Genomic DNA, 139050 nt, shown 5'->3' with positions numbered 1-139050 from the left:
ACCCAAACAAGAAGCAAGACAGTTTGAGACCTGACGTAGGAGGATTTCACGCTCCCTCAACAGACAGAGGGAAACCTGCCAGAGTTTCAGGCAGGTTTCAGTTTCTCTGAACACCCTCAGGAGTTCAGAGAGAAGTCCCAAGAAAAAACACAAACTGTGGGCACAAGACTTTTACTCCTCCTTTCAGCCCATCACAGGACACCAGGCTTCCACACCCTTTACTAACGCGGCTACTTACTATGGCGCAGGCTAGTCCGTGCTGTGTCTTGTCGGAGAGAAAGAGCAAGCAGGGCCCAGCCTAAGAGAAACCCCCAAACCAGTCTGTTGATTATTACCAGTCCTTAAATTGCAGCTAGCTCTATCAGTGCACATTGACGATGCACACTTGTGTTTGCCACCCAACACTTAATCAATGTGCTCCGTTACTAAAACTAGATATGTTTTGGGCCTAAATTAATCATTAAGGAATACCCAAGCTAAGTAGCTACACTTCCAAGCCTGTTATTGCTCACTCAAAATAAAGGAAACTATTATTTCTGGTTACTGCCAACTGTGAGGCGGGGCTTCAAGAGATGCAGATTTGCTTTTCGCTTTGGAAAATGTGTTCTCTGCGATAACATAGGGCATTAAAAAAGTGCCACTTTTTGGGTGGATTTTTCTTTGACATTTTAAGTCAGCTTCCTAAACCTTCAGCTCAGAACCAGAATTATTGATGACTGCTGACTGTTGTCATCTTTGAAGCTGGAAATACTGTTCTCTTTAAGAAAGGCCATTAGGTGAAGAAGTATTTGACAGCAACACTTACAGTGAGAATGCCCAAAAAATAAGTACATGTATGTGATACAGAAAATTAGTGGGGTAGAGGCGAGACGGCTGTGAAAAGCACGTCACTGTTTCCCCTTGTGTTTCTTGGCTTTCGTGCGTGAGCATTAACATCTCACCATAGGTTTTGGCACAAAATATGTATTAAATTAGCAAGTTTAGAAATTCTTGCAGTTTTCAGTAAGGAAGAACAAGTGCAAGAGGTGACCAGTAACAGTAACACTGTGTAACAGTAAAAGTCTCTTCAGTCCTGCTGTTCCTACTGGTTTGTTAATGTGCTTCTGCTCAGGCCAAATGTTTCTGCTTTAAGGTTGCTCTTTATCTCCACTCTTCCAGCTGCTGACTGGGTTTTTTTCAGAACTGCAGGAACCTAGGCAAGATACAAAACACCCTGTGATTACACCAGAAGCTGGTCTATATGCAGCAGAAGGAAATAAAGCTTCACAGAGGCCCAAACCCTGATTTTTCTCCTCTTGATTTTCAGAACACTCTCCCTGGCTTCTCCTTCCCTCATCCCTTTCAGTACATTTCTCCAAGCCAGAGTCAGTACGTGCTGGAGCTGGTTTCGAACGACACCAGAGGATAGTCCAGGTAGCTGTAGCCATAGCCAGCAGTCCCCGACAAATGGCTGCGCCTGCCCGGTAGGGGCAAGGGAGGAAGCAGCGGAGTTTATCTGGGGCTGCCTTTCTTTCCTCACTTGTAGCAACTTAACTTTTGAATCCACTGATACTTTCCTGTTACAAATCGCAGAGTGCACAACAAAGCTAATACAACACGGTCCCACAGGCTGTGGCAGGAGGTCGTCAGCAGGGAAAGCGACCCATTCAAAATCATGTCATCTGAAAACGGTCTCCTTGGAAATCTTTGCACAGCTTGGTGCAACAGGGTGCTGCGCTGCCATCAGCGCCAGGGGCAAAGACAGCTGGTGGGCATGGGAAGAGCCAGTACTAACCCTGGATTGGGAGCCAGGAATCACAGCCATGGCAGCACCCTCCAGAGATGTTACAGCTAGCACCTGTCCTCAGCGTCCTTTTCTCCCTACCTTCTCTTTACAAGACGGGGACTACAGATCCAGCGTTAGCGCGTGGGTGGGAGGAGAGCAGCAGAAGTTATGTTCCTCACTGCGGCGGCCGAGGCGAATGAGGGCTGCTTCTACCGTTGGCCTCAGCTTCCCTGGGCTGCCAGGTGAAAGTAAATGCAGCACGTCCCAGGAACAGCCTGCAGCTTCGCTTCTGGCCAACTGGCTCAGGTGTCTCTCTGCCAGTGCTGGGGATTCCCACTTCATTCAATCCAGCTAGGACTGAGCTGAATTCCCCCATGCTCCGTGCCCACCCCTCTACAACGGCATGATTCCCGCTTTAGAAACGGACCATACGTGCTGAGCCTGAAGCAGAAACCCCAGGCAGCCATACGTACGTGAGGAGGTAGCGGAGGTTCCAGATGCCGCCCAAGGAAGGAAAGCAAACGTCGCCATATCAGACCGCTTCCCAGAAATATAATCCCTGTCACCAGCCAAAATATTCTGGGGTCCTACCAACAGAACCTTCCCATTAGTCAGGCAACTCTATCTTCAGAAAAGTGATTACCCAAAGATAATCTCTCACCCCCCAGCAGCGTTCTCCTCCTTTACGGGATGAAGTGGTAAACCCTCTACCATCAACAGCCAGGCCCCACCTTGGGAAAAGGGCTGTTTCACAGCAAAGCATTTTATTTAGATTCTCTTACTGTCCCATGCCATTTTCCTTGCTTCATCAGGAAGCTTGAAAATTCAACTCTTCTGTTTAATGGATTTGGAAAGGAAGAAGTGTTTGCTTTCCTTTGGGTTTTTTGTTTTAAAGATAGCACGTGCAAGTGTAAATTTGTACCCCCCAGTCTAGGTATAAACATGTAACTGACAGTAGAGTATTCCCTCTGGTGTGCTGGAAATGCCCCGGCTGCTTGCCAGAGACCCTTGTATCTGGCAGACAGAGCTAGTCCTTCCGGAAGAACAGATGATCATTAAAGAAACCTTAATAATGCTTTAAATCAGTCCTTATACAACCATAAATCTGTCTTTCCATTTCTTTTCTGTGGACATTACATAGAAAAAAAGGCTGCAATACTGTGCAGCGACTGTTTGAACACATGAATCAGTGGACTAAATTATGTAAATCTGGAGCTTTACCTATAGAAAAAAATGAAATATTGAATATAAAAAGCACTACAGGAGCAGGGCCCATGTTTAATGTCACTAATAAAAGCAGCACTCATTCCTTACCTCTTCGAGAGATGACTCCAAGTTCATACCAAATGCAACTCCTATGAGTCCAAAAAGAGAGAGAGAGAAAGTCCCCATAGTCAGCTGCAAGTTCAGTCTCATCATCACATTACGGTGGCTAAAGAAAGGAGAAACATCTTTAAGGGGAACCCAAAAATTCATTTGCTGCCTCAGTTCTCAGCTTCCATACAGCATACACCAACACCAAACAGCGAGAGGAAGCCACGCTGGCATTAGGCAACCCAGGCACAAAGCTCATGAAACAACAGTACAAAGAGACTATTGTTCTGAAATTGCCGCATCAGGATACCTCTAAGGCAGCAGGTTCTGCTTAATCATCATCAGATTTTCCAGCATCGCTCAACTTCTCAGAGGTGTATATACACAGAGTAACAGTAAATGTTCACAGAAATTTGTGTTCTCTCGCCACTAACTGCCTGGAATTTCTATGTTTGTATTCACAACAAAAATATTCTGTTCCTTGCAAACAAATATACTTGCAAAGATGTGGCCGGTAAATGCTGCAGACCATAAACTTGACCCAGTTTTAGAGAATTCCATATTTAAGTCTACGCCAAAAGGATTTTTGTGGTTTCCTGGTGCAGCATCCACCAATTGCTTCTACAGGTAACTCCCCAGTAAAGAGGAGGATTATTAAACACTGACCTCAAAGACAGTGAGTGGCACGTGCTTGCAAATGCAAGCTACAATCATTTTTCAGTAAGAAAGCTGACCAGTAGTGAAAACTGTAACATACAGAGAGAGAAAATACTCACTACAAAGTTACTCCACAGAGTGGTAACGCAACTTGTACTGAACACCTGAGCAGCCTAGCCAGACTCTTCAATAATTCAGTTTTGCTGACCTAGGACTAAACTCTCCTGAGCAGAACTTTATTTTGCCCCTAAATCTGCAGACATGCCCTTTAGTGAACAGCTCCCCAGAAGGATCTACGAGACGCCCGATTTCTCCTGCTAGGGAAAGCTGATGCCTAGCTAGGAGGGTTTTCCACACACCGATTAGGGTGTCTTGTTGCTTTGCTCTGTCAAGTTCACTGATAAGAAAAGCACAACGCAGCTTCTCGTGCTGTTACTGCAAGTCCATTCAAACCCTCACAAAGACGGAATTCCCTAACTTTCCTTGCAGGCAGATTTGAGAAAGACTAGGCAGCACTGAATTCTGCTCAGGCAGTCCAACAGAGAGGGCAGCTAACCTGTCCAAGTTGATAAAGATTATGCTTTCTGAGTCGTCAATCAGAACTCTGAGTTCACGAGCTTCATTTGCAAGATCTTCTGCTTGTCTGTAATAGTTCTCCAGCAGCAGCTCCATTTCCTCTGCATGGTCAATCCCAGATGTACTCTCCTCACTGTGAGCAACAATTTATATTTTTCTGGTTAGCTACATGTTGTATACAAGTGTATTACTGATGTATTAAGACAAGGCACATAGGAGTTGCAGGGAACAGCCAACAACAGTGTTGTCAGATCTCAAAATCCAGTCTTTTCAGTGAGGAACTTCCATCAATACCAACAGCTTAAAATAAAAGGCATTTTTATATCTATCAGCTGATCAGCACAGGCACTCAATTATTTTGAGTACAGCAGTTAGCATTTGCTGTGCTCAAGGCATGCACACCACCACAAATGTTACTTCTTCAGATATTAGAAGTTATAAAGTTATATAAATCTTATATTACTTACAAAGTTTATATTATTATTAAGTTACTATAAAGGGCTAACAGTTTTGAAAGAAGATGCTTAATTTCTCGGTGCCCTCAAGTGGTGGAAGCTGGTAATAGTGCAAGCAAAACCTCCAAGGATAAAACATAACCAAAAGTCAGCACACAAACAACTACACAGTGAAGGAGATGTTTTACGTGTTTATGAGAATAGTTTAGTTGTAAGGTGTGTCAGCTATACACAGTAATTACTGCGAAATGTTTTGGGAGCATGAAGGAGCTGAAGAGTGAACATCAAATGGAAGATGCTGCTCTCCTAAGTGAAATTTTTCTGAGGAACTTTCATCTTGCTTCCTGGTCCAGCTGCTGGTGCAGCAGCCTTCTCTGGAGCATGTGTGCACGTTTCTGGCAGTGTTCACTGTGCAGATGAAAGCTGAGGCACCCGAGATTCACAAGAGCTTTCAAACTAGCAGCAAAGCCAGGAAGATTCTACATAAATTTTTCTCTTGTAGTGTGACCTTATTTCTCTAGAGGGACCAAAGTATCTCCTCCTGGCATTGCTGACCAGGAATCTCTCTGAAATGGTTTTCCAAGACAGTAAGTGATACATCTTAAAAATCAACTGACATATGCTCCCTGAGGACCTTTAACAGAGCCCCTAGTTTCTTTCTCTTATGGACCAGAAACTGAGTTAGCTAGGCTGATTTTAAAGCCCTTCAGACCCTGAGGCTTTTACTGCACGCAGGTGAGAGGAGTTGCAGACCTGAAAGCCTTAGAGCACTATCTACTTTATTACAGATTCAGCTCAAGGTCTTACTTCGTTTTACATCAGCTCCCCTATGGATATACAAAGGGAAACAAGAGGCACAGGGACTTGGAAATAACTGCCACCCGAGCTGCTTTCCTTAACTAGCCTCCGGCTGTCTCATGAGCCTTCAACAATCTGCCATCCCTCCACACACAGGCACGATGCCTGCGTCATCCTGCCCTGGGCTCAGCCCACCATTCCTGCTGCAGATGATCTCTGATGGCACCTATACACCTAACTGGGACTCTCCACACCTTCTCAGGCTTCTCCAGTCCATCAAATACCACACAGCACCTGTATCAGTCCCGGAGCCAAGAGAGCTGCCCACACACTGCAAGCCTGCCTGCAAACGTGCTGTTGTAGCTGGCATTTCCTCCTGCACGGACTGCCTCACTGCGACCCGCAGTGTGGCTCTACCACTCTACAAAAGCTCCCACCACCTCTCCTACCCTTGTGCAACGGTGTCTGAAAGAAGAGACGACTTCAGGTGTCTACTGGCATGAGAGTACAAGGTGACTTTGGTCCTTCCTAGATGTTTCCTACACATTGCCTACTATGAGGCAAGAGACTTGCCAGCAGTTTGTATTAAGTCCGAAGGAAGGCTGTGAGCAAAACCAGGACAAAGACCGACCAGCTGCTGCATCAGGAGCAGCCTGGAATTCAGAGCCCTCCTGATACTGCTCCTGCAGAGGCATCCAAAAAGCAAACCGCATCCCACTTCTGGAATGCTGAGTTTCTGCTGCACGTTTAGACTAAGCTCTGCAGGGCAAGAAACTATCTCCTGTTTTCAAACCCATACTACTGTGTGAACAGTATTCCTAGCCACATTCAACGTTAGGCAAAAGTATTAATCAGCAACTTAGCAAAGCACCCTGAAATGTAGCTTCTGTTAATATGCTTAAACATAAAACATGTCTGTATACCCAAGATTTAAATACAATTCAGCCCAAATATGCTGGGATGGGATCTGATATACATTATCTTTTTGATTTTCAGTTTTTGTTAAACCAACTGGTGCTGCTGCTGTTGTGTGCTGTCTTTTCACCAGAACTTGAGAGAGTGCAATAGGACTATTTCTGCATGTATATTTTTTCCTGAAATGCTGCTTTTCAGGTGCACAACAAGATCACTCCAGGGCGTCTTTCTTTCAGGTTCTGCTGGCAAGAAAAAGCTAGAAGTAAGGTGTTCATAACACGTCTAACAACAGAAGTATGGTGTCTGACCTATTCAAGACAAGCTTTAAAACGTGCCTCTTTGGGGTTTTTTGTGAAACTGAGGGAAATTCTCCCAGAATTTAGTCTGCATTGAAAAATAACCTTTGCTTTTTCTCCTCATGCCATCCTGCTCCCATCCCATTACATACTAGATGAGCGGTCCTGTTATGCCAAGAACTATTTGAAACTGCATAATATGACTACTGCTAATGGAGTCCCTCTCCAACATGGTAAAGACAATGGTTTCTGAAGTAGCAAGCATTAGAGCTTTAAAAAATTAGGAAGCCTTTTTCTTTCCACTTTTTGGCAGGGAACACCCAGTACAGTGTTCAAGTTCTCCTTAAACAAAGCACACTGTTAAAAATGTATGTGGTTTCAAGTATACATACAATACTTGTGGATCAGTCCATTTAGACAGACAGAGCTCTTCTATTAATTCTTCTTCATCTAAGATCTCCAGAATTGTTTCTTTGAAAACTTTAAGATCTGTTTCCAGTGCTGACAAGCTGAAGAAAGAACAGGCAAAAGATCAAGTAATCCCCACCGGCACCAGTGCAGAAAGGTAATCTCTAAATGAGTTTGCCAGCCAACACCCTCGCCAGCAGGAGCAGCCAGGTAAGACTTCCTTGCAGGGTTCTACAAGCTCCTTCAAAAAATCCTCTATGGGCCATGCACACTGAGCAGCGGCAGTGACCTGTCTGGGGATCAGTGAGCTACAGACACACACTAAAAAGGATTCAAAAGTTTTTTTCTGGCTGTATTCCTAAGTCAGGAAAAACCAGCACTCTGTGAGTGGGTAGTGAGTGCCTGTTTGCACTGTCATTCAGAGAGGCTAACACACCAGGTAACAGTGTGCTAGTACTAGTTATCTTAAAGCATAAATCCAAAGCCTAATCTTGTTTTACATTATGGGGAACATTTTTGTGATGTTGTTTTGTTCTGTTAGGTATTATTTCATTCTGCCAGATGCTACCAAAGAAGCTCAACTGTATTTCTGACAAGTTGGAATAGATTACCCTTTTTCTGTTTTTCCCCATATCACTAGGTATTTCATATACTGATCTTTAAATTTACAAAGAAGATGCACAACCCAGCATGACAGCAATCTAGGAAATTAACATTATGTACCATTTTTCTAACATTTAATTGCACATAATTTTCTATGGTCATCTTCTAGTCTCTTCACGGCTTACTCTTATTTACCTCTTGCCATTTTGCAGGAGAATGTGTAGTTTACTCCTATCCACAGACAAAAGCTTGGGGTCCACTAGAGCTTCCAGTGTCTCAACGATCTGAGGCTGCAAAGTGTTAAGTCTCCCCTGCAGTTTGCTGATCTAGACAACAACATGATCCTTCATAAGAATTAAAGCAATCCCTTTAGAATGACTTGGGCAACTGACTCTGGTCTCTGAACATAGAATTCACAGTAATAGGCAGTTAACACAACCGGCTTTCCAACGCCCAGGAAATACTTGCTATGCGTACATCACTTACAAGGTAAAGCCAGTGCAAAAACCAGTATCTTATAAAAGCAATTTGCACTGAACTGAAACCCAGCAACAACCACACCAATGAGGCTGATAAAGCTAAAATACTACTAGAAATGTCATATTGCCATTAACAAGCATGTATTTTTAAGGATAGCTAGAAATTGTCAACCGAGTGCTGCCCAAGAGGCCAAAATCCTCAGCGCTTTTCTGTGACTTCCATTTCAGCTACAGCATGTCTCTAGAAAGGTACCCTGACCCGTTTTTTAATTGTCCAAAGGATGGTGAAGCCATCGCATCCAATTAGCACTTTCTTGGGAAAGGAATGGAAACACATACACACAAACCCATAAATACTAAAGCAACAAAAGCAAAATAAAAAAGAGCTCCTACAGTAAGTGAGGAACACATATACAAATGTGTATGTATAAATATTAACACGAGAATAAAATCATACTGTTCTAGGAAGCAACACCTTCCAAAACAACTTAAATAAAAATGAGATAGCTCACCCGGTACTGCAGGATTGCTTCTATGGCTCGGAATTCAAAGGGCAGGGAATATGTAACTAGTTGACCTTCCCCAGCCAGCTGAGCTGCTAGTTCATTGATGAGCCAGCGTTCCAGATTTAAATGACGATAATCTAGTATCAGAAGAAACTCTGGTGTTATGACAGCCTTCAAGAACTGAAAAAGACAGTACATATAGGAGTCTGAAAAAAAACCCTCAATAAAGACTTCTTGTAATCCCTGTAGTGCATTTGATAATTTAGGCCTTTATAAACCCACTCTTCAAATGTCTTTTCCAGCAGGAAAATAACAGAATCTCAAGCTAACTGCAAACTAGTGATCTCCCACAGTTCAGACACAGCACTGTGCTAGTTAGTGGTGGTACGACTGAGAAGAGGCTTGTCGTAAGCCTCCACTTCTGTAACAATCTTTGCAATGTTTCTCCAATGCTCAGCTAGGACAACAGTCATTAATATGTACTGCTGGTGAACCTGTACCTCCGATTGCTAGGGAGAGCTCCAAAGACACATTTACTGCTGGACTGCACGTCACAGAAAGCTGGTATTAAAAGAACTGTGCAAGAAAATGCAACTGCAAGAACAGTAAGGCACAGTTCAAGTTCAGATTCAGCTATAGGGAAACCATTACCTCCATTCTCATGATGATCCTGTTGTTCCTAGTTGCAATGCTCATTACATGTTGAAACCTCAGATCTCGAGCCTGAAGACCCAATTCCTGGTACAATTCTGTTTTCTTCTTTTCTGTCATAAAAATATTTTTAGACGAAGACATTTAGAAGACAAGCATATATGTTCTGAAATACCATTTTAGTGTGTTAATAAGTCCCGCAAAAGAAAAAACAAAAGCCAGGCTACCTTTAAAACAGTCTTCCTCCCATTGATTCCTCAATGTAATTTATTTTTTCACAAAGTTTAGAAGACTGTATCTTGAGTGAGTGGAAAGCGAAAAATTCTAGATACAAGTGAAAAAGTTGGCCATGACAACGAATCTCATGTAAGAAACTGAGTGACTTATTTGAGAAAGCTCATGTAATCCTACAGAAAAACAAAGCAGGGAAAGCAGCATGCTGGTCAAAAAGGGAAAAGTGAAAATGACCGTCCTGTGACAGATGGTATACCTTATTTTGAAAACATTACTTAAAAATATACAAAAAATTGTAACAATAAAGATACTATGAAGACCAATAGAAGGCAGCTAAAAGAAACAATGTTGCAACATCTCAAACACAGGGAAGTAACCCAAACACATTTTCTACCCCATGCAGATTCCCAATTGGGCTCTTATTTATTGGACAAGGAAGAAAGACAAACAAACCAACCAACCAACATACAATGAAAACTCACCAGAATAGGTAGCATTTCCCTCTTTGTCAAGCTTCATCTAAAGGAATGGAAACAAATGTAACTTTTTCACAGAGCTACTATAAAACAACAACTTTAAAATTGTTTGCACTTGCCTGGAAGTTAAATGACAAACACCTTATGAAGAAAAAGCAACTTTTCATGCCCTGTCTTCACAGTTCAACCCAGTTAAGAAAAACATTGCACCAAATTGCCATGTATTTCACTGTGTTTGTATACACACCAAAGAAAACCAGTGTCATCTGCATGACCATGGTCCTTTGTAAACACTGGGAAGGAGGTGATTTACAGAGGATCAGACTTAGAACAGACCAGACCAGATTATTTCAGTTGGAAGGGACCTACAACAACGGTCGAATCCAACTGCCTGACCACTTCCGAGCTAACCAAAAGCTAAAGCAGGTTATTAAGGGCACGGTCCAAATGCCTCAAACACTGACCAGCACGGGGCATCGACCACTGCTCTGGGAAGCCTGTGCCAGGGTCTGAACACCCTCTTGGTAATGAAATTCTTCCTCGTTTCAAGTGCAAACCTGCCCTGGTGCAGCTCTTAACCATTCCCATGCATCCTATCACTGGAGACCAGGGAGAAAAGAAAAGCAGGACATCTTACAATCTGGATTACAAATTTTTCTATTTCCTCTGGAACAATTTGAAAATTTTACAAATATTAAAAAGTACCACAAATCAGGTAGTTAGGCCTCGTGCTCATGTCAAGTACTGCATTAACAGGCTATTAATAAGCCAGTAACTGGCATATAAATCCTCCTTCTTTTAGCATTTGTCATTCAGATTAATCAGTTAACACTTGCATCTCCTAGTAATTTTTTTTTTTAAAAAAACCCAAAACTACAATGTCTGGTTTAATCAGAAAGTTTGCTGTTTTGCTTATCAGCCATGTAGCTTAACTCCATATTACCAGCTTTAAAAATAACTTTCTGTGAATTAAACATACCGAAGCATACATTGCAGTGGAGTTGCAGCTGGGGTTGCATAGCCACAAGGATGTAGGTGTGTACATCTTGATACAGAGTGACTGCTCTTTGCTTTCAACAAGGAGGCCTCACCTTCCCTCGCATGTACTAACAATGTTAATCAAGCTTGCAAATGGCTTTCAAACTCATTTTAAAAAGGAACATATGGCGAGCTTGTTTTTCCCCAAATCCTACGTTGTTTAGAATTGCAGCTACCAAGACACAAAAATAGTAATTCTAAAAGGCATCAGCAAGCCTTGACCAGCTTAACGAGAGACCTTCTCAGCCTTCACAAGGCAAGAGAACTTCCAGCAAATGCTGGATCTTAGACAAACATCGTGATGAACACTGTTACCGTAACTGCTCCTCAAGTCGGAGTACTTTACACCAGCAACTTAGAACTAGGGATGTTCTCGGAGAGATGAGCCCGCCTGCTCTTACGATGCTTCAAGAAAAGACAGACGGAGCCCATCCTCCTGCACAAGCTGCGCTCCGCGGGGCCGCCCGCACGTACTCACCACTGCAAACACAGGGGACACGCTGGCGAGGGTGGCCTGGGAGGCCTCTGTCGTGGCATGTTGGTAGAATCTACCTGAAAAAAGACAGAGCATTTCCACCTCCAGCACGGCGCCCCCGCGCACCGGCCACCGCCTCGGTGCCACCCTTCGCCCCGGGCCGCACCTCGGGGCCTGCGGGGGCGCCGCGCAGCACCGGGCCCGGCGGGGCCTGGCGCTCGGGGCCGGCAGCGGGAACCCCGGCCCGGCCGCTTACCCGCCCAGCGCAGGCCCCGGGCGCCCGGCCCCGGCGCGGCCCAGCCCCGGCCCGGCGGCAGCCCCAGCAGGGCCCGCAAGCAGGGCCCGCCGCCCGCCCAGCCGCGGGGGCGGCGCAGGGCGCGGGGGAGCAGCCCGGCCCGCAGCATCGGCCGCCCAGGCCCGCGCAGCCCGGCCGCCCGGCAGCGCGCAGCCGCGGGCAGGAGGAGCCCGGCGGGGCGGGGCGGGGCGGGGCGGGGCGGGGCGGCCGGCGTCGTGTTCCCCGGGCACCCCGGGCGCGCTCCGGCCTCCCGCCGCCAGCGCATGGGCCTCGCCGCGGCCCGGGTTTGCCCTGCCGCCTTCGGCCGCCTGAGGACAGGGGTACTTTAAAATTCTTTTTTCTGGGTTTTTTGTTTGTTTGTTTTTTTTCCCCCGAGAGTAGAAGAATTCAGCCCCCAGTAAAGGTCTTGCAACTTAATCTCCTTGCCCTACTTGTCTGTCTAAAATAGACAAATCTAAAATAGACAAGCTGGTTGGCTGAGATTTAAAAGTTTATGCAATTAAATCTCCTTGTCCTACTCATCCATCTAAAATAGAAAAACAAGCTAGTTGGTTGAGATTTAAAAGTTTATGCAATTAAATTTCCTTGCCCTACTTATCTATAAAATAGAGAGACAAGCTGGCTGGTGGAGATTTAAAAGTTCGTGTAATTAAATTTCCTTGCCTTACTTATCTAAAATAGACTTGGCTTTATCTAATCGAGAGAGACAAGCGGGTTGGTTGAGATGTGAAAGTTCGATCAATAACATACCCACTTCCACTGTGACACGCCACTTTTAAACGGGCATGTCACCCTTCCTCGGGGTCACCCCACCAGCAGCACCCTTCCTCGGGGTCACCCCCCACCAGCAGCACCCTTCCCTCGGGGTCACCCCCCACCAGCAGCACCCTTCCTTGGGGTCACACATCACCAGCAGCACCCTTCCCTCGGGGTCACCCCCCACCAGCAGCACCCTTCCTCGGGGTCACCCCCCACCAGCAGCACCCTTCCCTGGGCCGTCGGGCGGCCTGACAGCAGAGCCTGTGCGGAGCCCCGCAGGAGGACAAATTAGCAACACGAGCGTGCCTGGGAAGCAAGGTGCTGCACAGGTCTTCCCAAGCACCCTGGCTCATGGTGTGCAGACGAGCTTAACGAACAAAGCCATTCTATGCTGGTGAGGTCAGGTCCCCAAAATCCCTCCAGCCTGCAGGGCACTGAATGATGACTCCAGCAGCAGAGCTCGAGGAGGAGGTTACGCAGCTTCATGCAACACAGCATGTGGCCCCCGTTGCAAAATTAACCCTCCTGTTGGCTGCCCATGGATGGTGCTTGCCCCAAATCACCGTCTGGCAAAGGCAGTACTTACCCACTACTACTGCGCGGGGCAATAACAAACACGATTACGCTGCTCGTTAAATGATCTGTACAGCACAGCTGTGATGTGCAGAATCAAGCTCTACAACTCGAGCAGAGTTACAAAGCACGTATGTTTATTGCAGTACCAGGTGCAAGGGGGATCGCTCCTCCTTACTTGCGCACCATTTCAACAAGCAGCCCGATATTTATTATACAAAGTCATGCATATACATAAGGTTTCTGAACATTCAGAACCTCCTCCCTCTGGCACCTCTTCAAGATGTACTTCTCATCTTCTTGGGCACTTACCTAAAGTTCCTGTTTATCTTTGCATACATTAGCAGTCTTTGTAATTTAGTTTCCGTTGTCTTAAAACATCTGCTAGCTAAGGATTAGGCCTTCCTTACTGTCCTCTCTAAACATGTCAAGCTAATATATGCCCACTGGGTTAGTTTTAATCTATATCAGTGTGATCCCCAGACAGGGGATCCACCTTCTTTGCGTGGGGGCCATGTGAGTAGGAGGTTGCTGATCTACTACCACAATTACTTTACCTTGGTTTATTTTCTTTTAGCAGTTAGCACGTCCCCGTCAGAAGGCTCCTTATTTACATTCCTGTTGGGCTCATCTACATCGATACTAATTGTCCCTTCTCGAAGCGCTAAGCACTAAGATCCCACCCTTCGCTCTTTCTGGGGTGTTAATGTTCTGTTATCTATGCAACTTCTGTCTGCAGCAGAGTTCTAGGTTTTTCACTGTATCAGCCGCCCCAACCGGAGCTCACAAACCTGAACGCTGTCCTGAACATGGGGCTGAGCTTTGGAAACAAGGGGGTCAGCACCAAATTCTGCTCTCAGCTGGGCTGTAAGTTAGAGGGAAGTCACCCAAGGGCAGACACTGTCCCCTCCTTCCCTACACCACATCACCTGTGTGGGTTTGTATGTACATACATTAACATGCACAGATGAGCCCTTGTTCAAAGTGGATTCACGAGGACAGAATCAGAAGGATGGTTTGTGCAAAGTTAAATGACTTCACAAGGAAGTAATTAAGAATAAAAAGTTCCTTAGTAGTTACATGCAGCATGTGCATGCAGACTGAAGCCATCAGAGGTTTTCAGCATCAAGGTAAGCATGCCTGAATGCAAATATTGCCCCCCTTAAAGATTAAGAAAAAAGCTGAAATCTAGTTAAATGGCCTATTTTCACTTTAGTTTTGGTTAATCACAGGAGGCAGCAATACATACAAGGCTAACGCAATACTCCTGGGTGTCAGAGATACTTAACCAAATTTCAGAAATGCCAGACAGCACAGAAAATACTGCAGGAGAGAGGGCAACAAACATGCACCACTGTTGGCAACTAACAGCAGCTTATGTTGACAGTGCAGGTTTGGAATGCAAAAGCTAGGGAAGCAGCTGAAGAACATCTGCCAGAAATTTACATTTAATGAATTTGCAGTGTCACAGCTGACACTTCACACTCTTCAGTAAAGCAAGGGAAAAGATCCTGGGCTGATCTATTTGTTTTCCTTTGTCCATCTGTTATTCCAGCTGCTTACACAACAGAAGGGTTGGAGATAAGATGACATAACTTCACACTGAATATATATTGATACGAACTTTGATATGTACAATATAATAGGGCAATAAACCAGTAAGTATTGGTATTGTATCTCATTACAGCTGCATTATCAGTCATCATTGACATGGTCTGGAAGGGCAGACAATAACCAAGTATCACCTCTCATTCAGAGGGGTGAACTGGAACCCCGGGGTAAGTTGTGCAGCACAGAATGTCTAATTTTATACTGCTGCTGCTGACAAAAGCTAACTGGGGATCTGGAACTGCCATCTCGTTATTGCAGCTCTGAATACCAACAAGCGGCTTGTTGCTTCTGCTGCCTGCACATCAGGTACCTGGTCTGTCCTGCAGTGCCAAACTTTGGGAGCAGTTTGCTGTATTTCATCAAATAAATAACAGGTCAAGTTCATCTGCTGTTTGTGGAAGAAGCTCACTGACATGGGTGGGCATGATGGCTGTTCTGCATTCAGCCAAAGTGAGAGGTTAGCTCCTGCACAGGCTTGCTTAGCCATGAAATTGCCATCCAAAACACAAACTATTTGTGAGGTCGAATGATGCAAGGAACTAGTTCCAGTGCCAGCTGACTGTCAGTGCTGACATGAGGGACTGGTCTGATTGCAGCTGGGGTATGTGGAAAAGAAAGAACAGAAAGATCAAGAAAAACACACAGGAAGAGAAGGAAATTGTAGGTATCACCAGAGGAGCCCTTATAAATCTCCGCTGAAGAAAAGCTCAGAGAACTTTTTGGTAAAATTATGGTAGAAAGGCATAAAGGTGTTTCACTACAGAGAAATTATCTCCCAGCGTATGATGTGTACATTTAATCAATCCTGTTTATATACAAAGATGTGTTTGAACGCATTACCTGTTTCTTCTCCTAAAAGAAAAGCTTTCAGGAGCCTCATTTTATGCACATTGAGGAAAAAAAAAAACCACCACAACAAACCACAAGCCAAAAAACAATTAACAAAAAAAAAAAAGTGTGCTTCCACACAGTAGGTGAGTGTCTGGGGATGATGAGCGCAGCTGAGTAAGAACAGAGAGAACAGGAAAGACCCCATGGAAAACTTTAAAAATATAGCATTCTATATAGAATAATTTCTCTGATGTGAATGAATAAGGAATACTTAATTGATAATCTCAGGTGCCTTGATCAAAGGTAGCTACAGTAACACAATGAGATTTTTTTGCCTAGAAAGGATGACTTCACTTTCATTACTCCATATAAAGACCACACGAAAGATTATTTTCCAGCTTTTTCCCTACTTATGCAACGCCTGTGAAATTTTTCTCCGTGAAGAACCATTTCCTCATGTGCCTCTAGGGGTCTGCCAAAGCCTTTCCCCTGTGCAACCTTTTATCATCTCAGGTGTCTCAAGAACACTGTTAGGAAAAACATCAAAAAGCTGTAGCTTAAACTGTGATTATCTAATGCCTTTTTTAAAGCAAAAATAATTGATCCTGGTATTCTAAGGAGGTTTTGATCTGGCAATTGTATAAGTAGGTGAAATTGCTATAACGTGTGTTTTAAAATCTACAACTGCATCAGTGCATCAGTACTTTGTTTCTTCTACTTAGTTTGTGTGTGTGAGAACTGAACCACCTGGTATTTATGTACTTTAAACTGTCAATGCAGACAGTCCAAATATTTGAGAATTATAATTGGGAATAAAGTGGCTGCTATCGCTTAGTCTGATTTTTAGATAAGCTGCACAAGGTGGTTATTAAGTGTCATTCTCAGCACTGTGTGCCATAGAACAAACTGAATTTTGTTCTCTGTGGTTAGAACATTTATCCTTTTCTGCTCTGTCCACTCTGTCAGTCATTTCTTCACACTAGGACATGTTCCTGTCTTCATGCCCTCACGTTTGGCTGTCAATGAGCTGTGCTACCAGGGACCTGCAACGAGCTGCAAAATCTTTCCTGGTCCTGAAATGCCAGAGACCTCACAGCATTTTGCTGCAGAAAAAGTGACCCTATTTGATGCTGTGTTGCTATGCCATGGCTCTGTTCTCATCACCTCCCCCAACGCGTGCTTGTTACGTGGCCTCAGGTGCATCATGAGCTCCCGACACACGACCTGACTGATGTGGTCTCATGCATCCACCTCAAGTAAGATGAGAGGTCTGACATTACTCCATCATAAAGAGATTATGTGTCTCTGAATTTATCTTATTTGTGTCAGGGCGTTCGGCCAGTTGTCTTGTTACTGTTGGGAATGTGATACGAGATTGCTTAGAAACTGAAACAATAGTGGGGATAAGAGGTCAGGCCCTGGCAAGGCTAGAAGGAGCGGATTTTCATGGATGAAGGCCCTGCTATCACGGGCTGAAGCGTTTGAGCTTCTCTTAGCTTTCAGGCAGCGGTTGTACTTAAGCAAGATGGAAAACATGGTGACTTCATACTGAAATGGAAAAACTCTGGTTTGGTTTTGTTTTGTTTCTATTACTGAAGAAAATAAAATCTTTCATTCTGAAAAGGCTGGTGTGAAATAGTGGGCTCTGTAGCCCACGGTGAGCTGGACAGCTTTTTCAGGGGCTGGATTTGAAGGTTGTTGCCTTAAGTGTAAGAAAAGGGTGAGACTCCCCTGCAGCAGTAGTAAAAGGCTAGAGGTCAGACGTGAAAGCAGCTGAATTTGAAAGATGAAGTCTTTAGAGGCACAGCTATTAGCTATGTAAAGGTTAAACTATGGGCAAAATTCATTGCAGTTCTGCAAAGGATTCATACTGTTCTCTCAGTTTTGGACAACAGCAGTGCTCTGGTACTGTTTAAGGGATATTTTATTGCAATCCACAAAAGTGATTGTAACTAGCATGGCCATAGGTAAAGACAAGTAGCACAAGTGTCGAAATGGGTGTGCCAGTAAAACACTTTGTGGCTTATTCCTATGCCAAAGATGTTTGATTGCAAATTAGGCCTAAGATCACCAAAAGTGGTAGAATCTGGCACAAAATAGCAGATGGTTGACATAGCACTGCTTGACTGCAGAATGATGTGAAGGTCAGCAGCATTTTTCATTTTCACACATAACCACATTTTTAATCACGATTTTAATTTCAGGTTGCAATAGATCAATGTTAAACAGCATTAATTCGAGGACAGTAAATGCTTAGTTCTCCCCTTTATTAGTTAGAAGGAATCCAGCAGCAACTAGTGAAATTTAACTGTTAACCAATAACAGTAGCATATTTGGCTTCCCACACCCTGAAATTGCTCTTTCTGTAATGGTTAACTGCCCTGTTGTAACTCACAGCAGGGGGGCAATTCTCCAATCGAAGGAGGTAAGATAAAAGGAAAGAAAAATTCCTTCCATCACATGTGTTAAAATCCATTTGGAAGAACAAACATTACCTTACACTAAACAATTCCACCTAGGACGGTCTAGACCAGTTACAGTCTGGTGACAGTCTGTGGGGCAGAGAGGCTGTTAAAGGAATTCGGTTTGAATCTAAGGCATTTTCTATTTATTTTCTCTCAGGTTTCACAGCTTCTTGTACCCAAGGTGTGGCAAAAATCCACAGTGGAATCAAAGTCTCTGTATTTTATTATGCAGTTTCCTGGAAAGAGCAAAACATTAAAAAGTGTAGCCAAAAGTCATGTCCCAAGCGTGCCTAAAGTGTTTTCAAGTAAAGAGAACTTATCTGTATCCAGAATTTGTTTGGACACATCAGAGACACATCTGCTCATTGAATAAGTCCATAAGATGCATGCTTGATTGAGTTTTTACAATTTTTAATAATCTAAGGAGATTTTTTTTAAAAAATAGTCTACTATTTTGATAATGCAATACCCAAAGTTACTTCTTAAACATTGGACGATCTGGAGATGTTTGGCTGAGAATTAGCAAGGAAAATGCAACTTGCAATTGGATCATTTGTTTACGTATTTTTTTAAGATGAAAATGGTATCAGGATGATATCATGATCTGATATGTTTATGTGTGAAATCTAAGGGAGTCTTTTGATAATGGTAGAGGTTGGATCTGGTACTAAGTATATATATTATTGTATATCTGTATATACTATGTCATATCTACTATGTAGAATTACAAAAACTTACTTAGGAAAGAGTGCAACATTAACCCAGTCTTTGAGCCACAAACGGGTTATTTTCTTTTGCCTATTGTTTTCCTGTTCTATTCTGTTGATGTATTTTTGTTAAAAATAAATTGTGCCCAAGGATATTCTTCTAATTTATCAGGCTACTCTTCATGGTATATTTGAAATTCAAGCAAGTCACCTCGGAGTCTGATTAACTAAAATTATTCAGACAGAACTGCAGGTTTGGACCAGCTCAACAGAAGTGGTATTAGCTCTTGTGATAGATCACAGATTCTTAAGAGAACAAAGTGTAGCAGATTCAATCAGCCAAAGAATGATAGAAATACTGAAAATACTTTATTTTGGAAATAATTGGAAATTTATTTGGAAATGCAAATAACTAAATAAACTTACCCCCAAATACCAGGGGAGCATAGTTTAGTTTTGTGTTACTGGCCAGTTTTGCCCATTTGGATGGTAGGATGGAGGAGAAGCACCCAAACAGTGTCTCTAATGTTTACATACCATCTCAAAAAGACATTCAGAGGGCATCAAGTTAGTAGGCACATTAAATAAGAATATATATCAGTGGCCCTTGCATATATGCAATTAATTTGTGTAGTCCAAGAGCCTAATTGCAACCTCACTGATAACTTTTTTTCCCTGCAAGATCACAGTCCAGCTTTATTTCTGACTCTCTGGAAACGTAAACAGCAAATGTCTACAGGCAACCTGGAACAAAGATCCACTTTTCAGGTGGTACTTTTAGCAACTGACAAGGAAAGTAAAAACAGACTAAATAATGGGAGGCATGATTTTTCAGTGGTTCATTTCCTTTGTACATGGACCATCCTGCACACACAAGTGGTCATCATTAGATGTTAATGATGAAGGCAAGGCAAAAATCGGGAACCAAGTAACTAAATCTCCAGTGGGGAAAGCGTGTATCAGAATCAGCAAAGGAATACAGAAAAGAACTCAGTGCAGGGAGCCTGAAGCAGTCACTCGTGTTGCTGAAATTGCCTTTGGTGAGGCCCTTACTGCCATGCTGGGCCAGCTGCCTCACATTTTCGTGAGCTTGTCCTGGATGGTCTATTAAAAGCCAGTTTTCTTCTTGAGAGGGGGAAACCCTGACCCCTTTAGTAAGAACTCCCACAAATAGCTGGCCAGATGTGAATGAAATGCCTGTTTTCCAGTCACCCCTCTCCCCTGCCCACCCCGGCGGGGCCAGAGGCAGCAGGCCGCAGGCCACCGCCCCTGACCCCCGGCCCTCGGCGGCGGGGCCCGTCGGGGACAGGCTGGCGGTGGCGGTGCTGGAGACCCCCCGCCTGGCGCGGGCCGCCATCTTGGGGCAGCTCGGCCTCGCCCGGCCCGGCCCGGCCGCCGGCTTCCCCCCGCCCCGCCGCTGGCTGCGGGAGCGCGGTGCCGCCTCAGCCTGCCTGGCCGCCGCCGCCGCTCGCCCTCAGGGCAGCTCGGCCGGCCCTTCCCTTGTGGCGGGGAGCCCGGCGCGCTGCCTCGGCCGCCGGGGAGGAAGCGGCAGGGCGGGGGCTTCCCTTGCTCCCTCGCTTAGGTGCGGTTCCCGCTGCCCCCGTGTGCACGACGCCTCCCCGTGCTCCCTCCCGCAGCCACCGCCCGGTGACTCGGCCGCCTCCGTGCCGGCCCCGCGCACCCTGCCCCTGGCCGGCGGCCCCGGCTCTGGCAGGCCCCCGCCTGGCTGGACACACGCCATGCGGGCCGCTTCCCTGCTGGGTCAGACCTACGTCCATGCAAATTCCCCCCCCCCGCCCCGGGTTAATGTAATCCGCGTTAACGTCCCAGGCGCCAGGGAGCCGCAGGAGCCGGTTGCCTAGGCGGAGCTGCCAGGGAAGGGCTGCGCGGAGCCGCAAGCCCGGGGGAGGCTGCAGTCCCTCCCCGCGGCGCCGGGCTCCCTCCTCTGCCGGCCGGGAGGTGGGCCCTGCTGCCCGGGCCCCGGCGGGGCCGTGGGTGGGCGCCTCAGCCCCGGCAGGCTGTTGTCAGAGGCTCCTGAGGCAGGAATCCTCCCCGAGCCAAGGTGTGGGCAGCCCAAGCCCAGGAGCCCCGAAGCCCCCCAGCATGACTAACCCCGGCATGAAGGGGTCGTGGCTCTCGCAGCCGATCGTGAAGAGTGTGCTGGTGTACCGCAACGGGGACCCTTTCTTCCCAGGGCGCCGTATTGTCATCAACGAGAAGAAAGTGTCCAACTTCGAAGTATTCCTGAAAGAGGTGACAGGTGGGGTGAAGGCCCCCTTTGGAGCTGTGCGGAACATCTACACCCCCCGGGGTGGGCATCGTGTCCGGCAGCTGGAGGAGCTTCAGAGCGGAGAGCAGTATGTGGCTGGTGGCAGGGAAGCCTTCAAGAAACTCAAGTGAGTGGCTAAAAAGTGATATAGGTTTTATGTGCAATATCAACATCTGGGGTTCGGCACTGTGGCAATACATCAGAGGACACCCCTCATCCCCTTTTATTAGGTGCTGCAGAAAGAGGACTTAAAGGCTGTGACCTAAGGCAAAGAGAACGGTACTTGTAACAATTAAAACTGCAGAAGAGCTTTAGAGGTGAGCTGTAGAAAGGCTGCTGTTACCATTGGTCACGTAGTGCCATCTCCTTGAGGTGATGGTAGAAAAGGAGAGACAGCCCTTTAGCCCGACATGTGGCAATGGCACGTTGCTGTGATGTGTGTTCCTAACTGAGGGGCAAGTGTCAGTATTCGTGCTCAGTGGTAACAGAGAGAAAGCTGTGGAAAGGTGGAGTGTTGACAGTCCTGCTGTGAAGTTGATGAGCCTGGGAATTTAATTCCCCACACTTTCTTTCTTGGCTATTTTTAAAATATGTTCTATTCAGCTATCCAACTCTCTATCCCTTCTGTTTATTTTGGGTAGCTATATAGCCTTTTTATGACCAGAATAGCTGGGTCCCTCCTGTTTTTTAGAAGATGACTATTTGCTTTCTTTTCCCTGCCTGGACACCAAGAATCAAGCTGACAGTTTCTCTGTAAGTGACTGGGAGAATATTGTGGAGGAGATCGGGGCTTTTAGGTGTGTTTCCTGAGTGGCTCTGCACACGATCAATAACGGTTCTTGATTCTGGCAGTGAATTTCATGGTCTCAATTTACTAATTAAGCGTTTTGTTCAGTCTTTGTGGGCATTTTTCCTACAGCTGAGTTAAAAAAAAATAATTTCAAAATTAACAATCCCTTTCTTGAGGTGGTTGGGAATTTTTGTGATAAACTACCAGCTTTACAGGACCTTGCTCATCTTGGTTTCATAGATTGGAGGACACCACATTTTTCAGGAGAGCTCATTATGTTTCAGGATGAAACTTTGTGCAACTAACAGGATCTGTATCAGCATTCTGTACAATTTTTGTCACTGGCTGCTTCTGAAGACTTATTGAAGCTTCTTGTGCTTCAGTGGCAAAGCTAGAGAGAAAGATGTATGACAGGCTAAATATAAGCCCCTTTCCCTCTGTACTCTCTTCCATGTGAAATACAGTGCTCAACTCTCAAGAAAGATCCACTGTATCTTTTTGGTATTAAATTATTAATTAACAGTATTAAGTCCTGTGATTCTGTGGATGGTTTAAAGCTGTTGGTTGTCAGCACATCATGTTTCACCTCCCTAAAGGTGTTTTATGTTCAACAGACATGCTAAAATTGTTTAGCATTAGCATGCACTGTGTAGAGAACTGGGCACTCTGGATTCATTTTGGATGGGAAAAAGCATTTATTTTTGTCATTTTGTGTTCTATGGTCAGAATTTTATGGTGTAACTTTTCAGGCTTTTATGGTTGCCACATGTAACAAGATAGGAAGAGAATACTTTAAGAAAAGCTAACCTAAAGGATTTGGTAAAAGTAGGCTGTGTTATATATGCCTTGATAGTATGCCATAGTCCTGTGCCCCTAGGATAAATGGGATGACTTGATATCTTTTCCATTTCTGCATTCGGAGTTGGGAGTTCTTCACTGTTAGTATTTATTGATACAGTGCTGTAAGTGTTGGCAGTGCCTTTACAAGCATTAAGACAGGCTGAAGGGCTAATGTTGGTTTTATCTCTTAACTGTGTTGTAGACATAATGATAATTAGGGAGACACCTTAGCTAGAAAAGTCATAGAGGCAGGGTTAATTGAAAGGGACAGTTTTCTGTTTTGTAGGAATTAAAGAAAAGAGCATATGTTTGTGTATATGTCACAGGCAAAGATAAAGCAGTTGCAAGTTTCTCACTTGTTTTGTCATATACAGGTGTGCTAAGTGAGTACAGGCTTTTTGGTGTATATGCAGTGAGGTGTGCTGGTGTATGGCAGTTGTTGCAGTGGTGAGTAAGAATGCACATTCAGGCCTGCACCCCAGTGGAGTTCTTCCCTGACTCTCAGCTTCCTGAAAGAAAACTGCCTACACTGGAGCAGGTTTAGATTTTTAGCTTTTTTTCCCCCCAGCATGCTGCTCTACCCTCCTCCTTCCTTTGCCCATTTACTGTATTTTTGCTCATTAATTAATGGTAGATTGTCCTCTCTCTGGCGGTGTCTCTTTAAACAACACTGTAGTTTCATCACTGGCTTGGATAGTCATTGAGTATTTCTGCTTTCTTCGCAAGTGTTTTGTATTTTGGTCTGGGACTCTTTTGAGTGCTGTTATTCTAAGAAAAGCCTTTGGTCCTTGTTTAGACTTTTTCAGATTTGTAGACCCCTGAAATTTGACAACTGAATGCCCAGACCTCTGCATAGTGAATTTAAGCCTTTGACTATATTTTGCCTTTCTTAGTTCTTCTCAAAGTAATTCACAGATGCCCAGAAAACAAGAACCACAGTCAACAGATGTTTTATAGGCTGGTGGAACTATTTTACTGAGACATTGATTTCTTCTCAGTCTTGCAGGCTTTAAGACTTCTTTTTTTTTGGTCTGAAGAGCACTCCTTCCTGTTTACATAGAGAAGCTTGAAACAGTTGGTTTTGTTTGTTTTTAAACAGGAGGCTTAGATACTTTGTTTTTAAATGTTGCACTACATTGCTACATTTACCTTTTCCAAAGTATTGGCAGGACTTCAAAGGGTTGCCTGGAGGCCTTGCTGTGTCTTACTGTCCCCGCACACTGAAGCCTTGAAATCCTTGTGGTCATTCTGTGGTACATCGATAAGCAATTGGCATTCCTTCATGGAATGAACAATGCTTTTTCTTTGTCTCTCTCTCTGGTTGTGTTTTTTTTGTTTTGTTTTGTGTGTGGTTTTTTTGTTTGTTTTTTTTTTTTTTTCTCCTCCCCCTTCCTTGCTTCTATGCCTACATTCATGTCCCATGAATTCTTAACTTTGGCCAGGCAGGAAAGTTTCCTCTGGCAAACTGTAGAGGGTTTGCATGGCAAGGTTTTGATAATGGGGGGGGATACAGGGGTGGCTTCTGTGCGACGCTGCCAGAAGCTTGCCCCATGTCTGATGAAGCCCATGCCAGCTGGGTCCAAGATGGACCTGCTGCTGGCCAAGGCCCAGCTAATCAGCAATGGTGCTAGCACCTCTGTGATAGCATATTAAGAAGGAAAAAAAATAATATCTGTGCCAGCGAGAGGGGAGTGAGAGTATGTAAGAGCAATAACTCTGCAGACACCCAGGTCAGTGCAGGAGGAGGGCAGGAGGTGCTACAGGTGCCGGAACAGATTCCCTAGCAGTCATGGTGAAGACCATGGTGAGGCAGGCTGTCTCTCTCATCTGTGGAGGTCCATGGTAGAGCAGATCTCTACCTGCTGCCTGGGGAGGACCGCACGCTGGAGCAGGTGGATCCCCAAAGGAGGCTGTAATCTGAGGGAAGCCTGCACTGGAGCAGGTGTGCTGGCAGGGCTTGTGACCCTGCAGAGGAGCCAGGCTGGAGCAATCTCTTCCTGAAGGACTGCACCCCGTGGAAGGAACCATGCTGGAGCAGTGTGTGAAGAACTGTCGCCTGTGGGAAGGACTCACATTGGAGAAATTCATGGAGAACTGTCTCCTATGGGAGGGATCAGTCACTGGAGCAGGGGAGGAGTGTGAGGAGGAAGGAGTGGCAGAAGCAAAGTGGAATGAACTGATCATAACCCCCATTCCCCTGTGCTGCTTGGTGGGAGGATGTAGAAAAATTGGGAATTAAGTTAAGCATGGGAAGAAGGGAGGGAAGGGGGAAGGTGTTTTTCTGATCTGAATAAATAATAAACTAATTTTCCCTGAGTCAAGTCTGTTTTGCCTGTGACAGTAACTGCTGAGTGATTTCCCTGTCCTTATCTCGACCCAGGAGCCTTTTGTTATATTTTCTTTCCCCTGTCCACTTGAGCAGGGGAGTGATAGAGCTGTTCTGGTGGGCACCTAGCATTCAGCCATGGTCAAACCACCACGCAAACGAATCTATTTATTTTTTGTCATTAACTAGGGAGCATGACATTACTGGAGGACTGCAGTTGCATTGTGAGCTCTGAGGTCTTTTGGTGACCCTGCACTGGTGCTTGCCATCAGGTATACCTGACATTCTCAGATAGGGTCTTCTAGTCTTAAAAGCCTGGCAAAGCATTTGTGGTTTCCCACTGAAAGTGGGAATAGGGAGAACCTGTAACAAATGCCCATTACCTAATGTTGGGTTAGATGTTCCTGGTGTGAAGTAGATGCCCCAGACATTTTTAGCTCTTGGCAGCAGGTGCTGAAAGGTGCTACTCTACTGAATTATAGCTGCCCATGAAGGTATGTCTTCCTATGGTGCTGAGAACCAGAAACACCTTGCAGTACTGGCAGCTGCCGAGAGCTGCGTTCATGAGAAGAACCACTCTCATGGCTCTCAGAGTGCTGACAAGGGAAAGAAGTTAGCATAGCCTGGGTACCTGGACAGTTGCCTGTTTGCCAGTGTATGGGTTACTTATGCTTGAAGGCTTATTTACATCCTTTGCTTTGGAAAGGCAACATACAGCTAATCCATCACTGTGTGTTGTAACTAACACTTCTGTGTTAATGCAATGTTTTTGTGGGAATATGTACTCTGATGGAGAACAGTATTGTTCAAATAGATGTATTGTGTTCTCTTGTTCAGTTAAGGTTGTATTTTGTTTATTCAAAAAACAATTGTGAAGATGCTATTGTTTTGTCATAACCACAAGAAACCAGGATATACAGTGTTCAGATGTGTCCATGCCCTGTTGAAACACAAGTAGATCCTTTTAAACTTTAGCTGATATGCTGGGTTAAACTTGGGTATGGAGAAAAGCTTTAAATCTGTCAGAGACTTGCTGTGAGAAATTAAGAAGCAAGATAATGACTTTGAAAACTCTGGTAAGTTGATATTGTGCTGAGATTTATTGATCCACCTCACAGTAGCATGTGAGCTTCTTCCTGAGAAGGCAGTTGTTGATGGTCTGTTCTAATCACCTTGAAGGTAGGTGGTTGGTTCTCCCCTGTCTTTTGTATTAGCTCAGACGGCTAGCCTGCAGGTTTATATTAACAGTCCTTCATTAAAATCTTGAAGTAGTTATGTTTTATGTTACTTTGAGGCATGATAAATTGTAAAAGCTTCATGTGTGAAAAAACTGTAGAAATATTTGTATGGTGTAAGTTAGATGTTTCTGTAAATAATCAAAACTGTTTTCCTTCTGCAGCTATTTGGACATTGGAGAAACAAAGAAAAAACCTGCTGAAGTCAATAATGAGGTAGGACGTCTGAAGTATTTAAGAAATAAACCTGTATTTAATGTTAGTGATGTGCCCGCATTATGCCTTATTTTTTAATATATGTTTGTTATATTTAATAGTAACACAAATATCTACCATTCTGATTTCAGTGATTATTTCAGTAATTATTACTCTGATTGCTCTGAGCATGATGCACTGATTGTCTTCTACTCAGCTTTCTGAAGAGCCACATCCAGTCAAAAACCTTCAATAAAGAAAATCTGTTGTCTTCATTGGATCCGGTCATAAACCTAAGAAACCCTTTTTTCACGCAGAAAAAGATGATGGGAATGACAATTTTGGAAGTCTTAGACCAGCAAATTTTCTTCAAAACTCAGTATTTTCTCTGGAGAAGGGACATTTTTATATGAAAAAATCACACTTGGTTGAAATGCTTTTCCCAGTCACTGCTGGTATCAGTTGTAAACTTCTGACTAGTTCTAGTCCATAATTCTCCAAGCTGTTGAACAGTTGTTTCTTTCAAACGGTGTTAGGCTATAGCCTGAGGAGATAACCGCAGGCTTCAGAAAACACTGTATGTGGATTTTTGTGAGATGCATGACTCTGCATTATTTTTACTGTTTTAATCTGTATGGAGATAGCAGTGATTCCCAACAAATGCTTGAATTACAGCTTCTGCCTGACAAAAAGCATCAGCTCATTTGTTTTTCAATTTCTTTTGCGTTGTGCTCTCATGCCACGTTCCCAGGAATTTAGTGGTTTGTGTGGCAGATGTCCTCAGATAGTAGGACACCTTGTACTAGAAGACCCTCAAAACTGAGGCCTTAGTGCCCTACATTTACTGTCATCACAGAATCACAGACTAGTTGGCATTGGAAGGGACCTCTGGAGATCATCCAGTCCAACCCCCTGATCAAGCAGGGTCACTGGAACAGGTTGCACAGTCACGTCCAGGCGGGTTTGAATGTCTCCAGAGAAGGAGCCTCCACAGCCTCTCTGGGCAGCCTGTCCCAGTGCTCTGGCACCCTCAGGGTAAAGAAGTTCTTCCTCATCTTCAGGTGGAACTTCTTGTTTGTGCCCATTGCCCCTTGTCCTGTCACTGGGCACCACTGGAAAGAGCCCGGCCCCGTCCTCCTGGCACTCGCCCTGAAGATATTTGTAGGCACTGACAGGGTCCCCTCTCAGCCTCCTCTTCTCCAGGCTGAACAGCCCCAGCTCCCTCAGCCCTTCCCCCTCAGGGAGATGCTCCAGCCCCTCATCACCTTCACAACCTCCACTGGACCCTCCCCAGTAGCTCCCTGTCTCCTGAACCGGGGCGCCCAGCACTGGACCCAGCACTCCAGATGTGCCTCACCAGGGCAGAGCAGAGGGGCAGCATCCCCTCCCTCGACCTGCTGGCCAAGCTCCTCCTCACACCCCCCAGGGTCCCACTGGCCCCTTGGCCACCAGGTCACGCTGCTGGCCCAGGGGCAACATGCTGCCCCCCAGCCCTCCCAGGCCCTTCCCCGCAGAGCTGCCCCCCAGCAGGCCAGCCCAGCCCGTGCTGGTGCGTGGGACTGTCCCTGCCCAGGGGCAGGACCCGACACTGGCCGTGGTTGGACTCCATGGGGCTCCTCTGCCGACCCCCCAGCCTGCCTGGCTCTGGCTGAGCAGCAGCGCAGCCGCTGGGCCACCAGCCGCTCCTTGGTTTGGTACCACCAGCAAACTCTCTGAGGGCACACTGTCCCTTCATCTGCTTCATTGATTCTTGCATACTTCTTATTCAGAGGCGATGAAATACAACACCTGCATTTTATAATTGATCATAACTCTTTTTTTGTTTCAAATGGGCACAATCAACAGGAAGATCAAGTAGAAGTCACAGATTTGATATGCTACTACAAGTACCATATAATATTACTCCAAGTTGTATTTTCCTCCCCCCCCCCCATTTATATATTTATGCAATTGACCCAAACATTGTAGAGATAGTTTGTTGTTTTTGTGTAGCCATTCATTTCTCCCAGTTGTTTGGGTCTTTTTTACAAAGGAAAGAGAACAATTTTTAAAAATAGGAAAAGTTAGTTAAACACTGATGATGCAGTAAGGTTATACTCTGTTACTGTGTGTATATAAAACTGAGCAACACACCTTCATATCTGCACTACCTAAGCTTTCCCATGTCTTTTATTCATAAATTCACTTTTTGACCTCCAGCATTTTCTTATTCCAGTCCTGAGTCTCCTTTGATCAAATTTTGTAAATCTTGCTGAAACTAGTTACTTGTAGAGAATCAAGTAATTCTTCTCACTTTTAATTGTGATCTAAGTAAGAGATTATAATTTTGTGGGGGGAGGTAAAATTTTGATACAGTAGCAGTATTGCATATCCCTGAACACATAAAACATAGTTCTGAACCAAAAAGCTTTCATTAGCTCCACCTCCTTTTCTTTCCTTCTTTCCTTGCTTCCTTTCTTCCTTCCCTCCCTTCCTTTCCTTCTTCTCTTCCCCCAAACCCCCACATGGTTTTAGAACATGATATAATTCGTCAGGGCTCCCACATTCATGCGCTGGACACCAGCCCATTCTCATGACCTCAGTAGTGCTGTTGTTCTTCAAGCCTGGAGACGGCAAAGACTGTTCTTCAAGCATGCTCCTGGGGATGGCCTCCCACCTTCCTCACCAGGCAGCTGGCCTGGCTCTGAGCTCTGCCCTCTGCCCTCAAGGGTGAGCAATCACAGCGATATATGGCCTTGTGCCCAGTACTCCTGAGGGCTGGTGGCGCATTCAGAATTGGTGCAGGATTTTTTGTTGCCCAGTGAAGGAGATGGTCTTGGAGCTCTTAGAGCTGGCCTGTCCTAGACTGAGTTTTGGAAGCACATTGAGACTGGCTTGGTGGTGGTGACAGTTTTTTGGTACCTGCATAGTGCTACTTATCAAGGATCTGAAAGCTTTAGAAAAGTAGCACAGAAATGGAGAAATTTGTGTTCAGTGATTAAGGATTATGCTTAGGTACAAGGTTATCAATTCTGGTTGTATGAAGCACATATAATTTGGCATTTCCTACCTGATAAGTGTTTTTCAGTGCAGTTTTTCTCCAATAAAACAATTACAACTATCTATTTCCAATTCTGGTTAGTGAGGAAGGAGGCAAAAGGAAGAAAACTTTATGCATCAGCTGTATGTTGTGTATTTGTATGCAGCTGTAGTGTTTCTTTTGTGTTAGTTAAACTGCTAAATGTTTGACATCTGCTTTTGGGAGTTCTTTAATGTTGTTCTTCAAAGGCAGCATCTCAATTACTTTAAATTTGCATATAACTAGAAAATGTGTGCCAAACCAGAATTAAACAATAAAACTTGTGTTCAAGATATGGTGTAAGTACAGTGATCTGCATTCAGAAAGAACAATAGATGGGAACTATAAAGCACTGATTTCTTACTAAAATCTCTTTTCACTTTTCTCGTGGACTGACAAGACAGAATAAGTAGTCCATCAGAAACAGATTTATCTTCTCTAGTGAAATCTGTGAATCTGATTTTGTAAGGAAGGGGCTTTTCTTTGAGAAAATTAATAATTGTTTTAAAAATAGTTGAAGTATGACAGTAATAATAACGCTTTTAAAATTTTGCAAAATAATTGTAGTCTTGGTCTGTGAGGCCTAACCATCAATCAGAGTTGGGTCTTTTAAAAAATATTATTTAAAAAGCTCTTAGTCATTCTACTACTGATACAAATCAGGTTTGAAGGTGGTCTTCAATGAAATAATCTCATTATCTATAATTTCTTGTATCGATGATAGATTTCTTTAATCCAGTGCCTAGTTTCTTAAAATCTGGCTGTTTACCAGTCTAAGGCCTCCAAACAACTGAAATAAATGGGCCAAATGCTCAGCTGTTGGAAAATAGCTATTTTTTTTCACAAACCTACCCCAGATATGGCCTTGAACTTATAGCCCTGTTCTGGGTGAAGTATGATGTATAGACCAGTGTCAGTATAGGATGATGAATGAGGGAGGGCCTCTCTGACATCTCATTGCAGGAGAATAGAATTTATGATAGAAGAGCATGAAAATTATACTGAATACTCATTAAATGTTTCTAAGCAGCAGGAGTTCCAGTAGTGTCCGTTCATGCGCTGTCTGTATTTGGTGGTCAGTGACTCCGGCAGACTTTCAGCCATGCCCAGGGCCAGGAGGGAGATGGGATCTGCTGGTTAGGCACAAGTACCAGTGGCAGTTGTGATGCTTGTAACAGTCAATGGATTCAAGGATAGTTAGATGCCTCAATACCATTTTTACTTTTGGAAATCTTCCTCAGACTGTTGTACTTCTGCATGCGGTGAAGGGAATAGTTCAAGAGAAGGTTGGTAACTGTGCAGAAGGAAGGAAGTAGGTTATAATGGGAAAGGCCTGCAAGGTCCATTTCACTTCAGAACGTCAATCTGCAATTTGTTTAGTTTCACGTTAACATCCAGTTTCAGTTGGCTGGTTTCTGAGACAATCTTGATGCAGTAGCATTTGAGCAATTATCAAGCACATCCTCACAAAGTTATCCCCAGCTGCATGCTGCTAGAGCTGGTGGGATTTTAAAGCCACATCTCTGTCTTCCCACTTCGCCTGTGCAGTGTATTAAGTGTATTGGGCACTTCCTTGCCTGTTTGTGTTTTGCTGCCCTTAGCAACAGCAGCAGTGCAGTTTAGGAAAAGCTCCTTAGTTCTCACGCTGCTGTAACACCAGGTCCGTGTGCCACTCAGCTGATTTTCACGGTGCTGCAAATTCAACTGACTAGGAGTGTGCATGATGGTCAGAAGGGTGAGCTGTGGGTTATGAAGAGGGAGAAAGAAAGAAAGAAAGAAAAATCAGACCTAAATGCAGTGAGCAACTGTGGCGAAGAGAGAGACTGATTGTATGAGCAAGTTTGTATCTGGCTTAAGCATTTTACTGTCATGGCAATACTCCTTCCCTTCTGTTTTGCTGTTTATCCCAGCAGATAAGAGATGATACATCTCTTGCACTGCAGCATTGTGGTAGTTGTTTTGCATGGAATGCTAGAGCAAGTTTCCTAGGAAAAGTCTGATTTTTCAATTCCCATTTGACAGCCTTTGCAACAAGCTAATCCCCTAGAATTACCGTATCCCATTTTAGTTTAGACCTTTTGGGGAGAGAGTAGGGGTAAAGAGTAAGTTCAGATTTCTGCCTTCTCCCTCTTTCAACCAGGCACAGCAGTAAGGGGGAAAGAGGACACTTGTTGCAGAAGCACAGGGCAATTGAGTGTCAGTCTCAGCAGATGGCAGCCAGGCTCTTGGCTGTTTTAAATCCTCCGGCAAAGCCCTCATGCTGTAATAATGTGTCTCAAAACTTTTTGCTGTTATGTTACTGGTAGGGAAAGTAGCAAAAAGATTTAATCCTGACCCAAGCTAAAGCTTTGGTACAAATGATTCTTCAGGTGTTTCCACCCACCACTTGCTCTGGCAACTGAACTTCTTGTTTTGCAAGAGAGATCCCTTCTGTACTGAAGGTGATTTGCTAGTACAAATACATTTTAAATGATGTGCTTGAGGAATCTAAAATTAATCTCTTGAGGAAGTATGGGACAACAGAGTTAATATTTGTTTACTGTAAGCTTAATTGTTTGTAAAAGGTACCGAATGTTATTTTCGCATTAGAATGTGTTAAGTATGGACATTTATGTTTCTGTAGGCACTAGGTCATCTCTCCCTGTGCACTCAAAAAGAAGAATTTTACTTGTCATTGGGGCTGGGTAAGCTGCTGAGGAATTAACTAGGCTTTTGTATTTGCAAATCCTATAAGCAACTATTTGTTTTAAATTGTCTTTGCTTCACAAAAATGTGTTCAACCGAAACTTCTTTTCTTCTTTGACTTCTTATGACCAACACTTTTTTGAACAAGCTGAAGTAAATGGGCTTTGCAATGTGTTTTTGTAAAAGCAAAGAACTGCAGGCACCTGAGAAAAGCAGATGTATTTTGGTGTTGCAGAACCATTTTCTTGCAACTGAAAGAAAAAAGGAAGGCCATAGTGTCTCTATGAAACAGCATCTATTACCTTAAAAGTTTATAGGGGGCCCACATTAAGCTGCTTTACTGACCATATAGATAGATTTGCCCTTGGTCAATATCAGACATTTTCTTAGGTAGTAAAAACACTGAGTTTTTTTGTCTACACTTCACTTATTCTCCTGGGCTTCTAGAACAAGGTGATTGTGTGGCAAGGTCTGACATAAGTATTTTTTGTGCTGCCCAAGATTCATTGTTGTTCGTGTTACACTTGGGTTTTTTTTACTGACTTACATTCTAGAAAAGCAGTTTTAAATTAAGAAAACTCTGCTTATATGTCTTACACTACATAAGGCACATCAAAAGTTAACTCTACACTATAAGGAGATAAAGATGATGTAGACTCCTTTCCTTAGGTTTACCACTGTTTTCTATGATGTTTAAGCAATGAAAACACCCTTCTCCACAATTTTATAACATTTGCCTACTTATGGTGTGTTTATAACATTACTACCAGTCGACTGGGAACTGCTGTAAGTATGAAAACAGGCGTAAGAGCTGGCTGGTTGTAGGCCAGGTGTGTGGCCGATTGAGGAAGGGTTGCCTTACCCAGTTCTTTGAGTGGTGGCTTCATTCCGGAGTGCTGCCATTTAGCATTACAAGTGGCTGTGTATGTCCCTTGGACTGTCAGATTCAATGATGCATGTCAGGGGCCCTGGTGCGAGGGATACACTAGGGACTCTGCCTGCCACCCACCAGCTCTTGTCCTACCTTTCCAGCTCGAGGTGCTTCCCACGTTCACCTGGGTACTCTGCAGCAGTTCTGTTGCCTGATGTGTAGTAGTTGTGTTCTGGTCACATTTCTCCAGTGATTCATCACTTTTTTTCCCCCACATAAATGTACTTTATTGTTCCATAACTCTATTTCATTTGCAGCTTTTTCTCCTATCAGGTGGTTTAGGTGTGGTGATATTTGAAGGAGTATTTGCAGAATGGAATAATCAATATTTTTACTTATGATTCTTCAGAGGACTAGTAAAGATTCCTCAAAGCTTTCATATATATATATGACCTGAATATTTGTATTTGCATGCAACTCCAGAACATCTCTAGTGAAAACAGTTGATAATTACAAGGATCTGAATGAGCATTTGAACATTTTGAAACTTTCAAATTTCTTTTTCCAACCCAGAGCTTGTCAGTCCTCACATAGGTCACACACTGGATGGCACAGACATGTGCTAGGACACAGAGTAGAGCACAATCGCTTGCTAGGGGACTTCATAGAGTTTGTCTGTTCCTGTGATGAAACATGAATGCAGAATGAAACTGTGACTGGCAGAACGTGCCTTCTACTGGTGGTCTCCAGCTGCGGCACATCAGTACATGTTAGTACCGCTCCTGCTGTGGGGTCTTGCTGGCCAGGCATAGTTAATGGGCAGGTCACAGCCTAGGTCATTTAGTCACTGTGTTCCTGGTGAGATCCTGGGCCAGGAAAGGTTCCCTAGCTGTCCAGTGCTGGCAGGAGAAGTGGGCACCATGACCTGGGGAGCTAAGGTGGAAAACAGGATGTTTGAGGCTTGGAAGATCTGGACCTACCATCAGAATTTTCCAAAAAAGCATCTGAAATGTTGCTATAAAAGTATTTTGAGGAGCTGCCAATTCTGCATTTCCCTCTGTTTCTCTGTATTTTAAACTTAAATTATTTTAGTATCATTTATGGCAATTTTTTCTTCTGCCTCCTTGAAGTGCATCTTTGTTGCTAGACAATGGAGTCACCACTCTTCTGTCAGCAGTGATATGACTGGATTAATCTGTAGAAACTTAATTTTGGAAGTTTATAATGCCTTGATTTCACGAATGATTTTGGTATGTTTATGCTAGGTATACCTTGTCCCTAACATACTTGCATTTTTTCCCCAAGGACATTCTCACGAAGAATCATAGTATTTATAATTATTGTTTATTTTGAACCTAGCATTTATCATATCTGATAAATAATGTACATGTCTAATCATAAGAAAAAACCTAATTTTTCAATGAGTGGACTCTTGGTTCACTTTAACTTTTGTCAATTAGAAATGGTTCATTGATATTTTCTCTGTACAGGAGATAGTTTTGCGAGGGTAAGAAAGTGGGTGAATATATATTAGAAATTATCCCAACATGTGCAAATTACAGCCATTTATGTCAAGTCAGTCTATCCTGACAGGATATTCTTTCCTAATTCTTTGCTAAGAATTAGAAAGAAACAAGCATGGTTTGTGGTACCCAAAATTACTGTGCACAAAATACTTGTATATCTGAAAACGAATTGCCTATAAAGGTCCATTTCATACTCCTGTGCCAATATGCAAAACTAAACCCTCTTGCTTCTCTGTATCTGACCGGTTTGATTTCTTCTGTGCTGGTGTCACAGACTGCGTAAGGAGTTCCTCATTTTCTGATGCTGAATCATAATTAGGAATTCTAGTGTAGGTATAGTTTAGGGAATAAGTCTATCAAAATGCAAAGATTAAAAAACCCCATGATATACATCATTAGTCATCTGAGCAACATCTTTACTAGTTAAATCGTATATGTCATTGTTTGGTATTTAGTATCCTGGTAACATAATTAGCACAAGACATACAAAACAGATACTCTTCCTGACTGTTCATAATCTAATACCAGGCAGAATCAGAGAAGAACTGACCAGACATCCAGTGCAAACTTAAGCTATGTCCTTTTTTCTAATTGGGCCTATGAATTCATAAAACTTATCTTTATATGTTTCTGTATACCTGAATTGTGCGATTTGGAGTATTTTAATTAACAGCTTGCTTGCAGATGGATTTAGTGGATTTTGGAGCAACAGAAAGACTTGTAGAGGCTTGGTTCATACCACTGGAGAATTTAATGGTCTGTATTGAATTTGATATGAAACCTGGAAGCTGGCTCTTCTTTGATTAACATCTGCCTTGTTCTGCAGAGTTACTGCTTTTTCTGCTCTGTGAGGAGGCTGGCAAAGGAACACATGCCAGTACTGAAGCTTTTAATGAGACATGTTAGTCTTGTTACAAACTTGTTGATGCATATTAAATTGACTTACTGGAAACATGAAAACCTTTTACTTTTGATTAAAAATGATGAAAAAAAAAAAGATATTTTGGGGGTTGCTTTTTGGTCTTCAGCTGTCACTGTTCACAGGTTCAGGCCCTTCTGATCAGCCGCAAAGGCCAAAGACTTCCTTTTGGTTTAAATGACTCTAAAGAATTTGGGGAAAATACACAAACTGTGAGAGGCACAAATGGTCAGGATTGACAGTATTATGTCTGTCACTGAGTATATGAATCTATTTTGCCTGAATAAATTCTACATTACTGATGCCATCATTGTGTGTGTTGTAAGCCATGTAGGGTATAGCGTCATGCAACTCCAGAAAGAGACAGGGGCTATTCTTGGGCTTCCAAAGCAACACAGGTATGATCTGTTTTGCAGCACTGCACAAACTAAGTGCCTGGGTACATAAGGCCATACCACTGTTTGGTTTATCCCAGCTGAATCTGGCCCCTAGTCCAATGCCCCAAAACTATGGCAGATCCCAAGTGAAACATTTTTGTTTCCAGGGCTTAGCTAGGTGAGGTGTGACTTACCCCCAGATGCCCAGGGGATATGAACTCCATTTCACTGGATGGCTGAAAAGGAGGGTGATTTACCTTGGAGGTGAACAGAGTGATTAAACATTTTGGGAATTTTGTAGGAGCTTTGTGGTCTAGAATGATCCCTGACCATTCCTTTGCTCTGGCATAGTTTGTTTCTGGCTCATCTATGCTTTACATGGGTTGAGAAGTTTGTGTACTGCTGTGGCGTTGTGACCTATTTCTGTAAGCCTGGAAATATGCTCGGTTAATAGCACTTTGAGTGGTACTTTGTATCCACACCAGTAGAAAGGCTAGTAGTCTCTTGCTCAAGGCTGTTTTATATTATCCAGTGTACCATCTAGCAAAGCAAAGGAGCCAGGGAAATGCGGATTATCCAGCTTAATTACTGTGTAGGATAACAGAAATGGTTTTGTTCTGACCAAATATCTCCAAGAGTTTAACTCTTCATCTTTCATCAAAGTGCATTAAAATGTCCATTTAACAAAAGTCATGTTTCTATTAAATAGATAAGATGTTCCCTATGCTGTAATAGCTTTAGAAAGCTTATCATTCTAATTTGCTTTTGATCACTGAACCTTGAACATTCCTTTCTTTCACATCACAGGGTGGTGATGGTGTGTATAAATGGGGTTTTGGTTCTTTTGACCCTAGTTCTACCCTAGGGGAATGCAAATATTTGTTCTCAATTTCCTGGGCACATTGATTAACAGGCCGTTGTAAAAAACTGGCAAAGCCATGGCTCATTGCATGAGCTGATAAATTTGGAATGTGACATTGTGTTGAAATATTTAAAACTTCAAAAAGTTAGTTATAAAGTGATGTGAATAATGAGTGAGATGTTCATAGCACCCAAGACTACATTAACAGAGCCATAAGTAAGGCCAGCTCTTAAACCTCTATAAATCAAACCAGCACAGATCATCAGGTTCAGGGAGATTACGGTTTTTGACTGTTATTTTGCTGCCGTAAATATGGCTTTAAAAATAGGTAGAAATCTGTAAATCTTGCAGTTGTTCAGTTGCCCCCTTTGGGGGGCACTTCTGGTAAGAAAAGGAATCAGGTAGTCATGCCATTTCTTGGCTATGGATAACTAGCCTGTGTCCTCATGTCCACTTTCACAGGCTGCCAGACCTCTTAGCATGTCTCTAATTATTTAATATTTAATATGCAATGGAGGAAAAAGAAAAGCTAAGGATGGCACATTTCTATTTGAAATTATTCTCAAGTGCATAAACTCGCCTTTTTAGAAACTAAATATGCAGCATGGTATGTTCAGAGGACAATTTAAATACTATGTAATGAACTGTATACTTTTCTGATATACAAGGACAGACCCTCTGAAGTGTCACAGGCCTCTTGCAGGTCCTGAGTAGCCAACAGGAGGTTGGGTGGTGTGCTGGGTCTCTCCCACTTCCCAGTCTATAGTTGAATAAGAAGCGTGAAAAGTATAACGTAGCATGGATAAAAGCAAAAACTTTATGCATGGGGATCAGCAGGTTCACACCTACCAAAACAAATACACATCATTTTGCTACATCTCCATTTTAGGGATTATGGTTTTTTACCTTTTAATGGTTAACACATTTCTGAAGAAAGAAATGAAGACCATTCTTTTTTATCTGTGTATTTCAAACCAGTGTATGGGTTCCACAGAGTCCTTAGGGGAACAGCCATTCTCAATAGTGATTTCCCTGTAATCCCATATATATAATGTGTATATCTCTCCCCAGTGTAACACTTCTTTGAGTTGGAAGCATTGCATGAGCAAGCCCATCCATAGTGTTCCAAAAAGGAGTTTTTAGTTGATCTTCAGTCTTTCATGTGGTCAGCTGAAGAGAAACATGATAGAAATTTTTGTGTGAAAATTATATTAAATTGGTGTATATGTATGCATACCCACGTTGTAAACATGTATACGCATGTGGACATGCACACACTAATTCAAAATGGTTTTTTACAAGATCTGTTTTTCATATTTGTATGTACGATAGTATACCTGAGGTAATGTTTTGTCTGCTGATCATTTTTTTTTTTTTTTTTTTTTTTTTTTGCCAACAGTCAACAGTGGAAGATGTAAGTACCTGGAGTAGATTGTGCAATGTGTTGTTTGTGTTTGCTAAGTGTTTTGTCTGTGTTTGTTAAATTTCTTCATGAATATTTAGCATATTTTTTAGTATAAGGCAAAAATTTATAGAATGTTGTTATAAAGCAGCTGTGAGGATGTGCATTTTTTTTACCATGTTTCAGTTAGATGCTAATCTGCATCTTGGCTTTGTATTTTCGAAGGGATGTTTGGAGGCACTCAGCTGCAGCTAACGTTCAGCAGCACAAATTCAGCCACAGTGAATTATAACTGCAGATGAAAGCTGGGCTCTAAGAGAGTCTCTGTAGAATGTATTCTGAAATTTGAGTGTTTAGAGACTTCTAAACCACTGCAGACTGATCCCCACTCCCAGAACCTAGCCTGTGTTGAATTTAGCTGCGTTGTTTTTTCCCAGAATCTGCAAGGTGCTTTGCAAAGTTATTTCACAGGCTGTAACTCCTCTCTGAAGCAAGAAAGATCCACACTGCTGTTGGTGTAAGAGGCACTGTGGGAAATAACAAATTCTTTGTAGAATGGGAAGATAAAAATTATGGTGGTTTTGAGTGTCTGTGATCCCATGGTGTGTTTCCAACTGTGTTTAGCTCTTGTTGCCTTGCAGATTCTCATTTTATCGACTGCCTCCAGCTAACTTACAGTTCCCTCTGAGTTTCAACTGATATAATGCTTTCTCCTTCCTCTTCTAAATACTTTGTGTTGCTGATGTATGTTGTCATGTAATACCTCAGATAAGTATCTTGCCACAAATTATGAAATGTTGGTAACATTTGTTAGTAGGATATGGAAGCTGACCTTGAATGGGTCTTTTCAAACAAACTGAAAATGTACAAAATTTAAAGATAAAATCATAATGGGGCCAGACCATTGATTAATGTAAATCTTCTTACAACTGCTGACGTAAATGGGAAAGTGCTGATTTACATCAGCTGAGAATGTGGTTGGTGAAATTAAAAGAAAATAAAGGGTTTAGGGGGCTAGTGGTGCTGGTCTCTTAATGTAAGCACAGACTTTCACCCAAGACCACATCGTTGTTAATATGTAACCCTGCAGTGCCAAGGAGGTCAGGCTAGTCCAGACACTGCAACGCTGTGGTACCTCCTACAAAACAGGAGCAGAACCAGGTATTCTTTAATTAAATCTTGCATCAGCTCTTCCGCTGGGGTGGTTTGGCATGATGCCATATACTTTAAAGGAACTACATTGATCCAGTGGCTGAGCACTTGGTCATTGTTAATGTATATTGAAATTAAGTGGCTTGCTTTTCATAACCATAAATATGGTCAGACAGAAGTTGTTCTAAACTCTTAGTAACTTGAAGACTGTGCCAACCCCTCCTCCCCCCAAAAAAAATCCACCAAAAAATCAAACCCCAAAACAACAGAGCATCTAGGTTAAGAATAGAAGAACAGAAAATTATATTAGAAGAATAATGTATAAGGTGGAATTTTTATGTTTTTTAATTATTATTATTATTATTACAATTTTTATTTATTTTTTATTTTATCTTTTCTTAAGTCACAGTGCAGTGTAGATCTAGCCAAACTGTTTTTTGAAAAGGTGGCTTTGGAGCAGGCTACAGTAGCTTGTGCTGAGTTTTTGTGCTGTTGTGCTTGGAGAGCTTGATATACTATGCTGTAGCCAGACCACGTATTGGGCATCTATAAGAGTGAGCTGTTGTGTATTGTGGAATACCATGTTATATGATGTAGTTGCTTGCATGCCTGTATGCTTGCCAGCCTCAAAAGTAATGGTGTTGTACACAGCTCATTTGCAGCACTCCTGTGTAGGCACTTCTCTCTGTTGGTTCTTTTTAAACATTTTCTTATAATTTATATGTTTATTTTCTCCTTTCCTCTCTCCTTTGCAGCATCAGAGTGTTCCTGTGTTTACCTTTCTTTTGGCCCCTTAAGCAGATCAGATGTAAAACATGCCTTCAGGAGCAAGCAGACCCAAAGACATTAGTTATCCCTCCTCTTCCAGACAAACAATAGCCTAAACAACTGCATTAACATATTCTTTTCCCCTTTTAATATAGGAAGTACATTTGATTTAAACAAGCTTAACAAAACAATGCAAAATTGTATTTCGTTCTGCTTTAGGCCTTGTTTAGGTAGAAAAGTCCAATATTAAGTCTTTGCCCCAAATGGTCCCATCTTACAGTCCCCTGCAGTTTGCTCGTTTAAGAACAGGGCTGACTTGTTAAGCCACAAAAGGCTGCCAGAAATATCAATGATTCTTTGAGAGCGTAACTCAGAAGACAGACTGGCAAGCTGATGCCACAGTATCTATTATTGGCAGAAATACAATCCATCGAATAATAAATGAGCTCTTAACATCTGTCAGGTTGCTTGTTTTCTAGGGGCCTCGTAACTGTATGCAATAAAATTATGGCCTTCTGAGGAGTCTACACAAAAATTAATGGTTTCATCAGCCTGCAGGAACAACTAAATAATTGGGCACACCTGGGACTATTCTGAAGGGCTCTTTTGTGCTTAGTGAATGCTTTCTAACTAGTTCCAGTCAAACCAGAGTGTTGCAGACTGGATCAGAGAACTTAGTGTGATGGACTGCTTGGAGTGTTTGAGAGCTTGAGCATAGGTATGAACAGCAAATAGAGCATCAGGAATGGGTGAGGAGTCAACTTTTAGAAAAAGTGGTATAAGTCTTTACTAGTATACATTGAATATTTTATGGGGGGCTAGCCTGGCGACCTAGCAGCTATACAGAAAAATGTAAGGGCAGCCAAAGTTAAATCACTCCTGTTTTGGATGCAACCTGTGTTTGGAGCCTAAATATTAGGATCTGATGCTATGGAAGTAAATCAGTATTGCCTCAGTCTTCAGTAACTTCTTTAGAAAGCTACCTTATTTTTTCTGTATTGTGAAGATCTTTATTAGGTTGCTTACATTGTGCAAATAGCCCTTAAGGGCTGACAGCAGCAATAGAAATGTTTTCAGATGTTGCAGTTTAAGGTGTGTTTTATTTTTCTTCCTAGAGACTCAGTAAATTTTCATCTTAAGTTTTGGTGACATGAACAACCAGTTATGCTCTGAAAAAAATGTGCTTTAAATGTTTCTGCAAGAATGGCTGAGCTCCTAGATTATTTGGCAGTCTCTAAAAATTTCTTTGCCTCTCCTAATGAGCTGGATGATAACAACCTCTTACTCCTTTTCCAAGTCTGTGGTAGTAGATGTGAATCTTCCACTTGATTCAGAGCATACTGGAATTAACAGCAAGTCTGTGAGTTGCAATTAGCTTAGGCATTAAAGCATAGCTTATGTACTGTCTTATACAGAACTTCTCATTGTATGAGGCCAAGACGAACATATCTACGAAACAGAATTTAAGGAATAAATACACCGCCTAGTTAATAGCTTGCAGAAAGGAAAGCTCTCCAGCCATTCCAGGAATGTGGACCATTCTAGCCTGGTCCACAAGCACTGTGGCACCATGCGGCAGTAACATCTTTCTTGCTGACTCTCACCTTGCAGAAGTCTCTGGCCAAAATACCCCTTTGCACCGAGCTTCATAGCACCGCTGCCCTACTGCTGCTGATTGCTTCTGCTCAGTCACTTTGCCACGCAGAGCGCTGATGCTTTCCTCCCTCTGTGACCAGCGTAGGCTTTCGCGTCCTCGGAGTCTGTCAGAAAGCAGAAGACTGGGAGGGCTACACTGCTCACGAGGGCCTTTGAGAAAGGCGAGAAGCTGAAGTGAGTTGAACTCAGAATAGATATGCTTCTTTTTTAGCAGACGTTGAGAACAGATTTTGTTCAATAGATTTACCTGTTGCTGTCTTTCACTTGAAGTGATTGTACATCAAGGAATGCTAGTTTTGCTTTTGTTTTGGTGGTTGCTTTTCCTCCTGAGAGAGCTAGCATAACTCCGGAATTTATGTGCTTGGTGCAGAATTTGCTGTGTGAGGTCCTTTGGGATATGTGGGAAGTCAGATTTGATTATTTTAACAATCATTTTTAGCTACTTTGGAATATCTAGTAGGTTGAGCACCTCTCTTGCTTTTTCCAGTATATACCAGAGAAAGATCTGGAAAACAGTCTGGTCAGTACTAAATGGATTTGTGTGAAAATCGAAGCAAAGACTTAAAGCACTGGAGTCCAGAGACTTTTTCGATAAATTAAATGAGAAGTACTGGTTAAGTGAGCACAAAGTGTGATAAAGCTGCAACAGATTGTGTCATTAGGCTGCTTTACGTAGTGACTGGAACATTGTCAATTTAAATAAACGTTGTACATCTATTTGAAAGCATGTCTCTGTGCATGCTGTCTGTTTAGTCCTTTAAGCTTTTGTGGTCCTTTTTTAGAAATGTAGCCAACTTGTTCATGCATGTATTATGGCTTTTGAATGTTTATTAGGGTTTGACACCTTACTTTGATTTGGTAATTATGGAGAATTAAAAAAAAAATCTTCCTGATGATTTTGGAGTTTGGGTTTATCCTTTTTTTTTTTTTTTTAAATTTGAAAGTGTGTTTATAAATACAATAGGGAATCCTAGCTAGGCAGTATTGCATAACTTTCTGTTTAGTATAATGGTATTAATATTGAGCCACCTAATTGATCTCAATGCAGTGTTTGTTCAAAAGATTACAGGGAATAATGCTGTGAATTAAGTAGCTTATATTTTATCCTGAGAGCTAAAAATCTGCAGTTCACCTCATTTGTGAGTCATTACCCTTAAATGAGCGTAGTGTTTGGGAACTTTTATAAATCACTGATGGATTTTGGTATAAAGACCTGTACAAGAGCAGAAGTACTTATTACATAATAGCAGAGAGACCTAGATATGACACTTACTGTTAAAAAGAGGAGACGGTTTAATTGCCTGGGCAATGGTTATAAGCGATAAAGACTAAGAAAGCAAGAACAATATTTCAAGTGTTGCTTTGGGTCTCTAGGAACAACAGCTGGGAAGTCACCAAAGATGTCCCTACAGTCCTGACCTGTCAGTGCAAACCATACGTTGTGCCGTGCTGCACTGTGGTGTACTATGCTGTGGTTGTTATTCAACACGTATATAAACCTGTTGCAGTAATTATGTATGCTTTGTAGAAGGTGAAGCTTGAATGGAATAAAATGCATGTTTTAAAAACAGGAACTTCTTTCTGCAGATATGGTGCCCCTCTTGGTGGTGGTGGTCGGGGCAAACTCTTTTCCAGTGTGAAGGATGAGTAATTTCTCATTTTATTTTTTTTTTTTTTTTGTCCTTTCAGGTCAAGCCTGTTACTCACAGTAGAATCACTGTGTCAGCACGGTTTCGAAAACCACTCCAGGAGCCCTACACTATTTTGTAAGTAGAATATTCAGTTAGTGAACTCCATTCCAGGGTTGGAGGTAGTGTCTTAACTTCAGATGAGTTTTGCCTAAAATGCTCCTCCAAATTATTTTACTTTGCTCTCTTTCAGCCTGATTGCTAACGGAGACCTTATTAGCCCTGTAGTGCGCCTCCTCATTCCCAGGAAAACACTGAATCACTGGGATCATATTCTCGAAATGGTTACAGGGAAAGTTACCCTCAGAAGCGGAGCCGTTCACAGGTACCAGGAAGCTGAATATTTGCAAGATACATTTCATATGCATCGATAAGTTTTTAAAAATGCGTGGGTAGATATAAGGGATCATTCCTGCTTCATGGGAAATTCCACTATAAGAAAATTAAAATACATCAAAAAGCCACAGAACGGAAATACATTGACTCAAAGTAATCTTAAAGTTTCATTCAACTGCTATCTAAAAAAAGAAAAACCTCAATTTGTTTAAACTGCTATTTCTTGATTAAATATTTAGTTATCAGGCATGTAATAATACAATAATGCAATATATTTAGTACTAATAGTTAAGTTAATGTCAGAATAAAATAAATGAGCACAGTGAAGTTGGTGAAGAGTCTGCAATGTGCAGTAATAGATCTGATCCACGTTACCTTCTAATTTTGATGGTTCTTTAAATACCTTGGGGCAAACAATTTCAAGGAAAATATTATAGGTTCTTTGGTTTTTGAAGACCTGTGCTATGACTAGGATGTGCTTTATAGTCACAGCTCAGCCTCCTTATAAGAGCCAAGGCCAAAGCTGTAGTTGAGAGTTTGCCAGTTCCAGTATCTCAGCTGCTCTGAGCTGTTGTGGTGTCCCAGAAATAGGAGATGACCTCTTGGATAGGTAAGTTTCAGTCCCTTAAGGCTTTTGAAATGTAAAATAAACTCTCTAAAATAGTATATGGTAGTTGCAAGTTTTAGAGCAAAATGGTATATGCAGGTTCCATGAGAAACATTGCAGTGTAAGCGGACTGTCAAGGTGTGTGCAGGCAAATTACTGACATTCCAGTGCTGCCCCATGCAGAGTACATTACAGAAATCCATTCCTCAGATGGGAAAAGGCCTCTTGTGGAAAATCATTCTTCACAGTTTACGCAATGTCTGAGGCTAACCTTGCAAAATCTTTCTCAAATCAATGAAGATAAGGTAGTCTTTCAGTTTTTCTGATTACTTTCCCAGAGCTGATACAGAAATAAGAGATTAAGGTAGTGCTACCTGTTGATTATTAGTGCTCATTTAACTTTTCCTCTCAGCCCTGCATTTCTTTGCTCCTATTATCTGGTTACTTAGCACTTTTCTACACACGTGTTGCAGCTTTCTGGATCTGATTCTCAGCTAGTGTAACTCAGGAGTGAGCAAAGTAACAGCCCTTTACAACACATCAATTCTTTCTGCTCTCAGGTTGTTTAGCAATTTAAAAACATTTCCTATTTCATTCTCATTACTTGGTGTCACTCCTTGGTGAAACTGAATGATGTACATGAAAGTGTAAGTCATTCTGTACATAGCTAGGATTGCTTTCTCTTCAGTGCTTGGTTTTAATCGTTTAAAAAATAAGATAACATACATGACATTTTGAATTATTTAATGTTTTCCTTTTTCTGGTTTTCTATTAACCCAGTTTTCATTTTCTTTTCCTTAAAATGCTAGGAATACATACTAAAGACATTAGTAAAGTGATTGTTGTTCTTTAATAAGTTACGCATTAATTGCTGGGGTTTACTGAAAGTATGTTAGCATTATGGGAGGTCCTGTAAGACCACTGATGCTGGGAAGATATAATTTCTCATTAAAGAAGGCTAAGTGGAATTATGAGAAACTGCATTATGCATATGGCAGTTTTTCTTTTCCATGTTATTAAAAGACATACAAAGTTGCCAAGTCTTATGCAGTTTCACATGTGGCTTCTTAAAAAAAAAATAAAATTGATCATCCCCATCAGAATAGTGATGTAAGTAAGAGATATGTGACCGGAGACTGTGAGAAAGTGGCTTTTCTGCTTGCCACATTGTGCATGGGGATGGGGTACAGCAGCCTGACAGGAAAGTACCTGGTGCATCAGCAAGTGGGAATTTGGGGATGTTGGTTCCACAGGTTATGTCTTTGCCGTCTCCTTTGTCAGCCTGTACGCTTGCTTTGTTTTGGCAACCACTTTTTGGCTTGGATTCAGGAAGGAAAAAGGAAGTCCACTGGCATCCCAGAGGGAAAGGACTAGGTCATCTGCCAGTGACCAGAAGAAGTGGTCACAAGGACATATTTGTTGATCACAAGGACATATTTGTTGCATAATACTAGCCTGAGAGTACCCCGCTGGTTTATGAGTGGTTGTGGCCAGGTGGGTGGGTAGAAGGCTTCAGAAGTAAGTGTCACAAAACCTGTGTGATGCTTGTTAAGTCAGTAGTTATTTATTAGTTTGAAGTTCCATTTTTTTAAAATGCATTTTTAAATTCACTTTCATCTTCAGGGACGGATTATGTTTGATTCAGTTATTGTGATTATTATTTTCTAGGTGAAAGATACAACTAGAGATTGCCAGATAATCCATAACATTTTCAGGGTTATATTAAGCAAACAACTTTTGTGCATTAAATTTAACATTAAAACACAAGCAAAGTGGAAGATTGTGAACAACCCCCCACAGTCATGTTTGTATGTACCCCTGTATACCTGCAGCACCACACAAATATATAATACAGTTCTTAAATGTGGTATATTGATTTGCTGTTTTTTTCCCCTGAGTTCCCCAAAGCAGCATGTAATCTAGATTAATTCAGAAATAGGCTTCTTGCTGATTTATAGATTGCTTCTTTTATTTTCATTGTTTGTGTGAAACTGATGTGTCTGCACGGTAGTGAAAGGTAAGTTGCTCTCTGAATCGCTGGCATACCTGTGAAATGTTTGTACTAAAAAGTAAATATGGGTAATACAAATGGATTGCTTCAGAGTTAGCATACCTCTTCGCAAAGAAGCAGCAATGTGATCAAAGTTTTAAAAAGCTGCAATTTCACTTTTGAGAACTTTTAGTCTTTGCACTTAGAAAACCAAGGTGCTGGCAGGAGGCACCTAGAAAATCAAGGTACTTTCATAAGGGGAATATAAGAAGGACATGGACATGCTGGAGCAAGTGGAGCAAAGGGCCCCAGAGATGAAGGGCCTGAAGATACCTGTTATGTGAGGAAGTCTGGGAAAGCTGGGACCCTGCAGCCTGGGGAAGAGAAGGCTCAGGGGGATCCTGTTAATATGTATAAATACCCGGTGGGAACGAGTGAAGAGGATGGAGCCGGGCTCTGTCTCAGTAGTGCCCAGTGAAAGGACAAGAGGCAATGGGCATAAACTGAAATACAGGAAATTTCACTTGACCAGAAGGAAAAAAAGATTACTGTAAGAGTCATCGAACACTGGAACAGATTGCCCAGGGAGGCTGTGGAGTGTCCATCCTTGCAGTTATTCAAAACAGACCTAGACACAGCCCCAAGCAACCTACTGTAATTGCTCTTGCTCTGCATGGGGTGATGGGACTAAGTGGTCCCCAGAGATCGTGTCCAACCTTAGCTATTCTGTGATTCCTGGTTCCTATAATCTGCATCTTTTTTTTTTTTTCTTCTGTGTTTATTCAAGGCTGTGTCACCATGCAGCTTTTTCTCTATTAAGTTAAGAATTTTTGTACTTTGTAAGTCAGGGGTGTTCTCAAGGCTGGCTTTTGATACTCTTCCTAGAAGGTTAATTGTATACATGTATATATAATTTCATATCCCCTTGCATTGTGCTGAAATTTCTGAGTAACACCTGTAGTAGCTCCTGTGGAAGGCTTCTAGAAAGGCAGTTGAGACAGTCATTCAGCATTTCGGAACTTAAGAGTTAAATGCAAAACAGTTAGTGTTGCCTTTTAAATTAGATACAAATATTGTTGAGTTTTGGAATATGCTTTGTGGGAAAGAGGGGAAAGAGCTTATTTGTTATTGAATGTTTCCTTCTTCCTCATTGTTTTGACCATCCTTAAATAAAATCACAAACTTGAAAATGGGAAACATTTCTATAATTTCTAAAATGAAATTATGCTTTACTTAGGAGGTCTTTAATGTCTTTCCTCTGATCCCTTTGAAGAGATCTACTCCATGAGTTCCTGACCTCTCTCATGCCAAGTTCCACCTCCCGTCAGTGCTCTGGGCACTGTGCAGTAACCTGGGAATAACAGGACGTGCATGGCCCCACGACTGAAAAGCCAGGACCTGTCCACTAACACAGACCAAGCGGATAACACTACACTTACACTGTTATATTGCACGGATCAGAGGGGCAGGGAATGGCTGTACCTGGTGGGCTAAGGCTGGGAGTAGCAGCCAATACAGCAACATTCTAACGAGGGGCTATGTATCTTAGGCACCTACAGTACCAATAATCAATGTCTGTTACATCAGATAGATTTTTACAACAATAATTTCTGTTTGTACCCTTTATCGAGAAGGAAGAAATGCATTTGGGACCAGACAGGGGAGTGTCCAACACGTTATTTTTACATTATCCCGTTTTAGTGAGCTTAGATTGATGTAGCTTTCAACACTTTTAATACGCCTACCTGAATGTTAAGGTTTATTATATTAAGCATTTTTTTATTTTTCAGACTGTACACTTTAGATGGAAAACTTGTTCAGAATGGGTCAGACTTGGAGAATGGGCAAATTTATGTTGCAGTGGGCAGAGAAAAGTTTAAGAAGTTGCCGTATGGTGATCTGCTGTTTAGCAAATCTACAGTGAGAAGGCCACAGGGGTAAGTTCTATAGGTGATAGACTTCTCACGTGCTTGTGTGTGTCAACTTGTTTACAAAGTACCACCAGTAAAGCACAAAATCATCATTCCAAGAATGAGGGAGGGAGGGAGGGAGGGAGGGAGGGATGGATGGATGGATGGATGGATGGATGGATGGATAAAAGCATTAGCATGGATGCAAAACTTCATTGATAACTTCAGAGAAACTTGAGATAAGAAAACCAAAAGAGAAAACAGAAATTCACAAGACATAAACCTGCCATTGATGATGTATCACAAAACTAATGTCAGAAAAAGGATTATTTTGACTAGGCTTAATTTGTTTTTTCCTGGGATACAAATGTGTACAGCTGAATTAGATTAAGTGCAGCTACACCATTCTAGATCTACTCTTGCTTGGTAATGTTTTGTGGAATATGTACTCCCTTAAGAATGCTTTATGTTTGAGTCTATTTTTACAGGCTAGAATTATCACATAATAGAGTCCTAAACTGGGTGTCTGTAGGGAGGAACTTGGGCTTCTAGCATCTTTGCAAACATGAAAGTTGGGAGCCATTTCATTGAAATAAATGGAAAGAAGTGGAAATTTGTCCTACAAATGGTGTAGTTTAGAGAATTTGTCTCATATTCTGCATATAAACCTGGGTGTAATGTAATTTTTTTTTTCAGTAACCAACTGTAGACAATGTGAATAACTGGAAAGTATTTTAGGAAACAGCATTTGCAACAAATGAATTTAAGGACAGTGAAAAGCCATGTTGATCAATTGATGTAAACAGAGTTTTGTGGAAATTGCTGGAACTTTTAATTATAATAGTTGTATGGATCTTTCACACTGAATACTGCTCTGCAGATTTTCAGTGTATAAAGTATGCATTGTGAGGAAATGTAGTGCATTTTTTTTAAGTTAATGGTTATGCATTTAAATATAGTCTAGCAAACAGAAACGAGTGATTCTTAGTAAAAACACACAATGAATGAAACAACTCTGTTGTCATAGCTGACTTGGTTATAGATACGTAGTGTCTATGATAGTGACAGTGTACACATTTCTAAAATATGGTTTATTTCTGCAGTTCCAAAGCCTCTGTACTACCTCCAATTGTGGGATCTCGAAAGTCTAAAGGCAGTGTAAGTAACAAGTGCCATAATAAAGTTTGTTTCTAATTTTGCTTAATTCCAGCAGATGGAAAGTCCCTCTCCTTTGGGTTTTAATTAAATCTGAGGAGAAAAAATCCTCAGCCACCTGGTGGTATGCTTATTAAAACTTGATGAATCTGTAGCTATTTGCAGTCTCAATTAGACAAAAGAAATCTGAGAGAATATTCTTGCAATAATGGCTGCATTATTTTTTATAAAAACCTCCATAGCAAAGATCAACTGCTGCTTTGAGGTCTTTCCCAGAAACCTTGTCAGCTATCTTTGTGTATTTATTTATTGAAATTATACACCTAAAGGAAAAACACAGAACCTTTTAACAAAAATATCTTGCAGAAGATGGTGTTTCTGCATGCTGAGTCTTAATATGGCCCTAAACCCGTTTCCCATCTGGTGTGTTTTGTCCTAGCTAACCATTAAATACAGAGCTTGAGCGTCCACTGCTTTGTATCCTGTATAGCTATTTATTTGTGTACAAAATGAGTCCACTGTGGATTTAAACTAGTGTCAAACCAGAATATACGTATCTGTTGGCATCGATTCTGCACCAGTGCAATTTACTGTACAAGACGGGATAGTCAAACTCACAGTGTGTCATTATAATTGTGGGTGTTGATCATGCACATTCATTGTTTACAAGATGAAAAACCCTGGAGCTGCTAAACAAAAGAAGCAGTAAAATATAAAAGTCTCTGTTCCATTCTGTTGAAAATAAGTAGAAGATAAAACCTCACCAAAGAACCTACTTTCAAGTGGTGTTTGTTTTTAAAATGTGAGCTCTGCAATTCTAGCATTTATAAGAATAACTCATTAGCAGTTTTAACTTCTTGCCTCTTCTAGTATTACTTAACATGTACAGAAAATTATTTGATATTCACTTTTTTTTCCATTTTCATCCTAAATCACAGCACTATAACAGCTACTAGGAAGAAAATTAACTCTATCCCAGACAAAACCATGCCACACACACTGATAACAAGTGTCAAATCTTAAGGAGGCAAGATTATGTACCTCTGCTCTTAAATATATAATGTAACACTTAAACTGGTATAAATCATGCAATTGTTTACTTCAATTTGGTATCTACACTTTTTTACTATTATTGCTTGGGAGTAAACTGTTAGAATTAGAAGAGACGGGAGTATTGCCATGCTGTCATTTTTCTTTACAGAGAAAGTATAAGTGGTAGATTTGATGGTATTGGTAGATAAATGGTAGATTAGATGGCATTTAAGTAAGATATTTTAAACGGAACTGATTTCTAGAAGAAGCACATAAAACTGTAATAATGTATGCCTGATTTTTAATAGAGATGTGGGATTTTGTTTAGGACTTATTCTTCTGAAAGATTTTAACTTTATATAGTATTACCTTTTTAACTTTTGCAGTGAGGTGAAAAGAATTGTCCATGACCATTGCAAAATGAAAGGTCTTTCTGGTGGGCAAATTCTAAAATGGCATGAATAGCTCATGCAGCTACACCAAGTGAAACAATGAAGTAGAATGAAATCTGCTGTGACTCAGCTAAGTTTGTGATAAGGCGAACAGTTCCAGATACTGCTAAGGTTTTCTACCCTATCTGCCTGAGTATTTTGTTGTTATATGGAGTGTTTTGACAGAACTGGATTAGGAAGAAACTACGTGTGCTGTTAGACTGGCCGAGGTAGGAGGATGACAGCCTCTAATGAGAGGCAATGATGAGGGTGTTCAGTTGGTAAAGACTTTACGCAGCCTAGAATGATATAAACAGCACCCTAAAGACCTGTTGTGTACACTTCAGATTTTTATGATGTTGATTGTGAACAGGTTTAGACTGAATCTGTCTATGGCTGGTATGTGTATGTAAGAATGTGTATGGCTGGTACACCCAGCATCATACATACATCGAAGCTGTAAAAATAAGGACCAAGTTTCTGGTTCTGTTTCTAGATATATCACAGAGCCAGCAGAGGAACTGGCTGATGGCCTTGGAGGTGATTCAGAGGTGATGTGTGGGCAGCCCTCTTTCTTAGTGTCCACTTGGCAGTCAGCATTACTGCCACCTGAAGATTGTCATCCTCTTCCAGCTGCTTTTGACACTTAGATTAATGGCCATGTGTCATTTACACAGGCAATGAATTATTCATGTTATATATGTTACATCTTGTGGCTTTCCACACATATGCATAGATGAGATATAGCTGTATATCATATGCATGCATGTATAGATTCACCTAGCCATTCTTTTAATGAAATGAAGCATTATGTCATTGTAATAAATGTGTTACTTTCTTTTGGGAGTTGTTGAGGAGCATTTAATCAGTGGGATCATACAGTAAGTTGATTAGATAGTTACAGTTTTTTGGATCATTTAAGATATCGCTTAACTGTATTGGTTGTAAGTTAATATGCTTTAACACCTGATATGGATCCTTAGTATTAAAAGGTTGAACTAATATTGAAATTAAAAAAAAACATATTGACAAAACCCCAACAACTTAGTCATTTGCATCAGCGATAATTACACACACTTCTTTTCAGGGAAATGATCGGCAATCTAAATCTACTGTTGGATCCAGTGATCAGGGAGAAAACAGTATCTCACCTCAGCTTCCTAAAGGGAAAGATAAAAAAAGCCAGAATCTAGAAGAATTTGTGTCCAGACGACACTCTAACAACTCTACAAAGGTAAAACAGACACTAAGAGCAACAGCTTCCACAGGAGTCCTTCAAGATAATGGTCAGTACTGAGAAAAACACTATTGTAACATAATGGCTTTTGATCTTCAGTTAAAACAGTGAATTAGTTGAATAATATGCTTATATAGTTCTTGAATTGTCCATTTACTCTGGCTAACTGAATTTAGAAAAGTTATTTCTGCTTAGGAAGTGTACCTATGCATAACCACTACATTCCTGGCTTCATACCACGGAAGGCTGTATATGATTTTTAGCATACCTTGGCAGTTAAACTAATACAGTCCTATCTTTATGCTTTTGATAAAAGCATAAAGAAAACATATTTTGACTATTTTCCCACTGTTTTGCCCTGCAAAAAAGTGAAGAAAAGGAGCTGTCTGATCAAAGGACACCTCCCTGTCCCTCAGGATTCCTGGTTAGCTGCCTGGCTCAGTATAACAAAATGACCAGACCGTGGGGGAATGATGCGGACATGAACGGCAGTTAGCTGCCTTGGCTAATCATGCAGCCGAGCTGCTGGAAGCCCTTTCAGAATTTCCCTGCTCCCCACCACCCCCCATGTTGTGGCAGCAATTTAGTCATGAACATACTCTCTGAGAAACTCTTTTTCTTATCTTGTGCTGTGATATTCCCCTTCCCTCCGCTTTTTTTCATGGCTGAAAGGCTGGTGCCTCACTATGGATGTTGCTACCATGCTGGGGTGGCTGGTTTTCCTCATTAGTAATAGTTCCAAAAGTCATTAATAGTGGCCAGTTAATATCTGCCAGGAGAAATAAATTATACTTTTCATAGGATTTGACATTTCTTCTCACTGATGTTTACGTGTTAATAATTAAGTGTGCAATAACAAATTGTGGTCTAAAACTGCGGTATACGGCATCCAGCAGCACAGCCATGTACCTTGTCTAGAATCATGAGTTGTAAATTTACTTTGAGTGAGGAACACATTTGTCAATTTGAGTTTTAAAAGACCAATGAAATATAACCATCTGTAATATAATTGTTTTTTCAAGAGTTAGCTTGTTGAATTTCAGGTTTATTTTAGTCTTGATTCAAATACCATTCTATCATTTTGCTGGTAAGTAAGAGACAATTTTAGCCAAAACTTTTTTGATCTTTTTTTCTTTTTTCTTGCTGAAGAATAATGATTATGTTATGATGAAAGTGACAGGAAACATTTGTCCTTTATAACTCATGGAATGACTGAATATATTCTTCTCCTTGAATTCATCATGGTGTATCCCAACTTTTTTCAATTTGAGTGATACATGCTGTTGTCCACTCTGCATATCTTCAATTGTTGATATGTTTTCTGGGTTTTTTTTGTTTGTTTTGGGTTTTTTTTTTGTTTTGTTTTTTATTTGTTTGTTTTCTGAAACAGATGCATTGAATTCTGTTTGGAAATGCCAGTACAGAATTCTTCATACAGATCTCAAAATCCACATGTTCTGGTCTGGTCTCCTGTTCAGAGTACTGAACTGCTCAGAACTTCCACGTGTGACTAGACAGATCTCAGTCGTCTTACATTAAGAACAGTCAAACCATGTAGTTTTCCTTATAGGTATAGTGCCATTATGGTGATTTTTCTATATGTTATTTTTTCTGGCCTGAGGATTTTTGTAAATAAGTTTTCTGCAGATGACTCCTGGAAGCAAACACACTTCTTTTGCCCAGGGGAGAGAAATTTATTCGATGCCTTTGTCGGCCTTCCATTAGGTTATCAGAGGTTTCTGATAACTTTTTTTGATTTCCCAGTGGAGGGAGGAATACTAGAAGCAGCAATAGTTTCTCTGTCCTTTCAGCAGGCAGCGGCTAAGAGACAAACCTTACTTTGGTAGGTACAGACAAATACAGGGAGGTAGTTACCTCTCTATATTTTAGCGCTGTTGCTGCTCCACCTGCTGACAGAAATGGTTGGAAATCCAGTAAGTTTATTGAAGAAATGACTGCTTGCTTCTCACTTCAGCTTTTCCATGCTTTGTGAGTCTTGTGTAACTAGGAGAAGCTGTTCAAGGCAGCCAGTTCTCTGGTCTGAGCTAAAGTGTATGTTGGGAGAAGTTCTGTTCTTTCTGTGCTCCCCTATTTATCCCCGGTATATGCAGACCTGCTAGCAGAAGTGGGAAGGGGCAGTCTGAGCTGTTCTGCAAGTCTAGGTAGACCTGCCTAGCTGGTCATGCAGGCAGGTACTGAGGGAGATGAAGTCTCTAGGTTAAATTCCGATAACAGTGTGGGGTAAGAAATCCAGAGCCAGGTACCAGGTTTCTGGTGGAGTACAATCCCTGCCCTCAGTGGATCTCTGTTCACGAGGAGATGTATACTGAGTCAGGGAGAACTGTTTTGCCAAGCAAAGTATCTCATGCTCCTCTAAGTCTTTAGGCCAAGCACAGTGACAACTGCCGACTTGTGGACATCTACAGACTTGTCTTTCCCCACTTAAGTTTCCTAATGTTTGTTCATCCAGATCAAGTGGAAAATATTCCAAGAAGCAGTTGCCTTAAGCTTTGCATCACAAGGCTACTATTCAAAGTGATCTTCAGCCCTGCTTCTATTTTAACAAGAGGTGCATCGTTATTATTACGTTATTCTAGTTCAGCTTAAATGTAGTTCTTTGCCACATGATTCAAACTAAATTTAATGGTATTTCATGTATTTAATTATTTATTTTCTCCTTTCCTTTCTGGTATCTTCTGCCCCTCCCCGGTACTTTGCAGTAAGGATGACAAAAAACTTTTCTGTGATCAAGAGCAAAATTAGGATGTCCCATTTCCTGCATTTTGCTTTACAAGCCATCAATAATAGTAGCTAATACCCTGTATTCACCGTTTCATGTGAGAAACCATGTGTAATTGTTCTGAATCTGTTAGTTCCTAGTGGAACATTTTTTTGCTATCATGTTTTTCTAAATAAGTGGTTTGTCATTGCTTGGTAAACATTTGTAGGGTGCACAGAGGACTGTAGAGAGATCCCACTTGTCTGTTTTCTTTCCTTTTAGTCATTTTGGCTGGAAATTTGTAAGGAATTGCTGCAGGTCTCTTAAAATCCACAGAGGCTGTTTTATTTGTTTGCTTTGGACTTTTTCCCCTCTCTGGAAGAGGTACAGCTGTGCTTGTTGCAATAGTTTTTGTCACAGTAGCCAAGCAATATACCTGAACCACATTCTGAAATAGGTGTGTCTCGTAAGAGAGGGTGATTCAGCCTCTGTACCCAGTTTATTTTCTGACTTGTCTCAAGTCTCACAGACTGGTAGAGGTAACAGACCTTTTAAAAAGGTTGCTGTTGGCAAAACTTTTGATGTTTGTTTTGACCCACTGAGGCAAATGGCGTGTGTCACCATTTAAAGAGAAGCAGAAATAGCCTTCTGGGAGTGGGTGGCATGTGAGGTGCAGCGTTGGAGAGGACGCCGAGCAGGACTAAGAAAGAGCACTGACAGCTGTTGCTGCTTCTACTGCAGGAAGCAGGCAAGGCATTCAAATCAAATGATACATTTTTTTCATAATCACCCTGTTAACCCAGCCAAACCCAAAGACTCTACACTGAGTGCCGTTTCTTTTTTGTTTTGTTCTGAAGTATGGTGATTTGAGTAACTTACTCATATAGTGGCAAAATCTAAACATTCATGATGTTTAATCCAGTGATGACTGTATACAAGAACTTTTTAATGTGCTCTTCTTGTGAGTGTGGGACAAAAATGTAGGAAATTATTCCATAGTGAAATAATTAAGGTGCCAAAAAAAGTCATGTATTTCACCATTAACATTAAGCACTAAAATGCACCTGTAAGATCATACCTAACACCACTCAATTACTTTGAAATTGAGTGCTTCAATGTACTTAGTATACCTTTCCCTAGGATGCAATAATGCCTTTCAGAGAGATAGGAAATGTCTAGATTCATAGCTACATTTGTTTAAATTTACTTTTATCTCTGAGAATCTCTGGAGAAAGCATTTCTTTTAAAAAATATTTTTTTTAAATTTATTAGTGTAATGGTAGCTTTACAGCTGGAACTATTCTTGAGCAATATACTAATAGCACACTGTGTGTTACTCAGAACTTCTCTAGGTTTTATACATACAGACAGATAGTCTATTTTGTTTGTTTTCTATTCAAACCTACAAATGTAAAAGAGTAGTTAATACACCATGACATGTTTGGTAACCAAAGTCTATCACTATATGTTCCTTTTCATTGTGCTTTCCCATGTAAATGAACAGCGGGCTTCTCTCTGGAGAGTCACAAGCACTAGGGTGTGGGGTTTGTGATGATGTTGGTTTTGTTGCCAAAGGCATATTATTTTGTGATTTGATAGCCTGTCTCGCTATCAAGTTTGTTTGTTTATTTCTCATTAGCTGAATATTTTTCACCTGTGGGACTATCTGTTGAGTTAAATATAGCACAAGAGCTTGGTTAAGTATTTCCACCAAATTATCTATCTGCAGGTGGGAAGTGGAAGTTCTTAGCTGATGGATATACATTATGGAACAGAGGTAGGTGGCAGAATAGTCCCCTTCAAAAGCTTACCCTAGAGTGCCTCACCAGTCAAATCAGCCTTATGAGCCCACTGACTGCTCGGTCAGCGGGGGATCTGAGAAACAAGTATGTGTTGAAGTAAGTGAAGCCTGAAATATTCTGCCCTTATCAGCTTTGGCATCATTTTTATGGTGCATCATAGAGGAGTCACCTGGCTCAGTTTTGACCTGTGCAGCCCTTTCTTGACCAAAAAAATAGCTCGCAGTGGGGAAGTCTCAGTACCGTGTTTCCTTGCTAATGAAAGAAAAAGCTTGTTTGCCTCTTTCAAGCAGACCATGTTGTGGCTGGCTTCTCTGCTTGCTTCTTTTGACATACTAAGGTGACCTTTAGCATACCAATGAAGCATGAAAGAAAGAAATGTTAGAAATATGCAAACACTGCAATTATTTTCATACCCAGATGACTTAATGTATCTGTATCCTACAGCTGGTTGTTCCTGGGTCAGTAAGCTGCTTGGGTTTAACCTGCCTGCCCATCTCTTGCTCCCGTGGAGTACATCTGAATGTACTTGCCTTCTTGAAATAAGAACAGAAAGTGTGAGCATCATCATTTGCAGTGTTCTTTGGTATGTTATCTGAGGGACCAGGTTTGCCAGGTATCCTGCCTGGTGCTATTTCCAACTTTCTGTATGTCAAGCAACAGTGTTGTCATTGTTCTTGTCTGAGTGTTCCCAAATATACTGCTACTGAAGTTGCATTTCAGCCCACTATTAAAAAGTTCATTTCTGCACTTTGCAGAAATCAGTACCCTGAGTGGGCAGGTCTTCAAGCAGATCTGTAAGTTAAGCCCACTGCTTGTATCTGGGTCCTACTGTGGGGAAAGCCTTCTCACCTGAGCCACACTGTCTCTGACAACCTTTGTTCTGATTAACCCCATGCAGAGATCCTAGTAGAGAAGATGATCTGCAGAAGTTCCCAACTCCATTTCTACTTGTCTTTTTTTATCCGTAGAGGACATCTTGTAGGGAGTTACTGCTGCCTGCTATGCTTTCCATACTGTTGAGGTGATGCATCAGGGAGAGGCCGATTTCTTGCTAATAACTGAAACAGGTGACCTTCAAAAGCTTTCTAGTTTATACTGTAGGCTGCTGTGATGCTTTCATTCCTGTGTCATTGCTGATTGCTCATCTATGAAGCTGAAGCTGTTAATAGTGTATGTATAATTCTTTTATCTGTCTTTTTTAAAGAATATTCGTAGTCAATAATTTTTTTTGAGCCTTTCAGATTCTCTTGTTATTGGAGGTTTCATTAAGCATGAGGGGGGAAATAGGTAGAGAGCATCTAACTTCTTTCTAAGGAAATAAACCTATTTCTGAGGAATTTTTTCCTCCTCTTTGCTAGAACTGATTGAATTTGTCTTTTCTTCCTTTTCTCTCCATCCTTCTAGCTCTCTGAAATGAGACTTTTAGTGTCTGCCATATAATAACCTTCTGTTTTCCATATGAATGCAGTGGTAGTCTGGTTTCCCTCAGAAACGTTTTCTTAATGCCTTTTCAGATCTCTGATGTTGTTTTATCCTTACCATAGCTGTTAAGTGTTGTTAAGAATGGTAAAATCATAGGAAATTAATTTAAAGAATTTTGGCGATAAGTAAGGATGACTGACATGAAGTATACCATGAATTCAGTAATGAAGAACACTGGTAAATCAATAGGCTTTTTAAGGCAGATTAGAGATGGGAGGTAGAAAACACTCTTTTTATTACTCTCTTGATTTGTTTCAGGTGTATTATTTAAATATTGTTAGTCTCTGTAATTTTTGCTGAATGCAAAAGTGCTGCTGTCTGAATATATGAATATATATATGAATAAGTTCTATAAAATCTATAAAATTTGGTTAATCTGGGCAAAGATGTGTGTCTATTTATTTATATCATAAGAACACATAGTCTTCTACATTTCCAAATAAGTTGAGTCAATTTCTTCTCCAAGTGTATCTAAAGAGGTGGATGATACTGTGATGTGAGTCAGTGCATTAAGATTACTCCTCTGGCTCACTTTATTTGGCCCGTGTTTTGAATTAATCCCTGAGTCCCACAGCATGGCTTTCTTCTGTTAGGTCACAGCTCAGATAAAGATTTTGTAACTATCATCAGGTCTGAACTCTAAGATCTCAGCGGTGAAGGGCACTGTGTGAAAGGGTCTTGCAAGAAGAGCTGTGGGGTTCTGCAGGAGATGGCATGGAGTCTGAAGATGAACCACTATCAAAATAGCCAAATTCCAGTATGTGCTTAAGCATGTATTTATATTTTTTTCTCACCATGTTATGCTAACACGCATGCTTAAACTTTTTAAGCATGCAATCTAGGTATCATTTCTTTAACTGAGACTTTGGCACCTGCTTGCTTAAAAGTAAAGCAGTATGTTCCTGAAAAGACCCAATTTGTCAGTCACATATCACTTAACTGTGTCTTTGTTAGGCTTAGTCATGCTTAAATTTAAGCATGGACATGTGGATTTGGAAGCTCAAGGCTTTACACATATTTACTCTGATGAAGGAGCTATTATCCTAAACCTAAAATATATAAATCACCACACAAATCATTGGGAAACCATAGGATTTTGTTAAGTGGTATTATTTCATATTTAATGGTAGTTTCCACACACATGGTGTTCTCAGTATCACCATTAAAAAACGTGGAGAAAACAGTTATATTTCATTTGACGCAATTTGTAGTCTCTGTTGCAAAAACAGAGCTAAAAGTTAATGATAAAACCTTAGAGAAGTATATAATTCCTAACGATATTAATTACCAATGGCTGATGTAACTTTCACAGAGATTTTCCAGACCAAAACCATTATGCAGGATATAAGTGATCACATGAGCGTATCTGCATTGCTATATTAAGTGAAAGCATCTATTAATGCCAGTGATATTGATAAAACATTTTTAAAAAATAATATATAAGCCAAGCCATATAAAAGCCTCTGATCTCTAGTTGTCACGTGTAAACATGTGCCCGTTGCACCTTTAGGTTTTATTCTTGTCTTCATTTATCAAGTGACAATGTTGTTAAGGATGCTTCTGTCCATCGTAAACTGTGCAATTTAAAATATAAAATGTACACACAGCTCAAATGAAATGGCTGCAGAAATATTTGAATATCCTGTCATTTTAATTGGGTGGTGTGAGTGTTCCATTAATACAATAGGAGGCTTATTTCAGTTATTTTTTTTTGTCGTTCCATTAGTTCAATAGGAGCTTATTGCATTTATTTTTTTCTCTTTATGGAAATGTTTTTAAAGGAGTTTTAGTTAAAACATTGGCATTTAAATAGCTCTTAGCTAAGACTGAAGACTCTCAGGCTGAATCAGTCTTAATGGAGAGGATTGAATTAGTCCAGAGGCAGGATCCTGCTTTTTGTGGAAAGAGGAAAAAACATGTAATGTGTGTTAGTATTTAGCAGGACTTGCAGCATACTGCTTAATTAAAGTAAAGAATGTAACCCAGCTAGTATAGGTCAATTTACTCCTTAATGGCACTATCAGTATTTTCTGACTGCAGCAAAATTGTCAGGTGACCCCAAGTTTGCCAACAGCTGGATTTCATACCTGCAGTTTTCTCCATTCCTGATACTCCCGTGGAAGAAAGATTTGTGTGTCTGTGAAACTTGTTTCTGTTTGTCTTAACTCGTCCTGTGGCACCCATGATCGCTGTGGCGAGCTTACCCTAACAACTCCTTCACTGTTTACCAGTCTGGCCTCCCTGCATACTCTCCACCTCCTCTTTGCTCCCTTCCTCTTCCCCTCCCATCCATCCCCACTCTTCGCTATTTCCCCCCCTGCTCTTTTCGCTACTTTCTTTTCCAGTTATTATCTGATGCTTTTTCTTGGGTGCATGCAGCACTTCATTCATTTTATCTGATGTCATCTGTTTACTTTCTATGCCATTTGTGGTCTTTCCTCAGGTAATCCTTCCTGTGCGCTGCTGATTCACCAGGATCTGGAGGTCTGGTTTCGACCCCTTTTCTGTTTCAGTCTTCCTGTTCAGCAATTGCTTGGGCCTAGATACATTCTGCAGTCAGTGAAGTATCTACAGGGAGAGAAATGTGGGTAACAGGAGGCAGTTTAGCCCTCCTAAGCTGTTCCCACCCCTCTGAAACATCCTCCATGTGGCTAAAGGCCATGTCAGGGAGCAGCTGTGGAAACGCTTGGTTTGCCAAGGCTCTTCTGGACTTGCTGCATAGGGTCAGAGGTGGTGAATGGGAAGACAAAAGCTCTCCTAGCTTGCTTCTCCACCTGGTTATCACAAGTCTTTTTCCTTTAATCAGCTTGGGAGCAGGGACAACTTGCTATTCTTGTCTATTTTTCTCCTCATTTTATACTTGGCCATGTGTAGATTTGCACCAAGTGGTGACACATGCTGTGGTTTTGAAGAGCAGACTTGTCAAGAGGCTGCATCAGCTGTATAACAGGCATCTCTATAAAGTAACTTCATAGCTTGAAAAGTTTTCTTTAGACTTTATTCAGGTCATAATTCATGGCATTGTAGCTTTCTTTTGGAGTGCTTTCCAAGTCCTTACATGAGTGTGAAATATAACCTTTCTCTGAGTAATACAAAGTTATTCTTTTGAATGTATCCATTAAATATATGACCTGATGCTTTTTAAAAAGTTCTTGGTGTTCTTTTGATGGTTGATTTATGGGCTATGGCTTTTTAAAGCAAAGGTAGTTTTCTGTGCAATTGCAGTGTACTTTGTATCAAAATAATGGAAATGTGTTGAGAACTCAACAGAGCAAAGATTATTGGTTTCTTGCATTTTAAGTATTCATTGCAAGTTAATGTGAATGCTGTGCTACGACTGTACACAAGAACAAGAATCTTTAATTCAGTTAAAAGGAAAGAGGCAAACTCTCTGGACAAATTTTGTTAAAAACTAGAGAACTGTTTAATTTTTAACAAAAAAAGTCTCATTGAAGTTAATGTTTAAAGATACTGAGCCTCTGGGTTTTAGAATACAAATAAGTGACCACGACTAACACTGACTGGCATGCAGACATGCTGTGTGTGTATTTGTGCTTATACACAGGAAAATAGTAACAATGATTGCTCCCAAGTACTGTTTTGATCAGTATAGCTCCACCATCTACTGTGAAGGCTCATTGCAATTCCTCAGTTGGCTTTGCAGGTTTATTCCAAATAATTTCTTCAAATTCAAAGGCTTTGGATTGAATAAGGGAAGCACTTACCACCATCTTACAATTTTTATTTTTTTTTTCCTGATGGATTGTCTTTTTCACTGGAATTTTAGTTATCTGCATTTGGCTGTCACTGATGTGGGATTAATTTATTTTAATCTGAAACCAATAAACTGCACAGTGAGTTTACACATGCACATTTTGGAGTATACAGAAATAGATAAAAAGAAAATATTCATAGTAGAAAATGTATCCCATATTCTTTGATGTCCTTTTCCCTGCCAATTTAGTAGCTATGTGGAATCTCCTTCTTTTGAGTGCCAGATTGCTTGAAAGTGATTGTTTCCTGGGACTTAACATCTGAAGAATTATGTTCATAATGTCTTTAAAGCTTAACCTAATCTTCCAACAGAGTTTAGTTGGGCTAGCTATGTATTTACTTTGAATGACTTTTTTAAATACACTGAGATTTTCACCAGCATGCCATCCATATTACAACGGATCCATTTCATAATCCTCTCAAATCAAGATGATTAAAGAATTTTTTAGTGTTGAAAGCTCTTTGCAAGATTTAAATTCACACTTCTTAGAGCAAATCCAGTACACTGTGAGCTGGTGCTAGGTTTTTTGTAACTTATAAGGCATACTATTAATGTTATGCTTGGACTCTCATTGCACTGGTAGAAACCTAAATAATATTGAATGTATTATATGTAAAAATAATTGCAACTGGAAATGTGAGGTTTAGAGCTTAGACTAGTGCTGCTGGTTCAGCAGAATTTGGGCTTATGAAAGTGACACCAAAGGCACATTTAATGATTCGCATCTTGATTTATGGTTTAAAAAATAACAACAACAAACAAAATCTACTTAATTTTCGGTTTGTACTATATTCTGTAAAGATTATACTGTAGGAAGTTGAACAGGAAAGTAGCAAGCGTGTAGAAGATTCTTGTAAGAAAGCACCCTCACTTTAAAGCCTATTCTATTCAAATACAGTATTTTAATTGTAGTCTCACATCTTGCAAAGTAACCCCCTACCCAAACTATAAAACAAGTTCTAGAGATAATACAATGTGAAGTTTGAGTTCTTGCTGTGATTTGGAGAAGTACTACACTGGAGATGGGCTGAGCCACTCCACATTTTTTCAGATCTAGTTTGGAGTATCATGAGGTCATAGAAGTTTAGCAAGCATTCCAGTTTCCTGGGTTTACCATTGGCTAAAAAAAGGGTGGGTGGGGGGGTGGGGAAAGGCCAACCCTTAGTTAAAAATGCTGCACAGAACATCAGATACAGCAGCTGCTCCTGCTATCATGCTATCATCTCAATTACTTTCAATAAAATGATGGACTTGCCACAGAATATCAGCCTGGACTTCTGAGTATCAGCTGTGCGTTGTGAGCTAAAATAGTTGTCCTTTTTTTTCTGCTAACAACTTTTAGGGTGAAATAACTCTCTGTAGTTAAAGCATAAACACAAAGACCATATCACTGCTGTATGGTCAAAGCAGGCAAAAACTGTGCTGAAGAAATGAGATCATCTCGTTTCTTATTTGCAGAGATTTTACAGGACCTGTAGGTTCATTCCTCACATAACAGAGATAAAATCGCAATCTATAGCAAGAAATGAGAAGCCTTGTTGCTGTTAGTGTGTGTTGTTACAGTGCTGAATTGTGGTAGCAGCACATACTAACATCAGTGGGGAACCAAGGTGATGGTAAACCTTGCAGCCTCTTTCTCTGAGCGCATGGTGAGTTTCTTTGGCTTTGCTTGTAGGAAAATGAATACGTTGCAAAACATACGATGGGCAAATTGTACTTGGCAGCAGGAAGGCCAGGTTGCTTAACTCGCTGCAGGATGGAGTGTAGGTGTACTGGTGCTTGCTTTGGAACGACTGGACCAGTGCAGACGTTTCAGGGCTTTTGCATTTGCTTAGTGACAGTTTAGCCCTTAGGACTCAGCTGTAGCCAAGAGAAAGCTGCGTTTTGGAACAGACATGGAATTAAAAAAGATGTGGCTTAACAGGAACTGCTTTATTATTTTCAAAATGCAAATGGTCTTAATGATCTGTCATTTAAATAAATGAATAAATTAGATGCTTAGAAACATGGAGAATAAATGAGGTGAATGACTGAAGCAGGGAGAGGGAAGAAAAAAACCTTGTATTATGACACACAGTCCTTTATTTTTGTAGCTGTTTATATATATAAAGTTGACTGAGCTATCGCAGCTAAGGCAGCTTTTCCTCGGCTCTAGCACTACCGCATTTCCTATCAGTAAAGGATACTGTTCATACAGGGTCAGCCTCTAGAAGCACCGTTTGCAGTTTCTGTTGAGGTAATCAGATGTCAGCAATCTATAACGGTGTGAAATCTTATTAGAAATTCAATATTTTCTGAAGAGAGGAAGTAATTGCTTAGAAACTTGAGGCTGCAATAGTATCAGGTGAAGAAAAATAAGTATTTTTTAAATATTCCCAGTGGTTTCATATGTCTATTGCTACCGGTTTATTTTGAATTCCATTACTTTTTGATGACAGGAGCCACAGGCACATACATGTATGCAAACCAAGGCAATGGCTTTTTGCTGGAAATGGGCCTTGTACAACAGTGATATTTTGCAATTAAAAAACCCCAAACAAAACCACCACCACCAACACAACGCAAACAGAAAAGCAAATTATGTTGTAGACAGGCATAAATGCATGTCATCTGTATTCCTCATAAGAATCTATTCAATTTAATGAGCCACAGATTTTTCACATTTTGTTTTTAATTTGACTTAATGTTTTTATGAGGCAGCCTCTGTGTAAGTCACATTAATTTTTTTTTTATAGTCACATTAACTTCCTTGCTTACATACAGAGCTTTCAGTTAGTAAATGCCTCTGATTTCCATAAAATATTCAGGGCAGGCTATTATTACAATGATTTTTTTTTTTATCCCTACTGTTAAACTTCAATTGGTTTAAAATTTCAGCTGCATTAATGACTGTATAATGTTGTAATTTGTGCTGCAATAAATTTTTTACAGTTAATACTGGTTAGAAAAGGAGCTTATATAAAGGCCATTAATTGCTATGCTTAATTATTTAAAATATATAGATTTCTTATGAGTTAGTTCAATGTACAACTCCATTTCTGTTCAATAAAGTCATAGAACTTTCTTGTTTATTAAAGAGCACAAAACAGATTCCAGCTGAAATACTGAATGGTATCAGACAGAAAATGATCTTTGCACTTTAGCCAAGGTTTGCTCAATTATACATGCACCGATTCATTGCTTCTTTGTGTACATAGTGAACAGTGACTGCACAATACACTGAACACTGGTGTGTTGAACTACCTGTAACGTGTCAGGTGAAATGTCAGAATGATTTGGGCATTTATGAATTTGCTGTTGCTGATAATTAATCTCTTCTCTACCTATCGGGAGATTAGCCAGAATATAAAATACCTAGAACATGCCCCTGAATGGTCAGTGGACTCCCTTTCACACATATGAATTCTCAGGGGCTGCAAAGCCAGCATAGCTGTGATGGGTAAGGGGACAGGACAGAGTAGGGAACTCTGAAGATGAAGATCCTTAGCTATTAAGAGCCATTATGCAAGAAGCATGATTCGCAACAGTCTTAACATTGTCTTAAATTCTATTGGGGTTTTTTTGTCCATTTGCAACAAAGTCACAGAGGAGAAAAAGTACTGTAGGAAAACAGTACCACCACCTTTTCTTGTCTTTGGTGAAACCAGCTGAGGACCGAGCTGCTTGCTTTATGAAATAGACCTTGGGGAAGTGCAAAATCAGAACCCCCACACCCTATTTATCAGTCATCATATTTTCTCAGGTTTTGATTCAAATGTGACCACTCTGCCCTTCTCATACCCATAGCCTTCTGGACCTGATTTCCAAAGAGCTAAGCCTTCTGAGATCATCCTCCCTCATGTAATTTCACCACCCTTTTCTGCTGAAAATGTTCTTTTGTTCTTACTATTTGTGTGGCTCCATTGGTGCTAGCTGTAAGCCAGTGTTTTAACAGCTGTGTCACTTGACTTCGCTTGGGGAGGGCTGGGTGGATTCACAGCTTTTTTGAGACACTAGCTACCTCTCTTCAGCAGAGCTGTTGTCAGGCTCCAAGTGTTCCCTTTCCTGGTAACCCTCACAAGGCTTTGGGGAATTCAGCGCTTGAAGCAGTCAGGGTCCTCTTGATATTTCATCAGCCTTTCCTTCTGGGGGATTACAGAGCTGGGGAAGAGGTGAGATAGAGCATAATTCTTCAAGACGCTCCTTAGGAAAGCACTTGCGATTGCAGTTTCCGTTCATCCTGAAGCCGAAAAGCGCTGTAAGAATTCTTTCCCCAGGCTGTAGGGACACTATACAGAGCCTTACTAAATATTGTTTGTTGTAGGAATAAATAAGAATAAGAAATCAAGAAAAATATTTGCCTGACAACAATGAGCGTTTTTTCATTGTTGCATTTTGCTGCACCTCTGTCACAAGTAAGTATGTGTGGGAACTTCTGAACATAGAAATTCAGTTGCAGATAGGTACCAGTAATACAACATTCCTCTTCTCAGGCTTTCCTGAAGGAATATTCCTTTAAGAAGCCTAAACTGGCATGGGTATCTGCTGGCTTGTTCTGTCCTCCCCTCTCATTCTTCCAAGCTTCTACTCTCCCCCTGTACACAGCCCATTTTTCTGCCTTCCTGCCAGCATGCTGGGCCCCATTTTTTCCCTTAATTTCCACCTGTGTTTCCTCATCTTTCTATTCGCTCTTGTACAGTTCCTCATTCCACACATTCCTTATTACGTTACTGTGCCCTTGTCATCTCCTTCTGTGTCCATATCCTCTACCCTCTGCATAGCCCCTCTGTCCAGTTGGCTGCCCCTCATGAATGCCTTTTCCCTCTTGTTCTTCTTTCCCCTTCTTCCCTGGATTACTGAACATGACCCTGCTTTAAAATAATGGGAAATAATGAGAGATGTTTGTTTAGGTTACCTTCCTTCTTTCTGTATACGGTATAAAAAATAGTGGTGATTTTTAGCTCAAGACAGTCTGTTTTCACCCAGTGACTGGCAAAACCTGAAAAATTCCAGTCTTTTCTGGTTGTCTGGACATAGTAGAAAAATATCCTCACAGAAGATCAGGAGACTCCCAATACTATTTCGCTTGGCCTGTTGACAGAAGCAGCACTTACTGTGGCATGGGGAACTGAGAACCTAGCTGAAATCTATCCTCTGATTTATACTTGTCAGCAAAGCTGCAGGGAGACATTTTGGAGCTCAAAGTGCCCTTGAACCCTTTGCTGCCATCAAAGTCTACTCTGCTTGGAGCAAACTGGTAGAGTATGCCAAGGCTGATGGCGAGCCTGTGCTTGCCTGCCTTCCTGGCCCACTCCTAGAGGTCTGCGCCTCAGTGTTGCCATGACCCTGACTGTGGCCAATTCTCCATTAGTTTGAGGCACAGAAAGTCAGAACTGGCTCTTGTATGAGAAGCATGTTTAATCTACAACATTTTATGAACTGTTTTGGGTAGGCATAAATGTTACATCTAATGGAAGTGTCAGGAATTCTCTTTTCAGTAAGGTACAATACTTATTTCTAATTTCAGTGCAGATTGCAATATAAGCACATAACTATAGAATGAAGTTGTGCAAAAATATTTTTTCATGTAATTTATAGCATTTCGTAAAATGCCTTCTTGGTTTTTCCTCCCTCAGAGACGTTAGAAACTACACTAATGATTCTGACTAATGATTCAGGGACAGAGATGTGAAATATTGCATCAATAAGATTATTTTTGCTTTTTTTTCCTAAATAAAAATGATTTCTGAAATGTTTCCTACAAACTATGAGGCAAAATTACCCAGCCTAACACATTTGTTTGGGAGGTGCTGAGTAATTTGCAGCACTGAGAATAGTGATTCATGTGGTCTGCAAACTCCTGCTGACAAGATCCTGACACAGAATCACATAAACAAGTAATATGTTGGACTTTCACTCGGCTGCCCTCCTCCAGATATTTGTAAATACACGAGCAAAAACCATAAATGCCTCTGGCTGAAGCAGAGTAGCAACACTATTGGTGTTTACATTTTAAGCTGTTTTTTTTTTAATGCTCCATTTGGTCATGTTATTTTTGTGTAAATTACTTTACAATTTCTGTATTTCGTTCACTTTTGGTACCAAAAGACAAGAGTAGATGTCCTAATGTAAAACCAATTTAATTCCTTGTAATTTTCTTTGGAATTTTTAATTTTTGTTCAAGTGTTACAACTTTCCCATTTTTCAGTTAGTGTCACTTTTCTTCACCTGTTTTGGCACATTTCAGACTTCAGCATTTTTCTTCCTTCCCTGACTATTAACAGTACCTGTGTTTTGGACATTTGTCTTCCATACTCTCATGTTTGTGCAGAGGTAGATAATTCATTTCCCTTTTGTGTATTTTTTTTTACTTAAATGTTTTTTCTTTTTCTTTTCTGATAATAAATCTTTTCTGCCATCCCTTCAGAAACCAACTATCGATCTTTTGTGTTGTATGCATTTGAAATATGCTATTCTTTAACTACATGTTTTCATTCTTCAGAGAATAGAGCTGTTCGGAAAATGGGATAATTTCCCATTTTGTTTGAAAACACTGTCCTTGAAGTTTTTTTGGTGAATTCTGTGGTTGCTATTCTTTCCCATTACAGCCTGCTATCTAGTTTTGGCATCTTCCACTCTATGGAAGAGCAGGAATGCTATTTCACTTTAGAGTGCTTTCTGTGTGAGATACACGGTGGTATCCTTGAGAGATGCTTGAATGTTGTGCAGACCTCTTTTCAATTAATCCTTTTTCATTTATGACCAGCTTTCCGAGCAGACACCTGTTAGAATATGCTAATGTGCTTGGAGGAGATCCCATGGTGGTTTCAGATTTTGCTTATAGAAATCGCCCTGTCACTAGCTTTTTGTGTACGCTGTTTTGAATGGGAAAGGTGGTTGCATGACCTGGGCAGAAACTTACTGTCTCCTTCCCTCCTCCCTCACTCTCTCCTGTTTTCATGATTAAGGTATTTGAAAATACTGCACATCTGTCTCCTTGTTCTGGGTTCTTCCACGTGGCCCCAAAGCTTATCTACTCTTCTAAGGAGAGATCCTTTACAATTGTATCCTCAATTGTTGAGATTAATTTTATGGATTTGGCCTCCAGGGCCAACATATGTTTCTCTCTCTGGTACTTCTTCTTTTGCCCTGCTGGAGGAAAACCTGGTGGGAGTTAACTCTGTACTAAAGTCCTCTAAAGGCCAGAAGAAAAACCATTTTGGTTGAAAGACTTGGGTATCTTGAAGGCAAAGGTCTTATTACAGACGCAGTTCTCTCAGACACTGACTTGACTTTTCAGGTCAATGTTCAGTGAGCCAAGGAATCTAGGACAAGGCTATTTTCTTAGGTACTTAAGGGAGAACCTTGAATTAGGAGAGTCATCATGGTGGCTTTCAAGGAACAAAGTACATTTTCCTCTCAGAATATGGTGGCGATCTATGTCTCAGTTGAGTGTCTATGAAGAGGTAACAGTGATAACGTCAGGTAAAAGAAACAGAACTTTCTGTCCCTTACAGAACTCAGAAAAATGGAAAATGTGAAGTGCATTGATTATTTGAATAAGTACAAGTCGTACCCGTTCAGATATATTTTGTTGCTACTCTCTACTGGTCCATGTTTTTATTGCTGGATTTCTCAGAAAAAGCCCTGTCTCAGCAAAGGGGATCTGTAATGAGATATGTACACACAGATTGTCCAAGGTTTGCCATACTGCCAGTAAATATTTGATGTCCTTAGTTGGTTTCAATGAAACATACTACAACATATGCATTATATTTAATAGTACACACAAAAAAAGGAAATTAATAAAATAAAATTATTATCTCCATGCTAAGTGTGAAGACAAGACCTTTTTCAGGATGTGTGAGATATTTAGGATAAGAATCCAGTCAATGATGCTAAGAACTGCATGGTATTTCCAACACTGGTACTTCCAGAGGATGAGTAATACGGATCATTTGGCGGGATGCGGGGCTTCCTGTGGGGCTGATGCTCAGGTACTCAAGCTGCTATGGCCATCATAAAATCTCTCTCCTAAAATGCAGCCAGCAGTACCATGCTGGAATATCACTGTGATGGTTCATGTGCTTCCTATTCCGGCCTCTTCATTTCAAACTGTGAGAATGGCTTTCCTTTGTGGTGCCCTGGTCGGTGGCCTGTCAGTAGACATCTAAGGCCACCTGGATGAGCTGGCACCTCCCCTCCAGCTAGCCATTTGCAGTGTACCTTTGAATGTTGTTCCCAAGGGAAACTCTTCCCTTGGATTTCATGGTGATGAGAAAGTAACTGGAAAACTAACCTTCATAGTAGTCAGTGCTGACTTTTTATGCAGGTAGACTCCAGATTTCTCTAAGTCTTGGGTTTTAGCCATTATTTTTTCCTCCTCCTCAATGGTTCTGTCAGTGGTTCAGTGCTACGCCAGGGCTGTTTATTTAAGTGTCCAGCAGCGTAGATCAATTTGCATGGTCAGTTGATATTATCAAGTTCACATTGTTTTATGAAGAATGAAGAGGCAGTCCAAAACAGTACAAACATTTTTTCCTCTTATTGTAGTTGCTTATTTTGTTGGATATGAACACATCAGCATAGGGGCATCTGTCCTTTCTAGATAGATGGTGGATAGATAGATAAAGTGGGATGATTTGGAGTAACCTGTGTTTTAATTTCTGGGCTGTTTTCATTCTGGGGGAAAAGGGGGAGAGGAATGTGTGTCACTTGGAAACTGCTTGTTTTCTATATGTACCTGTCTTTACTTTCCTAGTTAGCTGGTACTGAAAGACCTGTCTTAGGAACTTCAAAGACCCCTAGTTATTACTTACACTTGGGGGAAAAAAATGACTAAATGGTGTAATATCTTTGAAAAATTGAGTATCATTGTAACCATTAACCTTGTTAGCTAGGAGTATGTGCTTTTTTAACGTGGATGTGGAGTTTCAGCTATAATTCTACTTGCACATACCCCAGGGTGGGGAGTGGCATTAATCTCAACTGTTTGGGTTAATCTTTCACTCCTGTTGTGGTTCACCACGTTGATTCAAAGCCTGAGATTTTTGCTAGATGTGTGTTAGAATGCTAATTGCTAGAGGGTACTATCATTGACTGTAGAAACAGAAATAATACATTGTTGTTGTAATGTATTAAGTTCAGATTCACTACTGACTTTGCCAGAAGTGAAGGAAATTCAGATACAGGGCTTTGTTCAGTGTCTGTTCCTTTTCCCTTCCCTCTTCCCTTCCCTCTTCCCTTCCCTTTCCTCTTCCCTTTCCCAAACGGTGCAGCATGTAAGTATTTGTTATTAAAAAGGAAAGGAAAGGAAAACAAATTGACAATAATGGGAGACTGAAAACTTCATTAAAAGACCTGTATAGGGAATGGTGGGTCAGCTCAGAAACCTGTTTTCAGCAACCACACTGAATGCAGTTCCGTGGTTGTGCCACACAGTGTCACAGTTGGACTTCACTTCCTTCCGCCTGTGTCTTTCCCATTGTAGGTGAAGATATTTACAAAGCCAGAGAAGAGGAGTCTGAAATGTGGGGGGCAGCTGAAGTGCAGGAAGATGAAGATACTCGTGTAGAAGTTCCACTGGACCAGGTATTGATCAAGCTTGAAGTAAACGTTTTTTCTTTAGGATCACAGGTTGTGTGTTGTTTTTCTTTCCCGGGTTTCTTTCAAGTGTATAGCATGATTCTGTGGGGATGACGTTAACAGCTCTATGATATGGCTTCTTTTATGGGAGCTTTAGCAGATCTTCCTTTCTCTGTTACAGTGTAAAATACCAGTTACCTTTTCATCAGCTTCAGATCTGCTCTGAGAGCCCTTATAGGGCCGTAGAGACTCAGGATTCCCTGTCACAACCTACCAAATAAATCCACTGGGATTGCAGTCCCTTTATACTGGTGGAACAGTGTAAAAGGACTATGCACAGAATCAAGGTCAGGATCCCTGCAGTCCTCAACCACAAACAGGTGTGGATTTATCTGATTTTTAGTAAAGCTGCCAGCACTTTCTTCTGTTGGAACAACATGATACTTAGTTGGCCAGATTTTAATTGTAGGCGTTATGTACAATAAATGGGTCTTGATAACCAAAGATAAGATTATATCCCTTTGTTTTACTTTTGGTTTGTTTTAAAAAGAAACTCCTGTGAACTGAAATAATATAAGAAAGAGGTAAGCTGAAGTTTATTCCAATGGAGAATAGAACTGCTTAAATTATTTTCTGAAAAATTACCTTTTTTTTTTTCCCTTCCTGCTTGTGAATTGTTCACAAGACAGTCCTCTTTTTCAGCTTACGTCTTTGTAGAATTTTCCAACTTGTTTGACTTTGTGTCCAGTCCACAAGACATTGCATTGTGCTTTTGTTGTCTGCTGATAATGGCTCGGGGAGAGCCACCTAGGCCACAAGATACTGTTTCTGATTCATGCTGCAGTGTAAGGAATCACAGTTTACCAGACAGATTTCTCAGGCTAAAAATCATCCAAACAACATAAGAGATTCTTGATTCTTGGGCATTTTTCTGACCTCCTGGTGGTTGTCTCAGTGCTGAGAAACAGTTGTTAATACAAGATTGTAAACAAGTGGGAGAGAGGGAGTTAAAAACTGTTGTTTGTAAATAGACTTTAATTAGCCAGGGCAACATGATGGAGCACAAACAATCCAGGAGATTTCTGGAGTGTGTTGGAGACAAATTTTTCATGTAGGTAGTGGGAAACATGATTAGGAGAAGCATTCTGCTGGATTTGCTACTCATGAATTAAGAGGAGCTGGCTGGGGATGTGATAGTGGCAGCCTTAGCTGCAGACAATAGGGTTCAAGACCCTGAAGAAAGTGGGGATGGAAAATAACAAAATAAAAATCCTGGAATTCAGGGGAGTGGACTTTAGGTTGTTTGAGAAACTGGCAGGCAGGAGGGTCTTGTGTGAGGCTGCCCTGAAGTGCAGAGGAACACAGGAGATGTGGCTGATCTCCAAGGGCATCTTCATCAAAGCACAAGAACTATCCCCATGCACAAGAAGACAAGCAGGCACAGCAAGAGGCTGGTTTGAGCAGACGACTCCTGACCTCACACTAGAAGAGGCAGAAGAGGGGATGGACTGCTAAGGAGCAGTATAGAGACATTGCCTGGGCGTGCAGGGGTGGAGTTGGGCAATCCAAAGCTTGGTGAGAAATGGAAACTGATGCATGTGATTGGGAATAACCAACATGGATTTACTACGGGCAAATCCTACTTAACTAGCCTCTTTGCCTCTGTGATGAAGTAACTGGCTCTGTGGATGAAGGGACAGCAGTTATTGTCATTGATCTTGCTTTTAGTGTAGACTTCCGTTTTTGTAGGAGAAATTCGAAGAGTGGTAGATATAGGGATGTAGATATTTTTAAAGAAGGTAGGGACTGGATTTGTGGGCTACAAGGTAGATGAAAAACAACCTGGTTGGGTGAAATTAAAAGGTCAATTGTCTGAAATTTAACTGGCACCTATTTATGGATGGTGGTCCTTAGAGTTTGATAGTGAGTCTGATACTTTTTAATATGTTCATCAGTGACATGGATAATGGCATGGGATGCAGCCTTATCGAGGGCCAGTAGTAAAGCCAAACTCATTTATCAGCTGATATGCAAGGGCTGCCTTCCAAAGCAATCTCAAGAGCTTGAAGGAACAGGCTGATTTGAGCCCCATGAAGCTCAACAAAGAGAAATTTGAAGCTGGACGCCTGGAACACAGTAACTGTGTCTTGGTATGGTCTTGGCTAATGTAGGCTAGGGAGCAACTGCAGAAAGGGCCATGTGGCTCCTGTGGCTAGCAAGCTGGCAACGAGTCGGCACTGTGCCCGTTTGGTGATGAGGTGGACAGTGCAGGCTGGGCTGGTAAAAGCACAGCCAGCACATCAAGGGAACTGGTTATCTTCCAGCCAGCACATCAAGGGAACTGGTTATCTTCCTTGGCACCTCTGGGACTGCATCTAGGATATGTTGTCCAGTTTTGAGTCCTTCCCAGTACAAGAGAGAGATTTACAAACAGGAGAGAGTCCAGCACAGCAACATACTAAAAAGTTTTGGGGTCTAGAGCTGATGACACAAGGAGAAGCTTGGGGAACTGCATCTATTTTATCTTGACAGCTGAGCACGCGAAGGCAGATCATACTGCTCTCCAGCTGCAGAGGCAGCAACAGAGAAGGCAGAGCCAGGCTTCCCTCTGTGGTGCACAGAAAAAGGATGAGACAATGGTCAAAAGTTGCAGCAAGGAAAATTCTAATCAGACATAAGAAAAATATTTTCAACAGTGAGAACTGTAAGCACTTTCCTGTCCAGAAAGGGTGGGGAATCTTTGTCTTTGGTGATATTTAAAACTAAACCAGAAAGGGCCTCAAAAAACTCACTTTTACTTTGAAGTCAGTGCAGCAGAGCGCTGCCCTAGATGATCTCTGGAGCAATAGTCTTCAAAGTGGAGTGTGCCCAGCCCAGGCTGTGCAAGACTATCCATTGGGATGCAGGAAAAAAAATTAGAACTTCAGTAGCACACGTATATAATGTATAAATAAATAAATAATCATATACTGGAGATTCATGATCAAAAAGTTTTCACTGATAAAGCTGTGCAATCAAAACAGTTTGGAGACCACTGGTCTTGAGGTCTCTTGTAGCATAATTTTTCATTTTTGTCCATCTTTGATTATTTCAGTCCTATAGTCAACTTTTTTTAGTAACCTTTGGGGTTTTGTGCTAACTACTGCGTTGATGTTTTTTTTCACTTTATTTGTATTGGGTAAAAGAATACTAGACATCTTTACGTTTTGCTTGTGTTCTGCTTTTAAAAAATGTCTGAGGGGGAAGTAGAAGAATTATGACCTTATACTTTCTATATCAATTTCTGCCGCCTGTGTTACTAATCTGTATGTTAACAAAAGCCACATACAAACCTGCTGCTTAGCCATTTTGAAGAATGGCACCATACCATCTGAAAAAAATCTGGATCTCTCATTTCATTTTAGGCTGCTGTTTCTCAGAAGGATCATTCTCAGTGATTTATTCACTTTAATGGGAAGGAGTGTTGCTCAGCTATTTTATAGACATTGTTCTTGAAGACAAGTGAATCAGGTGATTGAAAGAGGCAAGAGCATGACTGTCCTGGTCCCTGATGTAAGGAATGCTACAGCTGTATCTTTTCACAGCAAATACCTGCCCCAGCCTCAGAGACTTCTGTGCTAAACCCTGTTGGGCTCGTCAGCCCTGTTAATTGCAGTTGTCCTCATGAGGTGTTGTGGTAATTAGGATGTGTTGGGTTGTACTGATAGTACTGACATTGGGGAAGAACATGCCACCTGTCATCTTCATATTTGTTTCTTATGACATCCTGAAGTATATTCTGCCCTGGTCTTGACAGTGTACTAATCAAATTAAGAAATGATTAGCCTGTTTATTGGCCTCTGAAGGTGTGTAAAGAATTCCGCTGGGTCGCATAAAGTATTTGACAGTGTAAATTGGGTTGTCAGGTCTTATTTTTTAGGTCGACTGCAATTCATATGAAATCCAAGTACCCTGGAGATGGCTGCCTGATTTCTCCATGAGATCCCACAGTGCAGGCAACAGCTCTGCCCATTCTGCCCTGTGTCTCACCAGTTTGCCTCAGCCAGAGGATGATGGCCATCCCTAGGGAGGCGATAACAGTTAACGCTCCACTACCACTTCTGCACTTGGCAGCGGTAGCTGCAGTTGCTGATACAGTTGCCCGTGAGCATCAGTTGTGCTGGCAAATTTGCAACGCTAGGAACTTGCTTGATGCCTCTAAGCTCATGTACCAAGGCCCATTCATCGTCCTCAAATGGAAATATTTTTCAGTTCAGTTGTTACCAACTGATTTTTCAGTTGCTACCAACCTGGACAAGGAACTGGAAGCAAGTGTGTTTGAGCGGGGAAGAAAAAAATTAAAAATCAGTGATGCGCGATATTAATAATCTGATGTTCATATTTTCAGAAAAGCAAGACAAACCCCCAACATTTATTGCAACACAAGCCATGGTTTATTTATCATTTTAAGACTTCATGTATAGTTTCCTAGGTAATCTGGCAAGAAGCCAGGTCCTTCTGAGTACCACTGAGTACTTTTTATTCCCAGATAACTGAGCTTGTTCAGACCTTGGAAGCATTTATTTAGCATTTTACACGTTCAGGTTCTTATTAATGACCATTTTAAATAGTTTTAAATTCTGTGATGTAAAGCTTTATAGCTTTTTCTTATCTGAACTGCAGTTTCTGTTTTTTCTAGAAATATGGAAAAGGACAGCCAGCCAGGGCTTGACAATCTTGCATAATGCATAAATATTTACATGCCAGCTTTCACTAGAATGCTGACACTTCTGATATGCTATCATTTCCATCAGGCACATAAATGAGGTGGTGAAGATAGAGCTTAGTCTTTCTTCTTTTTATGCACCTTCTCTGTCTTGCCATTTGAAGTACATGGTTGAACAAATGCCAGATTAGCCATTAACTAAACTTAGTGTACTGGCTAGACACCCGCTTATGTCCTGTTCTGTAAAATGCTGTCTGCCAGCTGAGAACACATTAAAAGAAGAGGATTTGCTTTACTCCAGACTAGCTGACAGTTGTACTTGAACATCAAGAAGGAAAAATCAGTGTTTTGCCTAAAACCAAACCAGATCCTTCTGTTCTATATTCTGTACTAAGACTGCAGCTTCCAAATGCGAAATGGGTAATTCTTCTTTTGACATGCAGACTTCAGGTTGGTTGTTTACATCACGCTGCCAGCATCCATGGGAACTGGTGACAGACTATGAAAACAATTGTGCAAATAGCAAGGGAACAAAGTGGGTTTAGTGCAGTTCTCAGTTTCACTGAGGCAGCAAAACAAAAGGGTTTTTTAATTTGAGATTATAATTAAGTGTGTTACTTTGAGTTCATTTGTGATAATACAAATCTATTCAAAGTAACTTTCTGAGAGAGAAAATTTTCTAACTTGTAAAGCTTTCAGAACAAACTATTACATTTCCTTTAATTTTATGTAAGTTGTGAAATACAAAAGCGGCAGGTGGTAGTAATAGTATTGAAATAACACTGCAAGGTTGCGTTGGTTTATCCATTTCCATAAACACGTTTGTTCATCTCCCATATGAAGCCTTTGGGAGGTGGGGTAAGTATGAGAGTTATGAGATAAGAAGTTGTCCATTGCATGACCCCTACAAGGATTTCAGATGTTGTTGTGCCAGCCTGCTTCGCCATGGGGTGTATGATACTGGCTATTAAAGATTTTAGTGTATATAAAGAGTGGTGTAGAATTAATCTGGTGGGTTTTTTTTATTCCCCCTCCAGATTCATCATCCCCATCTCCCTCTCTCTTTCCGTGTTTATTTGTAAAAATCATTGGATGATAAATTTGTCTAACAGGCACTGATTTGGAGTTTTTTTGTAGATGTTGACACTCTTGGTTCTTTCACTAGCCATTTGCTTTCCATTATTACAGACATGTCCACTGATTAATGTAGTCCTGCTGCCACTCATTATTCCCCATTTCCTGGGCTGTAATGTGATGTGAGGTCATGTAGCTCCCCTAGGTGCTCTCTCTGTAGCTGGAGTGTATCATCAGTAGCAGAAAATTTGCACCTTTCATTTGCAGTTTTCATTATGGTGTATACATTTTGCCTTAGAGACCCAAGATTCACCTCAGTGAACAGAATAAAATGTTTATCTTCCCTATTGCTAAAGGCAAGTTGTTAAAGTGTGCATTGATTCAACATTAAAACAGGCTGACTGCTCAAAGAGATATTCCTTGATTAAAAAGGCTAGAACTTTTCATGAGGAAACATTTTGTACTACATCAATAAAGATTTCAAAATGGCATTTGGAAAGAATACATGCAGAACTTTTTATGTTCAATTTTTGCTACAAATGGTACAGCTGTAATTTAAGCCTTCTGGATTTTGAGTGCTGCCAAGCCAGCGGATAAGGTTTTTTCCTTGCGTGTTCTTCTTTCAGCTCCACTGATAGACACTGAATTTTTTTCATTGCCTGCGTGAGATAGGGAAACTTGCTCTGGTTGGTTCCTTGTGGCTCAGAATGAGAAGACAGATCTTCCCTCAGTTTCTTCATTGGATGACTGTGAATTCCGAAGCTATGGCAGCAAGGTCTGACCTTTCCTTTAGCAGCCTGCATGGCCAGCCGTTGGAGGGCTTTGCTCGTCCCGAGCAAAGCCTGCCGGCGCGCTTCTGTTGTAAAACTAGTGTTGTACTGCATCGAAAACAGCTTCCTCTCTGTGTGCCTGTCTTGAAAAAATATAGCAATCCTAGAGCAGACAATTTCTTAGTTTGCTTAACTTTTAGGGCATTCTTCATTCATCATAGAAGAGTCCATTTTTTTGTATATTTTTGTATATTTTTGGAAAAAAAAGGTCTGTTTTTTTGCAGCCTCAGTAGGGCTTTTAAAATGCTTCTCATTGTCTACAAGGATGCTCAACAGACTGTACTGGATTGGAGGGTGTGAAGTTTAAGCAAATTTTACTGTACGCATGGAAAATATTACGGAAAAACTAGGCGTGATTGTCAGTGAAATAGATGTAGAAAAATATTGTTGACTTAGGTGCATCTCAGAGAAGTAAACATCTGATCAGATGTTTTCTTCTCTGCCATGGCCATGCTTCCAGTTAGCACACAATGAGACTGAGGAATGGCCTTTGAAAAGCTGTTTTTCTATGCTTCAAGTTACATGGTTTCCATTCCTTCCAGTTAGACTTCTGGGTGCTATGATCTTATGAAAAATTAGACTCTGTGGACTCAGGTGCTGCATTTGTTGTAAAAAAATTGAATAATTACCAGCAAAGCATCCAACTCATAAAATGGTTGGATCATTAAATGTTGTGGTGATAAAGAGTTTTTTGCCTTCAGGAACAACAGCACATTTACTATGTGGGAAGTGCAAGACTGATGAACCCTTAACCCATTTACTTGCTTTTTAAGAGCCTGAGTTTTGTAAATGATGTGGAAGGGAAGAGGGCTGCTGTCACTTAGCAACCCTATCTTGTTTGGGAACAAAATGTTTTGCTGTTGGAATCCGTGCAGTGCTGCTACAAAGCATTCCTGCCTGGTAGGAGCCGGGGCAGCTCTGTTCTGGAGAGGTTTGGTGCAATACAAGTTGAGTGTTCCTGACGCTGCATTTGTGAGATGTATTCATGCCGGTGTTTGTGACAACTGAGATTTTTGTTGTCTACCTCATTGTTTGTCTGTTGTGACCATTAGCCAAGTAAACATTTCCAAATGGCTTCAATAAAGCAAAATTATGTTTTATGTTAATGGCACAAAATAATTTCCGCCCGCCTTAAATGATGTGTGATACTGCACTTTTCAATATTCTAGTATCAGTCATGTAAAAACCTTCTGAGAGGTTACATTAGCATCCCTAGAGGAAAAGAAACCAAATGCTTCCATGTCGGAAGATTTCCTGACTTATTGCTTTTGAATGATGATGGCATTTGGTAATGTAGCTCTTAATGAATGATAGCGTGATGAGTGTAATTAGAATACATCTTTCTTTTTTAAACACTCTGTTTTTGCTGAGATTAAAAATACCATCAAGAAATCATACTTCTTGAATGCAAAATGAAATTCACTCTGTTCCTCATCAACCTGCTAGTGTGTCAGGAAGTTTCCAGAAGGCAAGCTGGGTCCATGTTTCCAGCATGAAGTTGGGAATGACTTCGGTTGTTCTACATAGAATCCTGGAATGGTTTGGGTTGGAAGGGACCTTTGAGACCATCTAGTCCCAACCCCCCTGCCATGGGCAGGGACACCTTCCACCAGATCTGGTTGCTCCAAGCCCCATCCAGCCTGGCCTTGAACATGCCTTTGGTTGAACATGCCTTTCCATATACATATACAAGTCTTTTGTCAGTAAGTCTTTTTATTGCTACTCTGCGACAAGCGGAGAATTATGCTGACATTCATGGTTTGAAAACTGGCTATTTTAACCACTGTACATTCAACTGGGAAACTGCAAAAGCATCATCTTCATGTCAAATAGGCAGCCAGTAACACAAGAAAGAAGGTTACTTACTATTTTCTTGCAACCATACAAAAGGCCAAAATGACAAACCGTATTACGAGTAGTTCTGATGACAGGAGTAATGAGGATAATCCATCACAGTCACCAGGAAAGTCCCCTGTCCTAGAAGCTGCTAACTTGTCTGTGAAAATTACTTCAAGCAATGAGAATAAAATCACCTGATGCTTCTCCAGTCCTGAATTTATTGCTGTCAGGTTCAAGTGGTGCTGTTGGTTTTTGTGATGTGGACACAGGACTAAAGTAACACAGGAACACTTATTCTGTAGTTCATTGCAGTATACGTGTTTAATTACCCTGGGCTACAACTGGCTGGGTGCTTCCAACATGAATTTTGGAAGTGCCCCTTGTTCTCTGTTACGATCCTGGAATCTCTCACACTGACATGCCGATATTGGCCTTTGATGCTCATGTCCATTCAGGTCTGTTACAAAGTGGTGACAGACCTGTCGCTCAGGGCTGGAGATACAGCTGGTTCTTTGGATTTGAGACACCCTGAGCTTTTCCAGGATTCCCAAATGTAGTGTACCTGTATGACTTGCTGTGAGCCAGCATGCTGGCTGAAAGCTGAACTGACTTCTTGGGTGCAGAGGGGAGCAGCAGAGTCCCACCTCTGTCCTGGCTATCAGCCCATGCGTTCTACATTGGGAGCTCTTACCAGGGATATTCTGGCTATTTAAAAGATGAGTGACAAAAGGCTAAACACTAAGATGTGAAATGTCACTGCCTTTCCTGAAGTACACAAGATTATTGCTGACCTCTAGAGATGAGTCTGATAATTTCTGCAAGGACATGTAGGTCTGAATCAGCGCACACCTGTTTTGCTTTCCATACACCCATTCTGATTTATTCTGACTGAGAGAAGACAGCTTGCAGGAACTTTGGTGTATACATTTTGTACAGTTGTAGGTGGGGGGATGGCTGGTGTGTATCAAATTCAATGGAAAGGTTCCCATTGACTCCAGGGAGCTTTAAATTATGCCCTGACCCCACAAGCACTTTGATGTAGGCTTTAGCTCACTGGTTCAAGTTCACTGAAATCACTGGAACTGTTCAAGAACGTGAAGTTAAGCATGTACAACATCTACAGGCTTTGGACCGTAAAAAACTCTGGTTTTCTCCTTTTTTCTGTTTTCCTCCCTGCATGTACATATACACATAGATGTTCTTCCCTCGACGTGAAAAACCTAACTTTTGCTGAGTATATGTCTTTCTCGGTGAAGAAGGTGTAGTTAAAATAGAGGATGCTAATTTATGCATAGCTAGTAGATCAATTAGATCTCAGCAGAAAGCATCACACTCTCTGTGTAAGGAGCAGTGTGTGATGTGCTGGGTGGTTTTGGTGTTCAGTCCCCTCCCCGCAGTGCAGCCCACAGGGTCTGCTGTGCCCCGTGAAACGTGCCGGCCGTTCCGCAGCCCATGGCCCCGCCAGTTGTCGGGACCGTCCACATTCCAGGTGCCTTTGGAAGGTCTTTTCCTCTGGATCAGTGTTGGGTTTAACTTGTTTAAAATGTCCATTCTAATGTAGTGCAGCTTGAAAACAGATTAAATGAAGAAGACATTTTGCTTTCCAATTATTAGGTGTAAACATGACTTTTTATTTTTGTCTGTAGTAATAGCTGTTGTTGTAATATGCTCAACTATCTTGAAATTTTCAGTTACTATAAAAAAATTACACTTGCACTGATGGGGTTTGTTTTACTGATCTGGTTTTGTACTATTATTTTTCAGGCAATTTAGCTTGACTGGTCCACTTAAATTAGTTGAAATTTGAATGTTATTTCATGCCAGTTCCCTGTGAGCTTCCATTGAGTTTCTGGGTACGGTTCAGTAACACTGTGTTTATTTTCTGTGTTACTCAGCTTTAACTCTTAAAAAATTTGCATCCACAACCCATTTTAGACAGATAAGGGCTAATGAGTCTAGCTAGTAGCACCTTAAGAAATTACCGCCTCTCAAACATCCACTGTTTCTGTGCCAAAGACTGCTTCCACAGCAATGACACCAATAGAAGCATATGCATTATGATACATAGGTTTACACCACGGAGTAAAGTCTACATACCTTCTTCTGCAGTCCAAAATGAGCCACCCCACTAAAGCAGTTCAGGCAAGGGCAGATAGTTCCCTTCTGATCCTACCCACCATCAGGCAGTTGTTACAAAAAGCAGGAAAAAATAATATTTTGGATGGCTGCAAGAGTTAACTGAGAAAGCCTGGTTTGCTTTTCTTCTGCTCCTCCCCTCTCTTCATTTGGTGGTGTAATGTTGTGTCAAGCAGGTGTCATTAAGCAACAGCAAAACAGCTCGCTGTTAGTGAGGTGTCTGGTGCGTTTAATTTGTCTCACCCTCCCCTGTTTCTGGTCAGAATCCAGAGCTGCTAATTTCCTTAGATGACTGAAAACAAATTAGTAGGTGACATGCGTAAGACTAGCAGGCAACTTCTGAGAATTTATGGATTTTTGCTATCTTTGCATGCTGGAGGTTACCGAAGCTGTCTCAGGTTTGCTTTGGATGGTGCCGTCTTTGAAGGTGCCTGTAAAGACTTGGCTTGTTTAATTTTTATTTTAGTGGTAATAAGGCTGGTTTGATGTTACTAGATGAAAGTCAGTCAGGAAAACTTGAATAAAAACCAAATAGAGGCTACTAAAAAAATTACTTATGGAGCCATCTGGTCAGGTAACCATGTAATATTTCTAGTTATTTGTCATTCTATGGATTATTACAACACAGTCACTTGTCCTTTTTGAAGCTGTGTCAATGCAGTATTGTGCACTGGCGTAATAAAGTTGTCTTATCTTGCTACTTAAATATCAAAACAAAAGCGAGGTGTTTCATCAGGAGGCTTCAGTTATTGACATTGCTGGTGTTGAAGGCTTTTACTGGTGTTGAAGGTGATGAGAGAATTCTTTTGAAACGTTAGTATTAGTGAGGGAGACATACAGGTCTGTAGCATATAGCTGCACATAAAGGAGCTGCTAATGATAGTAAGATTGCAAATACTTTTGATACAGAGAGAAACTGTTGCTCTCAGCTTGTTTGCATTAGATTTAGAGTCTGATGAGCTTGTGTGGGAGGCATACATCCTGTCACTCCCGTGGGCTTTTTTTTTTCTCTTTATTTTCATTCAGACCTTAGCACAAGTATACAAGTCATCTTGGCAGGGGGGGCATTGGTCCACTGAATAGTCAGGTGGATCTTCAAAGGGAAACTGGAAGACAAATGACAAAGCTTAGAGAGCATGTGCATCGGTCTTCCAGGTTGTCATGAAAGGATGCTGCTAGCAGCTATAACTACAGTGAGTTTTGCTTACTCCTCTCCAATGTGGGACAAGATCCTTTTCCTCCTGTCTGCTGGTCTGCCTCTGTGTAGGAAAAATTAATTGCTAAATGTCAAACAAATCCTAATTGTGCCACCTTACACAGGGGTCTTTGGGAAGGGGGATGATGTTATGGAAGTGACCAGTAGGTCTACCTCATCTTTCTTGCTGCTTTTCTGTGGATGCAAAGGCAGCTGCACAGCAGGACCAACTGGCATGGCATGGCTGGTCCATAGGTAAAATGCTTCTTGGGGAACAGTTTGTGGGTTGGTGACGTATGGTATTTTGTTGGGACAGGATTTTATAGACAAGTACATACTAAATGTTAGAATGTCGGAGAACCTGGAACTGCTGCAACAGTATAGCTGTTGCTGTATTAATTACATCTAGCTCATTCCGGTTGTTTTGGGTATGGTCAAATGAATTAACCCAGTGTAATACATTCAAATCTCACCAACATATTTTTAATGTAGAATAAAAGTGCATTACGGGGTATTAGTACAAGAGGAGTGTTTTCTGTCCGTGTAGACAAACCTCAAATTGGCATACTTACTGCCCAGTGATGATGTAATTGTGATTTTGATGTCTGTCACGTTTCAGAATTGCGTGGAGCATTCTGATTAAAAATGCCTCATAATGCTGCTGCTTTTCCTTTCACCAGAGGCCAGCAGAAACCGTAGATGAAGAAGAAAATGCAGAAGAGGAAAACGACAGGGGAGAGGAGGCATATAAAGGAGAGGAAGAATATCCAGTAGTGAATGGAAAGGAAAGTGGGGAAACTGTTACAGGAAGAAGTGAAGTAGAAAACAAGAAGAAACTGAATGAGAGTTATGAAGATGAAGCAGAAGAAACAGAGAATGTTGATGAAGCAGAGGAAGAAGAACTTATCCATTTAAATGGCAAGAAAAACGAAGAAAATGGTGAGGGAATGGAGCACCTCAACTACCAAGGTGATCTTCAGCCTGAAGCAGAAATAAAAGAAGAGGATTCTAACAGTCGGAAACAGGTGAGTGTTCATTCTTTCAGTTTGTTGTTCTTAAGCTATAGTTCCTCATTCATCTCAGCCTTACGCTTCTCAGCTAGTCCCTAAGTAGCTCACTCCTGATAAGGTCCCGAGAGCATTTACAAGAACGTCAGTTTGTGGAAAAGCTGTTTTCCATCTGTACAGATCAGTTAGATCAGTAATTACACTATGCCCTCCAACTGAGAAAGCAGCTGTTTCTCGCTATTTGATGGATCTGCATTTCCTGCTTTCCTGAGTATCATAGAATCATGGGATGGTTTGCGTTGGAAGGGACCTTAAAGATCATCTATTTATGAACCCCCTGCCCTGGGCAGGACACCTTCCACCAGACCAGCCTGCTCCAAGCCCCATCCCACCTGGCCTGCGACACTGCCAGGGTTGGTGCATCCACAGCTGCTCTGGGCAGCCTGTGCAGATGCCTCACCACCCTGTAGTAGAGAATTCCTTCCTTGTGTCTAATCTAAACCTGCCCTCTTTCAGTTTGAAGTCTTTCTCCCTTGTCCTATCACTACAGGCCCTTGCAAAAGGTCCCTCTCCGGCTTTCATTTCATTATGCTGAATTTCATTTCCGTATGCTGAATTTTGAAAAAAAAATAAAATACAAAAAATTCTTGCAATTTCCAGAAAAGCATAATCATTGTATATTTTTGCATTACCTTGTCCTTTAGGACAAAGCAAAAGGGTGTGTTCATGAAACCACAGTGCCTCACTATTTTGATGCGTTGACTTTCATGGAAGTTGCATTTCACAAAGGGCTCTTGCCATGGCTTTGTGGGACTTTCATCTCCTTTTCTTAGAAATTGGAAAAGACAGTGGAAATGGATAAGATCCCCAAAGCACGGTGCTTAAATTAACCAGTTTAAAAGCAAATATCCTATTAATTTAGGAGACATGGTAACATGCTGTTAGCTTAGTTGGAGGCATGCAGGCCAGAAAGATAAAGGGGACTATGCTGACTGTTCAGGTGAACTGACCAGAGAACAGAATGTGGGAAACAAAATGTTTGTTTAATGGGGAGAATCCAGATCTCGGAAGAGTGGGGCTCTTAAGCGTCAGAGGTAGGACACCTTGCTGCGTGTTCCCTGCCTGCAGGCTGCTGGAGAACAGTCTCTGTTCTGTTTCCACTGATGCTGGGAATGGTTTCTTGTATCTTACAACTTGGCTTTCTCCTCTTTCTGTATGACACACGAGAACATTTTTTCAGTTAAGAGAGCTGAGTAATGTGACGTTTTCTTGGGCCCTGAATTTATTCTATGCTGGATATATTGATTTTTAAAATTTATTTTTAGAAAAGCTGAAGTTATTTATGGAAGCGGAGAAAGTGAGTGAGCGTTCACTTTAAATGAATGTGGGTTGTGGGTGGGTGGATGTTTGATGAAAGAACTGGGGGGAACCTCTGATCTGTGTACTTTGTCCTCTGGAAGGTATATAAGTATAAGGTAAATAACAATGTTAATGTGATCACTCACAGAAAACATTTTTTCATGTGAAGAATACCTTGTGGAAGTTTTAGTATGAAGTGCTAACATTGTATTGAATTGAAGTGAAATCTTTGTTACCCAAACCAGTCAACAGTACCTGTCCTTTTTCTCTAGGTGGATTCCCGTCCTGAAAAAACATCCACAAATCCAAGGGTGACTATCACCAGCCCACAGGAAAGTGAAAAAAATGATCAGAGTAGTGACTATGCTGCAGTCGCATAGATAGAACAAATGTAGTGAGCAGAAAATGAAAGATTATAATACTTTAAATATAAAGCGTGTTATTTTTTGTGATTGATAATTTACAATGGGAAGGTAGGTTCAGTACCCACATACTGAGTCTTGAGGTGATAATGGCATATGGACTGATATAGAAAAGAAACATTAATAGTTTTCAGAGGAACAGAGAATTATTTTTACAAGGTAAGATTTTACAAAGTAATATTTTCCAGTAGAATTTGAGGGGGGAAATACAAGAGTACTGTATAATAGCACTAGAAATGAACGAGCTATTCTGTGGTATAAGGTGGTTAGCAGAATAACCACAAAAATTACATTATTCCAGAAAAAGGTAAAAAAACCCCACCCAAATTCAATGTCAGAACTTCTTTGCAGCTTTGTTCAGAAAAGAAAAAATGTTTTACTTTTAATGAGGATATATGCAATTTTTCCTTTAATATTCCACATGATATATATGATTTCCAGACATAACATTAAGATATAATTAAAATATGTTCCTCACTTAATGGACTTATGCCCACAAAAAATGGTGCACTATAATGAGGTGTCACTCTTAATGTTACTAAATAGTGGATTTTCAATATATTAATTAGAATGGTTAGTTTGTGCATTCACAAGTAGCACTTACCGGGCACTATGAAGGTGTGTAGGCAGCCTGCAATCCTGCAGCTTGGTCCCATTTCCAGCAGGGAGCTGTGCTGATTGTCCTGCACCGATTCCCCAAGCAGTGGATTGTTATCAGAGTGGAGAAAAGATAATGGAAGATTATGCAGCAGATGAGTTTCAAAAGTTGACTTTGGATAGATTTGTGGTTCAGTCTATGTGAAATCTAATTTATTAATGAAAAAAAGTGAATAGGCCTAGATTCAGACTGAAATTGCCATGAAACCATTGCTGTCAATGGAGCCATTTTAATAAGAAACACATTAGGATGAGCCTACCAGTTTTCTGTAAAAGTCAGCAACAAATGCTGCATTTATGAACCCTTTGCGTAGCCGTAATGGCTGGAAGTGTCACCATCTCTTTGAGCAAGCTGGCTCCTAGTAGGCTGTGCATTGGTATATAAGGCATTGATCCACAGTGTTAGTTCTCTTAATGACACCAACTCCATTGTTATATATCCCTGTTAGTAAAGCGAATAATTTGTTGTTCATAGTAATACATCCCTGAGCATCATGTCTTTAATTATACAAAAGAAATAGTGTGTTTCTTTATCATTAATGCTGGAAAGTTATTACTATGAGAAACTAAATGTCATTTTCATTGATTTCATGCCATTAAGACAAAAATTACATTTATGAACAAATTGAACTTGAAAGACTGTTTGAGGAATGTGAAGAACCACTTGTCATGACTGAAACTCATGCAAACATCTTCACTTTTTCTACTATTAAATACATTTTCCAATGGAGTAGCAATACATAGAGATCCTTCAGCGTGTTTCTGAGCATTGGCAATGTAAGTATAAACCCCAGAATGTTAAAAGCTGTATGAACAGGATTAGAACAGTTTGCCCTGCAGCATCTCTGAATTGTCTGAGTTGTGTCCTCTGTGGGACTGTCTGACAAAGAGCTGAGGGATTATTACATTTGTGATCTGTTCAAAATAAGCTCCTAACTTAGCCAAGCTCTTTAGCAAGTATGTGTGCTTCCTTTATTTGATACAGCAATTAAGCCTATGCTCAAATATCTTTGTTTTAAGCCCATGCTCAAATATCTTTGATTTCACTGAGATTTAAGAAAATATTTAAAGTTAAGCAGAAGTAAAAAAAAAGCCAACCAGCCCTCCACCCCAGCCCACAAAAACCCCCACAGCAGAATGAATAAAATAACTACGTGCTGGTGAGGAAGACCAGCACACAGAAATCCTCTAGGTACTTTTAGAGTTAATCCTGCACTGGAATAATACCTGCAGCAGCATCAAAAGCCCTCAAACAATGCTTAACCAGCCAGAGGAGGCAGCTCTGTCTCCTGGGGCACTCAGGGGAATTTACCTGCAGACCCCGCTGTGCAAAGCTGGCCAAGGGAAATGCTAAGGCTGCGTCTCTGCTCCCCCAAAGCTGGGTAGCTCGTACACTCACCGGTAAGGGTGGGTTTAAACACCTTGCTGGATCAAAACAAATTATGCTAATCTGGTGTCGACATTACTGGGAGTGGGCTCTTCACTGAAAGGTGATAGAGTACCAAAGAGAGGGCTCTGCCTGCCGGCATCTTAGTGCAGATTAAGACTGAACAACCTCTGAGATGTCCTTCGTCCTCAAAAGTGTGAGGTTGAATCGACATCCAAAAATATCTGATGGAGATAGTTAATGTGGAGAACCTCTGCCTCAAAACATTGTACCTAGAAATGAAATTTAGAAGAAAATGAAGGATTTGTGCCGTGATACTTTTCTCCTTTTGGTTTCTATTTATATAGCTTCTGTCCACCAACGGTTTCTGTTGTTTCTTCCCTTTTCCCCAAACGTTCGGTGTCTTCCATGCTTAAAAGACTTACAGGTATCAATAAGAGTACTTTAAAAGTTTAAACTAAATTCTAGGGAAGTTTAATATGATCATTTTCTTTCATGGGAACATGAAACCCGTCTGAGTGCTATTCAGTTTTTAAAATGCTCTGTTTTCTTGTAAGAAAGACAGGATATGTTTCTTCAGAATGGCAAATCAGCCTTTTTGGAAATAGAGATATAACCATTTTATCATTCACCTTACAACACGGACAGCATGGCTTTTGTATCAGGTTCTTTTATATAGAGAAATTAGTTTATGCGTAACAAATAATTCTGATGTTAAAGTAGAAATTAAACAAGAAACATACAGGTGGTCTCACTAATAGTTTTTCTGTCTGGGTTTGCTGTGTGTGATGGCTTAACTCTGTTTTATATGAGAAATACATTATTTCCTTAAGCTTATGTAATGTTATTTTATTAAGCTTATACGCAACAGTTCTGAGGCTTTTATTAAGACTTGTTTGCTTGTTTTGGTTTTGTTTTTAAAAACAATTTGCTATTAAAGTAAACTATCATACAGGTATCCCTGTGTTTTGTCTCTTATCAAGGCCTGTTTGATGTTAAGTCTATTTTTGGGTGACTGGCTTTATAAACCTGGTGATTTTGCAGCTGATAGGTTTCTCCCATAACTAGGACTTAAAAAAAAAAATTGTATTTTTTTCCTCTGACAATTTAGCTGTTACATAGTTATAAACCATAAGAATAACAGCACAGTTAAACTGGCCACTGGTTTTCACTGTCATCATTCAGGTTAGGGCTGGGTTATCGGTGTGCATGTACTGTTCAACTGATACTCAGCAAACAACGTGAGTTTTATCTGTTCACTTGCAATACTTGAGAAAACTCCCCAAACTTCTAGATGTCTCCCTGCTGAAATTCCTTATTTCAGCAAAGCATTAAAGCATATGCTTAAATCCCATAGGACTGCAGTTTTCATTAAATTTTGTCTAATGCTTTGATGCTTGGACATATCAGAGCCAAAATAAAGTTAGTTTCCAGAAATAAATGGGTGAAAATAAGGTAAATATAATCCCTGCTCTCTCCCATCTAAAGTAAAGCAAAATAAACCTGCTTGCAGAAGAAAATCATAGGAAGTATTCCGATTACTTGAAAATACTGGGAAAGGATTGTTGCTTGGATATTTTGACTGATTATCCCAAAGGTACATTAAATAACCATAAGACATTAAATATGAGTGCAAAATGAAGTATCTTGAGGAAGGGGGAATTTGTTAAGTAGAAGCAGTCAGAATGATTTAATGGGATGCAGCTCAAGGATGTGTTGTTTTGGGTGGCTGATAGCCTTCCATCTAAGTTTTAAACAAAAGAAGAGCTTTTGACGTGGCGATAGACAGTAAAGCCATCTGCTGTCTTTATGTTATTGTGCATGTGCATATTTGTGGTGTTAACGTACGGGCACGTGTGTGAGCGCTGTAACCGAATGCCTTTGCTGTGTGTTCACACATACTGCATGTGTAAATAATGTGCATTTATAATAATGTTAGTGATGGTAAAAGATAGTATTGATTGTAGCTGAAATTTGCTATAATTATATAAGAAAATAGAGCTACATCTAGTAATAACTAACCCCATAAAAACAGTGACGCATCTTTTTAAGTTACGTGTGTACTTTGGTGCTTCGCTGGGCCAAGCCCAGAACGCTTGAAGCCCCAAGGTAAAATGGAAATAGCAGCTTCAAACCGATGGGGAGCTACACGGGTCACAGGGATGCGGACAGGATTTGGAAAATTCAAGAAAGTACAAGTCTTTCCTGCAACATGTGACACCAAAACTTTCAAAGGCCTTTAGTACTGGCTACAGTGCAGGGAACATCAGATATAAGCAGAGGCGTGTTTTGAAAAAGTAGGCAGGCTTCCAACAACCTGTGTGGCTGCTAGGAATGCCTTTAAACGTTGATATTTTTTCTGCAGTCACCTACAGCTGTGATGATACTTAGCGCTAATATTTGTGATTTTATAAATGAATCCCTAATTCAGTGGTGCTTTTCCTTGTCCTTCCACTGTCCTCAGTGGGACCAAAATGTAATTCAAAATATGAGTTCTATTAGTTGAGACATCTACTCTCTAATCTAAAAATGTTTCAAAAATCTCATTTGGTATAAACTAGAAGGAATCTAATGCTCTATAAAATGATTCACGGTTCTGTGTGTCAAGAACATGTAGATTGATAATTATGGTTAATTGATTTTCAAAGGCACGGGGTTCATGCATACTGTTTATACTGTGGACTCTCTGATCAGCATCCATGCGTTTCAGTGTAAACTCAGGCTCAGGTCTCTCTTCTGTAAGAACTGTTTGCCCCGACCCCAGCCCTCGTGCTGGCACCCACACGTGGGTGCAGCAGGTAAAGTCAAGCTCCTAATCCATGCTCCCTCTGTAGAATCATTTTGGAAGGCATTTGCTTTTTCCATACTCTAAAATAAAACATGAAAAACTTTTGTCCAAGGCTAAATCCCAATCCTGAGCACCCAAGTTACAGCCTCAACACTGGTGACTTCCAGGAGAGGGGTCCTGCCCTGCTCCAGGCTTCCAGGTGTGCAAGGAAGCTCCAGCCAGGTCCCCAAACCACTGCGCTGGGCACGTTTGGCCTTGGCGTTGTACCGGCTCCGGTCCTTAGGGTCTTCAGGTTGGGACTGGTGAAAAACTGCCCTCCAGAGGGTGGTACCACGGATCTGAGGTCCCGGCTGAGTCACCCTTAGTGAAAGGCAGCTTAAGAATGAGCCTGAAATGGGATGATGTGGAAGGATAATGTCCATTTGGCATCCGCTTCAAAATCCTCCCCCTTCCTCCCCTTCTCCTCCTCGGGAGCTGACTTTCACAGGTGGGAGGGACGTTGGCTGGCACTTGCAGAAGGCAGTAATAGCACGCCACGAAGCATTAACATAGTACCAAAGCACTGCTGACCCTGTAACAACTCCCGTGGCGTGAGATGAGTGGTGGGCTGTGTCCTCCCTCTTCAGCACCCCCAGACTTCCCCGTCTGGTCAGAGGAGAAGAAAAGGAATGCGGTGAGTTATTCTGTAGCTGCCCTTGCCACAAGGTTAAGCATTTTTTATTTTTTTTTTAAACAACCATGAAATGAACTATAGCTTGCAGAGGTGGTATGTAGATTGAGCCCCGTACCACGAAGTGGCGGATGCTTTCGGTAACATCAGGCAGGTGTCTGTGCGGAGCCGTGTGCTCTTCTGCACTGTGGCGCCTGGGGCTGGGCCTTGTCCTCTCCTTCCTCCTGTCCCCAGAGGAACGGCGGGTGCGTGCGGGCTCCTGCGGGCCGCAGGGGAGAGTTTGGCACAGAAGGGGAGGAAAGTGGATAAAGGGAAAGGTGCTGACACACCGAGGAGGGCCCCAGCACCACCAGCACAAACTTTTCTACAGCCACTGCCTTGGCCTTCGGCTGTCGAGGCTGTGGTGGCAGGAGAGGCATCCCTGGCTGCGCGCAGGGCGCTCAGCACTGGCATTACAGGTAACCTGGTGCTTGCGTGGACAGCTGGCAATCAGAGCAGCTTTTGCCTGGAAAACTAAACTGCTCCAAGCCTTACCATTTGGAGGAAAAAAATCACATTTTCCCCGTAGTGGGAGACTGTGTGGAGATGTTGAACAGAAGGTTTATAAGAGGAGTCTAAGGGCAACTACAGTTCCTAAGACTCGCTGCATTGCTTTCCAGCCCTGCCAGTTTAGGGCATTCCTTCCCTCTTCTTTCTCATCCTAGCTGTATCAGAAATGAACAAAAACCAGTCTGGATTTCAGCTTTCAAATGCACAAACATTCAAGTTTCCTCCTCCTTCAAAAACTGTTCAACCCTGCCCAAGGAAAAAGCATTGCTAGGAGCGCATATTGCAAATCCGATGCATCGTCTGATAGGAAAGATCCTGTCAAGATGCTGGAAAAACCCAAGATTATATAATTTATTTTTAAGCAATTTTTTTTTTTTAAAGAGATCATTAAAGAAATTAGTCATTAAGAAAACTGCTCCTGACCCCTTTTCTCCTGTAGCTGAGCAGGACCTGCTGGCACTGTGACTGCATACTGGTGACCAACCCAGCTGCTTCCCAGGTGGATGGGATGCGGAGACTCCGGCTCCCGGGGCCAGGGGGTCAGGTTTGGCTCTGGCAGTGTGGCCAGTACCACTGGCTGCAGCCCACCCAGCTTCTCCCCCTTCCCTTCAGGGAGAAGCAGCCTCCTGCACCCTGCAGAACTCAGCCACAGCCCCCACACAGCTGCACCAGCTGGTTGTGCCCCTTACCCCCACCTCGGTCACCTCCCCCGCGCAGCTGAACTGTGTGAGTGATGCTCAGCACCCCCTTTGTCACAGCTGCAGCCTGGGAACAGGCTGGTGGGAGTGTGGGGCTCCTGCTTGAGGGGCTATGCACAGCCAGCTCTGGCAGGGGAAGTACCCCAGCCTTCAGCTGAAACAGTTTCATGGAAGAACCAGCTGAATGTCATAAAAGCAATGATCTGGGAACCGGGAGACCCCGAAGTCAGTGTTAGAGGTAGAAGGGAACAACTATTTAATTAGCGAGTGCTTGGGGGGTGGGTGCTGCGCCTTTGCACTTGGATGGGTGATTAGATGCTCCTGCTTTTCAGGGAAGAAAATACCTTCAGACCTCAGTGACATGTAGATCTTTTGGCTTGTCTTGGTTGGGAAAGCCTTCTGGTTTGACTAGAGATTTGAGTGGTTGGAACCCCTCTGCCTCGGTGATGAAGCAGTGGTGTCAGAGGTGAGTAGCTGTGCTGCTGCTGCGTGTCACACACCTGGCTTGGTGTCCTCATGCAGACGCTGCCCTTGTTTCCTCTGCTGCCATGGGTCACAGTTTCACTGCTGCCCATCATCTCTGCAGCCTCCTGTTTCCCTGCTGCATTTGCCTCTCCCAGTTCGCTTGTGGGAAAAGACATTTCTAGAAAGAATGCCTGTGCTCTGTGTTATTTCCCCCTTGGAAGTCGTTGGTGCAAGGCTGGGGTCCTCAGAGGAGGCCTGGGCGTTACACCTTCCCCTGCCACTCTCACTGCTCCCACTGCTGCCTCAGGGCTAGCACCAAGCAGGAATTAACTCGGTAAGCTGAAGGCTAAGATTTTAAATCCACTGTCTAAAAGCAGTCTCCTTCTGCAGAGGGGAGGATGAAGGCTCTTCCTCCTTTTCATGCAACACAAGGCCTAGGTCAAGATGACCAAAGGGTGCATCTTGCGCAGCTCTCTGACTGCCTGTGCCTGTGGTTTATCCTGGGATGAGGAAGGTGGGGCCACCAAACCTCCTGGGTTCTTCTGGCTGGGGATCTCACCCTCAGGCACAGTGATGCTTACAGATGGCCCGTCTGTGTGACAGCGGGCAGCCGTCTGCTGCGGCGGCATCGTGCCCGCTGCGGGGATTAGAGCCTTTCCCTGGCAGAGCCTTCTCAAGTGCAAGTTCCTGTGGGCCAACTGAAACAGAGGGGTTTTGCATAAAAGGAGCAGTTTTGGTTTGGTGGTTTTTTTCTTTTTTGGAGGGAGGGGTGCATAACTCATCCCAAAGACCTTGACACTGGTGTCGGGCTTGCTTTATTTACTAACACCTGCCTGCTGCAGCTCCGCAGGGAGAGCCATGCTGCGGAGGGCCCTTGGGCTTTGCGGCAGGGGGTGGGCAGGAGCCTGGCTGGTGCACAAGGGGAGGTTGCAGTGTGCTGGCTGACCCGGCAGTGTTTGTCCCTGCTCACAAGTACCTGCTTCTCTGGAAGCCTGTTGCTTCCACCAGTGAGTGAAAAGGAGCTGAAAGGAGCGATGCACGTGTTGGGTGCTCAGCAGCCTGTGTATCTCTGGGTACCCTGCTCCAGCCACCCGCAGCTCGTTTCCCCAGTGCTCCCAGCAGCTCTGCCCCCTTCACAGCTTGCCCCTGCTTACAAGCAACGGGCATATATATAGCATAAATATTTTTATATTTGTTATATAAATATATATATTTACATAATATATATTATAATATTTTTATATAGAGCAAATATAGTATAAAAATGCTACATTAATTCCCCTGCATGTGGGGTGCGGGTTGCAGTCTGACACCTCTGCTATGCGCTTTGCTGCACGTGTGCCTGAGCTCGGGTGTGCCACGAGCAGGAGACACGGCCAGTGGCCTCCCAGCGGAGCAGGGCTGGGGGAGCTTTGGTACCCACTTTGGGGTTCTTCTACAGCCACATCTGGGTGCTCCCCAGCTGGGTGTTTCAGAGGTGAGGATTCGGTGGACTGGTCTACGCCACTCTTGCGGAGTGGTTTGGGAAGTGCCTCCTGCACGCCTGCCTGCTGGAGGCTGCTGGCAACCCCTGGGACAGGAGCTGGCAGTGTGCTGGGGAGGGGGCAGAGCCTTCCCAACAGGGATGCTGTGGGTGCGTCTGCAGAGAGAAAATAACCTGGCTGTCTGCTCTGGAGCCACTTCTGAGCTGAGCCCTTTGGCTTGGGCCGTTGGTTCAGGCAGGTGAGCTTCTGCGTGATGTGGAGGACGCTTTCATGACCTACCTGGGGTAAGCGTGTGTGGCACCCAGAGAAAGAGCAGCTTGGGTCAGAGGGCAGTGCTGGGGCAACCCCTGCTGCTGGAGGGACGTGGCAGGGCAGAGGACCCTCAGAATGTTCCAGGTCAGGGCAAAGATTCGACGCCAGCTTGTGTAGACATATGGTTAAATGCAAAACACGTTTAAAGCAACTGCCTCAACCTATTGCTTTCCACAGTTGCCTGGGGGCCAGCTCAGGCCAGCTGCAGTCTGTTCTCTTGGGATTTTGAGCTGGTTACATGCAATTGTTGCCAAAATATCGGTCAGAGAAACTTCCTAAGACTTGTGAAATTTAGAAGGCAGGCAGCTTTTATTAGGGAGCTGGGAGCACGGGGGATATCTCCTCTTAATGTGTACACCTTGTCCTTGAATACATGTCCCTTATATTCTGTATAATCATACATATGCATTGCATTTCCCCCAAATCCCACACATATTCCATTCTCTTCCTGGAATTCATTTACATGAGTCCCTCCTCCTTTTGTACATGCATCATTTCTTCTGAATTGAGTCGAAGGGCTGCCTTTGTGACCACCGACCCAAATTAATTTCTAAATACTTCATGACCTGGTCATCTTAGTCCTTTTTATAATGTTTTCTTGGCAAAACCTGCTAGGTTTCCATGAGGTTCAATCACTTCTTTCCTTTCATCCTAGAAGTTCCTTTCAAGATAGATCATAAATCTTGTCCATACAATACCAGGTTTTCTCGATCACAATCTTAATAATTATACTAATGCAAGGACTTCTCAATTACAATCTAATAATTATGCTAAGGTTATACATTAAACTTCTGGTATCTATCACAGTCATCTCTCAATGGGTGTTTGTCCCAAGGGCCCCAGCTCCTACCACAGCCCAAGTCACAAGTCCCCCAGGAGATGGTGGTGTCTGATGCTGGGAAATCGGAGACCTCCGCTCGGGGCATGCGGAGGAAGTTCACGGGTTTGAAAAATGCTGGAGCTGCCCCTGCCCTCAAAGCTGAGCTATGGCAGAGAGCTAAAAGAAGCTGGCACTGGCTCCTGTGGCTGTCCTGGGTCTCAGTGGTGGCCCCTGCTTTGCCGCGGTGGAGTGCCTGGCCCATCAGCTCGGTCCCCGCGGTGTTGCAAGGGCAGGCGCTGGTGAGCCCCCCTGGCTGTGGCTGCAGCGAGCCCGGGAGCCGGCCAGCCTGGGGGTGGCGAGGAGCAGGGGGCTCGGGTGCACGCTCCTCGGAGGCAGTGGCAGTGCTCGGCAGCCTTCGGAGTGAGGGGGTTTGTCTTGGCACACACTCGCTCCAGTTTCAAGAGAAATGCCTCTGCAAGGGGTCAGCTGAGAGCTGAACCCAGCCTGAGCAACAGCTATCGGAAAATATTTCATCATCGTAGTATAATATAGGAAAAAATGCATCCTCTCACTGGAGACAATGCACTGGACCAACAATAAGGTCCTTGTGCTTGTCTAGCCATCTCTGGTGGACAGAATACTGATGCTAAAAGTTGATTTCTGTTGGTTTGTTGGTTTTTTTTAAATGTCTGCTTCCATAAAGATTTTAGCCACTATTTGTGTTGTTCTGGCCACAGGTTTTAGACCCACAGCCAGTTTTTCTGTACTTTCAATTTCCACTGACCGTCTCTTCTAACGTTCAATGACAGATGGCCAGTACTGATGCTTGAAATGCTGCGTTTCACCCTGGGGATTCCTTCCCACTCACCTTCTCGCCTCATCCATCCCCCTCTTGCCTGTGCTGCAGTCCTCCCTCCCTGGGTGGGAGGCATATTTTGCATCCCTCGAGGCGCCTCGGGCAGGGGTCCCTCTTGCCTCCCTCATCCCTGCTGCCCTCCCGAAAATAGGCACGGAGGCTTGGGAAGGAAATGTCAGGGCTCCACGTTCCTGAAGGAGACGGGGAGAGAAAGGGCAGCAGGTGCTCAAGTCATTAGGTAGAGCAGGCACAGGGAAATGAGGATATTCCAGAAAGTTCTCTCACAGATGCATCCTCTCAGCCTCAGCCTGGGGGTGCCTTTGTGAGCAGTGTTTAAAAATGATCTATTTGCAAAAGCCCATGAATGGCAAGTTGTGGAATAAGTGAGCTTTTGAAAAACAGCTGCAAATGATTAGACAAAACAATAAAAGAAGTTACTTGATGCTGTCTCTTCCGTCGGCAGGGCTGTTAGAAGTATTTGCCTGACCTACCGTTAATCCACAGAGATTATTTTCATACCAATCCCTCCGTAAATTATCCGACAGCAGAACTGAGCTTTGCCCCGCTCCACGTACACAGGCGAAGTGACGCAGGAGAGGTGCCCAGTGTGATCCCCCACGCGACCAGATAAGAGCTGAAAAAAAATCGGGGTGTGGATGGATTGTTTGCCCAGAGATGAGATGGCTCCAGAAGGAAATAGATATTGGAAATAGGAGGAGACTACAGGGGTCTCCCCATTTGCAACGATGTTCCTCAGGGGCAAAGTGTGCCATGGGGGTGACCTGGCCGAACTGAGCTGTTGTTTCTGTAGGAGGTGTGTGGGCATTAACCCCCAGCGCCGGCTGGAAGGGAATGCTCCCTAGGGATGCTGCTCTCTCCGCTGTGGGAGCGGCAGGATGAGGAGGGAGCAAGGCTGTGCCCCCAAAGGCTGCTCGGGGAGCATCACGCTGTCTCGCTGCGCTGACGTGTGGAGCTGAGGGCAGCCTGCTGCGTGATGGCAGGGGGATGGTCAGCACGGAGGGAGCCGAAGCGCTAATTCCTTTATTTAACCAAAATTTTTCTATTAGCCCTTCGATGGAAAGCTGCTGGTAAAGTGCCTCCAACGAAGGTCCTTGCAGTCTTTTGCTGTCTCCCTTGGATTTCACGCCCTCGAGGGCTAACAGCCTCCCCGGTGCGCAGGTTCTGCTGCTGCTCCCCCCACCCAAGCCCCTCTCTGCTGGTCGCTGCTGGGGGTGCCGCAGTGCCTCCCCTCTGCTGTCACCACTCTCATGGAGGGCGGTTTGCTTGTGCTTGCACATGATTTAAAAAAAAAAAATCTTGTACTTGGAAGCGGCAGGCTGGGGCTGTAGTAGAGGCTGGAATTAAATCTGCCTACAGGCAGCCCGGGAGGAGGGGACGTTTCCGTGTCTCTGCCTTTGCTTGTGGTTCCCTGTGCACTGGGGACAAATGGGGAATGAAGGGCTCAAGGCAGCCGGGAGCGGGGAGGAGAGAACAGATGCTGAAGAGAAAAGCATTTTCTGCGCAGTGCGGTAGGGGAAGCAGACCTAAGCTTCAGGAGAACATGTATTAATGAAAATGAAGTCAGTGATTACTACTCAGACTGAAAAATGTGACTTCTTTCACCACAACTGCAGAGAAAACGGTGTTGGGCTAAGAGGGGTTGTATTGTAATTTTAAGCCAAATGAGGCTAGGAGAGGAACAAGAAATCAGGTACCGTGGAGAAACTGAAAGAAGCTTCTTCACCTAGGAGGACAGAGGGTTGGAAAAAGAAGAGCTCGGCTGCTTAAGCCATATTTTATTTGCATTAGGGTGTCCATTAAAGTGCCCTTTGGAAAGGCGATGGCAGCCAGTGCTGGGAGGGGAAGCCCCAGGCAGTGCCGCTGTGGAGCCTGTGCTGCAATTTGGTGAAGATGGGAAAAGGGAAAATGATATATGGTGGGCAAACAGTATGTGCAGGGACAGAGCACCCCCAGCCTCACTGGGAAGTTCCCTAGGAGCTTGGCTGCCCCTCACTGCTCTCCAGCTGGAGGCCATACCCTAGGCGTTTTCCATGAAGGCAGCAAAAAACCCATCTCTGCTGCTGCTGCTTCAGTTCCTGCACCGAAGGACAGAGGTGTTAAAACATTACAAGGAGATGGATCTTGAGAATGTTTCTGGCATGTCATAACCTTTCCAGTATGTGGCTTCTTAATAGTAACAGAGTAATTTTCTGCTTAGTATTTCTACAAAAGCCCTGTGTGGCACTGATTCTCTGCTGTGAAGGATTGCAGCCTCCGGAGGTCTCAATTCTGGAAAAGCTCTAAGCAACTGCAACACGGGTTTAATGAGATGAAATGTGTGTGGCAACGCTAGCCATGACAGCGTTACCGGCTTTGCTGCTGCTGATAAATCCCAAATGCATTTCTGAGCCCAGCAAGCTTCAGTAAGATCCTTGAGGGTTTTTCTTTTTCCCTGACACCTGGGTAATGCCATGCATGACTCATCCTCTCTCGTACTGTCAAAGCACGTTCAGTTCTGCAGGAGTGATGCGCAACGTGACCAAGCACCTGGTGCTGGGGTCAGCTGTCCTCTGGACAAAAATTTAGCAACTCTTATTTGCATGTGTGTCCCACGTGAGGTGTGTTTTAAGGAGAACTGTACACCTGTACAGCTACTTCAGGTAAACAAGCCTGACCTCTGTGTGCTTTTCCAGCTGGAATTCCAGTCAAACTTCTAGTACGGCGTTCACAAAAGGTATGTGGAGAGAAGGGACTTGGTAATCGCTACAAGAACCCTCGCTCTCATCTCCTTTGGTGAACTTCACTGTAAAACTTAAAATGTCTTATTTCCTCCATGCACAATTTTTTAATTAAAACTCTCCATCGAAAAGGTCAGGAGAGCTTGACTCTCTGCTGCCCACATGCCGATAGCCTGACAGCAGTGAAAGCTAATGGCAGTAAATAAAATTCCTCCCAACCTGAAAAGAAAGCGCTGAGGACCCTCTCCAGGTGGAATAACTAACGAAAGGTTAGCTCCCATGTCCCAGTCCTGCCACGTGCCCTGTGAGTAATCTCTACCCATCACCCCTGTTCTTGCTGGTTTTCTTTATAAATAAGACACAGCTCCTCTTCTTTTCCTCTTCTTTTCCTGCGTTGTGTGCTCCTCCCCTAAGATTACAATCTTTTTTTTAAGCACTGGGTGCAACGTGCTTTTGCACTTCTAATATATATCTGGGTGCCAGTGAACCATCACACACACCAAAACCTGCTTCATTTCATGCTCTGTAATCGCGTGCATGCAATGAGCTCTTGACTGTCCACCTTTCCAGCGCTGATGTTTGGATGCTGCAATTGCATTGCTAAGATAGGCACTTCCTTTGCAGAAGAAAATTTTACGCCTGATGTTCTTGCCAGCTACGATAATTATTGTGGATTCAGCTGAAACTTCCAAATGTGTATGTTCTGGTTTATTTAAGTTGTGGCAGTATGAACCAAGTCACAGACAACAAAATGTCTTATCAGTGAGGGAAGGAGCACAGCTGTTGATATGTGCCTGTTGTTAGTGTGCTGGAATCTATTTGATTCAGCACCAAAGTGACTTCCCCACCTATGGGAGCTACAAAAACAGGCTGCATTAAGAGACCAGTGAGTTTCAACTGCCCATTTTCCTTTCAAACTGAAATATTACATGTATAGATAAGCCTGCTTGATTAGAAATAGACTTTTCACAAAATCCATGGTTGGCTCACGCCTAGAATTTTATTCAATCCATTCAAAAAATAGACAGAACTATAAGGTGGCACATATTGTCAGAGAGTACAAATGTCACGTCTTTCTTTATACATTTTAATTTAAATCCATAGATTAAGACAGTGAAATAATTGCCCTGGGTGGGAAAATAATTAAGGGTCTTCCATGAAAGGACAAGTCTTCAGGTAAGCATTTACACAAATGTATCTGGTTAAGCATAACTTTTTCTATCCTCTATAAAAATATAAACAGCATTTCAAAATGTCTTTAGATAAGTATGTTAAGGTCATCTAACATGGCATTAATGTCCTGACAGAATACGGGTCCTGGGCACGTCAAACCACACTTAGTAATCTGTACCCAGCCAAAACCAAAACATTTTGTATGAGCTACAAACATAATGCAATATAATGAAAGAAAAACAATATCAAACCAAAGATACACAAGTATGACGTTCCTCCTCCCAGATGAATTCCTTATCTTTATTTTGTATTTTTTGTTAATATGGCAATGACTAAGACAAAAGTGGCAGTTCTACACAGGTTAATTGTAACTCGGGACCAAGTATAACTTGCTTTTCCCAGAAACTAACATCGCTGGGAAGTGACCTGCGCCAGGACTGGATTAAGGGCACTCACTGTCATGTATGTCTCACCTGCGCAGTATTACTTTGATACAGACCACAGCACATGACAGGAGGACAAATGCAAATTACAAGGGCAGAATCTTGGCTTCCCAGACAGCAGAACCAGGCTGTAAAAGTGAAACTAAACAATATTTTGAAGGCAAGAAGAAAATTAAACAAAAAGCCAACTAATCTAAACTTTAAACAGTGGGATGTAGGGTGGTCCTGGTACAGCTGTCATAAACGCACCCTATGTTTTCCAGGGATGCAATCTGATAAGCTAAACACCTAATCATTGTTGCAAGGACTTACTGGTTCAACACTGATTAAAATGTTTGAATACACTGAATATATTGGTCACAGGTCTAATCACATACTTTCCCTTTTCCCAATCCTAAATTTGTATCGGAGCAGCTTCCTCATCAGCTGTGTGTTTGTATAGCAGAGCACTCGATGTTGTAATTGACTAGCACGTACGCCAACAACGGCTGGTATTTTCCAGTTAAAGTGATCTACAAGTGAGAAACAAAACCTAAGGATAAGGGTCAGGTTTCAGATAAAGGTTGGACATTTTGAACTTTGGACAAAGTAACAGGTATCTTTGATTCTCCTGGTGCTGGCGCTTTTGTGACTGGGTTTGCATGGGCTTTTATATCAGCTATTCTCTCTTTAAATCTTTGCTGGAGGTACTTTTCTTCTTTGGAGTAACTTTTGGCAAAAGCAGACATCAGCAGACATGCTGCCATGGTGGACCCTCCAACACAAAACAAGATTGCTCCTGCCAGCTTGCATATATCAAGGGACCCATTAAACTGAACGGCACGGGTATCCACCACAACAAAATCATCTTTCCCAAGGGCTTCGATTTTCGGTGGCACAAGAAAACCCACTACAAGAACCGTTAAACCTATCAGCATAAAAGCCGTCCCAGAGATGAGTCCGACCTGGAAAACAAAGAAAGAAACAAAACCCCCAATTAATATGCCTTTCCAGTTTTCACTGGTAAGTGGCCCTAGGAGGCGTTTAGCTTTCATTGTCTCGCAGGGACAGTTCTCTCTTTTAGGAGAGGGCTGATACTTTTTTTTTTTATTTAGGTCATATGTGGCCCTGCTAGAACTAGAATATGCAGAGAAACTGTCTTTTTACAATTCATATTTATATAATTCAGAACCGACATTTCTGAAACAATGGAATATGCATCTACACATTGAAATAGCATTTTGTGTCCCAAGGCCCCACGACAGAGGACTGCAGTTTGACCTCAGTGCCCTGTGACTGATTATTGCTTTAGCTTTAGGTGGTGGTGAGCACCAGCAGTTCAGTCCCTGCACAGGGTCTGTCATATCCACCCCTTGCTTTTACTCCACAAAATGCTGTTCCTTTACAGGGATTAGAAGAAGTTACCATTGCTGGGAACAGGTCACAGAATATTTCTAGCACCTTTCAAGTGTGAGAGCACACTTTGGTTCACACAGATCAGCCCTACCATCAAAGCAGAGGCTGGATTAGATGGTCTCACAGGCCCCTTCCAGCCTGTGGTCTTCTCCAGTTCTGTCAGGTTCTCTGGCCTTAATGCGGACCTTGTGGGTTTCCTGATCCCTAGGTCACACAGTCCTGGGGTTACTGCTGTTAACCTACCACTCCTGTTCCCAGTAATCTGGCAGGACTACTGTGGGTGCAGGGCAGAGGTAAGCTACTTTGAAGCTATGGGTGGGGTTTCCTGCGCAAGACTTTGATGGTTCAGTGACATGGCTCTTTGTGACAGAGAAACTATAGGATCCAAAGACCCCAGAATGCCCTTGGAAGCTCCTGTATTTCAGTAAGAGCACCCTGCTTTCAGACAGATGGTTATTGAGTCATCTCAAGGAAAACTGAGCAACAGAAGGCCTTTCTGGATTGAGACCTAAACCCATTAGTTACATGTGAAAGTCTTGAAATGGGAGTTTCTCCCTCTCTAGTAAACAGCAAGAGGCAGTACCTTCCAGAATGCAGAGCTCCACCTGCTAGGCGATCTCTGGATCTGAAAATCATCCTCATACTCCCAAATTGAAGCTGTGCAGTCCTCATAAAACTGATGCAGGTAGGACCGAACTCCATAGCGTTGGTACCCTCCCTCGGTGCTGCCCTGTGCATGCTTGGACCCACAGATGTCAGCATAGGAGCTCATCCTTCCTACCTGCAATGAAAGGTTTCACACAAAGGAGATCATTATTAATGTGGTGGGAGAGAAAAGCTGGCTACAGACTCTCCAGATGACACGAAAAAAAGCAGCCCAGGAGAGACCTTTCCTTCACTTTTTTCCAAACCAACAAACGAGCCTGACAGAGTTGCATGCGGTGACTCAGCTCGAGCGAACCCAAGGCACTCAGCATCTTGGCACAGCCCAGCCTGAAGTTGCTACTGGGAACATTCCCTCCCATATGCAGGGTGCCGTCTCCCCATCTTTCACACTAACATGCTACTGCGTTTCCGTGGAGATTGGAAAAAGCAGAATATATCAGGTAACAAAAGCCAGCATCCCTCAAGGGCTCATGCTGCCTCTCATCCAGACTGTTTCTATCAGTCAACCAGTTTGCAACCTCAGGAACTTCCAAAACTGCTGTCCTAGGTGTATTTTTTAATGTTTTTGCTGAAGCTTTTGAAGTGCAGGACTAAGCATTGATATAACCATATTGATAGCCATAAGGAACAGAGGCAAGGTAGTACTAGACTGATTGAAACTGTATATATCCTGTCATATATATGAGACATATGTCATATATATCCTATAACTTAAATATGGATAATTAAAACCAAAAAAGATGGAATGCCATAACAGCACCAGTCTCTCACTGAGGAGAGTGAAATGGAAATACTAAACTTGTGGCCAACCACTTCTCCCTTGGAGAAATCAATGCCCAGGTTCCTGCTGACTTTAATAAAACCAGAATTTTGCCTGCTATGAAAACTACCACCAATGTTCCCTACTCTTTCTTTCTATTTCATGGAAGTTCTCCTAATGCACAGTATTTGTATTTAACTATGCAGGTCCCAGGCCTGAACTTGCTTGCACAGACGTGACGCTACCAAATTCATTGAAGCAACGTTAGACCCTAAAACACCTTGAGCAACAGGTCAATGCTACTTAAGCTGACTGACTTCTCTTTAAAGAAGTTCAAAAAGCCTTAGTCCAAAGGGAACTGTTAATCAGTATGTGCATCTGAATGTCACAGCTCAATTTGTATCAGCTTCAAGCAGTTCATCCGATTGCCACAGTAATTTTACTTAGAGGGAAGGAAGAGAGGTTTGACATGCTCATGGCAGCTAGAACCTCCCAGTTTTGCAGCTCTACCAGTCCTTTGCCCTTCAGGACTGGGTGATCTTGCTGGGAGCAAAATACCAGAGTATGCAAGAAAAACAAATGCCACTGCATTTAAACAAAGCAGAAGCCAGAAAGTATCGATGGGGAATGGCAACAGCCTGAATGAAGTTTTCGGTTGGCTCCAAAATCGCTGCTGGTGTAACAGTGATCTTCCAGCCTTTTGGAATATGCTTGTGTTCTTGGCTCAGGGATAAAGAGGGGCTTGCTTTTTCTTCTTTATAAACCCCAGTAATCTTGGTTTTTATTTATTTTCTATATCTAATATGTATTTAGTTCAGTATTTCATGATCTCAGCATCTTATAATTGCAAATCTCCCTCTGTAACTCGTGATGAGGTTTCAAGGCTCTCAGCAGTCATGACGGATGCTGGGGGCCCTAGCAAGGGCCAGAGCTCCCGTCAGGCGAGGAGGGCACAGTGCCGGTGGCTGAGCTTTGCCGAACAGCAGGGGTGGCAGCAGGCACAGCTTCTGGCAGGAGCTCCTTCTTTGAACCCAGAACTGCTTTTGCATCCCCTGCAGGTTTCCCTTTTCTGCCTCAGCCACAGTAAAGTGTTAGGAAATCAGAGAAGTGCTCTCTGACTCTGCGGATGAGCCTGCTCTCTGGTGATGGTACAGCATCAGTGCCCTCCAGAGTGCTCAAGGTGCTGGCCTTCCCAGGCAAAGCAGAAAAACAGGCAGGGTAGACAGAGACCTTGAGACAGCAGGAAACTCCTGGGCAGCGCCAGCTGCTCACCCTGTGAGCAGAGAGAGCCTGGCACCTGGGCCACCTCCTGTCAAGTTGTATGTTGCTAATACTGATGTTTCCCCACTACAGTTAATATATTGAAAAAAATCTGTTGTGCTCTTTTAAAATGCTATGAATCTCTGAACACTTAGAGGTACAAAAAAAAAAAAAAGTAGTATGGATACATGTATATAATCTGAACTCTTGTGGGGGAATGTTGGAAGTTATTCTACTTTTGGAGCCTGTTTGCTCTTTTGCAAAGAGCTCTTTTTGTTTCCCTTGAGAGTCCCTCCTTCTGCTCTTTATTCCCTACTTGAAAAGAGAGGAAAAGTAGTCCTCTTTCCTCACTGCCACCGTTTCTTCAACAGCTAGCTACCCTCTTTCACAGGACAAGCACTGAATAGTTCTCATCAAATCAGAGTTCTGTCCATGTCATAAAAATACCTTAGGGTGAAAGCAGAGGATGAAGCAATGGTGTAGTTTACCGCAGGTGCCCCAGCTCTCACGCGCAGGATCACACAGCCTCAAGGTTCGGGACAGTTTCTGTCTATATCCCTCAACATACCTTCTGGTTATGAGTAAGCAGGTGCTTTATCTCCCACATCAGAAAGAGAAAAAAAGTATGGAGGCTAACAAAAGCTCTGCGGAGACTCATTCTCTTGGGTCCATACTTAGATCTTTATTCTCACATCAACCCTACCTCCTTAAGTAAATTATAAATTAAATTAAGTAAGTTAAAAAACCTCCTTGAACAACTTAAGTCATTCAGGTAAGCATATTCAGCATCGCATAATGAGCAGAGAGAGAGGTGTTTTCCCCAGGTGTAAGTGACTCCCTAAGGTCAACAAAAGGAAGGACCAGATCTAACATGACCAGATAATGTGGTTTGCCAAAGCTCACTTGCATCACTCCAGCTGCCACCCAGGAGAGAATCTGAGCTGCTCTGGCTTCTCCAGAATTCAGAGAGCAGGTGAAGCAGATTGCTGAACCAACAACTGTATTTATTGCAATGAATTTAAGGAAACTCAACGTAACGTGACAGAAAGCCATATAAACACTATCTTGCATTCACTGCACTGTCAGTAGGTTTAGTCAAGACAGAGAAATGAGAGTGTAGCATTTCTAACAGCTTGATGAAGAACTGCCTGTAAGAACCACACAGCCTGAATCACTTACATTACATGCAGACTCTTTTTCTTTAGCAGTCTAAAATGCTAATAGGTGGGTTTGGTCAGGCATATGAGCAAATGATAAATAACAGCTGGGAGGTGGAATAGAAAACACAAGAATGTTCTTTTCCTTGAAAGAGTTGCAATAGCATCAGGTAGCATGACCTTTTAAAATGGAAGAAAAAAAAAAAAAAAAAAGAAACTGCCAGCATCATTAATTCTTTTCAAGCACTGCCTAATATTAGTCCTACTGAACATTTTCTTTATGCTCAGACTCTTCCACTTCTAAGTAATGCCCTGTCTTTTGCTATCTCATTCCTTAGAGAAAAGAGAAGGCTTCCCAGCCCTACATGACTCATTGAAGCAGCCTGGTAATTTGGCCTAAGATGGTCTCTATTCTCAGCTACAATGTAAACATCATGTTTTTCTTGCTACTTAACAGTTGGGGCAGAGGAACTGGAACAGTCAGAGTAGGGTGGGAGAAAACGGCTCTCCATAAATAAGGAAACGTGTGTCACAGCATCAGTTTACATTGGATGAATAAATCCTGCAGTAGCTATGATCTCCTGAGTGTTGCGCATTTGCATGTCTCACCTTCATGGCCGAGAAACTAAATGCTGAAATGTTGGGAAACTTTTGCTAAAAAGAGAATCACTGCTGCCCAAATCAGTGTTACACACAAGCTTAGAACATGCATCCAGGCCGCAGGAAGCGGTTTAATCATTAAAAGTTTTTCAGTGCCTAAACCCGAGGTGCCTAGGAACACGTGGGATGTATGATCACAGCTTCGGAGCACACCACTGCGTAGTAGCAATCCATCCCCTAGCAACTTTTGTTTCCATGGCAAAAGCCGTCCTGTTTACTTTGAGCTTTACTATTCTCCACTGATCCGGGGAGATGTGACTGGATTGGTGAACAGGCAGATTAAAAGATGAGCAAACTCCAAGAAAAATCACCCAATCATTTTTTTTCAACTGTTTTGCTTTCATACTGAAGGGTCGGACACATTTGGCCCCTGAAAGGCAGGACAAAGCAAGTAAGGCCATGCCAGTGCTCCGCCGCCGCGCCCAGCCGCCAGCGTGCGGCACAGGCACGGCGGGTGGCGCCGGCGGGTCCCCCGCTCCCTTCTCCGCGCTCACACGCCCCGACCCTTCCCTTCGGAGGCGCGTGTTTGCAGCCCCTGCCCACAGAAGCAAGAGCCCTGTGGGAGCGTGAATCCTGGAATCAATAACCCGGCTCCGGCGGCAGCGCTGCGCTGGGCTCCGGATGCCTCGGCTCCCTGCCGGCCCCACCGCCACGGCCAGGCACCCCGCGGCCGGGACCCCGCGCAGCGGGACGGGGGCTGCCCCCGGGGCCCTCAAGCTACTGCCCCCGGGGCCCTCCGGGGTGCCGGGCTGCTCTCGGGGCGCCTCTGCCCCCCGCCGGCTGTGCGCAGGGCCTTCCCCGGGGCGGGGGGCAAGGCCGGGGGGGGCTGCAGCGCGGCCTCCCCGCCCGCCAGGTGGCGGCCCCGCAGGCGGGCGATGGCCAGGCCGGAGCGGGCCACCCCGCCCGCCGGGCAGGACGCGCTTTCCAGCGCCCCTTTCCCCAGCGAAGGGGACGATCCCCCCGCCCCCAGCCCGGCAGCCCCGAGGCCAGAGCACGGCCCGGGCTCCCGCAGCGCGCGGCAGCGGCCTCCCCCCGGGGCGCGCCGCTGTGCCCCCCCCCGCCGCCACCCCCCGCGGGAACCTCCGCGCCCCTCCGAGCGCACCGACGGTCCCAGGCGCTTCCCCCCGGCTCCCCGCGCCGCCAGTGCGCCCGAGGCGGCGGCGTTACCTGCCGCTCCCGCCGCTCCCCTCCGCCGGTCGAGCAGCCGCGGCGGCGCTAGCTGCGGCCCTCCCGCCCCGCGCCCATCGCCGCGCCGCGCCGGCCCCAGACACCACGTATGAGGTACGGCCCGGGGCGCCGCGCGCTCCCGCTCCGTGCCTGCGCACTGAGCGCCCTGCGCCGAGCGGGGCCGGGCCCCCCGCCCCTCGGGCCCCCCGCCCCTCGGGCCCCCCGCCCCTCGGGCCCCCCGCCCCTCGGGCCCCCCGCCCCTCGGGCCCCCCGCCCCTCGGGCCCCCCGCCCCTCGGGCCCCCCGCCCCTCGGGCCCCCCGCTGCGGGAGCGGGGTCCCTGCGGCTGCCGCACCGCAGCCGTGGCCATGGCGGGGTCGTGCCAGGCGGCGGCGGCAGGAGGGGGCTCGGCCACTGTGGTGGGAAAGGCGGTGTCAGAAGTACTTGGTGGGTCGTACGGGTGCTGGGTGTAGGGCACCGGTAAGGTAACGTCTGGGGAATCGGTTCTGGCTGTAGACTCTGCCCTTGCAGCTCAAGCGACCCGACGCGTGAACACTCCCTTCATGGGCTCCGCCACATCCCACTGGCACCCTGTGTCCTGCACCCCGCATCACACTGGCACCAGCACCCCGTGCCCCTCGGCTGCCCTGCCGCCTTCTCCTGCTGCCCGGCACTTGCAGTGGCTCCAGCCGGGTGGCTGAGGGGTGGCAAGCAGCGGTGGCCGAGGCACAGAGCAAGGTGCTGGGAGCACGGGAGTGTAAACCAGCCCCAGCCCCAGCCCCAGCTGGGCTGAAGGGGCGCAGCGATGCCGAGCGCCGGGCACCGGTGCTGGGCCTGCCCTGCCGGCTGCGGGTCGGCTGTTCAGCGGAAACGGGCTTCAGTGAGGCGGCCTGAGGAGTTACTGAAGCGAGCGAGGGAAAGGCATGGCAAGGCGCTACCGGCTGGAGATGCTAACATGTACTGCGCGAAGTAATTCCTCTGAAAAAATAACCAGATAACCAGACCCTGAAGGGCGAGAATGCTGAAGGGTCCTTGCAGTGCTCACACGAAGACATAGATTGTGGTTGCATGTGGGAGAGGAGGATGGAGAATGTCTGAAGAGAGATGTATGAGAGGAGGATGGAGAATATCTGATCTGACAGGAGATTAGAGAACAACTGATTGTTATGAAGGAAAGTAAGAAAGATAAACAAGGTTATCTAGCCAAAAGGTGTCTGCGTGCTTGTAGTGATATGTAGCTATGTAACTGCAGGAACAGTTTCTGCCCTGAGCCTGGTGGTACCTGCAGCTGGAATTTGTATCCGGGCTCAGAGGTATAAATATGAGCTTCTCTGTACAATGAAGTGTCTCTGGTTGCATCACAACCAGAGTCCGTACCTTCATACGCCACAGTTGCATGCAGAAAAACCGAAGTGCATTAAAGCCAAATGGGGTAAGTATCAGCCAACGGCAAAACAAAGTCTTTTTAAAGTGCTTAAATCACTATAGTGCATGAAGAAGAAGATGCGATTGATGGTGGTTTCGTTAATAGCAATGCCCAAGCTCCTTTGAAAAAACCTTGCACTTGATGACAACAGTAAGTTTGGTCAATTGCAAACTAGGAATCATAAAAATAGCTATTAAAATGAGCATGTAAGGGAGTACGTTTGGAGGAAGAAGTGCTGATTTCAGTGGATTTCACCCTGTTCTTCCAAAGCTGTGGTGCCTTTCCCGTTTCAAGTAACAAGTGATGCCAACAGTGGTTCCCCTGACCTGGGCAGAGGTACTTCCACAGCAGTGTTCTATTCGGTGAGTAGCGTGGGCATACCCCAGCCCGAGGCAACTGACATGGTTATAAGCTGACAATTGATTGTGAAAAAACAGGAAAATACACTGCAGTGATAAATGAGTGAAAAGCAGGATGGAGTATCAGTCTTCAAAGGGATTTCCTGATTGATTGCCCTGTAAGGCTAACACCAGATTTACATGGAGTATCACAGCTAGGACTGAATGCTGCTTTATCCCAAATCAGGAAGATGTCTTCTCTAGAAAAAGCAATTAATCTACACAAGCTGCCCTTTATTCCCAAAGCTAGCTTCTTTTCATTACTTACCTACTGACAAAGGGAATAAATAAAAGGAGTGTGAAATACCTGTATCGGCCCAGTACAGTTTTGTTTCCTCATATGGACATGATATGCTCAGCAAACCAAGACAGATTTGCACTGTAGCAATGGGCACATTTAAAGGAATGCTAAAAATGATCTGTGAACTCCAAATAACAACCCTGAAGGCTAACCACTGATAATCTCAGAAGTTGCTTTTAGGGTACTTTCAGTGCATTAGGAAAACTGTGAACTCAGTCTGAGATCAGAGCTCTTCTTGAAGCAGAGCTGAGCTTGGTTGTGAGAGGTATCAAACAGAAGAGTGTAAATGTCCTGTTTAGCCTTGAATTCAGTAATATCAATGCAATGATGTTTTAGAATATCAGAGTCTATAGGTCACAGTGTGACTCAGGACGTGAGCTGTTGTTATATGGCGGAATTTCTAAATTTAATTTTTTTCTCAGTTCTTAGTTTTTGCAGAATTTAGGCTGTGTTTATCCTGAAGGCTTCAGCAGGGAGTGGCATGGAGAGCAAGTCTAATACTCTACCTCAAGCCACAGATGTTGTTCACTTGATTTTATTCTCTTTTGTGGAGACAGAACCCAAGCCTAGTGCTTTCCTTATCTTCCACCTGCTGTGCTATAGGCTTCTGATGGACGGTAGTGAGCATGCCAAGGAAAACAATCCTGTATGTCAGCAACTTCTGTAGGTGGTGGTGTTGGTCACCCTAGAGTTTACGGGCTTCTTTCTCTCTTACTGAGAAGTGAAGTGATTATATCAGCTAGTTTGGTGAATGCAGCTGAGTTAGTTTCTGGGAGTCTGTGCTGAGTAGGAAAAATTACAGCTTCTGGAAAACGCATTTCTCTGGTAGCAAAATACAGCAATTGGTATGAGACTCATGTTCGCTGAGTTGCAGGTGTCTCTCCCTATTTGCTTGACAGCGATGGCAAGCTTCCAGAAGCTCTGCTTCTGTTTCATGTGTTGTGGAAAGCCGTGGCCTGGATAGTTCTGCTGTAGTGACATGACTGACATGGTTGCCTGTCCTTCTCTTCTTAGTGCCTGGCTCACCTTCGCCGGGGAGCTTCCTCTTCCTGGAAAATCTTCAGTTGCCACAAACCCACAAGGAGCAGCTCGGCCATCTAAAGGTGATCCCACCCACCTTCCACACTATAAAGGGCAGCAGAAGAGTGGTGGGAGAGTTCCTTCCACTGCAGGAGTGCCTGAAGAGGGCTGTGAGGAGCAGGAGCTAATAGCTGTCCTCTGCCATGCCCCTCGCACTGAGTGTGCTCCAGGAACTGTTGCTGCCATTCAGGTGGTGCCTTCCAGTAGGCAGGAATACTGGGGAGGAATGGGGCAAAAAGGCAGAGGCCAGTTCAGGTTGGTGGTACTTTTCTGGTGCTCATTCTGCTGCCACTGTGGCAGTTCAAAATGACTAGAGGAGGCTGAGGGGAAAGGTGGCAGTTCCTCATCCCCTCCCCTCATTCGGAACAGATGCTTCTGTTAGGATGCCTGGGATCCACACTGTTTTCTGATAGCAGAACCTGGAGGACAAATCCGTAGCTGTCAGAAGCGCAGATTCAATGTCCTGGCTTAAAAGACATGGATGCCTTTACGAACATATTGGGTACTTGCCTGCCTTTCTGCTGCTAGAAATGAGATTGATGTCCTCTTCCAGCTACTTTTGGAGAGCGATCTGGTGAGACAGGCCAGTGCTGGGGGAGTCAGCTGTTGCCATTCGCTCTGCAGACTGGCTTGAATCAAGTAGACACAGAGGGTATTTTATAACGAGTATCTTATTTTTCAAAACTTCTGATTCAGAGCATGGTCTATGAATGGAAGGAGTGGGGTTTTTTTCAGCATCTGGACACATACTGCCAGCTGCTCTGTTCTTGTTTAATCTGAAGTGGTTTGCTTGTTGATACTGTCTAGAAATCTGTACTTGGCTACTTGTTTTTCAAATACTGGTGTATCTCCTAGTGCTTTCTTCAGAATGTTCTAGCTAGAAAAAATGATTAATTGTGATAATTTGTCATATTCTGCCATCACCATCTTTCTATATAGATTTGTCTTTGTCCCCTGAGCCAGAAATACAGAAGGTGCTTTCTTGACAATCCAAATCATAAATCTAGGTGCTATTTTTCTACCTTACCCTGAAAGTATATGGGCTAGGAATTGTTAATTCTATTTTTCATTCTTGTTGTATTTGTATTTGTAAAATGTACACATTGCTGGTGTATTTGAATAGTGTGATAGCAGGGAATATTTGCGAGCTGTCTAAACCCAAACACATACAGACAAGTGATTGAAGATATGGCAACAACAGGGAGTTTGTATGTAGGAGCAAACATTTGCCCGTGAGGGAATGCTGGGCAAAGAGGGATAGGCAGGAGGAATTAGAGGTGTTCCAGTGACTGATCTTCACTCCGCCTATCATGTTTGTGTTTCCAGAGTTCTGTAAGAAATTTGCTTGCACTTAGGCCTGGTTGTTTCCAAATAAGCTTTGCAGATTCAAGGTTTAGAGGCAAAAAACCTTAATATAGATCCACACGAAATGGCACAATGTCAAACCCACCTTTTTCTAGAAGTGTCAAGCGTTGGACAGCAAACATGTGCCACAGTAAGTATTTTATTTGCAACAGCTACTACTACCGCTAGACGGCTGTGTTGTTTTAAAATACACTGCCTATGAAGATTGGTGGCTAGGAGCTTGGGTTAATTTGTGAAATTTGGATTCTCAAGGGAAGCGTAATTCAACGTCAAGGGCAGGTGGGGGAAAACTATTCAGAATCATTCTAAGAAATTCAGTGTCTCAAGAGGACATGTGGTGTAAAGTACGTTCAAGTGTTGAGCATCCCTGTCAAGAGCAGACCTGCCAGTGTGCTCAGCTCCCAGCGGGACAGCCAGCCAGGGGCCGAGTTTCTGGCTGTGCTGAGCTGTGGCTGCCACGTGTGTGACTTACTGTGCTTGAGTGGGTTTGGCCACATCGGATGAGTTTCTCTCTGTGCTGTATTCCTTCCTCCTGTGCCTGTGAGGAAAAATGTGTGAACCAAAGTGTCTTTCGGTAACTCTTACATGCCTGTGCTTTCTGTCCCCATAGGTGAGGTTGCTAAAGATGCCCGAGTTCTTCTGCATTTTGGTGCCTGCATGGAAATGAAGCATCTGAAAACTTGACCGCTACTGTGAATGCTGAAGGTCATGAGGGTAACATTAGTGACTGCTCTCAAAATACCGTAGAGTCTTAACATTCTGGCTGATTGCTATCCCAGAAGTCATTATACTGCTTCCTATCAGCTTTTGATAAACTGGATGGCTTTTATAAAGCAGCCTTTGAAAGTTAATAACACATTTACTCTGTGGTTGGTCTCTCATATACCTTTATGTATAATCCAAATGTTGACAACATGGCAGAGTGAAGATGGTACACAAATACAGTGTAGTCAATGTTAATGGAGTTTGAAAAGGCATATTGTGATTGTGAGGCCAACGATGGGAAGGATGACACTGTGAAGTTGTTACTGTCCTTGCATACTGGCAGTGCCTGCGAGTGGCTGTTATCAGGCAGGAGCTGCGTTGTCTAGAAGACACTGTACAAACCTCTGTGCAAAGGCATCTTCTGCTTCAAGAAGTTGTTTTTGTTGTCTGAAACAGTGTAATCACGCTGTATTTGTAATGTAATTAGACACCGTATCAAGTGCCAATTGCCAGGCTGTCATTGATTGTCTGTTAATCTGTATTCCTCATTCAGAAAACACTGCTGGATTTTGGTGATGAAAGTCTCTCTCCAAACAATTACTTCTCTGAGGGTCGTGAGAAGGATTAGATGCTTTTGCAACCAACTATATATTTACTTTCAAGAGAACCTGTATGCAGCTGCAACCCAAAGACAGCACCTCTGTTGCTATGAGGCTCTACTGGAGTTTTAACCTCTTTTTGGAAGGAAAAACCCCAAACAGGAGAGCTCACACTGGTTGTTCACAGGATTTATAGATGTTATGACAAAATAAATGTGTCAAATCTGTACAAGGTGTTTGAATAAAGACATGAGGGAAATGTTTTCAGCCAGTCCAGTAAAAATTTGGTTCCGCATTTGACCCTAATGCACTTTCAGGACTGGTAGGATTACAGGCAGGTACCCTTAAGAGAGCAGAACACTACTATTTCTGAACTAAAAAAATAATTGAAGTTCTCTAGTGACATTGCCCACCTTAATTTACTGATGATGTTCAAAAGTAAATAGGCAACAACCATAGGCAGACAGGTTCCACTCTCATGGGCACCTGTGAGTGAGAAGAATTACCCTGTGCTGTTTGATGTATAACCCAGCCAGGTTCCAGTGTGAATATCGTCCTTTTGACATTATCCTCAAACCTGCACGCGGGACATTTAAAACATTGCTGCCCCTGTGAAGATGTCACAAGGATAAATTGGTTGATGTAAGTCTTCTGCTTGTGCCTACAGAGTTTTAAAATCCTTTTGATTTCTATAAGCATATTTCACTGGGAGTGCGGTGCGCTTGGTAAAGCTAATTCAGCAGAGGACCTTTCCTAAAGTTGTTTTTTGCATTGACACCCAAAAATTTCATTGCTTTTTGCTGCTCCCCAGGGATGAATTACCTGCACTTACCTTGACTAATATTGTTTCTCTTACAAAGAGAGTGTGATAATCACTTATTTGGACAGAGTAGAATAACAGTTGCGTGCAGACTTCATGAGGAAATAGCACATGTGTTCCCTAATAAAATCTGTTTCACTGTCTGCTTCCTGCTGTCTGCTTGCTTGGTGTGATATGCTGTTATATGCTAGCTGCGTAAGGCTTGAAAGAGGAGTAATTCCTTGGAAGTCAGGGATCAGTTAGGAGTACTGGGCAGTCCTGTGTCCCTCTGTGTCCCCACCTGCGTCTGATGGTGGACAGCTGCAGGTGCTTGTGGAAAGATTATAAAAATGGGGCAATCACATGGGGTTCTCTAAGTTCTTAGCTTCTGACAGCATGCAGCCTAGGGACTTATGTGCTAGAGGAAATCATAGCCAACCTCTTAATGTTTAATAGCCGTTAATGAACCTTCCCTCATGGGTTTAGGAGTCCCACTGCTTTTTGAATCCTCTTTTGCTTTTGGAAACTGCTGAAATGGGTTGTGGCCTTAATTCACTGTGAAAAGGAATAGCGTTCCAGGTATCTCTGCAGAACAAATTTTTTAACTGGGAAGTCAGGTGCTTTTTCATTCTATGCCCTTTTTTAATAACATGCTCAGGATAGCCGTTTGCTCCAAGTGTTCTGTGCAGAAAAGATTGAAGACTAAGGCCCAGATATTAATACCTGCTTTGGGATCTACTTATTCTGGCAATGGTATCACATCAAAGAGAGCTAAGCACTTTGAAACCAAGGAGATGTAATTGTCTAAATAATATATTTGATTGCTGATTTTTTTGTTTTAATCTGAGGAATTAGTACGTTATTTTTTTTACCACTTCACGCTCTACAGTGCATTAATGTCCCAATAATTTTTTGCTTTGTGTTAAGATGACCACAACATCACTGACATGGTTTGGTGGGTACTGACAAAGCTTGGAACTTTCAGTGGGTCACCAGTTATGTCTTTTTAGTTACCTGGCTTTAGGGGGTTTGGATGCAATCTGAATGCTTCACAGCTAGAAGTGGAAAAGCTAGTATTTTACATTCATGATTGATATACCTGGCATTCAAAGAAAATTTTCTTTGCTTATGTTATCAATTTTAAGGCTGAAAGATACCATTATGCTTTGCTTCTCAACATCTCTCTTAACCAAGGGCAATAATACTGTTCTCCAACTTCCAAAATTATTTTTAACTATTACATAAATGAACACATCATTTTATTTTGACAGATTGTAAATTCATTTAAAAAAAAAGTTTCTGGAGGGTTGGGAAAAGGAATTGTTTTTTATTTGGTTCAGTGAAGAAAGCAAAAAATGGAAGTAGGAAGTAAGGATTTTGGAAAAACATTTTGATAAAGCACTATTCAAAATGAAATATTTCAAGTGACATTTGACATGTTAAAATATTTCTATTTTGAAATGTAATCCTTTGACTCCTCTGTTTAAAATAGTGGTTTGGTTTTGTTTAATAAATGACCAAGATAGAGAGAAAAAAAGTGAGAAAAAGAAATGGAATAGTCCCAAAATGAAACAAAACTTCTCATTTCATGTCTGTCCAAAATAAATGTTTGTGTTTTGCAACCAAACCAACCAGCCCTTTGTTTCTCCGGCTATAGTGGGGGTAATTACTTTGTTACTTATTCGGGTGGTTAGATGGTCTTGCTGTTGTAAAGGTGCATCTTGGTCATAATCTGTTTAATGACATTGGACTAGACTGTGGCTCTTTAGTTGATTTATAGCATTTTCATTGCTGTAATCAACACTGCGGCTATTGTAGTAGAGGTGATTTCTGGTACTTAATGACTATAACCTAAGAGAATATATGGTATGGTGATAAAGGTGTTCAAAACTAATGCAGTGCTAATGCAGGCTGGAAATGAGGAACGTTATTCTAACTGAAAGGCTAACTAATTGTTTCAATAATTTGACTAGGAGTTTGATAGATTCTCATCTGTTCTATTTCTTAATCAGGACTGGCAGTCCTTTTGGAAGATGCCTCAGTCCACAAGAAATAACTTCATTCAGAAGTTTTCTGAGATTGTATAGCCTGAATTATGCAGAAGATGAGAAGACACTTTTGTGCTTTTCAATATTACCTTAAAAGAGAGTAACACTTCTTATTACCTACTGGGCAATAGTGTAGCTCCATTGAAGTCCATGGCAAAATTCCCTGAAATGTCAATGGAGTTTGCATTTCAGCACTGACTCAGCAGTAATTGCTTCCTCATTTTGGATGGCTGTGTGGAATAAAACCTGCGGCTGCCTCTGTCTGAGCCTTAATTGTATGGATGGGGGTGATAAAAGTGTTTTGCCAAGATGTTTGTCTTCCTGCCTGACTGTTGCAGCAGTGGCTTCCAAATGCAATTTCAATGCAGTTACATGGAAAAATAGCCTCATAGCACTCCTTAGTCTCAGATTCCTTCAAGCCTTAGGCCAGGGACATTTCCAGATGCCTCTAGTATCTGATCTACCGAGGCAGCTCACCACATAGTGTTCAGAATTACTACACAAAGATCAAGTGGTATCAAAGACTTTCCTTGGCAGGATGGTTAGGTAGTTTCTTCAGACCTTTGCGCTATCCAGAGTAGGGGTTTGCTGGTTTTCTTTTTTTTTTTTTTTTTTTCAATTAGACTTATGCTAGGTAATGAGTTAGCATTTCAAAATAAGACTATTTTGTTTTTTCATGATAAATCACAAAGGAGGAATTGCCTCAGCAGACAACCCAATTAAAACCTGCTGCCATGATGGCTCAAGGGCCTCCTGAATACATGATTAACACTCTTATGCCCTTTGACTCCCAGTTAATAGGTATTTAATCTATTACCCTATTTAAACCCAGCTTCAGGAGTGCATTATAATGAGGGTCACACATGTGTTGCCTGGGCTATAAGGGAATGAGCAACTCAACTTCTTTCTTGGTAAAGTCATTAGAAGGGCTGTGGACCTGCAAGATAGTGGATAGGAGATAGCTGGTACCAGCCCTTTCCATTCCTTGGTATGTGTAATGGCTGCTAATTAGTTTCTCAAGCCTTGGCTTTTTTTTGCATGTTGCTTTTGAGAACAAGTTTTGTCCCTGGGCTTGCTGGATGGAAGGAAGCCCATCGACTAGTTGTGTGAGTTGGATACAATTGCATGTACTTCTACACTGAGGTTGTACACTCGACAACAGCGCCCCTTGTAAGTTGACTATTATGTACATATGCTTAACTCTGAGTAAATATTTCTTTGGAAAAGACAGAGGAGAGAACTAGGTCTTGCCAGCATCTTTAATGTTTACTGCTGCCTCCATCTGCTGCTGCTGCTATGTTTTCATCTCTTTAGATCCAGTTTGTTATAACTCTTATTCCCCTTGTATGTTAATTACATTCATGCTGTGCTCTTATTGATGAGGAAAAAGTTGATATAGAAAGGCCAGCAAGGAACTTGCTCCTTGTTCTGTGTATCTGTTTGCTTTGGTAAAGTGTGGCCATTCTTCTATTATACTTTTTTGCATGCTTCTCTGTGATCTGGTCTTGGAAGCTATAAGGTAAATTAGGAAAAAACTGTACTGAAAATCATTACTGCAACAAAAAACAAATTGGGTTTTGCTATCAGTTATTGTTTAATTGCACCAGATATTTTATAGACTTCTGGTGTCTTCTGTCTCCAAAATATGTTACCTGTTGGTTTGTGTCTTTTACTTAACAGGCCTTAAATGCATTTTGCGAGAGATATTGGGTGCAGTGCTCCGTAACTGTGGGGGGGGAAAAGAACCTGTTGTTCTTGGCTTTCGGTCTGATGACTGGATCACTTTATTTATTAAGGGCATGTTTTTGAGGTAGCAGGTTCTCATACCCACTGTTCTTTCACCTGAGAACATCCTGAACCCTGGGTGGCACTAAGGCAATTAATGTACTTTCTGAGAAGGAAGATGTCATGCCAACAACACGTTCATACCTCACCATAGACAATTAGCCCAACATATAGCTACAGGTAATGTATGCGGTGACTTGGGAATGCAAACCGGATTAAAAATGCAGCTGTGAGGTCTTATTTCTTAGTCTTTTGGGTAGCTTAGCACACATTCTTCAAAAATCGATTCCACCCTTCTGCAGCACAATCGTTTGGCATATAGATATGTTCAATGTCTGGTATCTTTTGAGTGAGGTAAGGCTGGAAATGAATAGAGGCAGTGATGGAAATAGGGTAAGTGGTTTGATACCCATGGATTTGGAGACCTATAATTTACTAAGTTATCTGGTTGTTTGCCTTTGTATACTACTTTTTTTCATGGACACTTCAAGGAGGAGTCCAGAAACCTAATTCACATTATATCCCTCTGTGGGGTAAATTGATACGGCTCTGTCTGAAGCTGGTAGAACTGTGATGAATTTTGTCTTCTGGGACCTGTGGCCATAAAGCCAGAAATACTCTGAAATTTGAATTACATTGCAATACTCTTAATCTTGCAGAAAGGTTAGGGTTTCATGACTGGGTTTTCTGAGTATTTCTTCAGAAGAAGGTGGCAAGCCAGGGATTGGCCGTTGGACGGCTATGGGATTCTTACATCTCACAGCACTGAAATGCAGCCAACAGTTAGGGCAGACCTGTAGTGTCACAAAATTTGTAGCACATGGTGTTGATGCTGAGCAGGATATATAATAAGTGTCTTGTCTGGAGTGTCTGTCCAGGAAGCCTTTTCCGGAGAAATATCAAAATGATCCAGAGAAGATGCTTTTAGTAAGAGACCTGCCTAAAATTGGGTAGGGTGTGACAATGCAGATAGCTACCTGCTTGGTCACTGTTTGTTCTTGTTCCAGCTGGGTACCCCAAATAGTTTTAACTGTGTCAGGAAGTTTCCCAGCTGCCTGTTGTGGAAGTAATCTCCTCATCTAAAGCAAAATACTGCTTTCTTTTGCTCACTGTTGGAATGCTTCAGGGACCTTTTAAGGACGGGTTGGCGATGGGCAATGCTGTTTGGATGACGGGGCTCATCACAAGCAATGTCTTGCTGTGATGTATGTGAGGGAGGAGGCTTGATCAAATTTTCTTCTCACTGTGTCCTCTGGCGTAAGGTACTATATTTGGGAACTGCCTTTCCTATCTGCTGACTCATCTATGTCAAAAATAAAAAGAATGTTAGGCTTTTTTTAGACCAAGGAAACTGGTGTAATTTTTATAGTACTTGGCATCTCTTGGAAGCAATTGTCTCTGCAGTTCCCAGTACTTCTATAAGGTATGTGCCTGTCAGTAAATTAGACAGGCCAGGTCCTTCACTGTGGTCCTGAGGGCAACTTGGCCTGGCCTGGCTTCTGTCAGCAGGGCTACGTGCGCGTCTGTCCCCACTTTTGCCTGCCCTCCATACTGCGCACGAGAAGCATGCTTTGTGACAGTGCCCTTGCCTTGTCTGGGTGACGATGGGGTCAGGCAGCGTGACAAGCAGTGTCACGAGGCAGTGCTCATACCTGTGCCGTGGCTGGCTCACTAGGATAGGCATGGTCATGGGGGATGGTAAAGAAATTCCAGGTTCATGCTTAAGAGTCATTTGTACAGTGACATCCCCCTTCCTCTGCTCCCTTGTCCACATCCAGATCTTTTGTCTGAATCTGAAGGAACTTGGTTTTCAGTTCTGAGCTTGGAAGAGATTATCAGTCAGCTGTGGCTGGAGGAAATGGCTCTCCTGATCAGGATGTACTGGAAGAAGCCTGGAAGGGCTCCAGACCCATCTTGGTTTGATGGTTCATTGGCTGTATGTAGCCAGAGAATGATTTGTCACCTGAGGCCTTTGGATGTCTGACTTTAGCGGGTATACAGAGGGGGTCACCTTTCCCTCCTTGACACAGACACAAAGGATTCCTCTCTGACTCAGTAAAGCTGAGCACAACTCACTACATAAATTAATAAAATAATTAACTCTTTAATTGACCCACTTCTCGAAAGCCTATGCTTTCATATTTTCTTCCATGTCACCTGTGCTAGTTAAATTCATTGCTAATCAAGAAATAAATTGCTTAATTGCACCAAGATTCTGCCTGAATCCTGAAAGTGTTGAAGTTGTAAATTATCTGGTCCAGGCTGCTATGAAGTTATAATTGCATTTCAAGAGACAACTGGATTACCACAGTGATGTCTTCTGTTGGGCATTAACACCTTCCTCGGGTGGTAAGGGCACAGTGTGCCGTTTCTCATTGCCTTCCTCTGCCTTTGGTCTCTGTTCTTAGATTTTGTGTGCTTTAATTTTCAGTGATGTGGGCAAATACATTTACAGGCATACCCATTTATAAATCTTATAATGACATGCAATAAATGCGCAGTTCTCGTGAAAACACATATACTGTGTTAACTTTTTTTCTCCCCTAGACACGTGAGAGGAGAATATATAAACACTGTGGACTAGTGCCCCTCCTCTTCATGGTTTGTGGTGTTCAGATATTGAGATCTCACTGGGGCTAACATGGGAAATCCCGTTTGCAATGGTTCAGAAGATATCTGCTGGAGAATCTGGGAGCTAGACATTGTTGTGTTTGTACAGCAGGAGAAATGTGTTGCTGTGGTCACTTTGCACCTAGTTTCAGAGCCATGAAGCAGGTGCCAATGAGCTTTGGTAAGAACATGGAAACTGAGCCAGATAACCATGGTTAAGTCTGGCTTAAGCACATCTCTATGAGTTGCAATCGCATCTTGGAAATGCAGCGGGGCATCTACCATTAAATAACTCTAAGCAGGGTATTTTTTTAAATAAGTGTGCTTTTTCTAAAGGCTAAAATAAAGTTCCTTCAGACATGTTTGTTCTGAGGTGGTGAAAGACTGGACCAAAGCAGGTTTGGTACCATTAGCAGTCACCTCATAAGGACTATTAGAGGATGGGTGTCACCTTGGAGAACAGGGAAAAGGTAAATGTGAGGCCTAATTTTTAAAATGGTTGAAGAAAGCTGAATGGGAAATAGAAGTAGAGGGCATGGAAAAGAGCTAACAGAGGCTACAAACATAACTGATCATCAACATGATGCTCTTGCAGTGAGGAGATACCATTCCACAGCTCCTGAACAGGACAGTTCTGTACAAGGTAATGTTCCTCTCAACAGCATTGAGGCATTGCTGAATTCTTGTGTTTAATCCTGAAATGTCCAGAAAGAGTGTGTTGGAGATTCAGAGGTAGTAAAACTAAAGCTTTCAGAAGTATGCTCGTCAAAGGAAGTACGCAGGAATTGTGCTCTTGTTAAAAAAAGTAGCTGAAGTTGGGGCATAAGATTTCAAGACTGCTACAAAAATGGGGATAATCAGCTGCCCACTAACACCGCAGGGAGTGGGACATACTGCGCAGCAGGAGTTTGTCTGCGATAGTAAGGACTGTTTTTCTAACTGTGAATTCAGCTATACAGTTAAATATAGTTGTTCTTAAAATTGTTACTCCAAAGATATTCCTTAAGATAGACCACCTCTGTCAGGTTTTAGTCTATAATTAGTCCTGTCCTACTTTTTTTTTTTTATGACTAACTCCCACAGGAGCCAATGGGAGAGAGACATGTTTGAACATCCCCTGCAGTACATGCTGAGGGCTGATCTGTGGAAGCCCCTATGCGATAATGGGATTTAAATACTTGAAATACCCCTGAGAAGTATGAGTATGAGGCCTTCCAAGGTTTTAAAACAGTGACTGAAGAGCCCTGAATTTGAGCCTATGTTTTCTGAAAATGAAACTAATGAAGTGTTGAATATCTCAACAGGCTGCTCCAGCCTCTTGAGAAGCGCCTTCTCAGACACTGTCTTTTCTGTGGTACGAGTGCCTAAATGTCTCTGATCTGAGGTTCTCAGTCCCGTGTACTAGCATCAACTGATGCATGAACCATGCCATGTATAAAAGCTAACATCCATTGATTCTTACACCTCGTAGGTGTCTTCTGAAAATATTTTCTCATGTGCTTCCCACAGTAGATGTTAGCAGATCTGTCAAGAACACTACAGCTCCTGGTCACACTGGGCTGGTTTTGAAAATACCTGGTTTGCTATAAAATGATCATCCTGCTCTGCCGGTTAGTCAGCTTTTAGAAACATCTGTCCTGCAATGAGATCATTTCACTGCTCTTTGCAAAGATTTTCTTGAGTTGATTGATATTCAAGCATGTTGATATTTAAGGATTGTGACCTTTGCTTCTCTTGTTTTTTTCCATTGCCTCATTAACAGCTATAATTAACATCATCAATGTCCTTCTAATACCACATATCCTTTGCATTTAAGCACATGCATACAACTTGCTCAGCGCTTCTGTGTAAATCTTGCCAACATTCCCAGCCCCTCTGCATCAGAAGATTACTGATTTCCAATACGGAGTGAATGGTTCCCAGTTCTGCAGACTGCTTGCTGTGGGGCGAGGGCTTGGGAGGAATCTGAAGCTAGCTAGCAAGGCTTCTGTCCTTTTGCTTAGATCTTCACATGTGACAGGTTGAACTCAATTCCTTCCTTGTACTGATTTCTTACAAGTGCATATTCTATTTGGGGGAAGGATTTCTTCCAAATGTCTCTGCTCTTCCCCTGCCTCATCCCCCAGTGTCTGTCTTTGTGTATCTCCTGCCAGTGAGGTTGGGTTGGCTTTGTGATGCAGGAATGAAACTGAAAAATCCATAGGCTTCTGATTTTGAGCTCAGAAACCTCTAGTGTAAGAAATGAAGTTGCATGCAGCTTCACTGTGTATGAGGCTTTTGGTGGACCTGGAGAAGGACGGATATGTTCTGAGGGTGCCCTGTGACCTGTTGTGCTCTGAGCCCCTGTGAAGCAGAGTTGTTCCTTGCTTTGGTCCTTATCTGTGAGATAGCTAGAACAACAGACATGAACTTTGGAAGCAGTCCTTGAACAAATCTACTGACAGAAGGCTGTATTCCACCAGTCTCAAAAGCCATGCTTATTCTCCTGCTTTATATGCCATAAGCAGCTGGATTCCCACTCCTCAGAGGACAGAGGAAGGACAGAAATTTTAGTGCAAGTAAATACAGAGCTATAATTTTTTTAAATGTAAGATTGGCACCAGAATCTGGCAGTGCACTGTCTTGATCAACATGAAGACAAGCTTTAAAAGCGAAGCGAGAATGTAACTTTTCCCAGCAAAGGAGATGTAAGACACTGCTTTTTGTAGGCTTGCAGGTGGTTCTGCGGCTAGGATGCCTTTGGGATAAAAGATGCCAAAAATAAAGTGGTGGATGTTGCAGTAAGGGTGCATGCTAGGGGCACTTCAGGTTGGAATGCTGTTCCAAAGGCCATGGAAATAGTAGCCACTTAGTCTGGTTCACCTTAGTCACTCAGTCTGTTCAGTTCAGCTTAGTCTGAACTGCTTTGGGGCTGGATTCAAGTTTTGTCTCCTACAGCTGTACTCTGACTTTCTGTAGCAAAACCCATGCTGTCTCCGTCCCCGGCAGTTTGCAGTACAGCTCAACTGCACTGTAAGAAGTGTGCACATCCTCCATCAAAGCCAGTTGTGCCAGTAGCCTCGGTGCTCTGCGTGATTAATCTGTCCTATGTGTACCTGAGTCAGCATCACCCCCTGACTGTTTCTATCAAAGATGCTTGTAATGGAAAAGGCATTAACAGGGAAGGGCAGAAACAGGAAAGTTGTTAACTTGGAATTTTATATTTTGAAAGTCAAAGGGGCATGTGCTCCTGCTGTATTCACTGGAAAGAAAGTTAAGAAAGTAACCAAAATCAATTATCCGTGTGATAGCTGCTCTTTGGGTTCAAGGTTAAGTGGACAAATTTCTAAAATTAAACCAAATGCATGCAGCCTAAACTTGATGAAAGGGCAGGTTGCAGGCTATACACATACATCAAGAACTCGTAAGTTACTTGGTTTACATAAACTAACACATAAAATTCAAGTCTAGATGTTTAAGAAGTGCTATCTAATTTATGTTTGCCTCTTTATATTGGGGCGTGTATGTATATATATGAAAAAAAAATATTATTTTTGGGAGTGTATTGAATTCCCAACTGCTTTTGAGAAGGAATATCAAGGAGGAATCTTCCATAAGCACTGAGGCTCATTCCAAGGATGCTGTTTGGATGCCCAGAGAGATCAGAGCTTTTTCTATACCTTTTTAAAGATGTTTAAATCATTAGGGTAATTTTCAATTCCATTGCTAGTTTTGAAAAATATAATTATAAAGCCTTTTCCCTCAAGGTCTACGATGACATTCTCAGTTTCCTTTTATTGCTACTTTCAGTTCTTGGGGATGGTAGTGTACAGAAATAATTTCTTGTCTTGATATTCCAGCTTTGTTACTTAGTAAATATCTCTCTCGTGTGCCTGACTAGGTTTTGTTCTTCAAAATCCTGAGAGACTAGCTTCTTAGAAAAGCATGAAAGTGAGATCTTAATTATATCCTTTAAATTGTACTTGGATGTTAACCCCCCTTTAACTCCCACAGAAATATCATGTTCTTTGGGTCTTTAGGCTACATCAGGCAAATTGCTGCAGTAACACCAAGCTGTGTGAAAAGGTTCAGCTCCATTACCCAGGCAGTAATTAGTGAAGTGCAAGAAACTACAGACATACCACTGCTTTGCAGTTCACTTGCTATTACTGCTTCTACAACTGTTTCTAGGATGGTGGTGCCTAACTCATTGGGCATTTAGAGGAAACCAGTGTGGTTTATGCTAAGCTTGCAAGCTGAGGGGTGGTATGGTTAGGACCCCTGTGCTCGGGCTCTGCTGGCTTTACTCCCATAGATGGAGTGAAGGTGGATGAAGTAGAAGTTCGTTTAGTCCTCAGTGAGTCAGTCTAATATTCTCAGGTATTTCTCCCCCCCGCCCCCCCCCTCTTTGCCCAAGTCATTCCTAAGAATATTGAATTGCTGACCAAGCACAATAGTCCTGTGATCTTACAGGAGTATGAAGGCAGGCTGACTGTCACAGGACTAATAACATGGGTGAAAATGCTGTTCTGCTGTTGCAGTCTTCTCTGTCAGATAGCTTGCATGCTAAGCTCTGCTGGTACGTGGTCTGGAAAGGAGCAGGCCACCTTTCTGAGGTGCTGTGTTAGAGTTTCTCATGCTCAAACTAGAAGTTACATGTGTTGGGGAAAAAAACCCAACCAAACCACAGCAAGAGACTGAGTTTATCTTTTGATGTGAGACAAGATACTGTGGATTGGCTAAATGGTGGCACCTGGCATCTCACTGTTGTGATAGAAGTCCCCTGATTCCTGCTGCAGCCTGAGCAGGGACTTGTTGCTTCTCATAACATCTCTTTAGAGACTGTGATCCCCACCTTTGCGTCTTCATTCAATTCTGCCTATGGTTCTTTTTTCTTGGCCCCATGAACCCGAGGGAGGGGTCTGGAGGCTGACCTGACAAAGTGCTGGCAGCACTACACCAGCTTAGACAGGCTGAGCCTAAAAGCCTCTTCACTGGATAGGTGAGAGAAGGAACAGGCAGCTTCAGGAGTCCAGAGTGGGACTTGGAAATAATATTAGTTTGAGATGCTGGAAGTGAAGGGTTGAATCTTCCTCTAAAAGAAGTACTGCTCCTTGTTGTATGGCTGTAACTATATAGGTGTGGGTAGATCCATGCAACCCTATGTGAGGATGCTCTGATGGGAATGTGTTGGCTTAGATGTGTATGCATGTGCGCAGCTGTTAAACTGTCATAGTATACCAGCATAAATACATACCTTGGGCTATACAGAACACATTAAATCTTGCACATTGTGGGGACCTGAAAATAAAGCCCCATAATTATCAATGATATTATGGTAATCATCTCCCTGTTCTGGTAAGCAGTCCTGCATACAGAAATGCTAAAATATAGCCATTAGCAAGTCCTCCAGGTTAAAAACTTTTGTGTGAGGCTTGGTGCATCCACAGGCTTATGTCTTGTAAATTGACAGCGATTTGGAAAGGAGAAGCAGTTTTACAGGTGACCAAGCATTCCAAGTAATAGTGGAAGGCATTCAGGTGAAAATATGTAACCTAGAGGCAAGGGCTGTTAAACAGCAGCTGAGGATCTGAACTTGATTATTAAATAAGGGATGTGAACCTCTGCTCTGGGACATAACCCATCTTAAATTGATTGAAGGAGAGGAAAAACTGAGTAGCTGAGCACCACACGGCAGCCAGGCATGGACTTTCTTGTGCCTTTCTTTAAAGTGCATATAGACCTGGACTTGATTCTCATGCAGTCTAGACGAATCACTTCTCTGCTGCACTCTGAAAGTTTCTCTGTCCCTGTGTGCAGACTCCTAACAGCATGCCTGTGTTTTATTGCATTCAACATCTTCCAGTCTAAATATAGTTTGATTGCTTTCCAAATAGGCCTGGGTCTGCTACTCATTCTGATTCACCACTGCAAACTGTTCTCAGTAAACAGACACTCTGGGAGGCAACTGGTGATTATTTTAAAAGAAATCACTGCAGGATTCCAGGCTATCATCATTCATTCTTCAGGGTATGATCGTGTCACCCTGCCATCAAATTCTCATAGGAAAAGTTAAAAAGAAATCCAGACACCCCCCATACCCAAACCCCATATCCCTAATTGCTGCAAATTTTAAATATTCAGTGTGCATTTTAAAAATTTTCCAATATAAAACAGTTTTGCTGTTTCTTTCAGCATGAGACAGACTGTGTGGTACATCTTTATCACAATAGCATCTTTGATAGCATGGTGACTCAAGTATTATTCAATGGCTAATGCAAAGGTATCTATTTAGTTGAATGTATAGTCCTAGAATCTTTGAACATGCCATTAAAGTGCATCCATATGGTTATAAATGTAAAAAGGCCAGATGGGCAGTTCACCACGTTCACAAATTGCTCTGGCTACCACAACATGTCAAGAATGTGCAAGAGAGTATAAGAAGTGCCGTTATGCTTTTTGCTTCTGTGGCATGTCTTATTATATTTGTGATAAACGTTGGCAGGTTTCCATGGTTAGGGAGCTGTTCATGGCCTCTGTCTAGTCTGCTGTGATTTCTATGGATGTTACCATGGGCACTGATGGAAGGAAATTCGTATCGAATGGAAAACAATCATGGAAAAAAGGCAGGAGGCAGAAAAGGCAGGACAGCGATAATTGCATTGGGGTCAGGATGGTCTTGTAACTATAGAAGAGCTGTGAAGCTGTGATGGTGTTGTATAGTACAGAAATACTCAGTGTATGTTTGCTGCAAATATGGAGGGTGGGAGGAAATAATGCTGCCAGCCCAAGAGCAAATCTATGGCTGTCATCCTAATCATCTAGGAGCATCACTCTTGAGCTCGCAGTGCTAGAATAAAAAAAAAAACCCTAGTTCTCTATAGACAATACAGTGTGACTTTGTATCCCTAATTCGCTCCTTTAGGAGCATGCTGCCTATCTATATAATCACATTTGTGTGTCATCTTGGAAGTACTATACATATACTATCCATATAACAACCAGGCACCTTCAGTGACGTGAACAGCTGTCTTGGCTGAGACAAGGACAGCACGTTTAAGGAAGAAGACTAAAAAAACCCAAAGGCACATAAGCACATACCCACCCCACCCCCAACAACAACAACAACAAACCCCAATACCAAAACACCACCAAACAAAATACCTAAACAAAACAAAACACCCAAGATTCATGCATATTCCTTTGCTGGTGCTCCTGTGCAGTGTTGATTTCCCAATATAATTTAAATCCCACATAGTTCTGCTAGTGTTTACGATATAAGATGTAGAAATCTATGGCCGTGGACACTGGTGATTCCCTTAGGCACAAGTGATCCTCATGAGGTTGGGTGTATTGAGAGGATGAGGGCCACTGACTGGGATTTCTGATGTTCTCATTTTCAAGAGTAGAAGTAATGTTACCAAACTTCAGTTTCCAAACGGCCCATCTTTCATAGCCAGCATCTCTTCTACCTGCAGCTTTCCCGCTGCTGTCATCTTTGCTTCCTGACACAAAAGCAAGCCGCTCTTCTGTGGCGTGCCAGGAATGGGGGCTGCAGGCAACGTTTCATTCTCGTGGGGCTTTGAGTTAAGTTGCTGTGAAGAACATGAGCATCCAGTGGAGAGCGGGAGCTGTCGGGTGGAGAATGCTGGATGCACCTGGCAGCATGGGAGGTGTACATGAGGAAAAGCTGGGATGGGATTCAGACCCTGTATATCGGGAGGATTTAGAAAAGTATGTTGTGTGAGGGAGAGGTGGCAGGTGACAATCCTTCACTCTCCTTGTACATTTTCATTCTTCAGCCGCCGGCCTTTTGTTCACAGTGAAGAAAAGGGAGTGGTGTCCTGACTCCTGTTGTCCTCCTAAGCAGCTTAGAAACCCCACGGTGTGAGCACAGTGGACCTTGTCTCTGGTGGCTGCTTGAGCACTTGACTCTGTCTCTTGGCTTTTCGTGAGTGGCAGTTGACCTGCTGCCAAAGGCTTGATGAAATTTTTTTTGGAAAAATGATTAAATGATGCGTAGTCATCTAAAAAGTAATCTTGTAAGATTTGGAGTTGTAGTTTTCCAAGCTCTTTCTGGATATATCAAAAATATTTCCCTATATTATCAGTACTTTTTCCCCAGAAAAGGAAGCACAGAAATTTGAAAGTAAGAAAACAACTTGTCTTTGAATATCAAGAAAAAGTCTGTGTATATGAAGAAAAGACTTTTGTTTTGTGTTCAGTATTCCCATCTTTAAACTAAGTCTTACGCAAACCACAAGCATGAGCTTCTTTCTTCCCCGTTCTCCTTCCTAAATCCAGCTTTCTTGTGCCTGTGGTAGAGGATCCCAAATCTGTTCATCATGCCACTTATGCCCTTCCTGATTCCTTGTGGTTTCCATGCAAATCCATGTAAGATTTTTATAATGAAGTTTTACATCAGTCTTGCACTTCTGTAACTTAATAAAGAAGCCCCAGGGCAACGGTGAATTGATTTCAGAAGCTTTAATAACGATGCAGCATTTCTGGTTTAAGAAATATTGTTTTAATCTGTACGTTTAAGGTTTTAATGTGAAATCTCAGAACAACTTTTGTACCCTTCAGTGTAGCACCTTTTTGGTGGTAATTTTTTTTCCTCACTTGACAAGAAGTATTTCTGACATACTACCCCTTCTTATTAAAATTTCCAGTATCAGGAGCTAGTCAGTGTGGACAAGTGCAATGCTTTTCTGATGAAATCATGTCAGTTCTTCCTTTCACAGCTTTTCCTCTAATTTATTTTGAGGAAAGTGAGGGGGAGAGAAGATTGCTCTTCTAGTTGGCAACTTTATAGTGGCATCTTAATAGGCCAAAGGAGATCAAACTATCATTCATGTTTACTTTTCTTGTCTGGGTTTTTGCAAGAAAAAGTAAGATTTAGTGCTCCTTTCTGTTAAACAGGTAAGTGTAGTTCTGTCTGCACGTTGGGCAAAGAATGCATTTTTTGCTACATTTCAGTCTAAGGGAAATTGGGGAAAGTGAACAATTTTCCCTTGAAAGTTATGAAGTGCCGCTGTAGCAAGCTTCATACTTGCTGGTGTAAAATGGGGTAGTTGCTGTCAAGATTATTTTCAGGAGACCTAAAGACTTCTCCTGTTAAGTGTTTCTCTTTGGTTTACTGCTTTTACATCACTTTGTCTTGCTTTATTGCTTCTGTTTTTCCTGTTACGTGTTTTTCCTCTTACATCATCCCTTGTATTAAAATGAATCTGGAGATCAAGTTGCAGTCCTCAATGGTCATAAACATGTGTGGAAAGAGAAAAGAGCCCAGGCGTGTCTGAATGCATGTGTGAGGAGTGACAACGTGACATTTTTATGATTCCTTTTCAGACCAAGAGACTCTTATACCTGCAGCTCTAAGAGCTGGGGCACTAAATCTTTCCCTTCAACCTGTGAAACCATCAGATGGAAGATGGAGGCCTGGTGCTCCATGCAGGCAAAGTCACTGGGAGTTCATGACCCCTTTTTCCCTGTGGTGGTTGCTCAAATTGGCCTTTGCCACCGTAGAAACCATGCTGTAGAAGGAGGGTGTGGTAGGGCAGGAAAACACAAGTGAAACTGGAGGGAGATAAACCCCCGCAGCTGAGAGAAATGAGTGGGGAGCGAGAAGGACTGGAGTCTGCATTGGGCAGGTCGCTTATGATCATGCAATGGGAGGAAAACTCCCCCAGGGACAGCAGCAGGAGAAGAGAGAGGCTAGCTGCTAGTCTTTCTTTGCTGGCTGGGTCTCTCCGAATACATCTCTAGTTTTTAAGGAGTTAAGCAGCACCTCCAAAAGATACTCCCGGAGAGGGAGACTCCTTCAGTGGACAAGATGAAGGGACATTTGCCACGGCTGGAGGGAAGGTGATGGCAACTGATGGCCAGATAGATGGTCCTCCTTTCTGTGGGGAACCTGAGGTCATTCCCACTGTGGCTGCCAGATCAGGAAAGAGAGAAGATAGCAGCAGGTGCCAGCGATGCCCCTCGTCCCAAAGGGCTGAGTAAGATGGGGAATCCTTTGATGTTTGCACCCATATAGCTCCTCTGTGTATTTTACATGATTTGAACTGACTGCGCTACTTTATCACTCTTTTATTTTGAGCGCTTCCATGGGCTAGATGGTTATCAGCTGATCTGTGGTGTGTGGAGCAATCCCAGCCTCTTGGCCCCTAGGCTGTGGACATCTGGGAACCCTCTGTGATACTTTTTCTCTGCTCCATCACTTCTAGCAGTTCACCCCATTTCCATGTTAAGGTTGGAGTTCAGTCCTGGGGATTTGCAACTTATTATGGAAGCAATAACAGTAAACCTATGATATCCACTAAATTATGTGTTTTCAAAAGAAGTAGGCTCCCTGGAGAAGGGCTGCTCTGTCTTTGATGGGCACTTTCCCCTCTGCTGGGGTGAGGCTCTGCAACTTGCAGTGAATGGAAGGACTTGCTAGGATGACTTTGGGGGTGGGCAAAATTTTATTGTATAAGCATATTTCTTCCTATGCAGCTTTCAGAAACACTTTTTAATAGTAAGGGCCGCTGACAAGAAGGAAATGAAGAAGAACCTTCTCAAAGGATATGGTTTTAAGCTAATTTAGCTTCCCCTTGGCTTGGCTGTTGAGAGGGAGGTGCACCATGCCCTGGTGTGTCTCCCCATTCGGCAGATCCAAAGCCCTTTGGCCACGTGCCGCGGCTCTCTCCTTGTCACGTGGAGGAGCAGGGGGCACCTGTGCTTCCCCCTGATCCCTGGATTTTGGGCAGTGTCCTGGGAAACAGTTGTCTGGAGCCTGCATGGTCTGATTCTTGATTTCCCTATCCAAGCAAAATTGCAGAGTTTTGAAAACTATACTTCCCAAACGTAACCCTGACCACAGCTGCTTTGAAATTGCTTTTTTGCCCTCATTTATTTACTTGTTCGAATGAGGCTTAAACTTTAATAACAAGAGGTAGGACTCACTGACCCAAGGTGTAGTTTCCAGAACTGTCTTGCTAGAGATGTTAAATCTTTTCTGTGTTTTTTCTTGGTTTGTTTTTGAGACAAAAATGCGCTGGAGTGTTTCTGAATCTTTGCATCATTTTTGGATAATGAAACAACTCTTGGTGCTATAATCACTGTAGTTATTAGCTAGAAACCTATATTCTGAAATATCCTTTTTTTTTCTAATTGGATTTATAATGGCCATAGTTATTTTAACTAGTACTGATTCACTGATTCATACGTGGTCTATCTCTGGGTCTGAGATTTCATCGGGTTCAATGTCAGAGTGAACTATACCTATAAAAGATGCTGCCTGTGCCTCTAGGAGAGGTGGTAAATGCCTAGAAAATGTGTAGAGGTGTTCTTTTAGCAGTGGAAATACAAGCAAACATGTTTTCTTTTGTGTTGTTTTTTTTTAATCCCTTAACTGATTCTGTAAGTGTAAAGCCATATGTTATCCGTTTTCTGCCTCTTCTGAATTAATTAGAGCATGACAGTGTTTCCTGACTAATGAGGCACACACTCTCATTTAGGTTCATATGTGGAAAGGTTTCTATCCCTGTACAGATTTTTACACAGCAGCAATAGCAGTTGCTGCAGTGTGATCGACAGAAGAAGCTGCATTAAGATCAACAATTATGCAGGGTGATAAACAGACCTAATTGAGTATTAGAGGTTTATGTAAACACAGACCCACTTAGCTGGTGGTGCATTTCTGTTGTTACTGGAATGAGATTAGTTTATTTATTTTATAAGAGATCTTGATGTGTGTTTTTACTACTTTGTGTCTAGGATCTTCTAAATACAGATGCTCCTCAGAGCAACCCTGATGTACAGACAGACTTAACACCTGCTGGATTCAGAATGTGGGTTAAAATGGTTTGCAGAAGTATTCACTTTACTACCTGCCTCTCCAGCGATCTTGAGCATCTTAGGAAGGGATGCTTTCTTCTTGCTTCATGGTCTGGGGTCAGTTGCAGCGGCCCTAGAGCTGGCAGCACACGGCTGTTCTTAATTATAATAGACTAATGCTATTTGGTTTGCAAAGGCCACACTGCAGAAACTCTGCTTCGTGTTATGCTTAAGGGAGGCAGAAACATGTGCTGCATTTTCACCGGTAGGACCTGTGGTGGTTTAGTTCCCCCCCAGTACTGCCCAGGACGGTATCATACCTGAGGGGCAATGCAGTGGTGGTTTCTGTGTTGTGGGCCAGGAGAGGGGCTAACAGCTTCCAGTCCTGAAGCATACTGTTGCATGAGCATCAGTTTGTACCCGTGTTAATAATCCTTACCTATCAGGCTGTGTTTGCTCAGCTTCCTGGCCCTTCTGGCTCAAAGTATGACCAGAGCTGTGAAGGCATGCAACGTGAAGAACAAAGTATAAGTATTAAAAGATTGATTTTTCTGGGACAGGTTTTCAAGATATCACTATTTATTCTAATTAACTTACATTATTATGTACTCCTGGTTGCATGCATTTGTCCTGCTCCTGGCAGAATTTGTACCCAAGGAAAGCCTAGCAGAGTTTTCCCCTTGTAGCAAAGGGTCTGGAGTGCTCACAGATGGACCAGGGATGGGTGGAAAAGAGGAATGCCGAAACGACTGCAGAGTTAACAAAAATTGGGAAAATGGGGCACTCCATCTGCAAGCCCAGTTTGTGGCACCATGGCCCCAGGATTAAAATGACCACAGTGCAGGCAAACCCCTCGGGGAACAGGCACGGTGGCTGTGGGATTTCTAGGGCTGTGTTGGCATGGTCACCTCTGCAGGATGTGTGCTGCTGGGGCTGCATTGCTCTGACCTGTGGGAATTTGTGTGAGTGACTTTGGATATTGGTGTTGGGAAGCAGATGTCTATACTACGTGTAGTATGTATCAACACTGTCATCTTGATTTAATCATGAAAGTGTTGGCAGGCACTATTGCTTGTATTTTTCTTTACCCTTCTGTATGTCTCTTGGTGCACGTTTGTGTGTTGTTGCTCTAAATACTTCATGTTTCTTTTCTGCTTGGTGTCCCCCCCCACCCCCCCACCTCAGTGGGTAATCTCTCACCCTGGGTGGTTATTGCTGGCGTGTCTGTGATGGGGTGGCACAGAGCAGTTGTCTCAGTGCATAGCTCAGATTAAATAGGTGAGAAGGTAGGTTACAGGCACAGACAGCAGGACTGTACAGATATGCATGTCTGTATGCCATGAGGGGCCTCTCTAAGGTCGTTTCATACCCGAGGAACAAGTCTCATACGTGAGTTGTCAAGCTGATCGTTTGAGCTTTGGTAGTCGAAGAAGAACATTAGCTCATTGCCTCTTGTGCAGTAGAAGAAACCCAGAGACAAAGCAGAAAGCGAAGCTTGCAGTTGGACAAAATAATAGGGCACGAGGCTTGTGGCTTGCTGGGAGCTGCGGTTACTTGCAGCTGAATGAATGAATATGCAGGAGAGTGCCTGCAGCATCCCTGGGCGTGGGGCAAAGCGTGTCAGCATGACTTCCTCCGCACTGCCCTTGGAAACAAAGATTTGAACCTCATACTGGTCTTCCCTGGCAGTAGGATATTGGATTGGCTGTTTTCTTTCAGAATCCTAAAAAGAAACCCTCAAAAACCTAAACAAAACAGAACACCTGCCCCCCTCCAACCCCCATCCCCCCCCCCCCCCCCCAAAACCAAAGCAGCAAAGAAAAGGTGTTGGTGAGGAGTGTCGTCCATACACACCCAAAGCAGTGTAACAAGCCATGCTGTGGCACAGGACCGTTCTGCTGTTTCTGTGCTAAGCACCTTCCCAGGGAGCTGAGACACTTCACATTTCATACCTGCCATCACCCATCAGGACACGCTGTTACATCCTAGAGCAGTGACTGTGTCTTACACGCTGACTTGGCCTGCTCCCATAGCCGGGGGGGTGGGGGGGCTCAGCTGGCTGGGTTTTTGCGGTGTCAGGTAGTACCCCTGCTAGCCTTGTCCAGCTTGGGATGGTCACTTTTGACATCCATCTTTCAACAAAGGCAAGGCGCTCTTTGTATGTTCTGTTTCCCCCCGCCTCTTGGTTTGTTTTCTTCGCTGTCTCTCACTATTTCAGGGGTCTCTTTTCTATCTGCTATTTAGCTGTTCTTTTCAGCTACCCTCCTAATGTGTTAAAAGGGAATAAACCCATCCATGTTTCAGAAAGAAAAGTTAAATGTAATATTGCCGACAGATGTGCTTGTGCTGGCTTTCTCCACCAGCCCACCTCACCTGGCACCACCAAGCACCGTTGCATGACGCTGCTTCCTAGGACAGACCCTGACCACGTTCCCTGAAAGCTTTGGGTAGAAAAAGGATAATCCATGGAGCAGTGGGAAGGGTACTCCTGTGGTCTAGGAGCTCGGTGCTGTGTTTCCAGCTGTGCTGACGCAGAGCTGCTTTACAGACTGAGGTGTGGGTCGGGGGGCTGTTGGCTGCCTGACCCCCTTGGCACCTGGCAGCAGCGAGCAGTGGGGGGGCTCCGAGGTGCCCTCGGGCTCCAGTACGGCCTGTGAGGGTGTCTGCACTCCCTCCACTGCGGAAACGGGGAGCAGCTTCCGCAGAGGTCTCGTCCTTCCCTGCACCCCTTGGGAGATTAGGGTTGTCAAATTGAACAGAAGACTCATAAACTAGTGGAGAATACGGTTAATTGGGAAGATTTATAGGCTTGTTAGCAGGAATATTTCTTAATTTAAAATGTTGGTGTATTCCCTGAAGGGAGACATTACTTCTTGTGAAGCCTTAATTGGAGTGGGCTAATTTTCAGTGCTGGGACTAAAAATAATAATAATAAAAATAATCCTTCAATCTCAACCAGGAAGAGATCTATTTAAATTTCACAAGCTGTAGAAATGTCAGGAACACTGGGTTTAGCTTTCTCTCCTGCTGCCACAGAGGAGACTGAAAGGTGAACAGCAGCACTGGCCAGTAGTGGGAAGGTGTTTTTTTTCAAATATTTTGCCTAGAGCTGACTTGGAAATGTCATAACTTCCCCCCCCCCTCCACTTAAACTGTGATGCTAATGGTCTCATGCTGAAATTGCTTCACATATGTGAATCTTGATAGGTTGCAGTTCCAGTGCTCACAGGCAGGGTAAAATTGAGATATCTTTCTGGAAATGGAATTGTGTATTTGTACAGAGAATAATCATTAGGATTATTCAATTATTTTTTTTAATGTTTTGAAATATCACCAAGGGTCCATGTAACCAGGTCAAGCCAATGGAAGTGCTCTATATGTGATTTTAATGTGCTGTATCTGTTTGAATGGTATAATGGATTCTTGTCCCATATTTCTTCCAACAAGCTTGCTGAATCTTATTTTTTCTAACTTATTTTAGGCCCTTGTTCCTGTCTGCTGTATTAGGAAAGAGCAATATCTTTCAGGCATAAATAGACATATGATTCTGGAGTAGAAAGTATAAAGTAGAGGCACTGGTGCAACAGGAAAAAAAAAAATTATTTTCCATTATGCAGAGATTTGTAACTGCAGAGACAATGCAAAAGCCATGTTAAGTCCTTCTCATGTTTTGGACTGGGATAATATGTGGGAAGCACTTAGCCAGCCAGCAATAATGGTGTATAGAATAGCTGTCCTGGTAGCACGCACTGCTAGTCTGCTCCATGCTACTTGATCTTGAGTGGTGGCAACATTGCTGGTGCAGAGCTTCCTTGTGAGCATGCTCAGGCTCTGCAGGCTGCAGCCACCCATGCAGGTTGAAACAATTCTCCAAGGTTCCCAGTATCAGGAAAATGGGAATCTGAAAACCATCCCTTCTATTGAGTTAATGTGGGCCCACTTCTCAAGTGAACCTCATGAGGTTAGACAAGGTCAAGTGCAAGGACCTGCACCTAGGTCAGCGCACTCCCAGGTATCAGTACCGGCTGGGGATGAAGGGATGGACAGCAGCCCTGGGGAGAAGGACCTGGGGATTAACAGCTGGACGTGAGCCAGCAATGCATGCCTGCAGTGCAGAGCGCTGTCCCTGTCCTGGCATGCATAGAAAGAAGCGTGGCCAACAGGCTGAGGGAGGTGGTTCTGTCCTGGTTTCAGCTGGGATGGAGCTGATTTTCTCCTCAGTAGCTGGTGCGGTGCTGTGCTTTGGATTTGGGGTGACAATAAGGCTGGTAACACACTGATGGTTTTGGCGGTTGCTGGGTGATGTTTATACCAAGTCAAGGACTTTTCCATTTCTTGGGCTCTGCCAGTGAGAGGGCTGGAGGGGCACGGGACATGGGGAGGGGACACAGCCAGGACAGCTGACCCCAACTGGCCAGAGGGATATTCCATACCATGGAATGTCATACTGAGTGTATAAACTGGGGGGAGCTGGCTGGGGGCTGCTGGGTGCTGCTCAGGGGGACTGGTTGGGCATCGGTCAGTGGGTGGTGAGCAACTGTGCATCACTTGTGGGGTTCTTTTCTCCCCTTCCCTTTCGATTTTATTCCTCTCCCCTTCTCTCTCCTTTTCATTACAGTTGTTATTTTTATTTTATTTCAGTTATTAAATTGTTCTTATCTCAACTCTCATTTTAATTTTTCCCCAGTTCTCCTCCCCATTCCACTGGGGGGCAGGCAGTGAGCGAGCAGCTGTGTGGTACTCAGATGCCAGCTGGCGTTAAACCACAGCTCTGCCCCTCTGCTCCACTCCGGTGAGACCCGCCTGGAGCGCAGGAAAGGTGGGACCCGTTGGAGTGGGTCCAGAGGAGACCACAAAGATGCTCAGGGGATTGGAGCAACTCTCCTATGGAGACAGGCTGAGAGAGTTGGGATTCTTCAGCCTGGAGGAGAGAAGGCTCCAGGGAGACCTTATTGTGGCCTTTCAGTACCTAAAAGGGGCTTATAAGAAAGATGGGAACAGGCTCTTTAGTAGGGGCTGTAGTGCTAGACAAGGGGCAATGGTTTTAAGCTAAAAGAGGGTTAGATTGAGACTAGATGTGGGGAAGAAAGCTTTTTGATGTTGAGGGTGGTGCAACACTGGAATAGGTTGCCCAGAGAGGTGGTAGACGCCCCTTCCCTGGAAACATTCAAGCTCAAGTTGGACAGGCTCTGAGCAACCTGATCTAGTAGAAAATGTCCCTGGTCATTGCAGGTGGGTTGGACTAGATGATCTTTAAAGGTCCCTTCAAACTCAAACCATGCTGGGGCCCTTCCTTCTGCTGGGGCCCTTCCTTCTGCTGGGGCCCTTCCTTCTGCTGGGGCCCTTCCTTCTGCTGGGGCCCTTCCTTCTGCTGGGGCCCTTCCTTCTGCTGGGGCCCTTCCTTCTGCTGGGGCCCTTCTCTATTAGGAAAAGGTTCTTCACTGAGAGGGTGGTTGGTCGCTGGAACAGGTTTCCCAGGGAAGTGTTCACAGTGTGAAGCCTGTCAGAATTCAAGGAGCATCGGGATGATGCTCTTACATGGTTTAGTTTTAGGTTGCTCTGCAGGGAGCTGGACTCTATCTATGGTCCTTACGGGTCCCTACCACCTTGAGAGACAGTGATTCTGTGTGCTCAGGTGGAATGTGTGCTTCTCTGCCTTTTTCAACTTTTTTCTTTTTAGTTGGTGTGGTTTTGTTTCTGTGTGGGTTTTTGTTTTTTTTTTTGTTGCTGTTGTGGTTGGTTTTGTTCTGGGTGCCTTATGAGCTCTGTCACTGAATTGCCTCTGTGAGCAACTCTCCCTTGAGAATGAGCAACCATAGGATTTTCTCCCTCTTTCCCCTGGGAACAAATTCCTGTTAATTGGCCAGAATTGGCTAAATTCTTGTTAATTCCTAATGTCTCATCCACCCCCAT

At 42.8% G+C, this 139050-nt stretch overlaps 3 protein-coding genes and 1 long non-coding RNA gene across 6 annotated transcripts in view; 2 read left to right on the top strand and 2 right to left on the bottom strand.

Annotated features, from left to right (window-relative positions):
• Window positions 1–12065, bottom strand: part of MRS2 (magnesium transporter MRS2) — a 12231-nt gene extending 166 nt beyond the window's left edge. Inside the window, exons 1-11 of one of the 2 annotated variants that reach the window (XM_055706281.1) lie at window positions 11903–12065; window positions 11650–11723; window positions 10140–10176; window positions 9424–9536; window positions 8779–8952; window positions 7983–8113; window positions 7169–7285; window positions 4293–4445; window positions 3080–3197; window positions 2239–2352; window positions 1–1192 (exon numbers count right to left, since the gene is read on the bottom strand). The exon at window positions 1–1192 is cut by the window's left edge and continues 166 nt beyond it. In XM_055706281.1, the coding sequence (XP_055562256.1) occupies window positions 1082–1192; window positions 2239–2352; window positions 3080–3197; window positions 4293–4445; window positions 7169–7285; window positions 7983–8113; window positions 8779–8952; window positions 9424–9536; window positions 10140–10176; window positions 11650–11723; window positions 11903–12050 (1290 nt within the window). In that variant the 5' untranslated portion in view covers window positions 12051–12065 and the 3' untranslated portion in view covers window positions 1–1081. The remainder of the gene's footprint in view (window positions 1193–2238; window positions 2353–3079; window positions 3198–4292; window positions 4446–7168; window positions 7286–7982; window positions 8114–8778; window positions 8953–9423; window positions 9537–10139; window positions 10177–11649; window positions 11724–11902) is intronic. The other variant, XM_055706282.1, reaches the window with a different exon arrangement.
• Window positions 12066–20740: 8675 nt separating this feature from the next.
• On the top strand, window positions 20741–89115 carry DCDC2 (doublecortin domain containing 2). Of its 2 annotated transcripts, XM_055706279.1 has the most exons (11): window positions 20741–21283; window positions 26512–26563; window positions 38240–38254; window positions 43508–43584; window positions 43700–43831; window positions 48230–48376; window positions 49453–49507; window positions 52055–52253; window positions 71452–71552; window positions 84006–84350; window positions 85964–89115. In XM_055706279.1, the coding sequence occupies exons 1-11, from the start codon at window positions 20991–20993 to the stop codon at window positions 86069–86071; spliced, it is 1524 nt and encodes a 507-aa protein (XP_055562254.1). In that variant the 5' UTR covers window positions 20741–20990; the 3' UTR covers window positions 86072–89115. The 2 variants fall into 2 exon arrangements, with proteins under 2 accessions (XP_055562254.1, XP_027654988.2); XM_027799187.2 differs by lacking the exon at window positions 38240–38254 and having other exon boundaries at window positions 20742–21283.
• Window positions 89116–100511: 11396 nt separating this feature from the next.
• On the bottom strand, window positions 100512–108410 carry NRSN1 (neurensin 1). The gene is made up of 3 exons (XM_055706357.1): window positions 108219–108410; window positions 103132–103329; window positions 100512–102097 (listed from the first exon to the last, which is right to left on the bottom strand). The coding sequence occupies exons 2-3, from the start codon at window positions 103318–103320 to the stop codon at window positions 101699–101701; spliced, it is 588 nt and encodes a 195-aa protein (XP_055562332.1). The 5' UTR covers window positions 103321–103329; window positions 108219–108410; the 3' UTR covers window positions 100512–101698.
• Window positions 108411–111342: 2932 nt separating this feature from the next.
• LOC129735683 (uncharacterized) lies at window positions 111343–115015 on the top strand. Its single transcript, XR_008731497.1, has 3 exons — window positions 111343–111444; window positions 113397–113500; window positions 114045–115015. It is a non-coding gene; the product is annotated as an uncharacterized LOC129735683 (long non-coding RNA).
• Window positions 115016–139050: the final 24035 nt, after the last annotated feature.

Source organism: Falco cherrug, chromosome 3, assembly GCF_023634085.1.
Source record: "Falco cherrug isolate bFalChe1 chromosome 3, bFalChe1.pri, whole genome shotgun sequence".
Taxonomy (NCBI): Eukaryota; Metazoa; Chordata; class Aves; order Falconiformes; family Falconidae; genus Falco; species Falco cherrug.
This window is presented reverse-complemented; position numbering and strand designations above follow the sequence as displayed.

What these genes read in the sequence shown, in the direction of transcription:
- DCDC2 (XM_055706279.1), top strand. Translation starts at nt 20,991, where the DNA reads ATGACTAACCCCGGCATGAAGGGGTCGTGGCTCTCGCAGCCGATCGTG. An exon ending in CTCGAAAGTCTAAAGGCAGT is followed by an intron (nt 49,508 to 52,054) that starts GTAAGTAACAAG and finishes ACTTCTTTTCAG; the next exon opens with GGAAATGATCGGCAATCTAA. An exon ending in TAGAAGTTCCACTGGACCAG is followed by an intron (nt 71,553 to 84,005) that starts GTATTGATCAAG and finishes TCCTTTCACCAG; the next exon opens with AGGCCAGCAGAAACCGTAGA.
- NRSN1 (XM_055706357.1), bottom strand. Translation starts at nt 103,320, where the DNA reads ATGAGCTCCTATGCTGACATCTGTGGGTCCAAGCATGCACAGGGCAGC. An exon ending in GGAGCTCTGCATTCTGGAAG is followed by an intron (nt 102,098 to 103,131) that starts GTACTGCCTCTT and finishes TTTGTTTTCCAG; the next exon opens with GTCGGACTCATCTCTGGGAC.